This window comes from Chenopodium quinoa, unplaced genomic scaffold (genome assembly GCF_001683475.1).
Source record: "Chenopodium quinoa cultivar QQ74 unplaced genomic scaffold, ASM168347v1, whole genome shotgun sequence".
NCBI classification, from domain to species: Eukaryota; Viridiplantae; Streptophyta; class Magnoliopsida; order Caryophyllales; family Amaranthaceae; genus Chenopodium; species Chenopodium quinoa.
In genome coordinates, this window is record NW_018742720.1 from 433,566 (window position 1) to 575,865 (window position 142,300).

General features: G+C 34.4%; 14 protein-coding genes across 17 annotated transcripts; 6 read left to right on the forward strand and 8 right to left on the reverse strand.

Moving 5' to 3' along the window:
- Window positions 1-22,508: 22,508 nt before the first annotated feature.
- On the reverse strand, window positions 22,509-25,606 carry LOC110723040 (3-ketoacyl-CoA synthase 10-like). Its single transcript, XM_021902314.1, has 3 exons — window positions 25,009-25,606; window positions 23,490-24,115; window positions 22,509-23,372 (listed from the first exon to the last, which is right to left on the reverse strand). The coding sequence occupies exons 1-3, from the start codon at window positions 25,417-25,419 to the stop codon at window positions 22,757-22,759; spliced, it is 1,653 nt and encodes a 550-aa protein (XP_021758006.1). The 5' UTR covers window positions 25,420-25,606; the 3' UTR covers window positions 22,509-22,756.
- Window positions 25,607-27,620: 2,014 nt separating this feature from the next.
- Window positions 27,621-36,224, reverse strand: LOC110723041. Of its 2 annotated transcripts, none has more exons than XM_021902316.1 (8): window positions 35,884-36,224; window positions 30,393-30,943; window positions 30,034-30,302; window positions 29,689-29,913; window positions 29,498-29,599; window positions 29,300-29,398; window positions 29,178-29,228; window positions 27,621-28,135 (listed from the first exon to the last, which is right to left on the reverse strand). In XM_021902316.1, exons 4-8 carry the CDS (start codon window positions 29,731-29,733, stop codon window positions 27,842-27,844), a joined length of 591 nt encoding a protein of 196 aa, XP_021758008.1. In that variant the 5' UTR covers window positions 29,734-29,913; window positions 30,034-30,302; window positions 30,393-30,943; window positions 35,884-36,224; the 3' UTR covers window positions 27,621-27,841. The 2 variants fall into 2 exon arrangements, with proteins under 2 accessions (XP_021758008.1, XP_021758007.1); XM_021902315.1 differs by lacking the exon at window positions 35,884-36,224 and adding an exon at window positions 32,029-35,871 and having other exon boundaries at window positions 30,393-31,951.
- Window positions 36,225-42,724: 6,500 nt separating this feature from the next.
- LOC110723042 lies at window positions 42,725-49,027 on the forward strand. The gene is made up of 7 exons (XM_021902317.1): window positions 42,725-43,060; window positions 43,730-43,786; window positions 46,163-46,332; window positions 46,687-46,782; window positions 47,485-47,610; window positions 48,133-48,172; window positions 48,584-49,027. Exons 3-7 carry the CDS (start codon window positions 46,195-46,197, stop codon window positions 48,655-48,657), a joined length of 474 nt encoding a protein of 157 aa, XP_021758009.1. The 5' UTR covers window positions 42,725-43,060; window positions 43,730-43,786; window positions 46,163-46,194; the 3' UTR covers window positions 48,658-49,027.
- A 1,584-nt stretch (window positions 49,028-50,611) lies between these two features.
- LOC110723043 (peroxisome biogenesis protein 1-like) lies at window positions 50,612-67,636 on the reverse strand. Of its 2 annotated transcripts, XM_021902318.1 has the most exons (17): window positions 67,339-67,632; window positions 66,304-66,477; window positions 65,397-65,496; window positions 64,083-64,541; window positions 62,487-63,227; window positions 62,063-62,154; window positions 61,139-61,212; window positions 60,727-60,949; window positions 60,163-60,256; window positions 59,911-60,065; window positions 58,567-58,794; window positions 57,805-58,005; window positions 57,147-57,272; window positions 56,979-57,040; window positions 56,151-56,268; window positions 51,801-52,085; window positions 50,612-51,082 (listed from the first exon to the last, which is right to left on the reverse strand). In XM_021902318.1, the coding sequence occupies exons 1-17, from the start codon at window positions 67,537-67,539 to the stop codon at window positions 51,044-51,046; spliced, it is 3,372 nt and encodes a 1,123-aa protein (XP_021758010.1). In that variant the 5' UTR covers window positions 67,540-67,632; the 3' UTR covers window positions 50,612-51,043. The 2 variants fall into 2 exon arrangements, with proteins under 2 accessions (XP_021758010.1, XP_021758011.1); XM_021902319.1 differs by lacking the exon at window positions 50,612-51,082 and having other exon boundaries at window positions 51,915-52,081; window positions 67,339-67,636.
- Window positions 67,637-68,407: 771 nt separating this feature from the next.
- Window positions 68,408-74,338, forward strand: LOC110723044 (tRNAse Z TRZ4, mitochondrial-like). The gene is made up of 13 exons (XM_021902320.1): window positions 68,408-68,602; window positions 68,865-68,935; window positions 69,586-69,675; window positions 69,804-69,848; window positions 69,971-70,025; window positions 70,238-70,278; window positions 70,394-70,780; window positions 70,870-71,129; window positions 71,253-71,382; window positions 71,498-71,548; window positions 71,675-72,075; window positions 72,239-72,884; window positions 73,861-74,338. The coding sequence occupies exons 2-13, from the start codon at window positions 68,867-68,869 to the stop codon at window positions 74,155-74,157; spliced, it is 2,472 nt and encodes an 823-aa protein (XP_021758012.1). The 5' UTR covers window positions 68,408-68,602; window positions 68,865-68,866; the 3' UTR covers window positions 74,158-74,338.
- Window positions 74,339-75,577: 1,239 nt separating this feature from the next.
- On the forward strand, window positions 75,578-79,085 carry LOC110722951 (importin subunit alpha-like). The gene is made up of 10 exons (XM_021902223.1): window positions 75,578-75,724; window positions 76,587-76,686; window positions 76,804-76,892; window positions 76,989-77,120; window positions 77,260-77,481; window positions 77,571-77,755; window positions 77,836-77,911; window positions 78,216-78,338; window positions 78,602-78,735; window positions 78,848-79,085. Exons 1-10 carry the CDS (start codon window positions 75,578-75,580, stop codon window positions 79,083-79,085), a joined length of 1,446 nt encoding a protein of 481 aa, XP_021757915.1.
- Window positions 79,086-79,513: 428 nt separating this feature from the next.
- LOC110723045 (sirohydrochlorin ferrochelatase, chloroplastic-like) lies at window positions 79,514-83,412 on the reverse strand. The gene is made up of 7 exons (XM_021902321.1): window positions 83,295-83,412; window positions 81,921-82,006; window positions 81,603-81,820; window positions 81,427-81,488; window positions 80,997-81,107; window positions 80,498-80,590; window positions 79,514-80,102 (listed from the first exon to the last, which is right to left on the reverse strand). Exons 2-7 carry the CDS (start codon window positions 81,965-81,967, stop codon window positions 79,965-79,967), a joined length of 669 nt encoding a protein of 222 aa, XP_021758013.1. The 5' UTR covers window positions 81,968-82,006; window positions 83,295-83,412; the 3' UTR covers window positions 79,514-79,964.
- A 2,873-nt stretch (window positions 83,413-86,285) lies between these two features.
- Window positions 86,286-87,871, reverse strand: LOC110723047. The gene is made up of 3 exons (XM_021902322.1): window positions 87,491-87,871; window positions 86,669-86,818; window positions 86,286-86,547 (listed from the first exon to the last, which is right to left on the reverse strand). Exons 1-3 carry the CDS (start codon window positions 87,704-87,706, stop codon window positions 86,467-86,469), a joined length of 447 nt encoding a protein of 148 aa, XP_021758014.1. The 5' UTR covers window positions 87,707-87,871; the 3' UTR covers window positions 86,286-86,466.
- A 6,591-nt stretch (window positions 87,872-94,462) lies between these two features.
- Window positions 94,463-100,423, forward strand: LOC110723048 (monogalactosyldiacylglycerol synthase, chloroplastic-like). Of its 2 annotated transcripts, none has more exons than XM_021902323.1 (8): window positions 94,463-95,325; window positions 95,788-95,960; window positions 97,157-97,318; window positions 97,432-97,573; window positions 97,909-98,133; window positions 98,752-98,814; window positions 98,896-98,970; window positions 99,873-100,423. In XM_021902323.1, the coding sequence occupies exons 1-8, from the start codon at window positions 94,834-94,836 to the stop codon at window positions 100,107-100,109; spliced, it is 1,569 nt and encodes a 522-aa protein (XP_021758015.1). In that variant the 5' UTR covers window positions 94,463-94,833; the 3' UTR covers window positions 100,110-100,423. The 2 variants fall into 2 exon arrangements, with proteins under 2 accessions (XP_021758015.1, XP_021758016.1); XM_021902324.1 differs by having other exon boundaries at window positions 95,235-95,325; window positions 95,776-95,960.
- A 220-nt stretch (window positions 100,424-100,643) lies between these two features.
- Window positions 100,644-101,402, reverse strand: LOC110722953 (putative F-box protein At1g65770). The gene has a single exon (XM_021902224.1). The coding sequence runs from the start codon at window positions 101,400-101,402 to the stop codon at window positions 100,644-100,646; it is 759 nt and encodes a 252-aa protein (XP_021757916.1).
- Window positions 101,403-102,458: 1,056 nt separating this feature from the next.
- Window positions 102,459-102,908, reverse strand: LOC110722954 (E3 ubiquitin-protein ligase SDIR1-like). The gene has a single exon (XM_021902225.1). The coding sequence runs from the start codon at window positions 102,906-102,908 to the stop codon at window positions 102,459-102,461; it is 450 nt and encodes a 149-aa protein (XP_021757917.1).
- A 2,765-nt stretch (window positions 102,909-105,673) lies between these two features.
- Window positions 105,674-106,303, reverse strand: LOC110722955 (auxin-binding protein ABP19b-like). Its single transcript, XM_021902226.1, has one exon. It carries the CDS (start codon window positions 106,301-106,303, stop codon window positions 105,674-105,676), a length of 630 nt encoding a protein of 209 aa, XP_021757918.1.
- Window positions 106,304-128,990: 22,687 nt separating this feature from the next.
- Window positions 128,991-132,871, forward strand: LOC110723049 (ER membrane protein complex subunit 4-like). Its single transcript, XM_021902326.1, has 6 exons — window positions 128,991-129,259; window positions 129,359-129,415; window positions 130,349-130,502; window positions 130,668-130,765; window positions 130,867-130,932; window positions 132,372-132,871. The coding sequence occupies exons 1-6, from the start codon at window positions 129,131-129,133 to the stop codon at window positions 132,408-132,410; spliced, it is 543 nt and encodes a 180-aa protein (XP_021758018.1). The 5' UTR covers window positions 128,991-129,130; the 3' UTR covers window positions 132,411-132,871.
- An 894-nt stretch (window positions 132,872-133,765) lies between these two features.
- Window positions 133,766-134,481, forward strand: LOC110723050 (probable steroid-binding protein 3). The gene has a single exon (XM_021902327.1). The coding sequence runs from the start codon at window positions 133,775-133,777 to the stop codon at window positions 134,261-134,263; it is 489 nt and encodes a 162-aa protein (XP_021758019.1). The 5' UTR covers window positions 133,766-133,774; the 3' UTR covers window positions 134,264-134,481.
- The last annotated feature ends 7,819 nt before the right edge of the window (window positions 134,482-142,300 follow it).

Genomic DNA, 142,300 nt, shown 5'->3' on the forward strand with positions numbered 1-142,300 from the left:
GATAAACTAGCGCTTTGCGGGAGGCAACCCGTATTTTGTTGCTTTTTTTTTAGTTTTTTTATTTTTTTATTGGTTTGTGTATTTTTCATTTTGTTTTGTTTTAGAGAGGTAGAGGAGAGTATATCTTATATTTGTGGGAGTGTGATTTTGTGTAGAGATACTAGAAAAGTTGAGAAAAGATCGAAGGGCTAAAGAAATCCCGGGGCAATTAGCAGCAGCAAGCTGCCCCATCAAATCAGTAGCACGGGCCCGATCGGGCAAAGATCGCCCGATCGGGCGCGCAAGGAGGGTTAAATTTCATGCCTCCACTCGCCCGATCGGGCGCGAGAAGAGAGCTGGAATCGAGCCTTAATTCGCCCGATCAGGCGCGCAAGTGCAGTCAAAAACTCGAGCCAATTTCGTCTGATCGGGCGAGGTTGCCCGATCGAGCGCAAATCGAGTGAAGGAAAAGATATATCGGGCGGAGCTCGCCCGATCGGGCGCGCGTACGCGTCAGCAAACTTAGTCAACTTCGACAGGCCATAACTTTTGCGTTTCTTATCCGATTTTTGTGTGTGACCTGTCGTTGGAAAGCTCTTCAAGTGTAGTTTTCAATTCAGTTGGAATCACTGTATTATCATTTATACATAATTTATGATCAGAATAGTGCACCTGACTCAAATTGGAACTTTTTCCCACTAACACTTTGTTTCTTTCTTGCCCAATTTTGTTCCAAAGAGATGCATTACAATCCTTGAGGCTTTGGTGACATTGATGTGTTGATTATGAAGAGTAGTCACCTTGACTACTCGCTTCCCTTTAAGACAATGAGGACATTGTCTGATTTAGCTTGGGGGGAGGTTCTCGTGTTCGTATGGTACATATTGTTTTCTTCCTATTCTCAACCTTAGTAGTTTAGTTTCTTACTTAATTATAAATATTGGTTACTTAAATAATTTAGATTATAATAATTAATTAGAATTAATAAGACTTGTTTCCCTGTGGAGATCGACCCTACTTCCCTATCTACTGTAGTTAGTGATTTAGGTAATTATTTTTTATTAGGGGATACGACTTTACCCTGTCACCGTCCCTGTTGAGCAGCGAGATAAGCTGCGGGGGATACATGAGGGCTTCCTCTGCCCCATGATTAACTGCAGCGTTGAGGTAACTTTCCCCTCAAATGCTCTTAGTCAATTTTTCACTTTTACTTTGCTAACACATTTACCCTGTACACAGCTCTTCCTACGGTTGAATGCCTTCCTGGAATGGAAAGACAAGGAGAATGAGCGGCTGAAGCATGCCTGGGCCCAGATTCAGAAGACTCAGGATGCCATTACTGGGGAGGCGGATGTCCAGCGCCGGTAATTCGAAACCCAAATCAACGCGCTGTCCGACAAGGCAACGCGGCAGGCGGAAGATTTGGTGAAGCTGGGCGAGGCCCTTCAGCAAGAGTCCGTGGCCAGAGATGCCATGAGACGGGAGAGGGATCAGGCCCTGCTGGACGGCCAGCGCTGGAGGGAAGTGTTCGAGGCCTCCGAGAAGCTTTAAAGTGATGTGGACTTGGCCCGCAAGCACCTGAAGGAGGCCTTGGACGAGGCGGACACCCTGAGAGCCGAGGTGGAAAGTTTAAAGAAGTCCGTTGAGGACTTAACTCTCCAATTGCAAACACCTCGGGCTCCCAGTGCGGATGAGGTGGTCCGCATCGAGCAGAATGCTGAGGACAGGCTGAATAGCCACTTCTTTGAGGCTTTTGAGCTCATGGTGGACGAGGGAGAGGCGACCTTTTATCAGGAATGCTTCACCAAGCGTATTAACTTTTTATGCCTCAGAGAAGAGGCTAAGAAGGCCAGGCAACCTTCACCTGAGCTGGACGTCACGCCAACTACCTCAGAAGAGGAGGAAATCGAAGAAGTGGCGGCCAGCAAAGATGGTGAGGCTGAGAGCAAGGGGACGCCTGCTGATGACGCGTCTCCTGCCGCCGTTCAAGAGCTCGGCCCGGGCCAGATTCCAGCTTCTACTTCAGCCGCCCCGTAATTTCAGCCTTTTTCTGCCTTTGTCAATTATTTATGTATATTTTTCTTGACTTTTTCAACTGCCTTTTCGAGCGGTTTTATGTAAGATATTTTACCGCCTTTTGAGCGGTCCTTTTATTAATTCAGCTTTCAGGTTTTGCTTCATACTTTGCAAATTTTACACTTAAGTTTTTGCATTTTCGTACGCATATTTTTTCATGATTGAGCGATTTTATGTACGCGTGTTTTTGTATCTTTGTACTTTCGAGGGGTATGCCCCTTTATTCGGCGTTCTCCTAGTCCATACTTTTGGTGGTTTGATTGACTTGGTAGAATTTATATTTTAGGTGGTATGGCTTCTACCAAGTTAATCAAATCATAATAATGATTGCCCTTGGACTAGGTGGTACGCCGAATCAACACATTAATTGGCCGTTCAATTGGCTTTATGCGAGTTTGTCCGTTGAAAATATCGCTCGGACGCACTCAGAAAATTCCAAGTATGATCTCAACTTAAAATTTTTATGTTCGGCTGGGCTGGAATTCCTAGGTATGCCCTTGCCCCATTATACAGGTTTCACAGGTTACCTTACCTTTTCCGCCCGCCTTAATTAAGGACGGACGCATTCATGTGACTTGGGATCAAGCTGCCCATTCTTATTTTATTTAATTTACTTTGGTTCTGCGACCGAGTTGCTATGTTGCAAGCAACCTACTTGCAAATTTCACGCGGCCTATCCGTATAAGTTATGACTGTGCAAATAAGCATAAATTAAATGGAAAAATAATTATAACAATGTTTGACTTTTTCATTAATTTGTCAAAATTACATTGTCGTGGCCGTACGACTTACATTGCTCGGTCAACAGACCTAGCTGTATACACAGCTTTTGGCTAAGTAATTAAACATAATATTTCTTCAGATTGTCAGTGTTCCATGTACGCGGGATGGGTCGGCCGTTCATGGCTTCAAGACGGTAAGTCCCATCTCGGACCTCTTCCCTGACTCGATACGGCCCTTCCCAATTTGGGGTCAGCTTGCCATCCTCATTTGCTCGTCCCACAGCCTCCATCTTCCTTAGGACCAGATCTCCCAATTTTATCGGCCGCTTTGACACTCGGCGATTGTATGCCCTTGTCATCCGAAGACGATAGATTTCGTGTCTAAGCGCTGCGTTGCCCCTAGCTTCAGGAAGGAAGTCTAGGGCGGTCTTCATGACTTCCCAATTGGCCGTTTCATCATATAGCATCACCCAAAGGGTGGGCTCATACATTTCAATTGGAAGGACCGCCTCGGCACCATAGACTAAGAAGAAGGGAGTTTCTCCTGTGGAACTCTTGGTCGTGGTCCGTATGGACCACAGCACATTAATTAACTCGTCAGCCCATAAGCCGCCTGCTCTTTCAAGCTTGCGCTTAATTCCATTAGAGATCAATTTGTTGTATGCCTCTACCTGACCATTTGCTTGTGGACGGCCGACTGAAGCAAAGCAATGACCTATGCCCTTGTCTTCCAACCATTCTTTGAGTTGAGGCGTTTCGAACTGAGGTCCGTTGTCAAACACCATAGACTGAGGAACGCCAAAGCGTGTAATGATACTCTTCCATATGAAAGCGGAAACATCCGTCCATTTGATGCCCCGAACGACCTCAGCCTCTGCCCATTTTGTGAAGTAGTCTACTGCTACAAACACATACCGCCTCTGGCCGGACGCTGGTGTGTACGGTCCTAAAATGTCCATCCCCCATTTGGCAAAGGGGAGCGGACTACTGATGGCCGAAAGACCGTTGGCTGGTCGGTGAATTAATGTTGCGAACCTCTGGCACTTGTCACACTTCTTTACCATTTCCATTGCGTCCGACTTTAAGCTCGGCCAGTAGTAACCCAGGCGGGCAGCCTTTTCAGCCAAAGCTCGTCCTCCAATGTGAGAACCGCACTGCCCCTGGTGAAGATCATCTAAGACATCATGCCCTCTCTCAGGAGTGATGCATTTCAGGTACGGCTTTACAAATGCCTTTTTGAACAACTCTCCTTGCTTAACTTCAAACCAGGCCGCTCTCTTTTTCATCAGCCAGCTCTCTTTGGATCGGCCGGGAGTAATCCGTCCTTTAGGTAAGATATGATCCCGTCCATCCAAGTGGAGCTTCTATCAATGGCGTGTATTGGTTCAACGTCAATACTCCTCTTTTCTTTCACTTCCCAAAACACTGACCTGGGAGTATCACTTGATGCTGAGGATGCTAACTTAGAGAGGGCGTCCGCCTGATGATTGGACGAACGAGGGACCTGCTGTAGAGTAAAATGATCTAGGCTCTTAGCCTCCTCTTTTACAATCTTCAAGTACTTTATCATGGCCGGCTCCGTCGCCTCGAAGTCTCCATTCACCTGGCCGACTACAAGTAGGGAGTCCGAGCATACATCAATTTTTGTCGCTCCTGCCGCCTTACACATTCTAAGGTCGGCCAAGAGGGCTTCGTACTCGGCCTCATTATTAGAGGCTTGAAACTGGAATCTTAGAGCATACTCAAACTTATCTCCCTCAGGAGACTGACATATAACACCTACTCCACAACCAGTAGTTGTCGCACTACCATCCACGAACACTTTCCAGATCTGGTCTCCGGCCGTCTGAAGATCCGGCCGAGTCATTTCTGCTAAAAAATCAGCAAAGGCTTGCCCCTTAATTGCTTTCCTTGGCTCAAATGCAATGAAGAAACCTCTCATTTCCAAGGCCCATTTAAGCATACGGCCGCTTGCCTCTAAAGTTGTAAATGGCTTCTTCAGAGGTTGGTCTATGTAGACCACAATTGAATGTGCCAAGAAGTATGGCCGCAGCTTTTTCGATGCCATGTATAATGCCAAGCCAAATTTTTCAATAGGGGGATACCTTAGCTCGGCGTTATGAAGTACGTGGCTAATAAAGTAGACAGGGATCTGGCGGCCGTCCCGTTCAGCAAGTAGGACTGCACTTAAGGAGTGTTCTGAAATGGCAAGATAGATAAACAGATTCTCGCTCTTAAGTGGACTGACAAGCCGAGGCAATGTATGTAGATGGACTTTTAACTGTACGAATGCTTCCTCGGCCTCCTCTGTCCACTCAAACATGGATTTCTTTTTTATGTTTGAAAGAAATAGCGGCACTTATTCCCTGATCTTGACAGAAATCTACCAAGTGCGGCCAAACATCCGGTCAATCTTTGGACTTCTTTAATTGTCCTTGGTGACTTCATGTCCTGACAGCTTGGATTTTTTCAGGGTTGGCCTCAATTCCACGTTGATCAATTAAAAATCCGAGAAATTTACCGGACCCGACATTAAAGACACATTTCTTTGGATTTAACATCATCTTATGCCGCCTGAGTTCGGTGAAAGTTTCTCGTAGATCCTTCAGATGGTCGGCCGACTCTTTTGACTTGACAATCATGTCATCAATGTACGCCTCCATATTCCGGCCGAGCTGATCTCTGAAGACTGTATTAACAAGTCGTTGAAAGGTAGCTGGGGCATTCTTAAGGCCGAATGGCATAACTTTGTAACAATACAACCCTTGCTCAGTCACGAACGTTGTTTTCTCCTGGTCTTCTTCCCATAATGGAATTTGATGGAATCCGAAGTATGCGTCCATAAAACTCATCAGGGCATGCCCGGCCATCGAATCAACCAGGCGGTTGATTTTGGGCAGGGGAAAGCTATCATTAGGGCATGCCTTGTTTAGATCGGTGTAATCCACACACATTCTCCAAGTTCCATTCGGCTTCTTCACAAGGACCACATTGGCCACCCATTCTGGGTAATAACATTGCCGAATGAAACCGGCATCCAGAAGCTTCTTGACTTCTGTTGCGGCCGCCTGATTCCTTTCTTCTCCATGATTCCTTTTCTTCTGGCGGACAGGTTTAACGGCCGGGTTTACAGCCAATTTATGCACGACCAGGTTAGGACTTATACCTGGCATCTCGCCAACATGAAATGCAAATACATCTTTGAACTCTCTCAATAATTGAATTAACTCATCCCAAGCAACTAACCGTCCGACCTGGTTGATCGGGGTCAAGCACTATATCCTGGTGACTGCCGGCCGGCTGGGGTCGTAACTCTTCTGGCCGACCGACAGTCATTAGCTGCTATGCTTGCTCTATCTTGGCCACCTTACGCTTCTGGCCGACCTGGTGTGTTGGGAGTGAGGTTCCTTCTTCTCTTGGCTCGGACAACTTTGGTCCGCGCGCTGTGGGCTTAACCGCCAACTGATTACATTCCTTTGCCATCTTCTGACTTCCTTGGATTGTACCTATTTTCCCGTCCGTCCTCTCAAAATTTAGCAGCATTAGGTGAGGCACAATGACTGCTTTTGCTGCATTCAGTGTAGGACGGCCGAGTATGACATTATATCCAGTCAGTTCTTTCACAACCAAGAAGCGGACAACCATATCCCTTCCTTCCCCTTTTTGCCCAAATCGGACGGGTAAGTCTATCCGGCCTACCGGGTGGATGACATTCCCCCCAAATCCAACCAACGGGTGAGTGATGTCATGGAGAGCATCCTCTGGGAAGCTTAGATTTTTCAAGGCGGCCAGGCTGATGATATCAGCCGCGCTACCCATGTCTATTAATATCCGTCCGACCTTCAAATTGGCTATCTTCATAATGAATACCATGGGATCATTGTGCAAGGATTTAACCTCCCCCCGATCGGCCTCACTGATGATTACTTCGGGGAAGGGTTCAGCCTTTACTGATTCCGTCTGCATCACCTTTCCCAGGTTCCAAGCGTCCTGCTTGATCCCTTTCATAGTGGGACCGCCTGAGGAAAATCCTCCTGATATCACGGCCACAAAGCCTGAATCAGTGTTGTTGCCATCATCTTCTTTATCTTTGTTCTTATCATTCTTCTTTCTTTGCTCGGACGTGTTGTTTGTCCATGTGTAAGTGAATTTGGACTTCATCACATATGAATTCAGCATGCCCTTCTCGGCTAACTTATCCAGCAGTCTCTTCAAGTTGATACAATCATTTGTGTCATGTCCCACGTTCTTGTGGTAATGACAATACTTGTTCTTGTTCCTATACTGAGCCGGGCCTCTCAGCGACTGTGGCTTCTCAAACTCAAACTTATCCTTGATTTCCATCAAGATAGAATAACAATCCTTGTTGAATTCAAACTGAGGCTCGTACGCCTTGACCTTCTTGGACTTCTGTGGATGGGCATCAGCCACCCAGACTTCCTTTCTCTTTTTTCCTTTTTTCTTTTGGCCGGCCGAGTCTTGCTGAGAAGGTTTCTTCTCAGCCCCCTTAGCCGGCGCTTCTGCTTTTGTGAGCGAACAAAAGTCCGTCGCCTCAATATAAGCTTCGGCTTCCCGCAGAACACCTGCGTATGTCCGAATCTTTTTCCTTACCAAGTCAAATTTAAAACCATTGTGCCTTAATCCCCAGAGAAATTCAGATTATGAATTTGGGCTTTTACTTGGTTAAATCGCTGGACGTACGAGCGTAAGCCCTCATTTTTTTTCTTGGACGATTGTCGCCAAGTTAAGGCTAGTCTTTCGAGGCGGTATGTTGTATGAAAAATTTCCTACGAACAGCAAACTAAGAGTAGTGAAACAATCGATACAACCGGCCGACAAACTGTTGAACCAATCCTACGCCACACCTTTCAGAGTGGCCGGGAAACATTTGCACCAAGTGGCGTCATCTACGCTTTGCAAGTACATCAGGTTCCTGTACAAGGTGATGTGCTCTTCTGGGTTGCCTGAGCCATCATAGGCTCCCACAAGCACACTTTTCACCTTTGGTGGCCGAGGGGCATTTAAGATATCTTGCGAAAACGGGGGAGGCTTATCTCCAAGAGTAAGTAGGCGCATCTGACAATCGATGGGTTGTGGTTGCACGGACGGTCCAGCCAGGTAGGGAGCCTGTCCGTACACCTGCCCGTATGGCCCAAATTGTCCGTATGCCTGGGGGTTTGGCTGCATCAAGCCATTGAACCCCTGAGGAGGTTGATATTACAGTGATTGGGCTGGAATAGGAGTTGAAGCATGGAAGACTGGAGTAGGAGTTGGGGTGCGGACTGCCTAACTTCCACTGGAGATGGTCGTGTTGGTATGCTGGGAAAGAGAATGATGTGAAAAATCATCCGGCATAGTTGGGGTTGAGGCCGTGTCCGAGTAGGCGGTGCGCTCCCGCTGCTTATGCCGAAGGTAATCTCTTGCGTCCTTCCATCGTCTTGACGGCTCAGGCTCCACTCTTCGAGGCTGCCTACCCCCCCCCCCCCCCAGCCGACTGCGTTTTCGCCAGCAAGTCAGAGAAATTAGTCCGCGGTACTCTCGGGGACCTTCCAGTCGGCCTTCGAAAGGGAGTGTTTCCAGCGTCTGTTGCATGGACTGCTTTGCTGCGTGTCTTCTTTGGAGCCCTCTGTTCCTCTCTCCTGGGCGGCTGCCTAGAGGTAGAGGCTCCATTTTCAATTTCTTTTCTGAGTTTGTTAAGCGCGGCCTTAAGAGAGGCAGCAGTAACAGGAGGGTCATCAGCTTCTTCAAATGTGGCTATCAGAGGATCGCTAGTACAGATCGTAGGGATTAAATCCTCTACATGTCCATCCTCGCCTGGATTAGGTGTCTGACCGTCTATCGCCATAACGTACGAGTATCCCCACAGACGGCGCCAAATGTTTCGGGTGTTTTTTGGATTTCCTGGGATACTGGTCACGCTCTTCAGGCAACGAGACGGTCCAACCTGCAAAACAACGAATATTCCGATCAACGGAATATTCGCCTCCGACGATCAAGTCAGTGATCAGAACGGAAAAGGCTAGAGAGAGAAAGTAGAGAGAAGGTGGAGCTATTTAATGCTCTGTTGTTTTTAAATGTCTTCATCCCCCCCATCATGAATGATTGGGGTATTTATAGGGGTGGGACTCGTGCCCCTCTCTAGGGTTTATACCCTAGATTTGCGTGACGTGATTGGCTGCGCAATCAGTGAATGCCACGTGCTACTCTAGGGGCGCCGCTTTGCGGCTTTCATTGGTATCTCTCGGGATTTGGGCCCTGATGTTGTTAGGGTTTTCTGGCATGTTGATTATTAAGGGAACAAATGCCTTTAACACATGGCATCTTCTCATGACGACACGTGTCACCTTCTGACTGGGCCACGTGTCGCGACGAGACTTGCCTGAGTCCTTAAGGGCTCTGAGTTACGTGGCATCTTCTCGTGGTGACACGTGTCACCCTATAACTGGGTCACGTGTCACTATGGGATTTGTCCACGTGTACGGGGTATTTTTACTCACAACAAACGGGGCCTTATAGGAAAATGTGTTAAAAAATTGAGGAAAAAAATATATGATTTTAGTGCAATAAAGGCATAAAGCCCGGTTAACTTTACCTTAAAAAAATAATATTCAGTAAAAATAATTTCAGTTTAGTAAAAATAATTTCAGTTCAGTAAAAATAATTTCAGTTAGTAAAAATCTGTAAACTTATAGAAGAAATATATTGAAAATCAGTTAAAAAAAATTAATAATTTCAGTTCAGCAAAAATAAATTCAATTCGGTAAAATTTTAGTTCAGTTTAGTTTAAATAATTCAAGTTCAGCAAAAATCATTTCAATTAAGCAAAAAATAATGTGAAGTGAATGGGGCCTAAAAATCAATAAGTTTATAGTAAAAATTATAATAAAAATCAATAGAATAAGGTGAAAAACAAGGCCTATAAATTTTTTGGGAAGATATATATTTCATTTTCTATTAAAATTATTAGCAAATTTGTTTTCTTAATCATGTATCTAATTTTTTAATCCATGTAGATGCACAGACATATAAACTAGTGATAAATTGATTTTAATATGTTCAAGAAATGCTTAATTAATTAATTAATTTTAATAAGTTCATGATGAAAAACTAAGTTGTAATATCAAATAATTAAGTTCTAATTAATTCATACTTCGTATAAGATGAAAGAAATCAAGGAGATGATGCCAATTCAACACTTTGACATATGATGTCTTTCAATATTGCCATATTTAAATAATTAAAAATTTATAATGACATTCCATGGTGCCTTAAATTCACTTATAAACCTGTCCTAAAAAATTTACAGAGACAACTAATCAAACTGATATAAATCGTATTATATATAACACCCATTTGGCAATTATAATAAAAGTTGTCCATTGTGTGTGATAAATGATTATAAAACCATTGGTCAAATTGAGCCATCTCAAAAGGTCAAAAGTATTTCCTCTTAAAAAAAACAAAAAAGTAGTTCCTATAGATCACATTTCATCAAATTGTGATCAATCTTCTTTGTATCTAGTACAGGTGGAAATCGTGTCGTGCCAAGTAGGGTCAGAAGGAAGGGTAAACTGTGCCATGCCGAACCTAGGTGGTGGCGTGTCGTGCCAGGCCGGGTTGTCCAATGGCACACCCCCAGCCCACGGCACGACCCACGTGCTTGGCGTGTCGTGCCATGTCGTGGGCAAGTCCTTAATTTTGGACAGTAAAAACCTTAAGAAAAACTCAAAAATTCAATCTGGAAATGAAGCATAAAATAGGGAGAAATTGAAGGTTGAATACCTAGATCTACAACATATAGATAATCTAGAAGAATCGTGAAGAAGGAGAGAGAGAGAGAGAGATTATCTTGTCATCAACCATGAAAGCCGGGGAAGAGGAGAGAGAAAGAGAGGAGTTAAGAAAGCATGGAAAAATAGAGTTTAGGGAGGGAGGAGAGAAAAAGAAAAGAGGAAGACCCATGTGCCCTTCCCCCTTCTTTTTTCTTTTATTGGGGGAATTATTATAGCTCTTGACGGGCCATACATTGCGGGTCGTGCCACGGGCCAAAATATTGTGCTGCCCATGGGCTTATGTTGGCTTTGTGTCGATTTTTTAAAGTTTTATTCACGGCACGACCTACCCCTCGTTCCTCGTGTCGTGCCGAGTCACTAGCGGGCTCGTGCCCGTGCCGAGTCGCTAGCAGGCTCATGCCCGTGCCTGTGTCGCCTGCTGGCTAGCCTGGCCCATGCCCAGCTTTAGTATCTAGCAACTAACTCTAGGAAAATAACCATCAACCACAGGTCCACTGTAATACCTCGTATTTTTATACGTATTTTAATTAAAATAAGTATTTTGAGATGTATTTAATTAAAATGAATTGTTTTATTTAAATTATTTTAATTATTCATTTAAATGAGTGGAAATATTTTATAAAATGGAAAGTTTATTTAATTAATTATTTTATTTAAGTTGGGGTTTAATTTAAGAAAGTTTTATTTTAGTAAAGTCTTATTAGGGAAGGGATTAGGAAAGATTAAAAAAAGAAAATTTTAGGGAGAAGGGTTTTTAGAAGAGAGATATAAATATTCAACACTTGAGGCAAATTAAACTTTGCGCAGAGTGGAGAAAACCCAAGGTAACTTCTCTCTCTTTTCTCTTTATTTTTATTTTTCTTTTTTTTCCCCCTTCCCCCTTCTCGACACCACTCTCCCTCACCGCTGATCACCAGCAGCAGGTGGTCGCCGGCCACCAGAAGCGTCAGAAGCCGGCAGCAGGCGTGGTGGCTGCCGCTGCCACCCACCCCCCTTTTGAACAAAAAAAATTAAAACTTTGTTTTAAAAATTAGTTTAATCCTGATCTAATTATTAATTATGAGTTTTGTGATTTGATTTTTGATGTTTGATTATGAGTATTATGTTAATTAATTTTCAGATTATATTTTAAATTGAAAAGCCCCAATATTTGAAACCCTAGGTTCTTGAATTATGAATTATTGGAGGGTTATGATGTATAATGATTTAAACCTTTGATTAAAGTGTTTTAAGGCTTAATTATAGAAAGTTTTCATTAAAATATAATGTTGGAATTTTTGGTAGTGCATTGAAAATCAAGTTTCTTTAAGGATTTTTAATTACCCATTAATTGAGATTAAAGTATGATGTTTTAAATATAATTTCAGCTTATTTTAATTAAATTATTAGGGGTTTTATAATAGTATATATTGCTGGAAATTTGTGTAGAGAGTATTTTAATGCTCTTCTATGATTTTAAATTTTAAGAGACTTTGAAGTGGGCGGTTTCTATTAGTCGTGGCGATTTTAAGATCGTATACAAGGTACATTCGCGTACTTTGCATAATTTTATTAATGTAGTAGCATGCTAAATGTGCTTAATTGATTACAAGTAGTATCATGCTAGATTTGGAATGAAAATTATGAATTGGCTGTTGTTGGTGATTGAATAATGAAGCATGATTTATTTGTGATGGATTATTGGTTGGAAAATTATAGTTTGGAGTATTGTTTATGAACCACATATTTATTTGTGGCATGTTAGAGAGCATGTTTAATTAAACTAGATGTTTAATTTGGTTAAGGATATTGAAAAAGAATTTTATTATAGTTCATATAATTTTTATTGATGCTATAAGTATGAGAAAGGAGATATATAAGTGTCTATGTACACGAGGAATAAATTATAAGTTGGTGCCTTAGTGCACTTAAGGTGTTTTTAACACCGATGGATAGGATTTGTGGCGCTTAATGTGTTTAAGGTGTCATTGGCACCGAGGTAGAAATAAAAAGGGTTCAACATTAAACTTTATGTGGTCACTAATTATTCAAGAATTAAATTGGTATATTTGATTGTTTGAATAATTATTGTTGAATGAATGATTATGGTTTGAGAGTCATCACCAAGTTTAATAATCTGTAAATAACGTAAAGTGAAAGAGATTACACACCAAAACGTACTCTTGGAACGTATATACCTTGAGTGTGAACATATGGGGGGAGTTATGGGGTTTTATATTTAACCATAACTTATACTGGAGTACAGGACGCTGTACATTCTTTTTATTATTATTATTATGCGCAGGAATTCCGTCACTTTATTGATGCTGGCATGGTTAGCTCCTGTGTTACTAATAACCTCAATTTATTGAGGGAGGTTAGTGGGGAAACCCGTTCGATGCGTTGTCAACATTAAATAAATTATGTAGTGGTCTAGTGAGAAGTTTTATTGAATGTTGTATGCTTGGAAAACAGGTGCAACAAGGTAAGTTGTGTGTTGATAGGAAATTATATGTTAGTGTGTTAATTATGCTTATGTACTCAGCCTTGCTTATTGTGTGTTTTGTGTGTTTGTTAGCCTTGTCTTTATCTTGGCCCTATGATGACACATTTTTAATGGAGAGTAGTAGGAACAAGTAGAGAGAAGCTTTTCAGGCGGTGAAACATATTCATGAATGGTCATGAGTGAAGAGCGAATCATGCTAGTTTCCATAAGTATATGATGTGTTTATTGCTTTTAATTATTTATGATATTATTATTTTTATGCATGACTAACGCAAATGTTTTGAATTTGATTTGGTTTCAATAAGGGCCTATAATGGTTCCAAGTTGTAGGTTGATTTTATTTTACTTCATTTGACTTTGGTTTGACTTTACTTTCGTTGATTGACTTTTCAAGTTGACTTGTTTTGAATGGTTTTGATATTAGTCTTCCGCTGTGTGTCTTTGATAGTTGTCTTAGCCGTTTTCACGGTGGCGGTAATGTCTTAGATATTCCTATTTAAAGTTTTAAACATGCCAAAACATGTATTTTAAAAGGAAGGAATTTCTAGAGTGTTACATACTTACATCCACACTTGATTAACTCTATATATTTATCTACTCGTACAAGATATCACCAAAATATTACATTTTCTATATATTGCCAATATTGTACTTGAAACAATACAATGTAAATATATAGCCATGTTTATATTAATTTTTATTTGACCTTATAATGCTGTGCTTTTTATGAATAACCAATATTGAATCATGTAAAATTTTAAAAATTAAATTAATGCAACAATTAGTATAATCTATCTATCTACAACTCTAAAGTTTCAATAAAAATAAATAAAAACAAAACAGTAACAATAACACGTGTAATTTCTTGATTATTTCCCCCTTAAAATTCATTTTTTTTCATGTGAACTATTGTCTATTCAAAGGTCCTTTTCACTTCACCTTAAAAATTAATATAAGAAAAAATAATTTCATTTCAGTAAAAATAAGTTCAGTTCAGTAAAATTAAGTAACTATAAAGAAAAAATATAATAGAAAACCAATACAAATAATTTCAGTTCAGGAAAAATAATTTCATTTCAGTAAAATTAATTTCAGTTCAATAAATATAATTTAAGTTCAGCAAAAGTAATTTCAGTTCAATAAAAATAATTTTAATTTAGCAAAAATAAGGTGAAGTGAACGGGCCTAACTATACATTAATTACTTACACATACACCATATATATTCAGCAAATCATAATATGATTCTATTCATTTTTATAGATTCATCAAATCATAAATTTGATTTTAATTTGGTAATGAGCTTGGTAAATAATTTTACTTTATGAGTCAACTCAAGTGGCCAACAAGAAACTTTATATCCAAAAGTCAAACCTTATCATGTAAATCATACAAGATAATAGTATAATTAAAAATAAATAGTTAATCTGAAAAGAATTTTATATTGACAAACATTATTTAAAAAATCGGATATACAATAAAATATTTTACATCTGCAATAAAATTATCTTAAAATGATCAAAAGTTACCCTGTAATGAATTAAAGTTATCCCGTGTATAGGAGTTACCCTGATATAAATAAAATTTCTTTATGCTTTATTGATAAAAGTTACCCCGACCCAAAAAGTCTAAAAGTTATCCTAAATTCAATAAAAGGTACCTCTATAAAGTAATACATAGTATTATTGTACATCGAATGTACATAAAAGTTTTTGTTTTATATATGAGTCGATTCGAGCAATAGAAGAACAGATTTATTAACAAATATTTCTATAAGGGCTATGATTTCATTTCAAGGTCCAATAATCCCATTACAACTCAATAATGCATGTACCAATAATTAATAAAAGTTATTACAACATTTTATTTATTTATTTATATAGATTTGAAATTATTTTCATTTCGTATTCTCTTCTACTTTCTCTGGTTTTTTTCTCTCTCTTTCTCTCCTCTGTTTTCCTAAAGAATTACAACCATGGTTCAACCTTCAAACCAAAACCTAGAAAAAACCTTCAGCTTTAAATTAAACCCATTAATCAAACTAAAACTAGCAATTGAATGTCTGCGTGATTCTGAATTTAACCCAGAAGGTGTTGCATCAATTGAGGTGACTGAAAAACGATTTGAAATCACAGTTCTAAACGTTGATACTGAAGTTTCCGGTTACCTGGGTTTCAAGTCTTCTGGGTTAATCGATTATTATTACTGCAACAACAAACCTTTTGGTCCGAAAATTATTAGTCTCAATCAAATTTCTCAACTTCTAGTCAATGCTTCTGATCGTGATTCTATTACCATTTTTCATCTTGATGGATCTACGAATCTCTCCTTCACTTTCGGTAAGATTTTTTATAGCCATTTTTTTTAATTACTACCTCTGATCCGTCCTAACTTTTTACCCCATTGTAAATATATGGGTCAAATTTTAAAAACTTTGACAACAAATTATCTTTAATTTATATAAAATAAAATAGTTATGTGGAATCTTGTTGGGTTCGTTTCACAACATAATTTATGAATATCAAATTTTCATTATTTTTACACGTATGAAATTTGAGATATATATGGTTTTAAACATATCTTGGATACCGTGAAAAGTCAAATGGGTTAAAAAAAATTAAGGACGAATTATTTATCAAGATTTTTTTTGTTCAATTAGTAATTTTGTTGTTGAATTTTGCAAAAATTATTGAATTTATTCAATGTCGAGTTCAATACTTCAAATGAGTAATTTGTTAAAAAAAAATTATTGGGTCTAATAAATGCTACATGTTGGTTATGCTTGAAGATTTTGTGTTTATTGTGATTTACTCTCATTGATTCTAAATGTTCTACCCATTTTGACGGTATATTTATGTCAATACCTTACTTTGACCATAAATATCTATTTTATTTTTAAAATTAACAATTGAATATTAATAATCTAGTCATTAAAATAAAGTAATTAAATATGACCAAATATGACTACATTATGTTTGCTTTCTTTGTATTCGTAATAATCACAACAATAAATGATTCTATGGTACGGTAGTCATCCTTAAAATGATTATCATTATACTAATTTTTTATTGACAAATTTTGATTTATTTTTTAAATTCAAAATTAATTCTAGATCATCTATCTAATTTTTAAAATTCATTTATTATTTTTTAATGTAATTTTCCTAATAAATTTACAAAATTTAGTGAAATAAAAAAACATCACAAATTAATAATGAAAATGCGAGAAAAAAATTAGAATAAAAAACGAAAAATAAGAAAAAACATTTATTATAAATTTTGACGTAAAAAATAAATAAATAATTAGCCAATAAAAAATTAGCATAGTGATAGTCATTTTAAGGATTGCTATCTTAGAAATTTCATTTGTGCAAAAGGAAAATATATAATAAATAGTACTCCGTAGTTGATTCTTACCCAATCTATAATCAATACTAAAATAGCAACCGTTGACACATCCTATTTCAAAATTAAACACATGTTAACTAATAATATCGAGAAAATACAAGTTTATAACCTTGATAAACAAAAATTAGGCACATGTTTATCAAGTGGTGTATGTGTAAATTATATCTAACTTTTGGTTAACTGTTTTTTTCTACTCATCCTTAACCTTTTGGTATTTTCTTATTTTCTCTCTCTTCCTTCAATCTTTTATTGTTTTCTCCCTCCTCCTTCAACCTTCAATTTCAATGGTGAAAATCTGAAACCCAAAGTCCCAAACCCAAAAACCACTTTTCCTCCACAGCATCACCACCTATGGCAGTTCAAAATGCCGCCGCAAATGAAAAGCTTTTCCTAAGGGGTTGATATGACCCTAATTTACACTCTTTTCTAGTAGGATGTCTTTTTGTTTCGCCACGAAATGACCATTGTTGATAGATGAAAAAGAGGAGGATTATGGGAATGAAGAAGAGGAAGACGACGGGATGAAGAGGGCAAAGAGGAAGGCTTTTAATTTGTGGGTTTGATCGGCGGAAGCCGGAAGGTAGACATATGGTGTTGGGTGTGATGGGTTTTGGATGGTGGTCGATGTGATGGTGGTGGACCTGATGGTGGCTAAGGTGGTGTTGCCGGTAGAAGATTTAAGAAAAGTTGGGAGGAAGAGGCTAGATGAATATATAGTAACAAACGGTGAGTTAACACCGTTAACTCTAAAAATCTATCCAACTTGTCATTGTGGCCCACAAACAGTAAAAATATATAAAAAAAATTCAAAAAACATAATTTTCAATGCAACTTATTTACGAAAATGTCATTTGATAAACATAAATTGTTTATCAAGGTCATAAAATAGGGCCTGCTCAATATAATATCATCATTTTATGATTTTTATTTTTATTTTTTATTAAAAGTTTGATAAGCCATATTATTATTAGCTTCAATTTATGAAAATAGTTATTCTCTCTAACAAAAGTAATTTAATTTTTCTTCCTTCCACAAGTACCGCTTTTATCATTTAATTGTTATACGAGCTCTATTTTTTAAAAAAAAATAAAATTTGATGTATTACTTGTTTTGAGAATTTTTTTTTTTTTTGGTTTTAGATTTTGGCATGAAAATATAAGCAAATTTAGAAAACTTATTTGCTTAAATTGTGCATCGCACAGGATTAATCTAGTAAATAAATGTTGCAATTATTATAAAATGGACGTAAATAATGTTGCAATAAGAAAATCTTATTATTGTGGACCTGAGGTTAATATACACACAACTGACGTTTTATTGAATATAGTGACCCAAATTTTGATATAGTAACCTTATTTTTAATAAAGTATTAAAATTTCATTGACCTTTGGTTTATATATATACACATGGTGTGGTTTTTTCATCCTCATCCCATCCCCATCCTCACCTATAACATTATCATCCCCGACCTCCTTTCCCCTTGGTTGGATATCCACAGTCACCTATTTAATCCACACCCTTCGACACCCTACCATTCACCCTAATGCATAGTTTGTGCACCCAGGTGCACCCGATTAAGCAAATTAAAAAAAAAGGCGAAAAGAACATTAGGTGTTTGAAAAAGAACATTTAGGTGGTTGAAAAAGTACATGTTTGTTTTTAACAAAGAATCTGCATTTTTAAAGAACATAAAGACATTACAATAAGAACATGCTAAAAACTTTATTAAGATTTCATGAAAAATTACACGTTAACGGAAAAAATCTTTACTAAAGATATCATTTCCCCAAAAAATAGTTTTCTGTCTCTCCAAAAATTCAACTTTCCATAATAATTTTAGTTTTATTTCTCTAAAATTATTTTCAACTAAAAATAATTCAATATTTCATTTTCAAATTAAATTTCAAATTTTAAAATTCAAATAATATTGTTAAAAAAACATAAATTAAAGAACATAATACGTTAAAGAACATAAATTAAAGAACATACGACAGGTGGTACCAATGCTTGAACCCTGGACCTAGATTTCAGAGGTTTCATTCTCTTACCACTAGTCCACAAGGTAAGTTGGTATAAGTTAATAAATATACGTTAAAGAATATACGTTAAAGAACTAATTACCTCAAAGAACATACGAGTCAAATTTAAAGAACATACGAGTCAAATTTAAAGAACATATTTTGTATTATTGAATCCCAAAAACATGTTTAATCAACATATGTTAAAGAACATAAGTATAGAAGAACATATTATCAAACATATAAGTATGTATTTTGTCAAACATAAGTATATTCATTGTTATACACCATATGTTCTTTGTCAAATAACAGTATGTTCTTGCCTTGCTGGTACACCATGCGCATAGTGCACCCGGGTGTACAATACTATTTTCACATCCACCCACCTAACTCTGCCTCAAAAATACAACAATACTACATACTTAATTTATTACGTACAACAAAAATCACTTATCAAGTTAATATTTCCTCCATTCCCCTAATATTGCACTAATTAATTATCATTTTGAAGTTTTACAAATATTGCAACATTATCATATATACACGTATATTCTTTCTTTTTCTTTCCTCATCACATGGGTCGTCCCTATATTTCTCTATATCTTTCTCATCATCTTTAATTAGGCTGGAAATTAGAGGAATATTACTTATTGTTTTGTCTTAATTGTACTATATACAGAGCTATTACATGTACTTCCTACTCTTTTTTTTTTTCCCCTTTTACACAATCCACTTTCCTCACCGGTCTATTTAAGTGATTTATAGTTAAGGAAAATGTAATCATGTGATATGTTGAATTCGTCTCGTTTTATTTTTTACTTAGCTTATTTATAATGTATTTGATAGGTAAAATGAGAAGTGTTGTTAGTAAAAAGAAACAAAGTATTTTTGCATAATGTTTTTTTAAAATATCTATATGGATGCGAGTATAACCTAAATTTAACCTTGCCTCGGCCCATCACCCACGGTGGGCAATATTTTATCCCCATCCTTATCCGCACCCATTAATTAAAACAAGATCCTATCTGACCTGCCCCACTTACATTATTCCTATCGATGTTATGTGAGAATATTACTGTACTATGTATGGCTTATATGTACTAATTTTATTGTTTGATTAGTATGTAAGAAGTTCCATGGATTTTTTAAGGGTTTTTTTAATGCTATTTTATACTTTTATATTTATTGAATTGGAAAATTATGGTCATAAGGTGATGTTGATTAGCAAAAATACTTTCATACTCCCTAACATGATTATGTTTAAGGGTCTCATGATTCAGATTGTAATTATAGGGAGTATTTGTTTTAATCAAATTTTGCTTATTAGTAATTTCATAAATATATACATAAATCTTCACATCTTAATCAATATACTAGCACTTTTGCACTCTATGCGTGCTTAATATTACAGTATATAAAATGCATGTAATCACTATTGTATATAATCGAGTATTTATTTTTGAAATTAAAATTAATGCGAATATTGTAGAACGAATTCCCCAGCTGATGAACAAGTGTCTCAGCTTCTATCACAAATGATTAGTTAAAATATGTAGAAAATGTTAAAATTATTTGCATATTAATTCAATAGTATGAAAATTGTCATCACATAAAAGCTTTAACATTTATAAAGCTAAATGGTACTCCGTATTAATTTATCATGATCATGACTTAAAAAAATAAATAAATAAATAAATAAGAAGTAAAAAATATACAGAGAGTATGAAAAATATAATTCTTGTAAGTTTTAATTATACACTATTAATTTAATTTTTATAGATACAAGATAAACTGTTATAAAAAAAAAAAAAAAAAAAAAATCTAAAACTTCTTATAATAATTGTTTATAAAAATAAATTCTACTGAGTAATATATAATATTCTTATAGAAACTCACATTATTATTATGCAAGATTTTTTTTTTCACTTTCAGGGGCAATTTGTATTTCATGGAAGAAAATGTGGATAGAAATTATTATGAATAACCAAAGAATCTCATAACATGTAGAATTTGTTATATACACCCGGGTGTACCATACACCTGGAGTCATTTGCTCATTCAATCAACAAATGAGCAAGTAATATTTTTACTCATTTATTGATTGAATGAGCAAATGACTACGGGAGTACAATACACCCGAGTATACATAATAGGCTTTTCATGACATGATCATGATTTTGATTAATGTAAATGTCAATTTTATTTAGTTCTTCTCAGTTCAAGATAATATGAAGAAATCTTTATTTCTTAGTCTATGCTGTTTGCAAATTTTCATCTCTTGATTAATGTAAAGTTCATGATTTGGACTTTTATATATATTTGCTGATAAGTGAAATTGTCATATTTATTTCAGGAAGTGATCCTGATACAGAGTTAAAGGTGGAACTGTTGCAACCCAAAGCTGAAGATGAAATTGTCCATTTTCCTGATCTTATATTTTTCTGCGAGGCCGTTATCCTGTCTGAAGCGCTGATGAAGATGGTCAATCACCTCGAAACAAATAGGAAAGATGAACTAGGTTCTTAAATCTTAATCTCCCTTATATTTTTTCGTAATAAAAGCTTTTGGTTGAATTGATCCTTTTAACATGCTATGTAAAACACATTTTTGGCCGTAACTATCAGCTTAAGCTTTTGGTTACATTGGTCCTTTAACAGTTTATTACTTTGCTTCATGTAATGTTTATCAACTTATCATGTTATCTATCAACTGAACTAATTTGTTCTTATCTTCATGTTTTGATTTGTTCATGTAATCAGTTTCATTGATCATAGCTGACAAAGCTGTGTATCCTGAAATAGGAAATGTGCCTTCGTTTAACGAATATGAGTCTCAGGTAATATTCGAATCTAATGTTTAATTAAAGTCGATGGGATTGATCATGTAGGTGGTATGATATACTACCTCCGTTAATTTTTAGTTGCAACAAAGGAAATTTTTTTTTTTTTTTGTCTGACAAATAATACCCCTTTGTTGCAACTAAAACTTAACGGAGGTAGTAATACTGATTTCATGCTACCTGTACTGCGGGTTTTGCAGATGGTTGCAACTAGGGGAATGTCGCCAGGGCAGACGCATCAAGCTTGGTTTCAGCTGCCTCACTTGGAATTACTGAAGAAAGCATCAGTTTTAGCACCTGGTCTGCTGCTGAGCTTCGTTTTTGAGCCAATGGATAGCATCTTGATACGATTCAACTTCCGAGAGCTTGGTGATTTGGTTATTATGAGCAAGACGAGATTGATCCTCCCCAACAGTGATAAGGTCCAATTGCTTGCTTCTGCTGCTGCTGCTGCACTCGCTTATACCAAATAGTAGTCTGAAGTCAGTTTTCGCCAATTCTAGCTGTCAACCGCGGGAATGCTAGCTGTCAACCGCTTGAATTGGCTTTGATGTGCAACTTTGCACTTGTTGAACATGGTTTGTTAGCTTTGCTAGTAGTGAATCTACTACTAACTTTCTGAAAAGCTGAAAAATAAATGTGACTGAAAACAATATAAACTTGAAATCTGGTATGTTGGGCTTTGAATTTGTGGATGCTTGTGAATTTTCAGAAGTTGCATTGATCCTATTGTTGTTAATTTGGTTATCCTTTTGGCTTCCGCCTTAATAAGTACTCCTAGTGTTTAACTAGAGTGCTGGAGAACAGGAGTTGCTCTGATACAGGTAAAACTTAGCTTCATCGTTGAGGCTAATCATGCGCGTAATCATGCTTGATCCCATTTCATTTACATGACTTGTATTTCTTTGTGGCTAATCTGTAGGCTGTGACCGAAAATGGCATTAAAACTGTACATATCATATTGCTTTAGTTTCGTCGAAAGAGTGGCCTTTGTGCAAGTGACTTGTAGGCTATTGTCAAAGAATATACACTTAAATACAGAGCTGGCCTTGAACCCTTAATCAAGCAGAATAAGGTTAAGCTTAAGCAGCTAATTTTTAAGTTGTTTTAGTAGCTGCTAAAATTGCTGTTGAGAATGTCAGAAATTTTTTTTTTTTGGCAGCAGAAACAAGGTTTATTACTACTACAAGATTAAAAAAAAAAAAAAAAAAAAAAAAAAAAAGTAGCAACAGCTCAAATGCTCAATGGCACTTAGTTTACAATTAAGCATCCTACAATGAAATTAGGAATTAAGTTTTGCTTAAAAAAAATACTAATACATATGCAGATATGCTTGTAAAATACATAACCAAAGGTTAAGGATTTGAACTAGTTTAATACAGGAAGGCGATAAAACAGAACAGACATTATGCATCATTAATTTGATTATCCTGTATACTTAAAGGGCTACAGGGTATCTGTCAATGCTGGAAAGCCATGGATTCCTGGAACTCGGCTTCCTAATGCGTCTGACAGCCTTCCAAACAGCACTGTTGCACTTGAAACCCGACCCAAAAGCGAGCTGCCAAACTCGATCCCCTGAATGAATATTCCCCTTGGCTTCCAAGTAGGCCAACTCATACCATATGCTGCTGCTAGATGTGTTGCCAAATCGATGCAGAGTCATACGCGAGGGCTCCATGTTGGTGTCACTCAGCTCTAAGTTGCGCTGCAGCTCGTCTAGCACGGTCTTGCTTGCAGCGTGCACGCAGAAGTGCTCGAATGCTAGCTTGAAATCTGGTATGTAAGGCTTTGAACCTGAAGATGATGATGATATATTATTACCAGTGCTTGCATTGATCCTATTGCTGTTAATTTGGGTATCCTTTGGGCTTCCACCGAATAAGTAGCGTTTAACTAGAGTGCTGAAGAACAGGAGTTGCTCTGATACAGGTAGCACCAGTGGTCCTAGAGTGGTTATGTTGGTCTTGAGTGCATCGCCGCCTATCTCCATCAGCTCGCGGCTCACCTTTAGGCCTTTAAATCCTCTTTCATCTTCCTCTTGATACACACTCCTGTTAATTTTGGAATCAATTAATTAGACAGTGAAACTATACATATGAATAAAACTTAGCGGGTAGTAGTCATATTTCAAACGACTACTATAGAATTTTCAAACTATGTATACATACCTGAAGCTGCGGTCATCAGCACCCTTGTGGGTACGAACAACATGCTCAAGGCGGTACTTAGCACGAGGGAAATCACGACGACGGTTAGAGAGCAAGACAGCAGAGCAACCCATACGAAAGAAGCAGTTTGGAATAAGCATAGATCTGTCATTACCCGGGTACCAGTTAAACCCAACCATTTCAGTACTAACCACAACCGCGAAGCTGTTGGGGTTAGCCTGAAGCATGTCTCGAGCCAAGTCGACAGCAATAATGCTCGCGCTACACCCCATTCCACCGAGGTTGTAGCTCAAGACATTGCCCCTCATCTTGTAATGATTTATAATCATGGCTGAGAGAGAGGGTGTTGGGTTAAAGATGCTGCAGTTCACTACTAAGACACCAACATCCTTAGGACGAATTCGAGTCTTTTCGAAGAGCTCATCGAGGGCTCCGAATATGACTGTCGATGCTTCCTCTCGGCCTTCTTTCATGGTTGTAATGCTGTGTTTTGCTGCTATGGATTTTGGTACATACGTTTCGTCCCCGATTCCGGAAGATTCTAGGATCCTTCTTTTGAATTGTAAGTTTTCCTCATCAAATTTGCCTGATTGTCGAGACATCTCTATGAACTCTTCCTTGCTCACCTGCAGGAAATTTCATGATTGAGTTTTTGAAAATTCCAATTCATATGTTAGGCCACCTAAAAAGTTATAAATTTTGCTTTATTGTACAAAAAAAAAAAAAAAAAAAAAAAAAAAAAAAAAAAAAAAAGGATTTTACATTAACTATCCAACTATGACACAAAAGTAATTTTAGTAAAATGACATCGGCTACATGAATCAAGAATCTATTTCTCGTAATCATCAATAAAAACTTGATCTTATTTTCTACGCTTTTTATCTAATGTTTCAATAGAGTAGGGCATGTATAACACATCATAATTTATACCAATTACTCGTATATTAAAGGTCCCCATATGTAATTTCAAGGGGGGGAAAGGAATCTTGCAACAACTACACTAATTGTAGATCCATTTCTAAGTGATGTAAATATGTAATCCTATTTAACCTTTTATAAATTTCAATGAAAAATTAAATCTAATATGTTCCTAATTATAAAAGAATTAACATGCATATACTTAATTCAATGCCATATATGATTTCACAATATCAATTTTTTTTAGAGTGTTAACTTTTTTTTTTTAATACTTTATTAAGTAATCAATACTCCACACAAAAGTAAAATAGTATAGTTATTTAGTAGTGGACATAGTATAAATTCACTTTTTGAACTACTTTCAAATCAGATAAAATCTGTTTAACTTCTAAAACAACTTTTACTTTAAATCTGTCAAAAAAAAAAAAAAAAAAAATTTACTTTAAATCAAGTTAAACACGGAATACATTCGTTTACTTTAAATCATTTCCTTATCATAGAACATAAAAATCCTAGATCCGCCACTATTAATCAACAATTACACATGCACCTAAGAAAAAAAAATCCAAAAATTTAAATAAATAGATTAAAGAAAATGTACCTTGAAATCATCGCTAGGCTTGTAACAAGCAAAGTCAAGAAGGTAGATAGGACGAGGACGAGACATGAAGTACACCGAAAGAGTAAAAACAAAGACCCCAAAAGAAGCAAGAACAGTAGCAAGATCATAATCCCACAATTTCTTCCACAACTCTTCTCTACTTAAACTACCAACTTCTGCACTAAACACCAACACCAAAACTGGTATTGTTGCCAAATATATTGCATGGATTATAAGATAATGATACCCCAACTTCACATACTTCAAATTCACCGAGTTCACGAAATCCGGCAACGGCAACCTTCTCCTTACACGTACCGAAAAAGTATCCGTCCCTCGGTTCACTATCTCCGTCGACAGCAACTGCTGCTCTTCCGCTGCAGTTGCTGTCGTACTCGAAGGTGGTGCCATAATAACGCACTACAAACGAGATTCGATTTCAGATCTTAGGCTGCAATGCAACCCCAAGTGAATAAATATTTAGCTAGCTTTGGTTTGAGTTTGGTTTAAGGGTAATATTTATAAAAATGTGACAATGTGTCACATTATATATATTTGGTTGGAGTTTGATTACGTGACTAACTACAAAACTGTTTTAATTTTATTTTCCAATATTATTATTAATATTTTTTTGTTCATTTATAACAAAAATACAACTTAGTTGGGACATGGTAGGTGGAAGATGGTTAATGCTCTCACCCAACCTTATTAAGAGTGTGCAGTTGGAAGCTCAACGCTCTCTTTTGTACACTAATTTCTCTGTATTTAATGGATTTTGGTGGGTGCTTGTACTACTATACTATACTACCTCTATTTTTATTCCTTAAATGCTGGTTGAGTGTAAGAAATTAATTATGATTTATTAGGCCTACATATATTTCCGTTCACACGGGATTATTTAATTCACTTACATCAAATTAGGTTTACGCAATTGTTGATGTCAACTAATTTAATTGTTCGATCGAGTCTTGAGGGTGTCATCAGTCGTGTCACTTTAGACTTACTCGTTGGGGTTCTGATCTATATCGTCTATTTCATTGTCTTCTTGTGGATCAATGTTTCTAAAAAAAATATACAATACCTAAATTGTTTAAATTCTAATTTTATGATAAAGTCGAATCTTATCTTTTATCTCAATTTATATTTATTGATGATATAAAAGCGATGTTCTTGACGTATAGAATTGACATTATTAATAGGTTGTGAAATCCAACTTAGCACCACTAAAAATTTAAGATCATGTTTATTAGTAATATATATGAAATTGCTAAGTGAGCTTGATTATGTAGTTGCTATTATATGTTTGTTTGTAATTTATACGAAGATGTTCTAAATTGAGAATGGGATTTTCCATGCTCAAATTTGCCTTTTTGGGTTAGCTTTAATGATGTCGGTTTAGCTTTAAAAACATGTTGGTCTTTATTGTAATTGCAATGACTTGGTTTATTTGAAGGGAAGGAATATGATCCCTTCCCTGCCCTCTGCCCCAAATTATTTCCCCTTCTCTCTCACTCTCTCTTTCTTTTCATTCCCTTCTTATCTTTCTGATCTCACACTGTTATAGACTTGTTGTAATAAGATTTGCAATGATTTTTGATTTCATTCTAAAATGGCACGTTTATTGCTTATTTAAATTCAGCATATAGTAGTTTGGTAAGTTAACTTTATGCCTCTACCAAAGTTGAAATGAAAATCAAGCTCTCATTTTTTCAGTTATTTGAAGATGGAAAGCTCTAGCTACAATAGTATTCTTGAGATAGTTATACTAGAAAAGTGCATTGTTTAGAGCTTATCGTTGAGTATTTGCCTGTTCTATGTCTAAAAGGTTGGCAAAGAAACGCCAAAAGGGAAGACCAACAGTCATCATAATAAACCTTTGATAAAAGACACGTGCCATAAACTACCTTTGCATGATAATTAAGTATTCATCATGTGCATGTACCACTTACAACTCATTCTCATCTTCTTCACTTCTTTTCAATTGTATATGATCATCTTCATTTCTTCAATTATCTCATTTCTTTCTTACTTTTTTTTTTTCTCAAAATAAATAAGATATAATTAGGTAATTATAGGAGAAAATTAGTTAATAATAAAAATGGATGTTGTGAATTCATGATTGATTGTGTGGTACTACCGGCAAGCTTGGTAACTTTCACTACTAGGAAAAGGGGTTTTTACGAAGAAAATATTTGTCGTAACAAGGCTCAATAGTCGTCGCTAAAACCTTTCACGACAATACTTATTTTGTCGTGCTTTTGTCGTAATAGGTTCCGACGTTATTGGTTTTAACGACTACGTTCGTCGTTAAATTTATACGACGAAATAGTAGTTCGTCGTTACTTAATTACGACAATTTGACTTTTTGTCGTTATTTGTAGATTTAATAGCGTCGAACTATTACCAACTAACGACCAACAATTTTATAGTTAAAAATTTTTCTAACGGTAACTAAATTTTGAATTGATATCTTACAACAACAAAATATTTCGTCGTTAAAATAAATCGTACAAAATTAATAAACTATTTTGCTTTATCCCACCCGTTCTCATCTGCTAGATACTTATTATGGTAATAAGGAAAAAACACAATAAACATAAATGTACAAAACAGAAAACCAAAAGATTCATAACTTAATATTAAATTAGATTTAATGTATTTTAAACCAACTACCATCCAATATAACAAGACAAAATAGTATGTTTTAAACAAGGAATATCTAAAAAGAATTCTGATATCTTAAACTTTAAACAAAAATAAAAATAAAAATAAAAAATTTATTAGAGATCCTAGATCTTCAATGATATATTGCAGCTACTCATCATGTGCCAGATTAAGCTGATCCATCCTGTGAAGGTATAGTGACATTAAGCTGTGTCACTAACATTTCCTGAAATAATTTCATTCTAGACTCAACTGATCCAATGCGACCTTTTAATTCATTGTTTTCCTCTTGTACTTGTTCAACGCGGTTTATAAGAACTTGGTTTTGTTTTTTAGAGGCATTCAATTCAACTTGAAGTTCTTCTCTGCTAGGTTGTGGTCCTTGAATATCTTTCAGCTTTATTCCTCCTCCATAGCCTATTACTCGATCTCGAGACTTGGATTTAAATACCTTTTGTGCTACCTGCACATGTGATATAGATTTTATAATCATTAAAAGCTTAAAATATACATTAATATGAAAATATATGTTAAGAGAACAAAAATTTATGTGCTTAATATTGTATGTTACATAATTAGTTATGACTTACATCAAAAAATATATTCCTATTAATATACATAGATTTCCATCTTGAGTTTTATGAGTTACATCGTGATTCATAGGGGTTATCGTTGTTTAGATATTACCACTAATAAAATCATCATCTCTAGACATGTCACATTCGGTGAAAACACTCTTCCGTATCGAAATATTAGTCAATTACGTGCCACCGATTATTATTTTCTTAGCGTCAATGACCCATCCCCCATTTTTAATCATTTTTTAGCCATTAATCGTGCAAGACAGCTACACCGCAGGCAGGCCGCGGCACACATCTGCACACCGCAGGCAGCCTGCCAGACCACGCAGCTCCACCTCAGAAAGGCATCCCTCGCTCCTCACATACACAATCTGCATACACACCTCCACCTCAGAGAGGCATCCCTCCTAGTACACCTACAAGACCACCTCCTTTATCCCCCCCCCCCCGCCATGCAAACTCGGTCCAAACACGGTATAGTTATATCGAACCCCAAGTATGGTCAAAAAGTACTATAAAACAAACTAGGATAATCCAGATTAAAAAGAAACAAAGAAGCAAGTTTCTAATCCAAACATTACAAAAACATGGTAATTAAGGGGTAATACGCTAGCAAGTACATTAGAAGAGACAAGGTTTAAGATAAATATATATTGTCTTAACTCTCTACATTTTTGTTCTTTATTATCTACCCTATATATAGTTTCCAGCAACAATAAACTAGTTTGGGATTGCATTGTTTAAAGTTTCCAGTAACAATAAACTACTTTGATGTGTTGAAGGAAAAAAAAAGGTTTATATCATTCATGCAATTTCAGTTATTTATATAAAAAGAAGTCTCTAGCAAAAAAAATAAATTAGGCATTGATTGAAATTGAAAATTATAACACAATGATAAAAAAAAAATAGTACAAGCAAAGTTACCTCAGCGTGGGAAAGAGATGGATCTTTTTCCATTGTTTCTCGAATTTCATTCTAAAACACAACATCAAAAAATTGTTACTTGTTTACACAGGGTAATAACATTAAGCAATTAATGGACATACCAGTTTTTGTGTGGTCTCGACATTTGGAAGTTTGGTGCCTTTCTTTCGGGTCGAATAGAACACATCAACTAAAGTTGGCTCATTTCCCTTATTTGCCCCCTTTATAAGAAAGAAAATCATTATTTTGTCATTAATTTGATTAATCTATAACTTATCAAAGCTATAATATAATCAAGTAATATAAATAATAATTCTCACCAAATCGTCCCATATGACTTGTCTAAATGGCTTACTTCCAGTTCGAGGCATTAACTCTTTAGCATAGTAGCCCCTGTTTTCAGAGTTTCTTGCACTTCTTTTCTGGAATTTTTTTATCAATAAATATCTCTTAACGTAAAAAATACTAATTAAATGGAAGTAGAAAGCAATTTCTAGTTGTGTCAAATCACCTTAAAATCATCCTTAGCTTCATATATATCTCCTTGATAAGCCATTTCCACTCATTCATGTCAAGCCCATTAGGTGGCTTACCCTTGTATGCAGCTGCTAAGGTGATTTTCTTTTTAGTGACATTGTACCTTAATAAATCTGACCTCCATTTTCGCCATAGCTCCTTCATATGCTCGAGAATATGATCTTTGTAAGTTTCCATATTTTCATTGGGCAAATACATCCTACAAAAATAGATATAACATCATCACTTGTAAACATTGAATAACCTACAATTATTTTCATGAATATTGTTAAGTTAAAAAATAAAAGAGAATAATTGTTAGAAAAATTAATACGATTACCGTAACTGCTGCCCACATGTGTTCCTTTTCTCTTTCTCCAATATCATTCCATTTGTGCACTCTCACTGGACATATGTTAGTATTTCGTACTATAATTCCCAAATGTCTTGCAAATACTTTGTGATTCTTTCCCACTGCTCGATTGTTAAAGAACTCAATCTGTAGCTTCTCATTAGGTTTCAGTTTAGCTATCTCCTTACATTTGTTTCTTCCCCTCCTCTTTTCAGAATCATTCTTCTTCTTAGAAGTTGATGGATCACCACTTTCAACTGAAACAATGTAATGTAAAAAGTGTGAGAAGATAAAAATAGCAAGGAATCTGATTAATTTAATGCAATAATTAAATGTAAAATCATAACCATCAACATCTTCTTGCATTGTTGGGGATACTTCCACATCATTTTCATTATCAGCCTCATTGTTGTTTCCACCTGAATCTTGACCATGATCATTGTTATCTTCATATCCTTGTTCATAATGCATATCTTCATCTTCAGATTGATAATGAAGCCCATCATCATGAAAGTTTTGGTCACTTGCCTCAAAAGATGACTCTTGATCATCTCTGTTATTGCAATTTAAGTGGACGGGGGGGGGGGGGGGGGGGGGGGGGGGGGGGCCAAATAATGGATCAAAGGAAGTTATATTATCAACACTATTGACAACAGCAGAATTCCTAACAGTTTTAAATTGACCAAGCGGAGGTTTCCTTGACTGTAAAAGATTTCTATCAGCACTTCCTTTGTGGATAGGGGAATCATTACCAACTCTAAGGTGAAGATGAGGACTTTTGGGTGAATATATATTTGCTAACCTCTTCCCACGGCCCCTTGCTAACATTAGAGGTGGTACATACTCTCTTTTAAATCTAAGCATTGAAGTCTTTTGGGTAGGAGGAGCCATTATTTCTCTGCATAATAACAAGAAGAAAAAAAGTAGGATTAAGACAAATGAAATACACTACAGTAGGAAAAAAAAAGTAATCAACATGAATTGGAAAAAAAAAAATAGGATTAAGACAAATGAAATACACTACAATGAAAAAAAAAACAAACAAAGAAACAAACAAAATAAAAGAATGAATTCAACTACAAATTGTAAATGATAAAAAAAAGTAATATAACCTTTTTATAGCAAACGGAGTTGGATGTAAAAGTTCAACTATGAAATAAAATATGGTAGTTATGAAGAATAATAAACTAAAAAGCTTTCTAAGAGTCAATTGATAAACAAATCATTCCTCTCTCCTCCTCTTTGTAGATCTTGCTTCTCTACTACTATTTGAATTATTTTCTACAACAATAGGATCTAAATCTGCCCGCCTTTTACATACTTCAATGCTTGCACTAGTTGAGGAAGAAGCATGATATGTTGGTTTGGAATATTCACCCTGCTGATAAGCATCCCCATCAGGGTCATCACCATTGTTTTCATCGTATGAGTAGTTGCGCGGCTGAGTCTTCGATGCAATAAACCAACCTTTGTTAATGTTGTTAATGGCATAAAAAGCTTGTCTTGCTTGACTAGCTAAGATGAATGGTTCATTAGTTTTTAACTGCTTATTGCAATTAATACTAACAATCCCATATTCATCTTCTTTAAATCCTCTTACCTTATCGAACACATCCCACCATTTACAACGAAATAACATCACTCTATTCCCTCCAAGGTATTGCATCTCTATTATTTGTGTCACTACTCCATAAAAATCTATGTTTTCATCTTCATCTCCCATGTTTCCAATCACATAGACCCCACTATTTTGCGTTCTCAAATTCTGGTCACGACTTTGTATTTGAAATCTATAACCGTTCACAATGTAACCAGTAAAAGAAGTTACATATTGTGTTGGTCCACGTGACAATGAGAGGAGATTTTCCATTTCCTTGCTCTTATTATACTCATAAAATCGCGCAACCTATAAAAAAATAGTAGGAAAAATGAATAATATATGATTTTACTTATCCTAAAATCAGAAATAGTATAATTGCTTACTTCATTCTTAAACCATTGTCTAAAATTTTCACTCCATTCCTCTTCTGAGATTCCAGCATCATTATATGGATGAGCTTCAGAATACTCTCTAAAATAAGCAAAAATTAGTGACAGCCACAATTACTAAAGATTAATAGAAAAATGCATTAGGGCTAAGACTCTTATTGAAGGAAAGGTTGAACCTCCTCACAATTCTTTAAAATATAATCATGAGCTTGATTTAAATCATTCTTTGAAATATCTATAATGGTTTGAGCTCCTAAACCTCTGCCAGGATGACTGAAAATAGTCAATGCTTCACACCACCATTTGCATTTTCATAATTTCATTCAAGACGATTAAATCTTGTTTCCACACTATCCATATACCTAGAGCAAAGAGTCATGCACTCTTCTGCAAGATAACCCTCTGCAATTGAAGCCTCTGGACGAGCCCTATTTCTTACAAAAGATTTAAGCTTATATATATATTGCTCAATAGGATACATCCATCTAAACTGAATCGGACTTCCAATTCTAGCTTCATTAGCTAAATGAATAGGTAAATACATCATCACATCAAAGAAGGAAGGGGGGAAAACCTTCTCTAATTTACAAAGGGTAATAGGGATTTGGGACTCTAATCGCTTCAATTCAACTCCTCCACATTTAATACTTTAGCACATAACAAAGTAAAATACATCGACAACTCAGTAAGTGCTTCACGTACAAGTGGAGTGAGTAGACCACGTATTGCCAAAGGCAGAAGATGTTCAAGTATTACATGACAATCATGGCTCTTTAAACCCGAAATTTTAGAATCCTTTAAGTTGACACAATAAGATATATTTGATGAAAAACCATCAAGAACTTTTAATTCTTTTAAAAAGTTGCAGAAAGTTTTCTTCTCGGAGGCAGAAAATGTAAATGGAGCAGGAGGTAGTTTAAATTTGTCCCCATCTTCTATAGGGTGCAGTGTGGACCTTACCCCCATGGCTTTCAAGTCAAGACGTGATTTTAAAGTGTCTTTGGTCTTCCCATTAATGTTCATAATTGTCCCAAGAATGCTATCACATATATTTTTCTCAATATGCATCACGTCTAAATTGTGTCGCAATAGTTGTGCCTTCCAGTAAGGAAGCTTAAACAAAATGCTTTTCTTATTCCAATTATCACCTCTAAGATCGTGCTTTATTTTTTTCTTCACTTGTGGATCATTAGACAATACAATGTTTTCGAGATCCTCAAGTTGATGAAGAATTTCATCTATAGAGCAAGGTTTTGGAGGTAGACTACGCTCGACTTTCCCATCAAATGAATCCTTGTCCTTTCTCCACCTATGATTCATTGGCAAATAGCATCGATGACCCATATAACATTCTTTGCCTCCATGAGATAGCCACTCTGAACGTGTATCCTTCTGACAACAAGGGCATGCTAAATATCCCTTTGTACTCCACCCTGATAACATGGCATATGCTGGAAAATCATTTATAGTCCACATTAATGATGCACGTAGGTTAAAATGATTTTGAGCTGATGCATCAAAGGTCTCAACACCATTGTCCCATAGGTCCCTCAATTCCTCAATTAGAGGTTGCAGATATATGTCAATTGCATCACCAGGTCCTTTAGGACCAGGAATGAGCATTGATAATATCAAATTAGACTGTTTCATACACAGTTCAGGTGGTAAATTATATGGAATAAGTACCACTGGCCAAATACTATATGGTGTCTTTGAATTTGCAAAAGGCTGAAAACCATCACTAGCAAGGCCTAATCTAACATTTCGAGGATCGGAAGCAAAATTCGGAAACTCTTTGTCAAAGGATTCCCAAGCTAATCCATCAACTGGGTGTCTCATTGTACCATCTTTCTTCTTTTTACCATGATGCCATGTCATCAAAGATGCAGTCTTTGAGCACATGAACAATCGTTGGAGCCTTGGTTTTAGTGGGAAGTAACGTAGTGTCTTATGGGGTATCTTTTTACCATTTTTCTTACACTTGTCTTCCCCAATATGTTTGTTACTTTTCCATCTTGATGCACCACATATATTGCATGAGTCCAAGCTTTCATTCTCCTTCCAATATAACATGCAATCATTTACACATGCATCAATTTTCTCATAAGAAAGCCCGAGATCTTTTATGGTCTTCTTTGCTTCATAATAAGAATCTGGTAAATTTGATACTTTCGGTAAAAGTTCCTTCTTCAAGAAATCCAAAAGCATGGTAAATGACTCATTACTCCAACGGCCAAGAGTCTTGATATGAAGAAGTTTTAATAGTGCAGACATCTTAGAACTCTTACAACCTTCATAGACAGGGTCTTGTGAGTCCTTCATCAAGTTATAAAATTTTTTGGTAGCCATATTTGGCTCCTCAACATCATTAAAAATGTAGGAGGAACTACCATCGATATCATCAAGATTATTAGGATATAAATCCCTCAAGATATCGAACACCTCATTATCGTTTTCATTTTCTTCAACATCATCATCTCCGTCAGATTGAGTACGTAGGCTCATTAAACCCTTCCCCGTGATGATACCAAAAGGTATACCTCTTAACAATTCCAAAGACTAATAAATGTTGTTTAATTTTTTCACGATCACCAGATTCTCCATTAACACATTTTGAACAAGGACATCGAAATGTCTCAGTTTTCAACTTTTCAAAAGCATAATCTAAAAAACTATTTACTCCTTCTTCATATGAAGGGTCATTAACATAATCTTCAATGGACATCCAATCTTTATTAGGAGTCATATTTACCAAGTTATTAAAATTAAGGGAATAAATTAGCTATATAAAATCTGCAAATTCAACACAAGAATTCTATCAATACTAGTCATGTGACAACATTACCTTAGTACATATATACAAGATTTAAATAATGATGCATGAAAAGGAAAAAAAATTAAAAGGAATACAAACGTGCCACTACTTTAATCAAGTGTTTAAAATGAAAAAAAAAAAAAGGAAAAGTAAAAAGGATAGTAGAATAAGATAGATTGTCTAGATAAATATTAAGAGTATAATAGCATTTAGCTGTTATTGAAGTGTTATTCCTTTCATGTCCTCACTCAAAATCAATACTACTTATTTTATTATTTATTTCTTCTCTCATATCCCTTACGTTTTAATAAAATTTTAACCCGTACTATCTTTTCTTATAATTTTCTATTATTTCGACTACTCCACTTACATCTTTTTCTATTAAATTCAATTAACTTATCCTAAAATTATGTGTTGCTCAAAGTGTTTTTTTAAGTGAAAGTTAGATTTCATAAATCAATAATTATCCAATGACATTAGATGAGCCAAGTCACATAGCCTGCTATGGACATTGCTCATATGCTAGCAAAAAAATAACCTCACAGCAACAGTCCTAATAGTTTGAGATGGAAATAACAAGAATACTCATCATAATAAAGCCACATAACCACAATTTTTGAGAACTTCTAAGATATTGACGCCTTGTATACTTGATTTATAGCCACCATAATGAACACAATCACATGTTAAAGTTGACTTTTCAATAATCTTTTCACTAATCCTATTAAATAATACACTATAATCTTTCAAATATCACAGGAATCAACTAATTAAAACCAATCAAACTAAAAATCAAGAAATTAATACATACGCAAGAAACAATTAAACTTTGTATTGAGTTGACATGTGGGATTTACATATTGAACTTAACAGAGACAAACGATGATCGGCTAAACTAACGGGAAACTGATTATCTCAACAAACACCCAAAAAATACACAATAAAACTAAACAGAAAAATGAATAAATTAACAATTATATAGCATATGCAAGGAATTAAGGTCGAAATTTGACAGAGTAATTAAGAAAATTTACCCTTTAATTGACTTTCAAACTGAAATTTTGTGACGAATCGACGAACCCTAATTACTGATCAACTTCAACCCAATTCACCTACAAGCAAGAATCTGTTGATGACCCTTGAGAATTGTTTGAAGAATTGACTGAAGCCAATTACTAGAAGCAAGCAAATGAAATTTGATGATTATTGAATAAACTAACAATATTAATGGGCGGTGAGGTTTAGGGGAAGAAGAAAGGAAATAAGGTTTTAATAAATTGTGCCTTTTGTTTTTGATAGAAATATTTGATATTTTGATGATTACTTTGCCCGGGCTCTAATCCCGCGTTAGATGAATTCACTTTTCAGCGCTTGCGATAAAATATGATTTATTATTATTTTATTTATTTATCATCTACCATATTAACGACGCTTATAGAGTTATTAATTTAACCTTTTATATTTCACATTCAACCATGTACGACCACCTGCTAAGAATGTCGTAATAAAGTGACTTACTAAGGTTATTAACGACAAAAAACTCATTTTATCGTTATTACTTGTCGTTAAAACTGTTAATTCTAGTAGTGTTTAGCATTAGCATGGAAAACTTTGAGTTTTATTGATGCATGTGAATGGGCTTATGGTTTAAAATGTCATATTAATGTGTTTAGTTGATGTCAATTTTTGCTAAGAATGTAAAATTCAAGTATAATTTACATCTTAATGTGAATTTTGGTATCGGTTATGATCCCAAGCGGTCTTTTTCTCCACCCTCTGTCAATCAATCATTGTCGGAGAGTGATTTACTGTACAAATAATTCACGGCGAAACTACTAATATGAACAGAACTCTGATTGCACTTGACTTGATGACTATAAGCTGGCTACTTCTTTTGCAGAGGTTTGCATAAGGCGACTCAGAATTTCACGACATTAGTTGGCCAGGGTGCATAAGGTTATGTGTACAAAGCTCAGATGTCAACTGGTGAAATAGTTGATGTGAAGGTGCGGCAACTGATTCAAAGCAAAGGGAGCGAGAATTTGAAACAGAGGTAATGCCATATTGCCATATCAGCGCCCCGCTTATTAGCACTAATACAATCTACATCAAGGTTCATCCTTAAAGTCATTACTGAAGTTGCCTATGTGGTAGACAAGTTGTCTCTTTTTATGCTTAGTTATTGTGCTGATAGATTTGTGATCTCATCTTCTTATGATGTATGCTCTTGTTCGCAGGTTAAGTTGTTAGGAAGGTTCCATAACAGATGGCGGAAGAAGATGGCGGAAGAAAACCATAACAAGGTAGAAGAAAGCCAAAAAATAGCGGCAGAGAGCTTAAAATGTGCTAAGGAATTCGTCGAAAATCATGAGATCGAAAAAGCTACATGGAAGAAGGAAAAATTAGCTATGCAAAAAAACATTGCAGGAAATGGCATCACTTGTAAAACAAGTTTACCGTCCTTATAAGCCTCATACGCCTGCAGTCACCCGCTCTCGTGATACAACTAAGTGATTTTTATTTTCTTGGTGGTAATTTTATGAACAACTGGTCTTTTACATTGTCATTAATTCTTGTTTGAAGTAGCTTTTTTTTATATGGGAGGTGACTTTTGGAACAATTAGTCTTATAAGTTAAATATTGTTTTTTAATACATTGATACAAAATTGATTGATATTTTGGATATTTGAATAAAATTAACATTTTGGTTATTTGAATTTATGCGTGGGTACCTTTTTTGCTTTGAGATTAATATTGGTTGTCGCTTAATTATGGTCTCAAATATTGATAGTTAGTCGCAAATATTTAGCGACTGCAAATTTGGTTTAGAGACTAATTGGTTAGTTGCAAAATCATTAGTCTCAGTAGTCGCTAATCTGTCAAAAATAATTAGTTTTGTAGTCGCAAAAATTTGGTCTCGTATGTAGTTGCTAATCCGTCGCAAAAAAACATTAGTCTCAATAGTCGCAAATCCGTCACAATAAAACTAGTCTCCGTAGTCGCAAAAGTTTAGTCTCGTAGTCGCAAAAATTTGGTCTTGCAGTCGCTAATTCGTCGCAAAAGTAGTCTTAAAACATTGATCTCTGTAGTTGCTAATCCGTCGCAAATATATTACGACGGACAATAATTTAGTTGCTAAAATTTGAAAGTTAGTCGCTAAATGGTAGTTGTAAAGGCGTTGCAAATCTGTCGCTAAATTTGCGACTGTTCAAAAATTAGTCGCAAAAATGGATTTGCGACGAGGTCTTTGGCAACGAACCAAAGTAGTTGCAAATCCGTCGCAAATCCATTTTTGCGACGGATTTGCGACTACTTTGGCCGTCGCTAATTACCCTTTTTCTTGTAGTGTGCTTTTTTAATTAAAATTTCATTTATATATCTAAACTTATAAAGGGTAGGTCCTATTAGGCCTACTTCAGTTCTATTGGTAGAAATAAAATGATCGAATTGAACCGCGTCTGTCTAATGATCAGTGGCGAATCCAGGATTTCCGAAATGATTGGTCACCATCAATTATTTGACCACTTGTGAAGTACAAATTTTTTTCCCCCGAATTTAGTTCATAATTAATTTTAATCCAAAAATTATATTACAACCAATTTGATTTCAATCCAAAAATAAATAGAACACCAAAATTTATACTTCCTCCGTTCTTTTTTACTTGACCCGCTTTGACTTTTACACTATTCATCACCCTTCCTTTGACCGTCTTTTGTAAATAATATGCAATGAAAAATATATTCATTGTAAGATATTTTTGAATTCGTCTCAATAAGTACTATCATAATATGTAATTTTTACTTATAGAGAATAAAAGTTATTGATCGTTAAAGTTTTGCATTGGCAAGCGTGATAAAAGAAACGGGTCAAGTAAAAAAGAAAAGAGAAAATATATATTACAACCAAATAGTCAGTAAAAATTCCATATTACACATATTAGTATATTACAAACAAATGGTACTATTAAACTATTACATTAACTTTATGATTTTTTTTTTATTTTTTTTAACTTGAGAAGTTTTATGAAGATTTTAAAAATTGGTTGCACACATATAAAGATATAAATAGAAGCAAAAAATAAAATTAAAAAAGTAAAAAATAGACATGTTATCTACGTAGTATAATAGCAAATCTCTTTGATTGTTAGCAAATAATATGCATTAGTGTGCACACTTATAGTTCCGCCTCTGCTTATAATATACCAGAGAAACAATCAATTGTTCAAATTAGATTACGTTGTTTAAAAAGTTCGGTGACAATAGAAAAATAAATTATGATTAAACTAATTATTAGGCTCTACTTTGTTCACACCAGTTATTTCCAATTGTTTTTCAAAAAAAATGTACAGAATAGTTCAATTAAGATAAGTTAACATATATAATGGTTAATAAGGGTTATTCAAATTTAAAATTACAGCTAAAATAAGGTCTAATAATTTTAGATTAGTTCATATAATTGAAAATCAGGTGATTAAACACATTCTTAGACTTATTCGAATATGATCAAATGGTGAAAATTAAGTTGAATTAAACAAGCCTAAAACAAGCATGAAATCTCAATCACTTTAAAGTTGTTCAAGTAAAAAAATAATATGGCCTCTTAGGGCCTATTCACTTCAGCTTATTAATTTCAGTTCAATTCAATTCAGCTCAGCTCAGCTCCTAATTTCCTTCTCTCATAAAATATTATTCATTTCAGCTCTATTCAGTTCAGTTCAGTTTAGCTCAATTTATATGAACAAACTCTAAGTTAAATAATAATAATAATAATAATAATAATAATAATAATAATAATAATAATAATAATAATAATAATAATAATAATAATAATAATAATAATAAAATACTCATAATCTTTTGATTTCAATCTAGTTTGGTCTCCTTATAAATTTGATTTTGGCTTGAACTGATTTAATTATAACTAAAAATTATTTATAAGAAATCTTATATATTTCAATTTCCCCCTTTAATATGTGGGAATTGAAATGTTTTCATATATGAGTAAGGGCATATTCCGTTATGCTTAATTTCAGTCCAGTTCAATTCAATTTTGCTCCAATCACTTTAGTGCAGTTCAATTCTTTGCTCCAATCAGTTCAGTTTAGTTTCTAATTTCATTCTCTCATAAACAATTCATTTCATCTCTATTCTATTCAGTTTAATTCTGCTCCAATTAGTTCAATTCAGCTCTAATCAATTCAGTTGTTTTCAATAAATCGGAACATACCCTAATTGTTTTACACTCTCTCAATCCTTTAAAACAAAGGAATTAAGCAAGAAAGTTGAATAGAAGTACAGATAAGCTTGTGGGGTTAGAAAGAGATGAAAGAAAAAGTGGTTGGGAATTATGGAAAAGATGGAGAGAGAAAGTGTTGGGAATTAATGTTAAAAATACATAAAAGAAAAAAAAATGACAAATTATAAAAATAAAAGGTAATATTGTCAAAAAGTACACAGAAAATCTTGCGTGAACTTGGTCCGCATAATACTATTGGAGACCTAAGTTTTATATACACGTAACTGACATTATATAGAACATTAGAACTTACTGACCTCTAATTTTAACATAGTACCTTAATTTAACATATTAACATTTTCCTTAAAATTGTGTGACCTTTAATGTTATTGTGAACTTAAAATATGATGTTATGTTAATAGTGATCTAATTTTAACATAGTGATCTTTATTATTCATATTGACCATTATATTAAAATTTCATTTAAAAAAAATTAACGTCTTATAGCTTTTAATGTCACGCTAACTTTTATTTCAACTTAATAACTTTTATTTTAAACATAGTATCTTTTTTTTATTTAAAAAACAATCATATTGTCTCTAATGTTGGTGGTCCACAATAAATTAGTGTGAACCAGGTTCATTTAAGAATTTGTAAAAAGCACAACCTGAGTAGAATTAAGCTTGTAATTTTAATTATTCAAAAAGGAATACAAGTTTCTAATAAAAGGGCTAAGGGAAAAATAATGTTTAAATTTAGAAAAAAATATAGGTATTAACTGGTCCAGAAATCACCTATCAACTATCGTACAATATCGGGTAAATCATCTCATGTGTGAGATTTCCCTATACATAGTTTACATACTCATCAACATTTTGTCCTTAACTTAATCATAGGTCCAAAATATTGGTATAAAATTTATAATTTTCGGTCTTCAATCTGGTTCGATTTTGATTTGATTTACTCCCTTCATTTTTTAATAAGTGTTACAATTTGATCAAATACACATGTCGAGACACTAATTTGACCATTATTTATCTAATTATATGTTTGTATAATCATAGGAAATTTTATAATATGAAAATAAACATTATAACGAATCCAACAATGTATTATACGGTAGCATTAATTAAACGGAAATTTCACCAAATGTCCCTGAGTAATTTTTTTTATTCACCATATACCCATAAAAACTTTCAAATTCACATTACGCCCCTGAGTTTAACAAAAATGTCACCAAATACCCATAATGACTAACGGACATTAACTCCGTTAGTCATTAAGGCTAAATATGCCACGTGGCATGCTAGGATTGGTTCTATTTTAATTTTCTAATTTAATTATAATTAATAAAAAAATTAAAAACTTTTTTTAAAAAAAAACCCAAGCCACCTCCCTTCCACCATCAACCCAGCCCCCTGCCAGACCGCCGGCATCCACCCCCACCCCCTCCCCCGCGCCGGTGCCGGCGTGATCCCTCCCTCGCCGGAGATTCCATCTTATGTTTGTATAATCATAGGAAATTTTATAATATGAAAATAAACATTATAACGAATCCAACAATGTATTATACGGTAGCATTAATTAAACGGAAATTTCACCAAATGTCCCTGAGTAATTTTTTTTATTCACCATATACCCATAAAAACTTTCAAATTCACATTACGCCCCTGAGTTTAACAGAAATGTCACCAAATACCCATAATGACTAACGGACATTAACTCCGTTATTCATTAAGGCTAAATATGCCACGTGGCATGCTAAGATTGGTTCTATTTTAATTTTCTAATTTAATTATAATTAATAAAAAAATTAAAAACTTTTTTAAAAAAAAAACCCAAGCCACCTCCCTTCCACCATCAACCCAGCCCCCTGCCAGACCGCCGGCATCCACCCCCACCCCCTCCCCCGCGCCGGTGCCGGCGTGATCCCTCCCTTGCCGGAGATTCCATCTCCCCACCCACAACCCCCTCCCTCCTCTTTTCCCCATCACGACAAACACCAAAAACCCCCCAATTGGAAAACCCAGTACTCCCCTCTCTCTCGAAAATCCACCCTAACGCCGACGTCCAAGAACCCCTCCCCGCAATGGCGAACCCAAACCGCCCATCCCGTGTATAAGTTTATTACCAAAGTTGAATCTTACACTAATAGTAGTGTGAGTTTATTATATAGTCTAATAGTTTACACATTATTTTGTGTAAGTTTGTTAGTAAAGTTATTATCTTACACACTAGTTTGTGTAAGTTGGTTAGTAAGTTAGTTACTTTACACACTAGTTTGGGTGTGAATGAATAGATGAGGTAGAAAGTAAGTATCACAAAGTACAGCAAATAAAAAAAATATTAAGGAAATTTTCAGAATTTACAAGCACTTATTCGTTTTCAAGTGAGCTTTTTTCTGTTTTCGTACCTAAGTTTCGGAGACGAAACTTCTTTTAAGGGGGGTAGACTGTAATACCCCGTATTTTAATGTATTATATATTATTTATTTATTTAATAATAAAGTATATTTTGGGTCAAACTATTTTAATTATTGGAATATATAAAGAAAACAAGTTTTGGGTCAATAACTAATTAATCTAAATGTAGCCCATTTTCACTATAAGGCTAATCATTTTATTTACTTATTTATTTGGGCCAATTATTCTTCCCATCATACCATTTCTTATGAGGCCCAAATAATTATAATTTACCCTATTCTATAAATATCCCTTTGATCCCCAAATTTGCCACACAAAAGTCAAAGGGGTGAGCTTTTTTTTTTTTTTTTTTTTTTTTCTTTTCCTTCTTCCTCATTTTCTTTCTCTTGTTCTTACTTTTCTTTTCCCCTGCTTCACGTGAACTGCTCACAATGCAAGGAGAAGTTGGAAGCTTTGCTCCTCCACGTTACCCGCCACCTCACACCTGCCACGTCACCAGCCACCTCCGGCCGCCCAGCAGCCGCCGGCGACCAGTCGACCACCACCACCACGGGTCACCTCCTTCTTCCCTTTTCTCTCCTCTTGTCATTCTAGCTATTTTGATGATTTTATTTATGAGTTTTGGTTTTAATTATTCAAAGTATGTTTGATTAGTATCATAATTATGTTTTGATGATTAAAGATTGTAAATTTTAAATAATAAAGTGTTTTATTTTCAGATTTCATAAAATTATAAGTTAGGGTTTTTTAATTATTAAAGTGTTGATTTTTAGGGTTCTAACTCACAATTGATTTGGGGGTTTTATATACCCATTGATTGGAAGTGGTAATAAAGCTTAAAGATTGTATCTTTATGGAGTTTTAATGAAATTTTAATGGGTTTTTGCTAATAGAATAATGCTGGAATTTTTATTTACATACTACTTTTGTGTATTAATTAAAGGGAGTTGATTACCCATAAGTAGAGAATATTCTAAGTGGTTTTAATATAATTTTCAGATTTTTTTAAAGGGTTTAAGCCTTAAAAAGTATGCTGGAATTTTTATATGAACACTATAATTGAGTTTTCACTTTGTGGTTTTAATTACTCTCTTAAAGAGAGAGTTTTAAAGGTTTTAAATCAAAATTTCAGCTTGTTAGTGAGGTTTTAAAATGTTTAAAAGTAGCTGGAAATTTGTGTATACTAAGGTAATTAATATAGGTTTATTGTCCCTTTATGTAGGAGACTTGGTTCCAGAGGTGTTGTAGTGTAATTGACCATTTTAAGAGCTTAATTGAGGTACGTATGCGTATTTAGCATATTTTGATGATGTAGAATCATGCTAGGTTTGATTTCAATCAATTACAAGCAGTATCATGCTAAGGTTTATGTATGGAATTGTGAATTTATGGTGTTTGTGATTGAATTGTGAAGCATGAATTATTTGTGATGGTTATGGATAGGATTTTTATATTTTGGGCATGTTGTGTTTGAACCACATTTTTATTTATGGCATGTTAGTAGGCATGATTAATTAAACTACATGTTTAATTATGTTTGGAATATTGAAAAGGAATTTTATTATGGTTCAAATAATTTTTATTGATGCTTTAAGCATGAGGAAGGAGCTTTATAAGTGTCTATGTACACAAGGAATAAATTGTATGTTGGTGCCTTTGTGCACTTAAGGTGTTTTTAACACCGAGGGATAGGATTTTTGGCGCATTATGCGTTTAAGGTGTCTTTGACACTAAGGTAGAATTAAAAAGGGTTCAACATTAAATAATATGCGGTCACTAATTATTCAAGAATTAAATTGGTATGTTTGTTTGATTGAATAATTATTGTTGATTGACTTATTATGCTTTGAGAGTCATCACCAAGTCTAATAATACGTAAATAACGTAAAGTGAAAGAGATTACGCACCAAAACTCTTGGAACGTATATACCTTGAGTATGAACAATGGGGGGAGTTATGGGGTTTTATATTTAACCATAACTTCTAATGGAGTACAGGACGCTGTATATTCCTTTTTTATTTATTATTATGCGCAGGAATTCCGCCACCTTTGAGTGGTTTTGTCGCTGGCACGGTTAGCTCCCGTGTCAGTTAACCTCAAATTTATTTGGAAGAGGTTAGGAGGTGGAAACCCGTTCGATGCGTAATCAACGCTAAATGAATTAATTAGTGTCTAGTCATTGTGTCTTGTTGATTGGCGTGTGTGCTTGTGAACAGGTGCAATGAGGTAAGTGTGTGTTGATAAGTGAAAGCATGATAGTGTGTTTAATTACGCTTATGTACTCAGCTTTGCCGATTGTGTGTGTTTGTGTATTTGGCCATGTCTTTACCTTGGCCCTATGATGACCCATTTCTAATGGAGAGTAGTGGAAACAAGTAGAGATAAACTTTTCAGGTATTGAAGCATGATCATGATGGGGCATGAGAGAAGAGTGAATCTTACTAGTTTTCATTAGGTTACAAGGTGTTTTATGCTTTATTTATTTATGACATATTTTATGTGGACTAACACAAAGGTTTGGTTTTGGAACGGTTTTTGAATAAGGGCCTTTAATGGTTCCAAGTTGTAGTTTGATTTTATTTGACTTTGTTTGTTTAGTTTTAAACTTTATTTTCGTTTGGTTGACTTTTGAGTTGACTTGCTTAATCGGTTTTTAATTTTGAGTTTTCCGCTGTGTATCTTTGATAATTGCCTTAGCCGTTTTCACGGTGGTGGTAATGTCTTAGTTATTCCTAAATCGTGTTTTTAAAAGAGTAGAATGGGTATTTAAAATAAAGGAATTTCTAGGGTGTTACACCGGCCCCCTCCCTTGACCACTACACCAAAACCCCAAAATCGAAAACATTAAAATCGAAATCTAGGGTTTTGATTTGGGGATTTTGATTTTGGAGTTTAATTAAGGTGTTTGTCAGCTGGGGATGGGGTTTGGGGGCTGGCTGAGCGTCGGCTGGGCACCATCGGAAGGGGAGATGGGTTTTTTCGAGTTGTGGGTGGGGTTTTAGGGTGGGGGAAAGTGGTTTTGGGAAGGAGAAGGACGACGACGTGGAGGGGACGGGGAGGGAAGTGGCTGTAGATGTCGGTGAAGGGGTGGCAGGGACTGGGGCTAGGATTTGGTGGGTGGGCCGGTGTGGGGATTCAGGCGGAATCCGCGCCGGTGTGGTTGGGGGTTTAGGGGATTCGCGACGGCGGGGGTGGTGGCGGGGATTGCGGCTAGGCTTTGGTGGGTGGGTTTTTAATTTTTTTTTTTAAATTTTTTATAAATAATCAATTAATTATTTTTAAAATTTAAATAATTAAATAAATAATTAATAACAATTTTCCACGTGGCATAATTAGGCTTTAAATACTAACGGAGTTATTTTCCGTTAGTCTTTTGGGCATTTAGTGATATTTTTGTTAAACTCAGGGGCGTAAAGTGAATTTAAAAGTTTTGATGGGTATATGGTGAATAAAAAAATTACTCAGAGACATTTGGTGAAATTTCCGTTAATTAAAACACCAATTAAAACACGGAGAGTAGTCTAAATCTGGTCCTGATTTGGACCTACCCCACGACTCCACTAGGCTTTCTATCCAAATTTAGGGTTCTTAGTTTGGGCGGGCAAATTGAGATTTCTGTGTAAAAATATTGAAATTCAAATCTCACTTTTAAAGCTCTGAGAAACAAAAAAGCAAGCAAGAAGAAAATGGGGCAAAAGAGGGAAGAATACGAGCATCATCCAGCAGTAGACAGTCTAGTCACCCTCTTCACTAAAGCTCACCATGATCTCTCTCTTCTTCACTTCAAACTCGACAAAGAATTCCAGCAAATTTACCCAGATAATGTAAGTAATTCCCTTCTTTTCTCTCTAACTCTAAATTTGATCTTTCTTTAATTTTATTGAAATGGGCACTTCAATTTTTACTTTATTTCTTCTGGGTTTGAACTCTTTATTGAAATGGCTATAAATTTGATGAGTCAATCTTTAATTTTATTGAAATGGGTGTTTCAATTTTTACTCTATTTATTTTTCTGGGTTTGAATTATTTATTGAAATGGGTATTATTTGATGAGCCTTTCTTTAATTTTATAGAATTGGGTACTTCAATTTATACTTTGTTTGGGTATGAATGATTTGGTGAAATGGGTATAAATTTGATGAGAAATTTCGTAACTTTTTGAGTATTGATTTTTTCAGGCTAATCCTATGAAACTTGTGGGTCGGATTAAGAAAATTCAGGATGAACTTTCTTCTCTTAAAGATCAATGTCGCCAGCTTCTCACTGCTAAGCAGGTTTCCTTTTCAAATTTGAATCTTTTTTCTTTTAAACCTAATTTTGCAATTAATAGCCTTTTTCCGTAAAATTGGTTCTTTTAAACCTAATTTCGTTGAATTTGATTTGTTTTGCACATGAATAGTTTACTGTGCTTTTGATTGCGATGATTGCTTCCTGTCATCTTATGGATTGTTAATATGTTAATGATTGCTTACTGTCATTTGAATCAAAAATTAAGAATAATTGTTAGTGAAATTCAATGAATTTGTGTATGAATTTCAATTGCTCCAATTCAGATGCTTTTTCAAGTATAAGTTAGTTGTGTTCAAGTATGCCATAAATTTTCTCAAAGCCAGTTAATTTTGATTTTTTTGGTGCTTTTTTTTTGGGTACAATTTTTAGGAGTAAAAGAAGTTTGATAAAAATTAAAGCTTGCTGAGTAACTGTAATGTATGTTGATCAATTGATGGACTTTATAACTCAAGCTAGAAGTATTGATTGAGTCCAGAGTTTATACACTGCTACAGGATATAAACCACCTGGATGTTCGATATAATATGTTCATGGGGATAGATTGGCAATTCACGAACGTTTTTCTACAAATGATGACTTTTTGAAATTGCTAGTAGGTTTATGTATACATGTATTTGATGTTTTCAGTAACATATATGTTCATGTGACATTTAAGTATGTAGTTACTGAGGCTTTTTATCTTACAGGACTTAATTGATAAGGCGACTTCCATTCTTGTTGGAAACAGAAGCATGGTGCAGCGCATGCAGGCATCTGTTGGAATTCCAGTGACGGATGATTCTGAAGATGCTGCCTTTTCCAGCTTTAATCAGGTCACAATTGCTTATGCTCTATTTCCTAGAGGATAAATATATTTAATAAGCTTCTGATTTTGTGCAAAAACTGGTGAATGCATCTGGTGAACGTTAATGCTCTGCTATAAACTAAGCACTTTTGCAATGAAATGTTAATTGTGGAATTTTCTTATAGAGCAGACAGAAACATTTTCCTAATATTTTGCTTTCATTGATTACAGTGTCTGTGGTTGTGTCAATGTGTTTGTTGTTTCCAATTTTCTTCAAGAGTTTATGGTTGTCTCTTTTCCAAGTGGTGTTAAAAGAATTTACATCACTTGCCAGCAAGCAACCTAAATTAACTTTGCAAATGACGAGCTTTCGTAGTAATTGCTAGCATAAAGCATCTGCTCAGCAGTCCTGAGGGGGTTGAAATGCTTGTCCTGGCTACATTATGTTTATGTCTCTAGATACTCATAGCTTCTGTGTTTCGTATATGCATAGCTTCAACCAATAATCCTAGATGAGCTAACATATTTTCCTCTTGATTCATTACTGCAGATTATCGATGAATGGACCACTCATGTCAGATCAAAAGCAGGTATAGACCTAAGAATCTCACAACTATCAAGTACTCTATTTTTTCATCCTTATTTCCTTTGCAAAGAAGCAAGTGTTGCTAAGTATTTGCTTCCTTTCATTTTGAGATAAATGAAAAACTCAGGTTGTGGTTAATTATTTGTTTCCTCATTGATTCATATCCAGTTTGATGCTCAAGTTAATTGGGTTAGGGGAAATTTTGCAAGTATAAAAAGATTTACAATACAATGCCGAAAAGTGGAGCAAGTTTGCCATACATAAGGAACACTTGCATCCTTTTCTCCACTAACAATCAAACACTAATAGGGATTTTTCAGAACTTCATTGTTCAAAAGGAAACCCACTTCTTGGCAATGTAGCTATTTATGGGTTATCTCAGAACCAGATTTGAGAAGTTGTGGTAATTTTGCAGGAAATGGAGGCGACACTTCCATGCCAGAGGATATCAACGATTTGTTGTTTGCATCAATTGTTCGGAGCACTTAATGTTGTATATTGATCTGGTGAGAGCAAACGGATCCAGATTAATGACAAAAGTGATCATTTGTACAAATTACAGGCAATTGTTTTCTGCCCATTGAATAGCTGTCTTGTGTATTTACTTCATGAGTTTATTAGCTTAAACTGGATCCGTTGGTTTTGGACCTCTTAGGTAAGTTGGTGAGGATTTATGTAGCAAGTGGGTGAGGCAAATAATTAGTATTGCCTAGGTAAATTTTATGAACAGGCTGAGTACGTTGTTGCCCATTTATGTGAATAGCTGTATCTTTTGCTCTACTGATCTGTGCACCACAGATTCTGCATTAATTGTTACTCGTATCAATCTTACAGTCTTACCCATTTGGACTTTCATGTTCTTTCAAGTGTTATTTCAATGTCCATGCTTCCCACCTCCCAAGACTTCCATTCTGTAGCTCCAGCACTTTGAAGTTTTTAAATTTATCATTCATATGATTATGTTAGACTACCAAGACTAACATAACCATATTAATTACACGGTATGGGTTGAGCTGCTACTAGATGCTGAAATCTCCTAAATTTTCGATTTTGTGTATTATAGATCATGCACCGAGGTGATTCCCAGGGCTCTCAAAGGGTGAAACTTTTGAAATGCATTCGTTTGTCTTAGCTTGCCTTTGCACTCCATTGTCTTAGGCCTTGTCTTGCCTTGCTTTGGCCATAAGGCAAGCCAATACGCTATCCTCAATTGTCAAATTCGGAAGTTTTTAAAGGACGAAATGCAGTCCTTATGCCCATACCCCATGTTAGGACATAGGCGTGCCTTGGCTGGGAAGTAGCACAAGGATTTGGGCAAGTTCAGCAACGATGTCCCACACTATTGTGCCTTGACTCTCCCTTAGAATTTTTTAGCACCAAAGGCATAACACCAACCTTGTTTAGCAATATATAGGTGTTTGTAGGAAATACTCCCTTCGTTTTTTTTAATGCATCACTTTGATTTTTGTACTATTCACATACCATGGTTGACTTGATTTTTAACCTCTATAAAATAAATAAATGTTATTATATAATATATCATTAGATTCGTCATACTGTCTAGTTTTATAATATAATTTGTTATAATTTTTACTAATTAACTATTAAAGATATTAATGGTCAAAGTTGTGTCTTGCCAAATGTGCTGGTCAAAGTGATGCAAATAATAATAATAATAAAAAAACATAGGGAGTATGATTGAGGATTTGAGAAAGGACGAATTAAAGCAATTTAGGGCTGATTTTTAATAGATAATGACAGCAATTTAATGTTGATACAACTTCAAAACATTGTTTTTTTGAAGGCAACAACTTCAAAACTTAATTAATCCTTGAATAAGATTAAAAAAAAAAAACAAAAAATAACTATGAATGCTTAGCAGCCGCAAGCCCGCAAGTGTGGTAACTTTTCTAGCACTATGATGCTGTTACTGATTCAAAACTTAATTTAATTTTCAACATGGTCTTTTCCCAATAGTTAATTAAAATTACCAATTACTTTAGAGAATCAATTAGCCACTCATGACATGATGACAGTCATTAGATGTATGTTCAAGTTGCGTTATATTCATGAGATGTATAGTATAGGTAATCTATCTTGCTTGATTATGCTGGTTTAAAGTGGCAACTTTCATAATCTGTCATTCTAGCATAAATTTGTCCGCAAGTTACGATCAATGATCAAAGGCTTTTGTTCGCAGTCTTCGCACCGCATCCAGCCAATAGCAAAATTAAAACACTTTACTGCTTGCCAATTTAGAATACTGATTTTTTCTAGCCACAGACTGAATTTCCACTTCAGATACATGGAGGCATAAATGTGGCAATGTAACAAGTAGAGCAGATATCAGGGTCTAGTATTAGTTTGTCAGAATTCGGTTAATCTGTTTGGATTCTCTGAATACAGAGAACTTATGTTTATTCAACAAGGAAAAAAACACAGGTGAGAAAACATATGGTATAAATAGGCAGACAGCCTACTATAGATTCATCAAGCCGTATTAGTACACTATTCTCCATCTCGGAATTCAAATTTGGTAGCAGTAAGGTCAGTAACTTGTGATCGACAGCACATGTGAATTTTCTCTGTAGTCCATTTGAAGCTTGCATCTTATACTGAAGCTACAATGTATGTTGCAACCACATGAAAGTGAAATATGTAACAGCCTAGGATAACACAAAATATCTACAATTATAGCTTTACACCAAATCTCCCCCCCCCCCCCCCTCTCCCCAAAAAAAACCTGAGCCTTGAAGCTGAAAAAAAAATGCTGGCAATTAATCATTCGAAGATTACTTGCAGCTCACCATATTACGTATGGTATGCTGTCGCTTGATCCAATGGTTGTTTTGAGTCAACTGAAGTCCGTATTTCATCATGCCAATGTCGCTCTTTTGCCTTTTGCGTCCCTAGACTGCAGACAGTTTATAAATTATGTAAGTCTTCAATTCACTCAACATGATAAAGTCACAGAAATTAAAGCTCAAATAGTTGTCTCCAACATCAAAGCAAAAGAGTTATACATATTAAGTTATTATTCAAGTATGGTATGTTGAAGGATAAAAAAAAAAATCAGAAAAAACATTAGTAAGTTATTGTGGGGAGGAGAGAGACAGAGGGAACGAAAGATTAAAAAAATGAAATGGGGGACTATTAGTGGAGAGGAAAGTATTAAAGTATTGCTACAACTTTCCAAAAATAGGAATGGAGCACTTATTTAAAAAAAACGGCTGAAAATAGAAAATGAAGCACTGATTAAAAAAAAGGAGGGAGTAGCAACAAATTCCCCTTAAGGCATAATCTACCCCAAATATGGATCTTCAGATTTTCTAAGCAGTTAAATTTTGCCTAGAATGATTACATAGATGTACAAGGCTTTGGCCTAAGAAGTCTTGAGTGATGATCCATTGAGCCTCAACTCTTAGTAATGTGGCTTTTGACTTTCAGCTCTTCCCTAGTTTACTATGAAGGAAATTCAATTTTTTAGAAGAGAATGAATCCACATATTTTATCTTTGGGCATCACGCAGGCCACTTCACATCTTTGTGAGGAGGAAATTGCCCTGATGTATTCAGTGCATATTATTCTCAGTAATCAATGGTTTGAAATATGAAGCATATTTTAAAACAAACCTGTGCACCAACAGATCTTTTAGCGTCCAAGAATTGGTTATAAATGGCATAAAGTCTCTCTTTCTCAGACTCTGACACTGATGGTTTAGCCTTGGAAGCAATAGACTTTAGCAGCTCATCCGTAATTATAGGTGCTTCTCCTGACTTGCCATCATATCCACTGTCAAGAAGCTCCTGAACCGCAGCTAATTGGGCATCTGACAGAAGGGCTTGAAGATCCGCACCGCTAAATCCTTCAGTCATATATGCTATTGCGTTGAAATCAACATTATCTGCCAAAGCTAGCTGAGCAAAGAAAATGTCAGGTAAATAATTTTGAAAATACTACAGTACATATATTCACATTAATAAGAGCTGTATCCCCACAAGTTAACAAACTCTTATCAATAAGGTGTGATTTGTGATATCATCTTCTTCAGCTCAAAGGTGATGCTGAAAACCACACCATATAGCTACCAAAGTATCCTAAGAATAATTACTTGTAACACCAATTGCATAGAAATTTCACAAAGAAAAGATGCATTTCTGAGGAAAAATGTACCACTACCACCCAGTAGTGATTCTGCAGGGTTAATGTTAGGAAAATCCACATTGACAAACTTGGTAGGAAACAAACTTTTACTAAAAAGCTAACAGAGGCCAAGGAAAGCAGCCATGTAATTTTCATTTTTTTTTTTTTTTGGGGGGGGGGGGGGGGGGGCGCAAGGAAGGAATGTAGACATAATTGGCAAAGTAAAACTTGCACCTGATTGGGTCATGATAACTCTCAAAATGAACTGAAAGAGACCTTAAGCTAAATAGTACTTTGTATATGTTACACATTGCAATATTCACAAATCACAATTGTATTCCCTAACTGCAATTTAGACATAGTAGGAATAAGCATGCTCTTAGTTAGTTGTGCTCCTTTCCAGGTGCTCAATCACCCATTGCCCAGTTGTCTCCTTATATAATAACAGGTGGAAACCATCTAATTCTTAACCAACCAAAAAGAAGGAATATGCTAATGTATGAGGGAAGTTGTATGCTCAAGCGCAGAGTTCTTAAGTCAGACATCCCAAATGCATACCAACTAATCTGAATGATAAAGGTGAGCATATCCCATTCAAAATAGCTGTATTTGACACGGTTGGGAAACTGAACATATGGAAACATTGTCTTCTCCTCTTGCTCCCTTGGGTTCCTTCTCTTCATTTGATTTATTCACCAAATTATTAATGCAAAGGAAGGACAGAAGGAAACAGCTCTCAGAAGGGTCGATCCACAACACCATGCATCTCAAGATTATTAAGAATTATGCTTCTGGAAATCAATGGCGACTATGACAACATACCAGTTTACCACCGCCACTTCCCATTGAGTTCATGCTGTTAACCCAGAAGTTCTTAAAAGGATAGCTTCTATAACACACCACATTAATCACACGCCCACATCAAAGCAATATACTAGAAAGAAAATATCCTTGGTTTCTTTAATGCTTGCAACATTGTTGTTCTCTCAAGAAACTATTAAAACACCAATATAATAACTAACAAGACTACTTCAGACAAGTCATTGCTTCTAAATTGTGAGGTTGTGGACTACATTTTCATTTTACATACTTCCACTTTATTTGAAAATGAATTTTTACCACCCAAGGCAAAATCTAATAGAAATAGAAGCTGGATCACTAGGATCGGTAATCATTCAATTAGGTCATGCCGTAATGCTGGATGTGATCAAATTTCAACCAGAGGAAATCTGATTGCAATATTTAACTGATGCAGACACAGGTTAGGGGTGAACTAAAAGGGGATTAAAAAAAAGCATAGGCACAGAAATGATGCAAAAAAATAGCAGCTAGCAATGATAAGCTTAGTGTCCTTCATTTCAATAGATTGTTTAGGCATAGAGGAGATAAGTGCCCTGGGGTTAGTTGCTTCTCAAGATTTCAAATCCCAAAATGTTTGTTTATTCAATAAATAGACTGTAAATACTCTAGTTACTCTTAGGAGGCTTAAAACAGCCAACTTAGATAGTTTATGTTCCCTGGGGTTAGTTGCTTCTCAGGGTTTTAAGTGCACTAATCTTAAGTTTTTACAGGGATTATAAAATGGCTTCAGGTCATGCATGATATTCATTCCCCTTAGCAGTAAGTTACATGATTAGAAATGGCAAAGAAAAGTACACAATCATTAAAGGTATAGGTTCAGAATTAAGTAATGGACAATTGGATAACGGGTTACAAATTAATACTGCAGATGTAGCAAAGTCAGATATTATACATAATGGATATGGAAACATATCCTTATTTATGCTAATGCTAACCGCCTAGGCATGTATTGTACAATTTCTTTTAGCAATAGAATCACTTGTCAACAGGGGGGAAAAAAATTAAAGCTTTAAGGTAAATCCTCCCAGAAAAGTCTAATTTTTTCTTATATCAACTTATAGGGGTAAGGTGTTGAATATATGTCCTCCCAAGCACGGACCTCATCCATATTGGTTGGTGTCACAGTACAGCAAAGTTACCAACTTTATGACTGTCAGCAAAGCACTCAGAAGTCGAGAATGTTTCTCTGACCCCCCCCCCCCCCCAAACACACACACACCTACAGAAGTCACACTCCCCACAATCAAAGATTTAGAATCTCAAGTAGCAATCTATGTCAACAAACATTAGAATTGATTAGGCTAAGACTAGGAGCCTGGTTGTAACATCACATTTAGATTGTGGTAGACGAAGAACTTGCAGTAAACTTTGATGAGGAAAATTCTTGATGTAACTTTGGTATTGTGGTTATTTTCTAATGTCAACCCCATGCTTTTACCCCTCCCTGAAATATCTAAATTGGACAGATAAGCTAAAAGCCTAAAAGTGTTATGTTAAGCCGACATCCTTTAAAATTTGACCATTTCAGCTAACCACATCGGATAGTAATATGACTAACATCATTAAAAATTCAACCATTTCGTTCTAACCAAACACACCACAAGATTGCCATTGCTGCATTATGCCAAAACAACTTTTTCTCTTTCACTCCAAAAACCACAAATTGAATATGTAGTCACTCCTGAATGTTCAACAAGCACACCAAATAGTTTTTCAAAGATAGCTAGCCAGTTCACCGAGAAGGAAAACATGTGAGCAGCACTCACTATTAGCTCGACACAGAAAGCATAAATTTAGTGAGATGCCAACTTTGGTATATGGTTTGAAGTATATCATTATTCATGTTGATCCTTCCCAAAGCTACAGTCCATACCAGTGATTAAAAAGGGCACACCTAGGTGCTGAGGCACAGGGCATATGATTTCAGCAAGGCGCATAGAACAGAGCAGCATGAGGATCACAACTTTTATGTTTCCAGATCTTCTATTCACTTTTTCTTATAAGCGCCTAACTTCATTGAGGCACAAGAAAATCCATTGGTGCAGTTAGAGCCTTTTTATACATTTATCCATGCAAAAGCTCTCAACTTAAGAGGGATAGTGGAATGCAGGATATTTAGGGGGACATTTCAAACATGTGAGGAAGGACTTACAAGAAACAATGCCAAGCAAGTCTCCCAAACACACTAGTATCATCAACGCCCATTAATTGGTTAGGCTAGTGGTTACACATAGAAATGAGTTCCTCCAACTCTTGATCATGGAGTGCTCTCTTAAACGGCTAATCCCAACCATTCCCACAGAAGAAATTTGAAACTGGAGCATTACGGCATTACGCAGCATAGATTAGCAGTAAATTAGTGGAAAACAGGCACCTTAAAGGCTGCTCTCCGATCCATAGATCTTTCCAAAATTAAAATTGCTTTCCTTTCCCTATCTTAGTGAAATATATATCCAAGCACAGTTGTGAGTCACTTGGACAACACTTTGAACATTGCATGTTCCCACCAATTTCACACCATCCTTACAAAACTCGTATTTAGGGTCAATCATATATACAACATTGTACTTGTATTGAAAAACTATAGGAAAGGAATTAATAATGCCACAAATCCTCTTTATATTCTATATAACTTCTCCAGATGTCCATGATTTTTTTTCCTCATTCCTTTTCTACTCTAATACTTTTGAACTGATTTTTTATTTTTAAAATCTTAAAATAACAAATAACTTGATGCTAGTAACTTCCGTCCAATAAAATGAGTTTTTGAATAGTTGGCAATTACAATGGAAAGGACGGGAAAAGTGGGTAGCTTTACAGGACATAAATACAGGTTGCATCAGGAAATCTCTGTTGCTTATGAATTATGATAATTTTAACCACCTACCTATTGCCTTATAATCCACAGAACAGTTTAAATATCGAGTAGAATTAATTTCAGATCTGAAAAATTCGAAACCATGATTAAAAACACTTACCTTCCTAGAGAGAACTCTAAGAATATCTGATCTTTCACGCAAAGAAGGAAAATCACAGAAAAGTAGGCGATCCAGTCGACCAGGTCGTAACAAAGCAGCATCAAGTAAATCAGGCCTACTGCTTGACAAAAAATACAGTCACGTCAAATTTTACACACGAACAAAAAATAAAAAGAAAAAAGTGTATGTTATGAACTAACATGACTATACATAATCATGGCCAAATTAACAGAAGAAGATGATAATGGTGATTAAAAATCTGGGAAACAGAAGAATTGATCAATAATTATAAGCTTTTAAGTGGCTTTTTCACTCCCAAGGCTAAACAAAACTAAGATAACAATTCGATAATGTGAATATCTTTCTCTTTACTCTCCTTGATTCTCTTTTTTTCTCACTTTTAACTTTCTGCCTTTTTAATACCCTTCCTAAGGTTGGTTCATGACAGCTTATAGCGACTTAATTTTACACAGGGGTTCACCTTCCCAATGACTGTTAACCCCTAAAAGCTCCTCACTCTCCTCCCTAAAATAGATAAAATTGATCTTTTCACATTTTACCATGCCCCCCTAGTAGTTTACATAAGCTTAGAAATAGCCTCTCTTCTCATCAAACATCAAGCCATTGTAACATAAATCCACGTAACCAATGCAAGAAGGAATTCCAATCCGCACTAGTTGTCGCTGTGGATCTAAATTAACTGCAGATGTGATAGACGAAGCTAGTGTATAAACATAGACCACACATTACAAAGTACAGATTTTCAAGCAAATTCCATTACAAAGTACGGTATATCTGTAGATATCATGGAGTGAATACACTACAAACCTTGTTGCGGCAAAAACAAATACACCACTTAAGACTTCTACACCATCCAATTCAGTTAAAAACTGCAATACAATGAGAAAGAGTTTGCTGATATCAGAAAAAGCAAAGCAAATTGAACTTTCACATTACAGAAACAGACCAACATATCTCAATAGCATGAAAACATACCTGATTAACAACACGATCAGTGACTCCAGTGTTATCATGTCCTCTCTTAGGGGCAATGGAGTCAAATTCATCAAAGAATAGAAGGCATGGAGCAGCAGCAGCAGCTTTAGAAAACACATCTCTAACCTGAAAGAAAGTGAAACCATTAAAAAAAGTAAGAAGGAACACACAGACAGAGTACAGAAAAAAAGAAAAATTAAAATAAAGTAAAAGCAGCATATTCCCTAGCAATTCCATTTGGAAGAACATAGTGATAGAAAAAAGTATAAATGAAATCTTTCTCTACCCTGCTAACAATTGTAAGAATGATGGTAGGTAAAGTATGCTACTGTATGACAGGTAGCGCAAGTGTATTGCTCTTTCAATCCAATACATGACAATAAAAGTTTATCCATCCAGTCCAATAAGATTAATCATCAGATATAATAAAGTTAATTTCAGTGACAGTAGCTGTACACATTAATATTTCCAAAGGATGCAAATACAGACAGAATCAAGTTAATAAATAAATCAAATAGAAAAATCAAAGATGACTTCCACAAGAAAAGTAACCAAAAATTATTAAAAGTTGCTTTGTATAATATTCACCATATTCAGCAAAGCTGATCAACAGCTGGCGAGGAAAGAAAAGGAAAATAAAAGTATTTGTTGTTCTTACAGCTTGTTCAGATGCACCAATGTATTTGTTAAGCAGCTCAGGCCCTTTTATCGATATAAATCTGAGAGAAGATGCAGCAGCAGCAGCCCCAACAAAATGGGTCTTTCCACAGCCAGGAGGGCCATATAACAGAACGTTTGAGCGCATCCTTAAAGGAGATTTACCAAATATATTTGGAAATTTTGAAGGTAGTTCAATCATCTGTTAACAAGCATGGAAATAAAGAGATGAGATTCACTGGAAGCATTTAAACAAAGATGCTTCAATATTGTTAGTAACAGATAAATAATTGCATAATGTCAAGTTATAATGCTTTCCATAGCTGCTCAGATAAAACAAAGATAGCCCAAAAGGTTGCAAATGCCTTATCACAATCAATAACTATTAAAGAATCAATAACTATTAAAGCACAAGGGCAGTTCAAAGCAAAACTTCCTTAATAATGACAAATTTCTATACATAAGGGGCATCACAATGGCCTATCTACATCAATAATAAAAGAAAATTTTGCTAGAAAGTACCTTCTGAAACATAGTTAGTGAAATAGCAGCTCATGTCTATATTATAAAGAAATTGTGAGAAAAGTAACAAGCACAACCAAGTTTTTTGAAAAATGGAATCTTTTTAGCAGAATCTGTCCAAAAATTCAAACTTTAGGTGATTGAACCTCATTTTATCAAATGTGAAGACACCAACGACTCAACATGAACTTATATCTCATAATTAGCCAAAAGCTAGAAGGATTAGGGCGAAAACATTTACCTCTTTGACGGCATCACGAACATCGCTGAGACCACCAATATCTTCCCAACCAACACGACCACCTTCAGATGGTGACTTGGTGATATCACGCATGGAAACTGGAAGAAAATCTTGCCTAGCTTGTGCAAAGTCATCAGCAATTAAGCTCGGGTTTACCCTATCCACTGCCTCTTGAGAAGGCAAAAAGCGACCAATAGCAGCATGAACACTCCTATCAACTAATATACCCTGCAATGAAGCAACTAGTTCTTAAGAAGCGAAAATATAATGGAAGGCTGGTAGCCTGAAACCCACAAGAAAAAGGAATAGTAAATGACAAATCAAAATTTAAAATTTGACAGCTAAAGTTTGTGGCTCCAAGTCTGGATACAGAATTTTCCAATAAGTGATATACACAATAAAAGACTTGCATGGACCTGGTCCACAATAATATTATTGTGGACCCGAGGTCTATACACACGCGACTGACATTATATTGAATATAGTGACCATTATTTTTAACATAGTAACCTTATTTTTAACATAGTAACCTTTATTAAAACTACTACAACGTTTAATAATATTGTGAACTTGAAATACGACGCTATTATCCTAGTGGCCTTTATTATTCATATTGATCAGTATATAAAATATTTCATTACAAAAATAACCACTTAGGCCTATATATTACCAAAATGATTTTTATTTCAACATAGTGACCTTTTTTTTAATTATAGTGACCCTTTTTTTATTAATAAAACAACCATACTTTCTCTAATGTTAGTGGTCCACAATAAATTAGTGTGAACCAGGTCCATTTAAAGGCAAATTTTCTTTTTCCTTTTCATTCTGGGGAGGAGGGGAGGGGTAGGCTTGGAACTTAACAGCCTTTAGTTGGTACATTTAAGAAGCAAGCGTCTGATTAAAACAATTCCGAAGATAGAAGCACTCTGATGAAAGATGAATTCTGATAAGCACAAATTGTATGGCATGGAAAGAAAGAATCCTTAAATGGATCAGTGCCAATATCATAGCCAACTAATAAGCACATACTTTAAAGAAGAGGATAAACCAAGTGCCCTGGGAAAGCAAATGAAGCACATCAAGTCAGATGTGCTACCACATCACAGTAACCCATAGCTTTCTGCTTTCTTGCCAATCATTAGCTCTAACTATTTGAGTTACCGATTTTACTCTTAAACAAACTAGATATCTATCATCAATCTTGTCATCTGTGGGCCTGTGGCATATGGACAAGAACTAATTTTGATCGTGGATCACTGGACAAGCTTGATAAGCATAATGTTCTGCAATTTACATTTTTAATCACACATAATAAAGGTGTTTATACAAAATGTGTATTACCAGATCATATGCATCATATCCATCACATTTTGAGGCTACATCTAGTAAAACATCCTCTGAACATTGTAAGGAACGTTTCTGAATTTCATGCCTCAAGATAGCCAGACGTTCCGAGGTAGAAGGAGCAGGAAGTTGTATGTGAAAATCGAACCTTCCTGATAATTTCAAATATCCAAACATAAGGATCGAGGAACCAAATTGGATATGAAAATAAAATAAGGAACAACATATTCAACAGAAAATGGAATTAACCTGAGGACCTCAATGACTGAGGTATGTTATCCAGCTCACGAACACAAGCTATAAATGCTAAAGGACCAAGGCTACATGACTGCTTCCTCTTCTCCTATTCAAAAAGAAATAAAATAGAAAACAAAAGAAGTTAGCCCAAAAGCTAGGCTTCATTGTCAACAAGAAAATAAACACATTCTCTTCGTCCCCGGTGCATAGGGCCAATGCCCGTTGCTGGAGGGACGCATTAGTGAAAAATGAATTTATCAAAGGCATCTTCAGTTAGGAGAAAAATCTATTTGAAATTAAGCACTTATGGGACTTACTTTAAGCATGCATACCAACTACTCTGTATATACCAGCTTGTTTGATTGCTCTCTAGTGTGGAATTTAATTCTCTTCAGCATGAACTTTGGTACATGTCTTGAATATGAGTTGCTTTTATTATTGAATAATCAAGCAAATCACCCTCTATAACCTAAATGCTCATTTAACAGTTCAAGTACTTACTACGTCCTCACAAGCTACCGTAGAATAATCAATCATTACATATCGAAAAGTTAGATAACCAGCAGATATACTTACCCCATATTCATCCATGATCCCAGTGATGAATTCCGTAAGCACAACCACAGAGGCAGAGGGTTGAGATCCTTCAGCATCACTCGAGGATGTAATAATGCTATCAAGATCATCAAATATAATGACAGACGGTGCATTATCCAGGGCATCTGACAGATAGTCACACAGCATTTGGCGGATCGACGTGACTTTTTCTACAGCCAATGCTGAGCAGGGTATGAAAACACTGAAACATGAACCTCAATTAGCAAAAATATAAGTTAAGAAAAGGAGGAATCTCTTAAGAAAATTTAGAAGAAAAAAAAAAAGGAGAACAAGTTATTCCTTGTTTGGAAAGAAAGGGGGGGGGGGATATTCAGAGACTACAATACTAAATCCAGAAGAGTTACATCAGAGTTCTAATGAAAATGCATACGTATGGACCAAGATGTCTTTGTTTTCTTCCAGGGATTTGGCAGCAGCTGAAGCTAAAACTGTTTTTCCAGAGCCCTGGAAATCAGATAACAAGCTCAGTCAAGCACAAGCTGAAAAACTAAATATCATCAGATGCAAGAAAATCATGACCAACAATCTCCCTTATAAAATCATAAGCTTTATGGATCTGTTTATTAAATAATCAACCAAATACAGCTCTTTAATTCCCATATTTTCCTCTAGTGCTCTATTCTTACATTACCATGCTTTCTATCTAGCCCCAATGCCATAAATGAGGCTCAGCCTAATAGGGGTGAATAAGGGTTCAAATGTACACAGCTTTATCCGTACAAATTGCAAATAGGCTTTTCAAGTCTAGCCCTTACAATTGTAAAGAGCTGTATCCAATAGATCTAAATCCAAAAGATGACTAGAAAGAGTTATTTCTTATAATATGGAAAAAAGAAGTGCAACACCACATAAGAGAAGATGCTCTTAGTGCAAGGGATGAAAAAAAAAAAAAATCCTTCAGTAACAATGATCAATCAAACTGGAGCCTTATCCTGAAAAAGGAGATTTTTCTAAGCTCCTTTTCTCCTCCCAATGTGCACAGATGAGAAATCAAGCTTCTATTGCCAAGGAAGGAAATGAGAGTAATCCACCAGCAATCAATACATAGAAATGCATATAACAAAGAAAATAAAGAGCTCCTGTTATGTGAGAGATCACATGGAAGTGTTTTCAACAAGGGTCTGTCTAGAATTCTGTGTAAATTTCAATCTAAATTTCTGTGTAAGTAACAATGCCATTGGTGTTAACTGAAGAGGAAATAAATAACTTTTTTTTTTTTTCTTTCATATTGCTTCTTATCATTTACTTTTACAGAAATAGACAAGAGGTTGCATGTTGGACAGCACAAACTTACAGGAGGACCATACACTAGAACATGACCAGGTAATGGAAGGTTGAGATTACTAAGCCATGTCCCACAGGCAGGAGATAACAGCAGTGTCAACCCTGGAAAGAGAATATTTACAATTAGTAAACACTGAAAGAACAACTTAGCTCATCTGGCATAAAGCAAATTAATTTAAAACAGTTTTCTGCCTTGGATAACACTTTCGATTACAATCCTGAGAATTGAGCAAAAAAATTCACAATAATACCAGGAGGCTAATAAAACAAGGAAACAGAGCAAACTAGAAGATAGTAATTTTGGAGACTACAAAAGTTCTACTCCTATCTCTTTATAAAGCCAAACAACGCCCTGATGATCTTCTTACATAGACTTAAAGACCCTATATATAAAGTGATGTACATAAATGTGTATCAGATAAAGAAGTACCTACTATTAATGACATCTGAAGCTGCAATACCCATCCAACTCAAAGAAGAGATAGTTGAAGTGGTGATTTGGTTGAAGACACGGTCTTTGCAAGTATCATAAGACACAAAACTGCTCATGCTCAGATTTTCAGAAAGTATCCTCAAAACATCATTTACCCTAGTGACCTGATCTCCCATTGCGAGCTCATAAGCACTATACTTTTGAGCAGGCAAAGATTCACCAGAGGCGTTTAATGCATACAAGATCTCATTTACTGATTGCACCATCATTTTTGCATCCGTTAAATTGTCAGTTGATGACTGCCATTTATCACCAGACACATAACTGCTAGTTGTCAATTTGAAGCGAAGAAAAGTTGTAGGACCCAAAACCAATGAAGTAGCCTTTACTCCAGCCATTGAAGTAATACCATGGAACTGAACTTCTATCCATGAATAGAGGAGGCCCTTCAATCTCTCTTTAGCATTAAAAGGGAATCCACTCTCCTTTTTTGCAGTATCAGCTAATCCATCAAAAAGAGTAGAGATAAGCTCCTCTTGTGAAGTGCAATCTAGTCCGCCCATGTCACGAGAAGACTGATGAAGTGAAGGCTTATCTTCTTGGAAAAGGCTGTCATCAAGCACCTCTGCACCATTTTGTTGAGGATCTTGGCTGTTTTTGTAAGGCATAAATTGACTTGGGGAGAGGGAAAATGAAGGAGCATCTTTTTTCAGATCATTAGCATATCTTTGCATATAGATCCCTGCAATAACAACAATTTTTCCAAAACACTCAGTACAATCCATACAAAGTGCAGCCGCTGATTAAAAAAATAAAAAATAAAAATTCCCTACAGACGCCGTAGTGAAAAATGCATACTCTGGTTTTATTGAAATTTAAAACAATGGACAGATACCACAAACAACAGCCATGAAAAAACACAGTTAACTTATTTTATCAAGGCATTTTATTCAAGCCATAATATGGCTTTTTGATACTCTCCGGTCTCTGCACATAGCTAGCAATTATATAAAACAAATTTGAACATAAGGAGTATATGTTAAAGTAACTGTGACAATGTTTAATCAAAATTATATCAACACATCGATGAAAAGCCAATTCCAAGATAACCAAGGATATTTAAATTCCTTGAACATATAGGCATATCCAAAATAAGGGCATGAAATGTTAATAAAAAATACAGCTAGGAGAAGAGTAGATATTATTCATCATATTTACAACAAATATACTGCAATAATATCTAAACTTACTTGGTAAATGTCTGCAACACAGTTTGCTTGGCAATAAACCTTCATACTACAATCCTAAAAACAAAACTAATTTCCTGAACCACAAAATGCTGCAAAGGTCAAGAAGGCAATCACTTTCACACCTACCCACCAATAAAATGCTTTAGGAAGGAAACAACTTAAATACACCCATCCTTGAGAAGTTCAGCAATGAAAATTCCCTCACTTAGTTCTCAGCACTATAGCAAAACAATCGCAAGAAAACACTTTGTGTATTGAGTATTAACAATTACAGACTTGATAAATATGCCTAAATGTGAAATATAGCACTATAAAGTGAGTTACTCAATACCAGAGAGGTGACATACATGAGTGAAAGCTTACTCTCAGATAGCGACACAATGATTGAGAAATCATGATGTGCCCTTTAGCAACAGACTCAGAGAACACAAGACGAACTATTACGTAACGAGATTTACTCTCCTCTGATGATGGCTGCTTCCTCTGACTAATATTTCCAGTATTCTCCACTTTCATCTTTAAAGGTTGTCTAGGTAATATGACAACTACATGAAGAGAGTCAAACAAAAACATTTTGGCTGTTTCTGGATGAATTAAAACAATAGATGTTAGCTCAATGCCCACATTCCCTCCTTTTAAATGGTTATCAAGGATCAACCTATTTTTTGGATCTTGAACACGCAAAAGCGCCTTTTGGAAAGAATTAGATCCATCTAGTGATTTCAAACTGGAGTCTTCGCACTGGTCAGCAGATTTTCTACGCCTCTTTGGTGCAACAGCAACTTCAGCTCCTGGCACAAGTTGTACTGCAATAATATTTCACAATAAGCAATTAGTATCACGAAGTCAGATTTCTTTTATCTTAAGATTCGGATAGAAAAGAAAACTGAGGAGGCAGACAAAGATCTACACACACATAAATACTGATCAAATAAGAATATCATACCTACTGATAATGAAAATGTTAATACCTCATAAAACACACACTGACACAAAAAAATAAATAAATAAACAAACAAACACACGCAGAGAGAGAAAGAGAGAGAGAGAGAGCTATCAAGGAAAATTGAAAGTAAAAAAAAAAAAAAAACTCCTACTGTCTTACACCATTTAAGCCAAAAGTAATATGCAATATAATATCTTTGCATGGAAAAGAGGATCTATATTCATTGCTATGACTATTGCAATACACACAACAATGAAGCGGCGTACAACAGTACTGTCTTACCACATACAACAGAAAAAGTTAATAAAACTACAGATATTAGTTATAAGTTATATGTTCGTCATCCAGATAAACAAACAGGTGTTATAAGCATTAAAAGAATCAAGCCAGAATTGCTAGAAACATAGGAAATCCAGCAAAGTCCATGAGGTTTTAAATATTCTAAATTGATTGTAAGTTTTTACAAAAAACAAAAACCAGTTTTAAAATTCTAGATTGATTAACTTAACATGGCAGAAAGTTTCCACTACAATCATTAGGTTTACAAACAGTTCCTCACTTGCACCAAACATCTTAAATCCGAAGACTAACCTAATCCTAAGATCAATATCATTATAGAGCATTATTTATCATCAAATAGTTCAATTCCATAAATCTGAAACATGCAGAAGCACATTAGAGACCCAAAGTAAGCAAAGAACCCATAATATCTTACCCACGGTTCTGTCAGGCAACAATGATACCACGGTAAAGGTAACAATTCGATGGCCATGCAACCACAAAGGAAATGTCATGTTTCCTTGGATAATGCGTACCTATTAAACCACAAGACATTTTTTTTGATAAGCACCTAATTAAGAAAATGAATAACATGCTATATTAATGGATAGTTAAGAGTGAAGAAGTTTGTTCATAACAGAATAACAAGAAATAGCTTTAGTTCATCAGATGTGCTTAGATACAATAAGTAAAGAACAAAAAAAAAAATCACTGCCAGCTGTCAAGCTGTGGCATGAAATTTTGTGACAGAAGAGCAATCCTCATTGACTTCACAATCCACATACTCAATCAACACTAGGTCTGGTTTCTCTGAGTAGTGTATGACCCTAGAATAGCAGTAGTTCAGACCTCGATACAGCAATTATGCATTTATGCATCAGGAATAGATGAATATCAGTAAAAATTCAAACGACACAATGTCAAGACGGTTTTACAGCTTCTTCACAGCAAAAGAACAGATTTTTTTCCACAAGTTCACAACACATTCCAACTTGTAATGGCTAGTGGTAAAGGTGTTAGCTTTGTTGAATGCATTCGACATTCACATGCATTTGATACATATGGTGAAATTCACATAGATTGGGTAGATAGTTCAGCAACCAAGCAAAAGAGAGCACAGAAGTGACCCTCATATATTAATAATGGTGAAAAAAATCTCATGGCCAAGTGTTTCCTTTTGTATTTTGCTTGGTAATCTATAAGCAGGTTCACTCCTACTGAGGCAGTAAAGCTCATTCAATAATCAATATACTAAACGGTAAAACTCTAACTATGCAGTCAATACAAAACCAGTTAATTATCATAAAAAAAAACCCAGTAAACAAAACAAGAGGTGGAAAGACCTGATTCAAGATAGCAGCCTCGGCACTTTGAGCATTGAGCTCAACAACTTCCCAGTCATCTTCAGTAAGGGGTTCGATTGTGACAAGGCTAGCCTTGGGCACATTAGGAAGAGCTCTAACTTGCACAATTGTTCCATCCGGTAAACCAATACAAGCAGCAAATTCTTGAGCTATCTACAATAAACATTAAAACTAAGTACAATTTACTAAACAATTTTCCATACATGCAAATTACAAATTTCAAGGCAAACCATAATACATTTCGACAAAAATCCGAAACAATAATCAACAAATTTAAGTTTTCTAACAGCTCAGTTAAAAACCTTCATCTTTTTGCCTTGATTTATCAATAAGATGATAACAAAAAAAATAATCGCTCAAAGATTTTGACAAGTCCAATGAAATCCATTCTTTTCTTCTTTGTTGGTAATTAATCATAGTAATTCACCAAATTAAGCGGTCAACCAAACTAATTGAAAAAAAGCAGCTGAATTCCTACAACTTTCAGCAAATAATTAATATACTGATGAAATTAAAGTCAAAATTGAATCCAGTATTGTCTCTTTGCTCATATTTAGAAGGCACAAAATCATAGTAAGCCATTAAATTAAGCAGAATCAACCAAAAAAACGAAATTTTGCCGCTAAATTCCCAAAAATATTAACCATTTGGAACAATATTTCAAACATTATCCAGATATTGGAGAGATTAAAATCAAAATCCAAATTAAATAGAAGTATTTCTCTTTGCTCGCATTTAAAGGCACGATATCACCCTAAGTCATCATAATAAGCAATATCAGCCAACCAACCGAAAATTCGCAGATGAATTCGAACATAATCGAAATATTAATGAGGTAAATATAAAAAATGAATCCAATTCAACGGCAAAAAAATCATCCTAAATCATCAAACTAAGCAGAATTAACCAAAAATTCCAGATAAAATTCGGAAAAATATCATCAAATTAGAACAAAATTCCGAATAAAATCGAAAATTTGATGAAATTAAAATCAAAAAAAGGAAAGAGAAAAACCTCGATGGCAGGAGAAGAAGAGGAAGAACCGCACCAAGCGACATGCCAAAGACGGTCAACGGAGAGAGAACGAAGCTGAAGAGGGAGAAAGTGAGGAAGATGGTGGTCAGGATGAGTGGATTCTAGGGTTTGGAGGAGAGAGAGTGGGAGTGAGACATGGCAGTTCTCTACTCCCGCCACTGCTCGTACTTCCAGCTCCATTGATGATTGATTTCTATTGCTGCCCTTTCTCTGTGTTTCGCCTTCACTTTGTTTCACTCTATTTCACACTATCCCGTTGTGTTATTACTTATTAGTTATTACTCAATTTGATCGATATATTTGCCGACACATAACTTTGACCACTAATATTCATTTGTATTTTTAATTTGTACTCATATAGGTCACGAGTTCGAACACCATACACCACATACTACATTTGCTTAGTAGGGGGATTTCCTTACCTCTCCGGCTCTCCCCTTTACTCTCGAGCGTTGACTTGCGGAGCTGGTCTGATTTAACCTGTGATATGTGAGAGGTGTCAGTTCAATAGGGTTAATAATATGAAAAGTTATAGATGAAATAAAAAATTAATGTCGGGGGTTGGGTTTAGAGGTGATCAGCTATAGCCTCCCCCAAATGGCCTGAAAATAAAGCCGGTTTTGGCAAGTCGAAAAACACAATTTAAGTTAAAAACCCGAACCCGGCCCGAAAAGCCTTGCCCGCTACTTTTACGAGCTAAGACACGAGATATAATGTTAAGGTTTGGTTTAAAAAGACAAATAAATGGAGCGCACTATACATTAATGTTGATATAAAATAACTTGTTCATAACTTCTGTTGCGCAGTTACGCGTTGACAAAAACTCAACACACCCCACCCATATTATGCACAGCTCTAAAACAACAACATCAACAATCTAAAATAACTTGTTCATAACTTGTTTCACACTTGCATATTAGCTAGACTCAGACTCGACACACTCCCCACCCATATTCCTCAATGCTCTAAAACAACATCAATAATATAAAATAATTTGTTCATAACTTCTATCACGCACTTACGCAATGTAGCATAGACTCAACACACCCCCACCCATAGTCCGCTGCACGGACTCGGCACACTCTAGTGTGTAGTAAGAAATACCAAGCGAGGGGCTAACATTCGCGCCCAACATATAAACGTAGTAGCTTGACTTGGACTTAAAACATCCAAAAAGGCTTTCAGCTAACAAATTCCTCACCTTCAAACTTTTTCCAGAATTTGAATTCAATCAATCGCTAAGGTAAATAATCTTGCTTAACTCATTCAAATTCAATTTTGAATACTAATATTTCTATAAATTTCAGAAATTGTTGCGCATTCAATTTTAGGGCTTTTGATTCTAGTTGTAATGCATTCAATTAAGGTTTTTGCAATATTTAATAGTCTCCAATTAACAATATTGAATTTTTTATATGGGTAATGATTTATTTTTATGGTAATATAATGAATTCAACTTGATATTTGAATTTTTGTTCTTAATTTTATACTTTCGCAATTATCAGCAATGAAACGAAACAAGCAGATGAAAGTGTATCGTCAAGAAGAGTCCCAGTCCTCCAATGCCTATGTGCAGGTTATCTTTTCGCTCTCTATATACTGTGTAAAATTTATGTTCTTGTTGATATTTTCTTGTATTCAATAGTTTTACTATAAATTTGTGAACTTGTTCATAAAAACTATTAATTTAGCTGTTTGCTTTTTTTTAAAAAAATAAAATTAGTTGCTTATATGCTGGCATATTGTTCAATTGAAAACATTTTTTTGATTGTTAGGTTTAAGATATTGCTAAAACAATTTCTTAATACTATGTATTATCATAATTTTTTTAATTTCCCAACAAGCTTAGCATTATCCTTGTTTCAAGAAAGAGGATGGAGATAGATGACAGGTGATAAAAAGGGGAAAAAAAAAAAGGCCTATGTAATACGAGAGTGAATATAGGGTATGATTGCTAAATGAGGTATAAATTCTTAGTTGTTCCCGAGTAAAGGAAGAACAAAAACCTAGGTACAAGTGTACCTTGGAAATGATATAGATGCCGGGTAAATAAGGTATAAATGCAAGTTTTTACTTTGAGCTTATTGTGAAACATAAGTATTTAGAAAGTGAGTTTAATGCTAATCATAGAAATCTTGTTGATTCAGTTTCCATGTTTTAGTGGCTGGTTGAATGAATTGTTCTTTTTTTTGGTGACACGGTTTGGTTTCTGTTTTTCTGGAGCAGATTTTAGGAACTGGTATGGATACTCATGACACACTGCCTTCAATTCTGCTCTTCTTTGATAATTTTCGGATTATATTTAATGCTGGAGAGGTAAAGATAAAGCCTTGTATTGGTAGAAGATTTTGTTTGAAACACCCATTTCGATTATGAGATATAGTTGTTGCTCAATTAATACTTCTCGGAGCACGTATAAACACTCATGTCTAATCTCATTGTAGGGATTACAACGATTCTGTGCGGAGCATAAGATTAAGCTATCAAAGGTATATATAGGTGGATCAATTGCTGTAGTCTTTGAATGTTCATGAGTATTCTGTGGCTTCTTTTTTTTTTTTTTTTTCCATACTGAATTGCTGAGGATATTGTGTCTGTGATGCCTTTTCAGATAGATTATATATGTCTTTCTCGTGTTTGCTCAGAGACAGTTGGTGGACTTCCAGGTTTTTTTTCTTTTTGTGCCATACTTTTTTATTCATGTTTTTCTATTATATTATATGTTTGAAAACTATGCTTGCTCTATATAGAATGAATTGTTAAGGTAATTTTAATTAATATGAGAGTAAATGAGGAGAGAAGCTTCACATTTATTTTGTTCTCTTGAGTGTAGTCTTTGTTTTATGGTTCTTCTAAAGATCAATGACTTCTTGGACAGGGCTGCTTCTAACTTTGGCTGGCATTGGAGAAGGACATTCTGTAAGTATTGGCTTGAGTCATGATGCCAACTTTGCTGTCCCTTTGACTTGCAAACTGTATAATGAGCTATTATGTGAGTTTATTCTATATGCTGTGCTGAGGTTTTGACTGCTAGGTCAAGCTACGGGGTCCATCAAATCTCAAACCATTGGTTCATGCACTCAAGTCCTTCATTCCACATGCTTCTATCTGTGCGGACAGGTTTGGAGTCAATCTGTCTTCAGATGCTCAATCTCCTACTGCTTCAAGCCTGCCTGAAGGTCCTTTCTTTGTTTGTGGAAGTGCAGCTGTCAAAGTTTCAGCAGTTCTCTTACAACCATGTACTTCTGAAGATTCCTCCCTAAAACCTAGTGATGTGTCTGTTGTCTACATCTGTGAGTTGGCCGAAATTAAAGGGAAGTTCCACAATGAGAAAGCTGAAGCCCTTGGTCTAAACCCTGGACCCAAGCGCAGAGAACTTAAAAACGGGAAATCTGTCAAGTCAGATCGCTTAGATATCATGGTGACTTTTTATATGAGAATTTCTAGGAAACAGATTTTCATTATGGAACTTTTTGTATATTCTGTTTATATATGCTACCTTGCTTTTAGGTTCACCCCAGTGATGTGATAGACCCTTCAATCCAAGGCCCTGTTGTACTCATAGTTGACTGCCCAACTGAATCTCATGCAGGAAAGCTATTTATCAGCCAATCTCTTGGTAAATACTATGCAAATCATTCAGGTGAAACACTTGAAACTGTGAATTGTGTAGTCCATCTTACTCCTGCTTCTGTTGTACAAACTATAAATTATCAGAACTGGATGAAGAATTTTGGCTCAGTACAACATGTTATGGCTGGATATTCAATGTGAGTTGCTTCAATCCTTCATTTGTAGTTGAGCAATCTTCCTCCCTTCCTTGTATTACATCTTTCTTCATTTCTATGTTTAAGTTATTGGATGTATGCTGATTGAGACCATGGTATGTGCAGGAAGAACATGAATATACCGATTCTAAAATCTAGTGCTAGGATCACAAACCAGCTAAGTTACCTGTGTCCTCAGTTTTTCCCAGCTCCTGCCTTACAGTCTCATGAGCATCAAAATGCTGAAATGGGCATGGTTGGTTTCTCTGAAGTTTACTTTAGTATCCGTTGTCTCAACTTCCCATAATATAAAGTAGTTTATAGAGAATGTTGAAAATGGAAACTGAGAAATTTCTCATTTACCTTTGCAGGAGCCTATTAAATGGATCTGTGACAGTGTATTAGCAGAAAATCTTCTCAAGGTGCTTAAAATCTTGTTTTCCTCTCTTTTCTGGCTTGTCTAGAGTGCTTTTCTGGGTATTTATCCTTTTTTTTAACCTCTCTGGAATTCCACAATCTGACTTTTATTTTTTTTGGTTACCAAACAGTTCACTTTACTTCCTCACTCTCAACTAGGCTTGGATAAATCAAATGTTCCGAATTTGATACCCTCTTCACAAGTCATTAGTGATTTACTGCTGGAGAGTCCAGAAATTGTAGAAGCTGCCCGGCAAATCAGCCAGTTCTGGTGTGAGCCCATAGTCGTGGCCAAAAGGGATCCCACTAAAGATAGAGAAGGATTGATAGGAGATCCTTCATTGGATCAAAGTCCTCTTCCTGGTTGTTTAGAGAATATAAGGAGAGATGATGCAGAAATTGTGCTGCTAGGAACATGCTCTTCCCAGCCATCTAAATATCGCAATGTTAGCTCTATCTTTGTTAATCTTTTCGCCAAAGGTAACTTGCTCTTAGATTGTGGTGAAGGAACACTGGCTCAACTGAAAAGAAGGTGATCTGCTTTATATTTTTTGAGGAAAGTGTGTATTTTTTATTTTTTTGGTGGGGAAGGGGGGGGGGGGGACAGTAGTATATTTCCAAGCTAGTGCATTGTATTACTGTATAGGGTTTTCTTCAGTACTGTTATTGAGTTGTTGTGTCGTTACTGTCTACAGATATGGCGTGGATGGTGCTGCTGATGCTGTAAAAAACATAAGATGCATTTGGATTTCACATATCCATGCTGATCATCATGCTGGTTTGGTGAGGATACTTGCTCTGCGACGTGATTTGTTGAAGGGAACCCCTCATGAACCATTACATGTCATTGGGCCCAAGTACCTTGAATCATTCCTGAATAAATACAAAGATCTGGAAGATATAGATATGCAGTTCCTTGACTGCAGAAGCACCTCTGAAGCCTCATGGAACACGTTCGAGCGTGGTCCTGTGTTGACAAATTGCCAAACTTTTTCATCTGATTGCACGAAAGATGAGCATGTGAACGATGAAAATGAGGAGGGTGGATGTTTGCAGAGGTGCTCTAAGAGACAGAAAACAAATATTTATGTGGATAATTGTGTAGATTATGGTTTACAAAAGAGCTTGAGTGAAGTTTTGAAAGAAATGGGGCTGGAAAGATTGATAAGTTTTCCTGTTGTGCATTGTCCTGAGTCATTTGGTGTTATATTGAAAGCAAGGGAAAGAGTCAACAATGATGGAGCTTTGATTCCAGGGTGGAAGGTTGTCTACTCTGGTGATACTAGGCCATGCACTGAAGTAATACAGGCAGCTGAAGCAGCGACTCTTCTTATACACGAGGTATGTATGCTCCCTTGATTTATAAATGAGTATACAGAAAAAAGTGGCCGAGTGCATGTCCATTTGTCAGGAAATTTTTTCTAACCCCTTAATAGAATTGCTCCCCTTTTCCCTGGATCCTTATAGTCTAAAGTGTTTGCCTTACTCTTATTTAGAATAGGAAAAAATTAATCGAGATTGGGAATTAATTTGGTAGCCCTTGCTATCAGGCAGACAGCTTTGTGCAAGCATGCTTGATGCTTATGTTTTGTTTGGCTTTTAATTGGTTTGATTTTGTTCAGTTTGATATTGAATAAGTGTGCACTAATGCCACTGTTGGATGTTGTCAAAAGTGTACCTAAATTTGTTCAAAGAATGTGTGAAACTAGGTGAATATCACAGTCAATTTTAGGCTCCTTTTCCATCTTGATTGATTTTGAGGTGAGAAATTTTTGGGGGTGGAACGAAAATGGAGATCACGAGGTTCATTACAGGAATAAGAGAGATTGAATTATAAGAAAGTGGATATCTTTGAGTTCCATTTCATGGGTCTTGGTGAGGAGAAAGGCAGGGGTGGTAGGCTGGTAGCATAGGGAAGGGAAAGGCAAAATGAGGGTTGAGATTTGAGAGAATGATGTATTCATGGCAGAAGATTTGAACTTTATGAGTTGAGGAAAAGAGAGAGAGTGGATAATTTTAACGTGTCATGAGTGAGCTAAGTTAAAAAGGAAAGGAAAATGTGGAACAAAGGACCGAAAAGTGTACTTGTGTGCCATTTGACGGAAATATATTCTTAAAAGGTGCTTTCTTGCAGTTCTATACAAAGAGGTAGTGGGTTCAATCTTTGAAGACTTTGTGCTTGAGTGTGTGTTTTTTCTGTAACAACTAACAATATAAATGTCCCATTTGTTCAAATTCTCCTAATGATGAGTGTATTGTTTTTTTTATTTTTTATTTAAATAGAGTATAATCTGATAGCTGAACTTCATTGTTGCAGGCGACTTTTGAAGATGACCTTGTGGAGGAGGCAATAGCCCGAAATCACAGCACCTCTAAAGAAGCCATGGAGGTGGGGAGCTCTGCTGGTGTATATCGCATCATTCTTACACACTTCAGCCAACGGTATCCTAAAATTCCTTCAATTAGCAGTGAGATCAACTTGGAAAAAGCTAGCATTGCTTTTGATCTCATGAGTGTAAACTTGGCGGACTTGCCTATACTCCCTCGCATTCTTCCATATTTAAAATTACTGTTTAAAGATGATATTACTCAAACATTAGAATGTGATGTATAGTTGGTTGCAAATTAGTTTCATGATCTTATTTTGGAGAGGTTAATGTACTATGTACAATGTACTTAGTACGTAGTATGATTCAACTAACTAGTAATAGGGCAAGTAAGGGTGTCGAGGAAGAACAATGACGTTGTATTCTCATTCTTGAAATAAAAGGGGGTATTGATGAAAATTGTTGAAATAAAATTGTAAGTAAAGCTTTTGTAAGTAATTGATGCAAAATTTCACTCGCTTTATACTACAAAGTACTCTGTAATATTGAAATTTTGAAACATATGCAATTAATCACTTAAAACAAGATAAAATTTTGATATATTTCGTATGATATAATCATACAGAATACACAAACATAATGACTAGTAATATTTAAAAAGCTAAAAATACAACAAAACCTTTAACACTTTTAATATGCGTGGGCTGCAAATAAATAAACATTTTGTTTCGTATAAAACAAATGTCATGAGCAACTTAAGATCCCATGAATACATGATATTGTTTTGATATATATATAACGTACTACATATAATGGTGAAATTCAGGGCCGGCCCAAAGGGGTAGGTCTCAAGTGCGACCGTCTAGGGTCCATGCCGAAAAGGTGCACAAATTTTAAAAAAAAAAAAACAATTTGCATAGCTGTAGAATTTTACTCTGTAGTTTTTACTCATTAAAAAAAAAAAACTACTTTTTAAAAAGATAATTATTGCATTTAGTTAGCAATTAACATTAAATTACTTAGATGTCAATTAGGTGGAGTCGTGGAGATAACAATGCAAAATAACCTCTTCACTTCTTCTAATCTTTTTGGTTTCTATGAGTATCTGCTTCAAAATATTAATCTTTTCAATTACACCATTTCATATTTATTCAATTACCGAAATATTATGCAAATTTATTACTCCAGTTGTGTATAGAGACTTACTATTCAAATAATATAAGCTATTTTCACTGTTTTATATTTAAAACTATTGCGTGTAAAAAAAATTATTTATGTAAGGGACCCTTTTCTTACATTATGCCTAAGGCCCATAAATTTCTAGGAACGGAGTTGTTGAAATTAATGATCAAAGTGTCTAAACATTGAGCGACTCAAACTTCTATCAAACCATAATAAAAAAACATTCAGAATACACAAAAATAATGACTAGTAATATTAAAGGTATTTTGTGAAATACAACGTAACTAATATATATACTTGTACATTTTATGGAAGGGTATTGTCTAACAAAGAAATAAATAAAAATGTAAAAACACCCTGAAAAAAACCCATTTTTGTGTCCTAACAAAAACTATTTACTCATATTACACTGTAGAATACTACAAAAACCCTCATATTACTAGTCATTTGGCATTTGAAGAAGAAAAAGGAAGGGTTTTTTTTGTTGAGTCAAGAAAAATGAGGCCATTTGTAATGATCTCGAACATGAAAGCACGTAACATTGAAGATTTAGAAAAGAAAAGAAAATCAATCAGAGCTTGCATACTCCACGTAAAGAGGTATGCCAAGTATTTCTTTGTGGTACATGATCTGCAGACTGCCATTGGTAACCCTCAAAAGATTCAAACCATTGTATGTTTCTTTCCCATTTATCGTTTTTTCAGCTTTATTTTCTAGTAAATTAATAAAGTTTCAATCTTTATGATACTTATTAAGCTAAGGTTCGATCCCTAGTTGATAAAAAAAGAAAAAAATCTTACTTGGATGTTGTGGGTAATAATGTAATAATACTGGAAAACACAAAAAATATTGTATTTTTTTTTTCAAGATTTACGTAATTTTACATTATTTTTAGCGTCCCATTTTATCTAAAGAATCCAAAAGATTGCATTTTTTTTTTTTTTGATAAATATATATCTAGCTTATTACATGTAGTAGTGTATTTGCTTAATATTGACACAATTTTGGTAGTAAATGGGGAAAGTTCGTTTGTATTTGTAAGATATTGTGGCAGATTTTGGTTAGTCTGAAGTGTGTTAAATGTTTGATAAAAACCTAGATAAATGAAATGAGTGGGTAATCTTACAAATGTTTGTATTTTTTCCATTAAATTACTTGAGTTTGCTACTAAATGATCGAGTAAATGATGATCAAAATTATTACTAGCACCAAGTTAGCTAGATCTGGTTGATCTGACCCATTTTTAGTTTTCAGGCACGTTTAGTTTACTTTGTACATCTTAACCTAATATAAAGTCGTAAACCAAACCAAACCATTTTGGGTCGGGTTTCAATTCAAGGTCCAGTCTTATATAATTCTAGACTTCGAATACATATAATGATATGAGATAGTCGGAATGTACTCCCTCCGTTCTGTGAGAGAAGTAGGAATCTAACTAAAGGACGGAGGGGGTATCAAATTTTTAATTAAATTCTGGCTTCACTATCAGCTTCTGAATGTAATGTAATCTAGTAGTATTTACATACTTTGGCAGGTTGACAGTGTACCTATCATAGCTCATGACATTTCGAGTGGGGATTTTATGTTGCAATTTGCAGCAGTTCATAAGATGGAGTTCATCATGGTGCAACTAAGTATGAAATATATATGCATGGACCGTTCTATTGTATTGTGAATCATTGTCTTACAATCCTACATTACTTGCTTGATTAATTTGCTGTAAACTGATGTTTTCGAGTTTTATTTTTCAGAGGATCATGCTGCAACACAAGCCTTAGTTCAGCGTGGCATAGTCCCTCATTTGCTGCGGTTTCTTGGAACTTGTCCAGGCTATGTTCAAGTTGATTAACACTCTAGAAGACTAATAATTTTAAACTTTAGCTAATTAATCCGTTTATATTGAAGTATAAATGATGTTTATTGCCTTATTTTCTAGATTACTGTGGTAGAAGTTCTTTACAAACTGATAAATGAGTCTCCTGAGCAAGCTCAAGAAATTATCGATCATGGTGGTGCTCCTATAATTGTTGGACTATTACATTCTCGCTATATTACAGTGAAAGTCAGGGTAATCACACTTCATTATTGATCAATTGGAATTGTGAAAACTTAAATAATGAAAACTAATTGTTATGTACATAATTCAACTTTGTCATTTGAAGATTGTTATGTTAGCTGAACTTGATCATTCTTCTGTTGGACAATAGGCACTGGGAGCTATGGCATGTGCCCAGGACCTCCCACCACAGTACAGGGACGCGCTTCTTAAGCATGGCGCTGCCACAGAGTTAACAGTCTTGCTTGAACCACTAGTTGAACTACCTATGCTTACTGTATCCCAAGGCTCTGAAGAAGCAACATTGTTGTACAGAGGAGTTCAATCTTTGCCAGGTTTATGCTCAGGAGATCCATTACCGGAAGTCCATCTGGTAAAAGAGAGTAAACTCTTGGAATCTAGGAGTATGTTTCAAGCTTTTGTAATTTTGTCAAGTTATATACACTGGAATTCTTATTGCAGGTGGAAATTCTGGTTCCAAGTCTTCGAAGATTACTACTACTTCACATTCCAATTGGAATATATACTGAGATTATTACTGATGCTTGCGTTACCCTGTACTACATTTTGGAAAATCTGATGATAGCTAACCGACTTCAGGATTATGTGAATGCAGAGTTATGTGAGAGTCTATTGTTGCTCATGCAGTAAGTTACCTTCATAGTATGTCCTACATGATTTTGAATCTTAGCTTGTATTAACCATTGCATCTGCCTTGTATTTGAAGAGGAACAAGCGAAGAACTTGATGAGGCTATTCATCTAATTTTCCGGAATCTGATATCCAGTCAAGCTCTTTTTCAGGTACCCCCGGCCCTCATCCATAGCTTTCATGTTCAAGGTAACAGAATTGTATGCTACTTCAAGGGGTGATTTGTGAGCTCAGATTGCACCTACTACAATCGAGGCTAACAGGCTCAGAAATGCCATGCTCTCCTCGGTTCATTATTCAACTAGTGCTTGTGCCTGAGTCACAAGCTCTAAGTAGAATATAAATCTTCATGGTTTCATGCTATGATATTCCTGTTTCTAATCTTAACTGTTTTCTTTTGGCTCTTGCATATTGTCCTAACAATGACTTCCCCTGACTACATGTTTCATAATCTAGGTTCTAATGGACAAAGACTTACTTCAAGCACTTAACCAAAACCTCTATGATGAGCCCGTGTATCAAGCAAAATCTTGCAAGACAATCTTCGCTATAATATACTACAGACGGGTCAGTGTACAGGTACATCATCTATATGGAGTACTTTTTCTTATATTTGGTGCATATTTGTACTCTTGTTTCGTGCTATACTTTTCTTGAAGCTGCAAACTTCCCCTACAGAAACCTTCCCTGCAAAATATTGAGTATCGAAGCTGCAAATAAACTTCACTTACTATTTATGTTCCAAATGACCTCCTTCAGGCTAAAATCCTAGTCCCAATATTTTCTTGATTGTTTGGCCAATAATTCAAACACATGGAATTACAATTTTGAACTGTAAACAGGCAATTCTTGATGAACATATAATCCATCGGCTTCTTGAAATAATACAAGATGGATTTGGAGATGTCGAAGTAAAAGAGTTGGCTGTCTCCATTCTTGCACAAGCAGTTAGGCATGGAACTGTTGAAGATATTAAGTATGCAATGTTCTTCCATATTTTACAATACTAACTCTCCCTATCTTGTTGTGATTCTTGCATCATGTTATCTCTATCTTATCGACGTGCACTCACAATGTTTATTTTCCAGCTTGTTGGTGGACCTAGGTTGCATCCAGCCTCTCTGTGAGTACCTTAACAACATCGTGACACGGGCATACTGCATTATAGGACTGAGGAAGATCATACAGAAGGGCAATGAGCAGAGAATTCGTAATGCAAATATTTATGCTGGGATAGTCGGTGAAGTTGGAGGCGATACAATCAGGGCCCTGCAGAATGATGGACACCTTGGTTCGATAGCTCGATGGATAATGATGCATATTTGACTACATGGGCAAATGAGTCTAAAGCTCAAATTGTTTCCTTTGTTTTGTTTTGCACCAAATTGCTCTTAGACCTTTTTGTTTAACAATATGATCAGTAGGAGATTTATAATTCTCTGAGTTCAGTTTTGTAAAAACCTACTGTTTTGACTCTTGAAAAGTTAAGTGCATATAGATGCACAACTTTGACCATCCGTATCAAGAGCTATTGCAATTTCCTTATACTCCATCCGTATGACCGTATTGCAATTTTCGTATATTTTCTACATTTGGTTTTTAGATATTTGCTACATAATAATGATTTATAATTAAAATTTTGTACTCCATATGTTACATTTTAAGATCTAGATAAGAGGTAAAAATTTCAATTCACAACTAATATAAGTTCATATAAACACCAACAATTATATGAAATCAACATGGATTTAATGAGTGCATAAAAATGAAGCATTCAAAATTTTCTATATTGACAGGTTAAGCCTATACAATTCGCAATCAAGAATTCAAAACTGAAGTTGATGATGAAGTTTGAAGTTTGAACACTTATGAATTGCTACAACTACAGCCTTGCTACGAGCCTATGAGTACATCTTTAGAAATGTGCTAATGTTTCATCAATCAGCCTTATGCACTAGGTTTACCATTGCCATGATGATGTTGCAATACAAAACTCACTTATCATGTGGTCCACTCAAATAAATTTTCAGACTGATGAGAAATCAAGCTACTTCATTTACTTATTCAGAACACACGGCGTACAGTCGAGTCATTCTCATGAAGTGATCTATATTCAGCATAACAATGCGCATGAAGCTTCCACATTGGATAGTCTAAGGACATTATCTTGACCTATAGAAGCGTGTGGTGGATTAGCTCACTACATCAGCTAGAAGGCTGCACGTCAATTTCAGAGTCCTGCACTTTAAACTTACACCTGCCTGTTCCAGCACAGACTGCACATTCCTCCGCTTCTCCAGCTACATGGCTTAAGCAATAGTTAATTCTGTCCTTCACGACATCCTGCGAGATCAAATTGCATACAATCAATAAATTATGCCTGAAATGTATCAACTTCGAATAACTGAATTCAGCATGATGATCCCAAGGTGTCAGTTCTAGATATTACTTAGATAGCAAACAAATGCATCCAGCAATACAACAATAAAGAGCAAGGATATGGGAAAACTAATGATAAATCATTGCATATTTTTTAAAAGATGGTATCAAGAAAGTCACAAATCTCTTCAGATCAGTGCACCATCGGAATAGGGGTGAGGTAGGAAGGGTGTCAACGGGTAAAGTTATAATGAAAAACATACTATAAACAAGTCTAACTACCATTTGACTTTCACCACTTGAAATGTACGAAGTACAAACATTCATGTAGAAATGATAAGAGGGGATTAAGGTAATACCACAAGCAACTCATGCAAACCCAATGGTGCAGTGACAAGATAGTTGATACCAGGATGCTCCAGAGCAGCAGCATCTGCAAGGTTTGGGATATCCTATACAACAGACAAATAAATTTACTTCAACTGTTGTCAGATTCGTATACAGGGGAAAAAAAAAAGAAAAAAAAAAAAAAAAAAAAAAAAAAAAAGGTTGACCATCCACCTCCCTAAACAGCAAGTGACCATCCTCACCTGGATATCTAATTTCATATAAAGAGATAGGATAAGAAACATTCTTGTATGAGTGATTATAATAAATATAGGGGTTACATATTAAAGCACACAAGGTTAAATTCTAAGGCCCTAGATTCAATTCTGAAATTTAAAAGTCCAAAGCAGCAGCATGCAGACACTATATGGTCACAATAGAACCTAGGCAAGAAGGGGGTCATCCCCAGTCCCCCATTGTCTTATGTACAAAAACAGAGGGATCAAAACTGTAAAATGAAAACTTTCTTACCTGATGCCAATGCCTTCCAGGAAATAAGAAGAATGGGCTAATGATAACACGATTTGCCCCTTGCTGGACACATGAACTGAAAGCATCTTTTATGGACGGTTCTGCCAATTCCTAAGCAATAAGGTGACAAGTAATGTAAGGACATGTTCAGAACTCTGAAAAGTCAAGAGACTAGTTCAACATGAAACAGCAAAATAAACAGCACTAGAAAAAAAAATTACATTGCATGCCAAAGATGATTTATTACATGTTCCAATCCAAAATGTACATAATTTGGTGTCTTTCTAGTTTGGATGAGTGCTTAATACACTCGTTACACTTCCTCAACACAAAGGAAAGGCGATAGAACGCTGGCTTCCAGAGCAACTCAGAAATTTCATATCCAACTCGAAACATTGCATGACAGCATGATACAAAACAAGGTAATTACCATATGTGCAGGCTCAACAATAGGATATCCAGTTTTGTTTTTAAACATCAGCACAAATTCATCTGCAGTACACAAGTAAGCACATTGTTACATAATGAAAATTTTCCACAACTAGCTACCCAACCTCCCCCCAAAAAAACATTGACGAGACATCAAACAACTCTAAATGGCCTTACTCAGTAATAGATTGGACTCTTTTCGACGAGATCCATGATCCACAATAATCACACCATCTTTCTGACCAACACCAGAGGCACCTACTTGCCGGATATTTTGATCCATAGCAACGCATAAACGTGGTGACAGGCTCTTATGCTGAGTGAATTGTGGTGGTTTGAAAAAGCTAGGTCCAGTTTCTATCCTTCTTCCTTTGGTGGTAGTTAAAGATGCCGGACTGACCGCATTACAGAAGATAACAGGACAATGAGAGAAGTGATAATAGTTTGAAAAGAAAAGGAAGGATGGCTAGATAACAGAGTCTTGATGTTAAATACCTTTGGAGTTGAACCCACTGATTACAAGACAAGAATTTTAATGACATTTGAGCTGTTGTTAATCCTGCTTATCATCTATTCATCAGCTGAAAAGAGAAACAGGGATAAATTAAATCTAGATATCCTTACAAAGGATGAAAAATCACTATTTACTAGCCAACATAAGAAATTCAGGACAGGTTCAACAGAAATTGATTTCACAACGAATTCCACTCTGACCCCACAGCCCTTCCACCAACCCATGTAAACTTTGACTACAGGAAGGGGTAATTCATGACTTAAATGAAATACATCTGAAAACACCAAGGCCAAGCACCCATTATACTCCAAAATAAAAACTTCCAAAGGAGAAAAATAAGAACGGATTAAGCATAAACAAAACAAAAATAAGAATAAGAAGAAGAATATGATAAAGTAAAATGTAGCAGGCTAGCAGCATTTGCTCCAATGAATTTCTCCTCTGCAGGTAAGAGATCAGAACTCAATTCAACCAAATAATCCCTCCATCCTTCATGGTATACACCACCTTTTTAGGATGTCCGGCATTTACCCAAAAGAATGCTCCATTCTATCTATGGTCATGTAATCCAAATACATTACTCTCTCCTTAAGATACATAAGATCCCGCAATTCAAATTTTCCATTCACTCCACGCAATTCACTATAAAACATCATGATAAACTCTCGTAAAGCAATCTTTAATGGACGAAGGGAGTATACAGTCCAATAGTCCATCCATCAAAAATGACATTACTACAATTCTCTTCACCCCAGCCCCAAATCATGATCCTAAATTCCTAATAGCACTAATACCCTCTAGCTCACATCTGTCCACCTCCGAAGCTTTTACCCGTCAATCAATAAAGCCTTCCCCTCTTTACGAGCTCGAAACACTAATAAGATTACATTCTTCTAGAATCTCACCCGAAGGCAGAAATATACAGAAATGCTCATCGATGAATTTCCCAATTCCTAAATACTTGCAACATTTCAACAGACGAATTTCAAAAAGGGAATCCTAGTGCACCTATCTCAACTCTCAACTAAAGAATTACAGCTCAGATTTCAGGAAACTAGTATTATCCCTTCAATCTTCATCATATAATTACCATGTACTAAGTAAATTTGTTCTCTTTGATGATTAGTTTACCAAACTAAATCCTACACAGTTTCAAAAAGTCATATAATCTGCAAATTTTCTGGGGTTTAGGAATTCTAATATGAACATGTTCTAATTAAAAAACAAGGGAATTCTGCAGCTTAATTAAATTAAAGAATTGCACTTTAATAATCAAAATAGCAAAAAAGAATGCGCTAAAGAAATGAAAAATAGAATTAAAGAAGAAATTGAAAATTGGGAATTGAATAACTGACCTTGATAAGCTTGCAATTGGATTTGTTAAGTTTCTTTGATTGTTGAAGGAAGAGGTGAATGATTTATTGGCGTCAGATTTTAGCATGAAGTGGAAGTCTAAAGAGAGAATTTTTGTGATTCCTCACAACCTCAATCGGCCCAACACCACAAATAGGGATAATTATGGGTCAATAATTCTTGGGTTGGGTTGGGTTGGGTCTAAGTCTAGGTCCAACAACTTCAATCCTAAATCCGACACATATGTTTACCAACAAAGTTTTGTCATAAGAATTAAGTTTGAGGGTTTGTGTACGATAGATCATACTTTAAATCCCTACTTTGTTGGTAATTTTTGTGTCTTGGTTCATTTGCATAAAAAAAAATAAATTAAAATAAATAACGACAAACTAAATGATTTGTTAATGATGCTGAAATGGAGTTATGGAGGACGACAACTTGACAAGATGGATTTTTTTTATTTTTTTTTTGTGACAAAAAGATGGAAGTTAGACTTTCATTAAAAATATAAAGAAATATTTTTTGACTTATTTAATACGTTTATAAGCTTATATAACTACTTGAATCTTACGCATCTACTTAACTACATATGTTGTACATAGTAGGTTAGTAGCTTGTATTCCATAAGAGTTGCAACATTTTAAAGTTTGAAAAAAGGCAAAAAAAAAAAAAAAAAAAAAAAAAAAAAAAAAAAAAAAACATTTCATCCTTCATTCAATAATTGTGCTAACTTTGTTAAATCGTTATATATACATACAAAAAACTAAACATGGGCAACGGGCCGTGCCTGGCCGTGCCGCGGTGGGGGCCGTATCGTGCCTGAAATTGGCACACCCCAGTCCACGGCACGGCCCACGTGCCTTGCGGGTCGTGTCCTGCCGGGCCGCGGGCCAAATCGTGCCACCTTTTTTTTTTTAATAAATGAAAAAAAAAACGAAATAAACGATATATATTTTTTAGTACAACTTAATATATGTGATTAATTTATGTTTATGTTTATGTTAATATAATTTGTTTACATTTTTTGAACAACTTTATTTTAATTTAGGTTATATAAATTATTTATCTAATTAATAATTATGTTTAAGTTTATATAAACAAATAAAAACAATTTTATTAATTTAGCAAAAAACAACAATACATATAATAAAAAAAATACGTTTGCGATAATCCGAAAACACAAAAAATTGAAGAATAACTTATTTTATTATATGACGGTAGTCGGTACGAATGTACGATAATTTAATAATACAAAATAATTAATGATAATTAAAAATCGTACAATAATGATAATTAATAATACGTGTCGGGTCGTGCCGTGCCGTGCCCGGCCGTGCCTCGTGCTGTGCCGGCGGGCCGGCCCACGTGTCGGCCACCGTGCCGCCCGCCGTGCTACGTGCCGTGCCCGTGCCGATTTCCAAAAAAGTGTTCACGGCACGGCCCACGACCCACTGGTGGGCCGCCGTGTCGTGCCGGGCCCGTGCCGCCCGCATGCCGGCACGGCCCGTGCCCATGTTTGAAAAAACTAAGGCAATAATACGTACCAATAAAAATAATAAAAACAATACTCCGTATACAACATGGAATGTAATTTGTTATGAACCCATTTAGACTCACTGGATATGGACCTAACCGACCTAGATTCAATCCATTGTCATTTGAATTTCTATTCCCAATGGCCCCATATATAATGGTTTTTTTTTTTTTTTTTTTTTGACAAAGACCATATATAATGGTTACTCTTTGCCTAGGTATTCAACAAATTTTGGCATTCAACATCTTAGAGCTTTGTTAGATGTAATATCCACTGCCTATACTAATTTGTTGATATTAGTGTTTAGCAAGACACCATAGGACATGGGAACATGGTTACATTTGTGTATAATCAGGCAAATCTCCCATGTACACACCGTTCCTAGTTTTTAAAATCCCCTGAATACTCGGTGTACTAGTCTTTAGTGTACACTCAATTGCCAATGCATGGAGTCCCCTGTGTACTTTCTAACCCCCAATGTTGATAAAGAACACTCTCATTGAACTAGTCCCCAATGTATTATTCTACGCACACCAGCACACCACTACCCTAGCAATCTTTGTACACGCTCCATCATTCACGTATTAGTCCTTTGTGCACATTTCTTCACCAGCATAGAAGTTTCGGTCGTACAAGCATTAAGAAAGCATTAGTCATAATGAGCATGCCACTGCAAAGGGCTTATTGGGCCTCATATCAATGAACAAATACATCAATAATCATCACGAACTGGACTAGTATAAAAGTCAGAGGTATATTATCAGTAATCCAGATCATTGAAATCTGACTGAGTAGCCTACTAATGGATCTGCAGCATAAGTGTCATTCACCAAGGAATGCAGTTCTGGCACTAACAAGTGCTATGGTTGTTGAATTTCCATCGTGGCGATCGTGCTATATGCTTATTCAGCCTATATATAGCTAAGACTATTTACACACCACATATTATGGGTAGCAACATCAGTCCTTTCTGTGCAATTCAGAAGCTGGGGTACCCTGTGCCTGGACCCCTGTTTCGAATAGAATTGACACGGTCTCATAACGAAGGACTCATCATAACTTTACAGAATTGCTCATACCCACAAAAAATTCTCTTTTTCTTCAAGCAAGAAACATAGAGCTATAAAAGTAACAAGATACTGAAGTCTACTTTCCAGTAAGGCAGTAATGCATCAATCATGAGAGTGAGGGATAGCTCAAGTGGTTAGAGCTTCCCTCTTGATTCCAGGAGATCCTGGGATCGATCCTCACCCCCGCCCTTGTGGCTCTCTAAACACCAAAAAAAAAAAGTAATGCATCAATCAGAAAAATTGTGTACACAGAATTTAATAGCAGGTGCACATCATATGCAAGACCAATCAAATATCGACATTAAGAAACAGAAAAGTTGAGGCTCCGTTTAAAACTTCATTGAGATGATGCCCAAAATGTTAGAAAAAATGATTATATACCCCATATGTTATGTAACAAATGTGTGAATTTCATTCCTGTATAACAATTCTATTTTCAGATCAAATAATGATGTTGTGGTTCTTACTCAGATTATGTAATCAGAATAAGCAATGTAAGCTACCACACAAACATGTAATCTCATACTTTCTAAAACCACTACAAATTTTTACAACAAAGGCAGGCAGCAGCTAATTCTTGTAGATTGGTGGCTTTCCTAACCATTTTGCACGAAATCCAGTCCCTTGACAATCACCGCATTGAGTTGAACCCTGCGTAAAATCAAGACACAGAAGAACACTCTTTTCATCCTATGCTAGGGTGCAATATGTATCATAACATGTAACTGAAAGTACTGAATACAGAAGGAAAGGTCGTTAATAAATTGCTCACCTGTCCTGCACATATAACACAAGTAGTGTTTCGGGATGGAACTTCACACAGCATGTTATCACCAATAATGAAAAAACCCGTACCAGCACACCATTTGCATTCAACACAACCGTTTGAGTTACAAGAAGAGCAAGCAATAGGGGTAGGTTGCTGCATACATTTCCATTAAAAATGTTAGAAACTATGGTATTCAGTTATTCGCGTTAAACAATGGTACATGTCCAAGTGTCAAACTCGACTACTTTATTCATAAAAATCATGTTATTGCAGTCAACATAGCCATTCCAACTACAAAAAGAGCAAGCAATAGGGATTGGTTGCTGCATACATTGTCATTACACATGTTAAAAACTATATTATTTGGGTATCGGTGTCAAACAAAGGTACGTGTCCAGGTATCAAACTCGGCAATTTAAAATAACGATATCATATTATTAACCTAAAATGATGTGTCCATTGTTCCATACTTCCATACCCGTGTTTGAGTGTCGAGGATATGCATGAGTTCTAGTATTTATAAGCAATATCACATTATAAGAATAATTTCACCTATGAGAGTACATAATATCCATCATCTATCTTCAATAATTCAACACCAATTATAATGAAGTTAAATGAATTCAATGATTATTTGCAACAAAAAAATACCTAACTAAATTACAGGGTGATTAAAAATATCATACAAAATTGTAAAATCCCAGCTTTCTAGGGTTCTAAATGAAATTAAAAGCCCACAAAAAAAAAAGGGCATTTCTAGCTTCAATTGGGAAAATTAAAGAAATTTATAAAAACATAAAAAGATTACAAATTTAAGTGAAATACCTGAGAAATTAACCAGGCTTGTTCAATACGATCAGCAAAATTGGAGGAGTTATCAGATGAAGAACCCACCATTGAAGCTTGAATCTTGAAATTGAACCTCTGATGCATCAAACTTGAAACGACGACGTTTTGGGAACTTCTTAAAGGAATTATTGTGGAGCTTTTCTTCATGGGTTCGATCCAAATTGAAGGTTTACAACACAAACAATAAGACATGGTGCTTTAAATTTTAGAAATAATTTCTTCCAATTATTGTAAATTTTATGAATTCTGAGAATATTCAAAAATGGGCTGTTTCACTTTTTCTGGGAAATATTTTGGTGGTTTTTCAGTTTTTATTAATTTCTGTTTTTTCTTCGTTTGTGGGCGTAATAGCGTAAATCCTTATAACACAACAAATAACGCGGGACACGAAAGATATTTCATACTCCCTCCGTTTCATAATGTTAGTCTCATATATTATTTTGAACGTTTTTAAAAATCTACCCATATTCACTGTGACAAATTTTTAATTTAATTTATTTTTGAATTAATTGGCTATGGCTCTAAATAAAGAAATATCAACGTTGAATTATGCAATATGACTTACTACAAGAAAATGGTCGATTTTCGACGGACACGAAATTCCGTCGAAAGAACCGAAATTTCCGACGGACTTTTACTCCGTCGAAAAACTGTCAAAATTAGCACCACGTCACAAATTTCGCTTAATTTGGCCAAAACGAAGCTTTTCATGTCAAAATTAGCACCATGTCGAATTTGACTATTTTAAACCAAATTTGCAATGAAATTCAAGGCAATATGGTTTAAAGGTATGTTTTCTTGTTTTTAATTTTCTTTTCTTTCTTTTTTTTTTTGAATTTTTAATAAATCTATTTATAAAATATGCTTTTTGGTAATTTTTGTGTTTGTTTTGGTAAATTTCATTATTTTTGGTTAAATTTCGGTGGCGGTGGTTTCGGTTTGGTGTGGGTAGGATTTGTTGTGTTGGTTTTGGTTGTGTGTTAGGGTTATCGGTGGTGGTGGGTTGTCGATTCATTGTGGGTTTGAGGTTTTGGTGTGGATCTAGGTTGGTGGGGGGTTTTGGTGGTGATGGCCGGTGGGGATGACTTCTGATGGTGGTTTAGGAGGAGAGGAGGTATGGTTTAGGGGTGGGGCTAATTCTGATTTAATTTTTTATTGACTTTTCAGCCGGAAATTTTTAACGGAATATTTTTCCGAAGAAATTTTTTGCCGAGAAATCTCTTCCGATGTCGGGATTTCGTCGGAAAAGACCGTTTTTCCTACAAACACTCTTATTACGACAGTTTTCGATGGAATTTCATCAAAAACACCGTTTTTAAACGGATTTGAAGGTGTTTTTGGCGGAATTATTTCCATCGAAAATAGCCTGTTTTTCTAGTAATATGCTTTCCACAAAAAAAAAAAAAAAAAACAACAACAACTTAAATAAGTTAAACTAATCATGAATTATTTTGTACTTTAATGTTGGATTTCAAAAACTCTTCTTTTCTTAACTTATGTGATTGATTTCATATGAACTTATGAAACACAGGGAGTACTATGTAAAAAATGTGAAGTTGAGTTAGTTTAGTGGTTTAAACATGAGATTATGTCTCTTCCATATCATATAGAGTATCTTTCGTCCTTCTCTCTTACATAAATAATGATATTCGAGTACTATAATATTTAGATTTTAATTCAATTACTCTAAAAATTACTACTTGTATCTTTTACAGAGAGGTTGTTAAATACACCTGGGTGTACCGTAAATTCGGGTGTACGGTACACCCAAGTGTGTGTAACAAATTCTACTTTTTATATGATTGGCAATATAGAACTCAAGTACTTAGCCGGGGAAAAAAAAGGCCATGTTTGGTAAATGGCTTTTTGGTTAGCTTTTGGCTTTTAGTTTTTTTATGTGGTCAAACAGCCAAAAAATGTGTTTGGTAATTGGCCTTTTCGTTAGCGAAAAAACTGACTTTTATGCCAAAATGAAAAAACTGGCTTTTTTATTGGCTTTTGGCTTTTTAGCCCACAAATTATCTAATAAACAGCCAGCAACTGACAATCAATTTACCAAACGCTTTTATAAACAGCCAGCTTAACACGACCAATTTCAAAAGCCATTATAAACAACCCAACATTCCAGCTGGTCAAACAAGCCAAGTTAACCAACCAACCGCCAACCGCCATTTTCCAAACAAGGCCAAAATCAAATATAAGTACTTGAGTTCTTTTTCAAAAAAAAAGATCTCGAACCCTCAAAATATCTCTTGTGACTAGTGAGGATTAAACTCAACTTTAAAGCTGAAATATTGACAGGGGTAAAGTCGTATCCCCTAATCAAAAGTAAATACCTAAATCCTCTAACTAAAGTAGATAGGGAAGTAGGGTCGATCTCCACAGGGAAACAAGTCTTTTTACTCCTAATTAATTTTTATAATCTAAATTATTTAAGTAACCAATATTTATATTTGAGTATGAAACTAAACTGGAAAAGGAATAGGGGAAAAAGCAATATATAAAAGGATCTAAGGCATAGGTTCACCAATAAATAATACTCCGGGGTAAAATAGGGTAATCAATCATTGACATTGCATAAATAACATGATTAACAGGCTCTCGCAATTTACTAATCAACATAGATCTAACAGGCTCTCGCAATTTACTAGATCTAAGTCCTCATTGAAAATAGCCTTTAATATCAAATTAACATCTGCTCGATTCATCAATTTAATATTGCTATACTTTTACAAGCCGCAATTGTAAAACATTAAAACAATCCAATAAGAAATTATCATGCAATACCAACAATCAATAGTAGTCAATCATCAATGCATCAATTAACCAGACTGTAAAGGGCTCTCGCTACTTATTACAATCACACAATTAATTTACCGGTATTAAATCTCATCTCTCGAATCTTGACTTAACCATTTATAAATTAACTTGCCTATTGAAATTAGACCTAAACATTAATTCTCATCTCTCGATTCTTGAATCAATATTGTCAAACTCATGCATAAAAGATCGGCCTAATCTAGTCACAGAGCATTAAATCAATCAATAGGAAATTAATCTAGCATTGATAATCAACAACAATAATTTACCCCTTCATATTATTTATTAGATCCCCATAAACCCTAGAAATAAAACTACTCACACATAATAAAAACTAAACTAATCAAAGTAATAGAATAAATCATGATGAAAGAAATAAAATAAATAAGATTAAAAGAAGAGAAATCGTTACCAAAATAATCTGGAATTAATCAAAGAAATAAGAACAAAGGTTTAGAGAGAGAGTTTAGAGAGAGAAGTCTAAGTAGAGAGAGAAAGACTAAGGAATAAGATTAAGAGAAGAAGAAGAAGAAGAAGAAGAAGAAGAGAAAAAGAAGTCCTAAAATCGTATTACGGAGGAGTATTTATACTCCGTACAAAATCCTAAATTAAAATAAATTAAAACTACGCTAATCGTCTCCTAAATATACACGCGCCCGATCGGGCGCGCCTTTTTATCTCTACTAACAATCTCGCGCCCGGCCGGGCGCGCCTTCGGGCGCCAGCCTTTTTGGTCGGGCGGATCATTTGGGCCACTATTTGGACTTCGATTGGCTCCAATTCTTCGGGCCAATCTGGGTTTCCTCTTTGGGTCTTGATCACTGGTTCGATGTCTCTATCCGGCCCTGGGCTATAAACTCTGGTCGTGTTTCTCCAATGCTCGTGATAACTTAATTGGTACTAGCATAAGACTGAAAAATAAAGTTTCTGTTATGCATGTTATTATGTGATAGAGAATATTCATAGATTATTCTCATCCTAGGTTTAGGATATATTTTGTATAATATTATCTTTTATATTTGTACATATCTTATAGTTACCTAATATGATTAGGTAGGTTTCTCATTGTAACCTTATAAATATTGATAAATGGAAATCACTGAAGGGAGTTTATATTATCTGACATGGTATCACAACTTAGGTTAAATCTTGGGAACGTTCACACAAATTCTATTTTTTGATTATGAAACAAAGGAGTAAAATTAATATCAAAATTATGAAACTCTTAAGGGGCGTTTGGTTCGCAGATTATAGGTATTAGACATGGGCTTAGAATGACCAAAACCCATAGCATATGTTTGGTTGTCAAAAATATGATTTTTAAACCCATACCTCATGGGGTTTAGAAACCTTAGGGGGAAGGTGAGTTTGGCTTATTCCATTCCCTTAGTTATCAAATATATGAAATTAATGAGATGATATTTCATTCTAGAATTAAACCAAACACATGGTATTAAGTATCAAATTCCAACTCGATACCACCTTAACCCTATTCCTAATTTCAAACCTATACCACTCTGCAAACCAAACACCTCCTAAGAAATTTACGGGCACAAGCACCTTGAATCCTTGATACTAGAGTCATTGACCACTCAAAAATTAAGAAACCACTATTGGGGAAGAGTAGATGGTAGAGAAATTGAGATGGTTGAAAAGATGTAGGTAAAAATAGATGATTTCCAATGCTATTTGACATTCATTTATAGTTATTAGTTTCAATGTAATCGTATGTATAATCGATTGGTAGGAAAATTGGGCGGGTTAAACTCATCAATTGGGCGGTATGTAAAAACTTTGATTTCCAACTTCCGTTGAGTTTAATTTTTTAGAGGATATGCTTTTACCAAAAACCAATCATGTAGCCAGAAAAAAAATTGTTGACATTAATGATAGCAAAAACTAACAATTGTTGTCCAGAGACGTTAGATAAGAATATAAGATAGCTAAAAGTTAAAATATGAATTTAAAATGAATATTGTTTGACGAGTGATTTTGACATGTATTACCAAATTAATACCATTTTAGATATTTCTTTTCTCCCTTAATTAGATTCATACGTCTTCCTATTATGTAAGGAATAAATGCTAGAAGTAGGAATGAACGGAGGGAGTACTATTTTAAAGGGTAATCTAACGTCACAGGGCGATTGTTAGCAAGATCTTATTGATAATTGTGAGAGATTAGGCTATGGTTGATTAATTTTTACTCAATCACTTTTTAAATTACCCCAATGTATTTTTCAGGATCAAAATTAAAGTAATCTTAATCACAAATTATCACTAATCTACGAGAAACACTATAACGGATTAGTTGATATCACCAAAACAAACCATATTAATTAGTAGTTGAGTCATGCACTCATGCGCTTGACTATTGACATGAAAGTTCACCCAAATGTTTTTTTTTTAATAGTTGACTTGAATCTTTATACTTCCCTTTAAAACTTTTTGGCATGAAATCCATGGACGGTGGGTGGGTGGGTGGTCAACGGTCATCACCTAGTGTATTCACAACGTGGGCTTTTGACACTTTTTTTTTCTTTTTTTTTTTTTAAGAAGGCTTTAATTGACACATTTATAACATGGGATTGGACGGCCATTGCCATTTTGAGCCATTCACGAAATTTAGAACCTAGGAGAAAAATGTGACTCGTTTGTTTTTATAGTTGTACACTTGTACTTGTACCATAGTGACGTTTGTTATTAAAAATTACATAATCATTTTAATTGATATTTTGTATGGAAAAATACAAATATAAACATGTACATATGTAAAACTACCTCCGTTTTATATTTTTTGCAACCTTGGAATATTATTTATAAGATATAAAATATTCCAAAGTTGCAAAAAATATGAAACAGAGGTAGTAAGATTTTGTGAGTATGGTCATGAATATTCTATTTTCATAATAACTAACAGATATAGAGTTTTATTTTAAATAAAATGTAGTATTTTATATATTGAAATAAAGATAACAATATATTACTATTTCTATCTCATTTTACTTGCCCTAATTTGATCAAAAGCTAGCTCTTATAAATATTTGATCAAACTAAATATGTTAAAATGAGAGTGATGGAGTCTTATTTACAAAGGTTATCCCGTGATGGTTTAAGAGAAAAGGATATTGTATTAAATAAATCCATTTGTACATTAGAAGTAGTATTTTGGCTTTTACAATTTTTTTATTCTTCCACATACTCTACTACCTCCATATTTTATTACTTTCTCCAAATTCTCCTAAAACTCCGCACATGAAGAAATGAAGCAAGTATGTAAAAATGGAGGAAGTAATAAAGAACTATAGTAATAAATATAAGGAATAATAAAAAAACAATAATAATAAAAAATAAAAAAATATAAACATAAATTCATAAAATTATTTGAATAGTATATTCATTTAAAAATAAAAAATAAAAAAATTATGGGCCGCCCGGTGCCTGGCAAGGCACGACACGCTAGACACGGGGGTCGTGCCGTGGGTTGGGGTGTGCTAAATGGTGGCCCGGCGCGGCCCGACATGCCAAGATGCAGGCACGGCCCAGGCATGGCCTGCGGCGACCCAGGCCAGCACGACACGTTGCCCACCTCTACCCTTAACATGTGGGCCTTATTTGTTAGCTGATAACTGATTGATATACGTGGTTGTATTAACTTGTTTGCCTAATTGGTTGTATTACCTAATTTGACTAATTAGTACATAGTAAATTATCTGATACTGTGTAAAATTATGCTTTTAGCTGTTAATGGTTGGATGTTTCAATGTAAGTAATAACCAAAATGCTAAAAGTTGAACAAGTTAATTTTAAATAAGCTCTTGAGCTTTTTCAATAAGATCTCCTAATATGAGCTTTTCAAAATGAGCTTTTTAAGCTCAAAAAAATTCCTTCAATAAGATATTTACCAAACACTCGCATTAGCTATTTTATAATGGTCAAATCTTTAATAATCCCCGATAAGCTAAAAGCTTCATTAAGACTGTTTTCATATTTTTTCAAGTAAAACGACAAATGATACTCCGTAAAATTGATTCAAAATCCCCCTACAAGTGAAAGGAAAACTCTAATCACTTAAAGCTATTTATTAATCAATATAAACTTCCTTGAATCCTGAGTGATGTAACACTCTTATTAAATTAATTGCTCCAATGTTTATTTTGATGGGGCAATCAACTTTATAAAATGCAAAAATCCCATATGCAAAAAAAAAAAGTTTCACTTTTTTGAAAAACAAAAATTGCAATTATATTTTCCCAAAAAAATAAAATCCTGTCTCTGTGGTTACCAATCCCTTCCAAGATTCCCCTTCTCACTTATCTCTCTCCCACCCTCTTCCAACCTTTCTACACTTGTTCTTCCTCCGTCCAAAAAACAAAAGTAAAATCCCAAGTTGTTTCAATTTGATTGCTGTATTTAATCAGAACTCAAATTTCATATCTTTTTCAATGATACCCACTTAGGAATTGAAAAACCCAATTTGAGTAATTCCATTTTTTGGCAATGTCTCATCCTTCAACAGTCACTTCAGAGCCCTCAAATTTGCTAGAATTTGTGCCTAAATTGGGTCATTTTGCTCTAAATTCAAGTTTTTTGGGCAATAATTCAAATGGGTGTTCTTCATTTTCTCCTAATCACTCGTATTTTGGTGGATTAGCCACTCAAAACAGTTTTAAATTCGTTAATTCATTGAGTTTTAGTAAAGAGGGTTCTAATTTGAAGAGGATTTTGACTGATTTTAATGGGGCAATTAGGCTTCATTGTGATAGAATTCCACTTGGGTTTTCTTCAATTGGTCTTAATTCTGGGGAGAGTAATGGATTGAGTGATAATGGACATGGAATTTTGGAAGATGTTAGAGTGCCTGTTAATGGGGTTGAGCCTGAATCCCCTAAAAGGGTTCTAATCTTGATGAGCGATACCGGAGGCGGTCACCGGGCTTCTGCTGAAGCTATCAAGGCTGCTTTCAATGAAGAATTTGGTGATGATTATCAGGTCTAATTTCCAATCAGTTTCTTCTTAAATACTGTATTAATTTGTACTCAGTAAATGATTTCATTCATATGCAAGTTTAATTATGTATAACACTTTTAATTGTGAATATAAGTTTGATTTGATTATGTTGTATTGTGGAAGTGAAAGGTTGATTTTGTTGATTTAGCTTAGTTACTTCTTGATATGAGTGGGCCATGCTATTAAAGTTGTGTGTGTGTGAGTGAATCAATTTGGTAACTAATGATAGAAAATTTGGAATATGCTTTTTGATAAGTGAGGATATAAGGATATTGCATTATATAATTGTTGATCATGTCCTTGTCAATTGGTTTGGTGCTAAACTTGTGGTTTTGCCTATATTAAATTTGTGATTGTGTGCCCGTTTGAGATGTGGAAAATGGGGTGGTTGCATTCATGTATATATTTGTTGATTATATCGTTTTTAAACAGTGGTAAATGCAGGTATTCGTTACGGATTTATGGTCTGAGCATACTCCTTGGCCATTTAATCAATTACCAAGGAGCTATAATTTCTTGGTGAAACATGGCCCTTTGTGGAAAATGATGTATTATGGTACATCTCCTCGAGTAATCCATCAATCAAATTTTGCTGCAACCTCTGTATTCATAGCAAGGTGAGTCTGTTACCATCATGCAAAATTTTCTTCGGTTTCTTAAGAAAAAGTACATAGGTGATAGGTGTGACATTGTTTGAGTTAAAACTCTTGACATAAAGGATATCTTTATGTGGTTGTATCAAGTTACCTGTAGTTGATCTGAGGGATTTGAGATAAATTCAGTTTTTAACAGCGAAGGACAGAAGATGACAATCATATATTTGAGACTGGTTTTTATAATGTCTCGATTTCCACTGTAACACTATTAATGGATGGCTTTACTTTGCATCTCAAGTTTTAAATTTATTTGAATTTAAAGCTTATGACCAAAACAAATGATTGATAAAAAGAATCCTTTTTTTTTTGGAGAAAATATTATCCTCCTACTTAGTCACTTGCATATGTGGAGCAGCATTTTCCTTGGACAAAGATTGGGATAATTTAAGTCTTTTTTCTGGATTCATGTTCTTAGCTTTCTCAAAAAACTAACACTGGTATTCTGTAAACATATGGGTGATGAGTCTGATGACCTTTTGTGAAGGCCCTGAAGAGTTGGCTCATGACCATGCAAGCATTACTTGTATAGAACCCGGGGGGTGGGGGGTGAGGTTGCATGTTTTTTTCCCTATATATTCACTTTTGTGGGAGGGCTGATGAAGAAGCATAAATGTTTAGTACTTCAATGTCACTTTGCATCCCAATACAGGAAGGTGTGTGTATTGGTGTTGCCAATTGGTGTGATTGCTTTTTGTACATAATGAACTTTCAAACCTATTTATATATTTATTTTTATTTTATTTTTTACTACAGGGGAATCAGTTCCCTCAATATTCTATAAATTTGTAACTTTTGTGTTTTGTAATAATGGTATTCAGCATTCTTTTGTTTATAGTTGGTTGGAAGTGACCGTCATTTTTGTCCTTGGTGCAATGTATTGGTTAAGGCTGTCCTAGCTTATTGCATCTATTGTTATGCTGCTTATTCTATTTGAGGAAATGTGTTGAATAACGATGTAGTGCTGAGTGGATCTGTTGGAAAATAAATGTAGCCTGATTCTAGCCTGAATATAAATGTAGGTCCTTAGCTGACATCTGGTGCCTTTTCCTGATAATAAAATCTCTTCCGTTGGATCTGTTGTTAAATAATATGTTCAGGTCCAACTAAGTGTATGTTGTATCACTTCAAAGCTAATTTGTTTCTTTTGTTCTTTGCAGAGAGGTAGCTAAAGGATTGATGAAATATCGGCCAGATATAATCATTAGTGTGCATCCGTTGATGCAACATGTTCCACTTCGTATATTGAGGGGCAGGGGCCTCCTTCAGAAAATCGTCTTTACTACAGTAGTTACAGACTTGAGTACCTGTCATCCTACCTGGTAGGCTGTGCAATTTCCTTTAAGTAGGTTTAATGTCCGTATTTTGTAGCAAGACTGTGACATTGGTCCCTGACCTTTTTTTTTTTTTTTTTTTCCCTTCTTCCTCCTTGTAGGTTTCATAAGCTTGTAACAAGGTGCTACTGCCCTTCAAATGAGGTGGCTAAAAGAGCAACAAAAGCTGGTCTTCAGCCTTCCCAAATAAAAGTTTACGGACTTCCTGTGCGGCCATCCTTTGTTCGGTCTGTTAGGCCAAAGGTTTGTGTACCCTTTCATATCATTTTTCTCCTGTGCTCCATTGCTTGTATATTGTTGGTTATATTACTATGTTTCTGGGTGAATTTATATCTCTGCCTTGACATGTAATCTGGTTTGGCTGTGTACTAATGTTTGCCATTTGTGTTCTGGATTCCTGGTTAAGATTGGCTAGTCTCTGACAAGTTTAATTATTAAGTTTCAAATTTTGCTTATTGCTGCTGATGCAGTGATTTCATGGATTGTTGAAATTATGTTGTTTCTCCCTGTATAGAGGGTTTCTGGTATGTGCAGCTGGAGATATTGTTTTTAATAATATTTTTTTATGTTTTCCTCAGCCTGAGTTACGCAAGGAACTTGGAATGGATGAGCATCTTCCTGCTGTTTTGTTGATGGGAGGAGGGGAAGGCATGGGCCCCATTGAGGCTACTGCACGAGCTCTTGGAAATGCATTATATGATGCTAGCCTTGGTGAGCCAATAGGTCAAGTTATTGTGATTTGTGGTCGCAACAAAAAGCTTGCTGCAAAATTGAGTTCAATTGATTGGAAGATCCCTGTGCAGGTATACTTTATCCGGGTAGTTTTGCATGATTGGCTTATGAAATGGAGTCAGTGAGTCTCATCTTGCTTTTAGTGATTTATGCAAGCTGAGCTAAGTCCAAGCTCACCTTTTGTCAAAAAAAAAAAAAGGGTCCTAGCTCATCAAAAGTGGGCTACCTCTGTTATCTTTAAATCAGTTTTAACTTGCCAAGTTCTGACAGCTTGAGCTCAATCTGAGATTTGTCATGAGAACCATGGTTTGGAGCTCATGCTAAGACTCAGTTAGTTTCAAATTTTATTAACAATAAACATATTACGAAATGACTTTTTAAAGATTTATTATAATTGTTAAATGATTGTTGACAAGTACTTTAAAGAGGTTAAACAGAATAAAAAAATTCAGTAAGAAATTAGACCAAACTTGGCTTATTTGAGTGTTAGTAACTTAGTATGCCAGGGCTGAACACAATTTAGCTCATAACTCAGGTCAAACTGAGCATGATCCAAGCTTTGAGCTGAACATATCCAAAGGGTTACCACTGAATTTGGTTCTGTTCAGCTTTACTACTTTCATGTTTTGCACTACTTGTTTCAATTAATTATTGAAGATTAAAAGTTGATGGCCAACTTAAAATTCCAGGTGAAGGGCTTTGTTACTAAAATTGAGGAGTGCATGGGAGCTTGTGATTGTATAATAACAAAGGTAAATATCGTTATATCCGGAAGATTTTCAGCTTTTCAGCTTTTCAGTATCTGTATTCTTATTTATTTGGCTTTCTCTCAGGCTGGCCCTGGAACTATTGCAGAAGCAATGATTCGAGGACTACCCATCATATTAAATGATTACATCGCTGGGCAGGTATCCATCAGTTTGCCTTAATTGTACTATACTACTAGTACTGCATGAATGCCTGGTGTTTTCTATAACACCTTTGTTTCTGGAACAGGATTAATTTTATTGTCTTTTGTCATGTATGAGTCCAATATGCTGTCCAGATTATACTTGTTTAAGACTCCTAAAACTGAGAGATAGGTGCGAGTTATGGTTCTTTAGGTAAAATGGTTGGAGTAAACCGGTAAACACACAACACTGCCAAAGAAACTAGTAGGAGATGCATTGAACATTTAGTAGCTAGCTAGGATAAATTCTCACCTATCATATTTAGGTGTGGAATCCTCGTCATCACTTTCAATTGATATATTTGGTCACCAATAGTTTCTTCACATTAGTTCCTTTGGGCCAAAGTCCTTTTATATATACACGGTGTATTCTTAGATATACATAATTGAGCATCTGGCATTCTTTGAGAGAGAGATCAAACTCACAAAGCATCATTTAAGATTGTGCTCATGGTATATGGTAAATGAATTAAGTGCTTTTAACCCGAAAAAAACTTGTGAAGACAATTTGGGATGAAAATGTCAGGGATTGAAGCAGTAGGGTAATATGATTAGATTTTCTAAGACACCCTACTTAAGTGATGAAGAGGGAATAGAAGCTTAAGTATCATTGAAGACAACTTGGTAAATTCATGTTAAATCCTTGGTTCTATTGAAGGTTGGCTGTGAATTGGTTTTAAATCTTGTGCAAAGTGCTCTTTTTCAATATGCCAGGGATGTGTAATTTAGATACTAACCCTCTAATTCTTAACCCAAAGTTTTTATCTTCATTTCTGTTGAGCTTCCCTGTGCACAAATCACCGGGAAGAACCTCATCCCCTTTAGGCCTTTACTGAGTTGCTGTCATGCTGTTTGGTGCAGGAAGCAGGAAATGTCCCCTATGTTTTAGAAAATGGTATTGGAAAATACTTGAAGTCACCCAAGGAAATAGCTTTTACCGTTGCTCAATGGTTTGGTTCGAAATCAAATGAGCTGCAGATCATGTCACAGAATGCATTGAAGCATGCGAGGCCAGATGCCGTGTTCAAGATTGTTCACGATCTTCATGAGCTTGTCAGACAACGAAGTTTTGTACGTCAGTATTCTTGTGTTGCTTAACTTCAATAAATTGTAAGAAAAACCCAACACAAGTCGGGAATTCAAGCAACGAGAAACTGAATCTTCGAGAGGCAGGGGACGGGAAAATCATTGTTTAGGCGAATGGTGATTGTAGCGTAGAATAATTTGTATTTACGTGGGCGAAATCTATTCATTTGTATTTGAACAATTCATATTGAAGCCTACGCTATCTAGTCAGTGAAGATCCGATGATAGAGTGTCAATAATTACGTAGAAGGTCATAGCAATTGAAGAATAAAAACCCTATAAAAATTAATTGATCTCATCATATCTAATGAAAATTAATTAATTATCAATTGTGTCTTACAATTCATATCATAACTTGTTTTGGTTATAATTTATTTTATAATTTAATGATCTAAGTGATAAAAAATTATCCTAATATCTGATGAACAGGAAATTTTGATATACAAGAACATCCAAAGAAAGTACTTAATAATTTTGTTTGAAAGATAAAAATAAAATTATGATAAGGGTTAACATATAACTGTCAAAAGAACTATGATGCAACTCTTATGATTTGATACAACAGCTAGAAGGAGCTTCGACCCAGAAAGATGTACTTGTTGCTGCTACAATTGGACTAATGTGATCCTCGATTTTTTGGCCGGAGGTTATATCATATACGCCCATGTTTACGTGGTGTCCATAATCGCTAACATAGTAGATGCAATTAGGCTTACAACAATGCGGAGATGCCTCCATTGAAAAGCAAGAATTAAGACCTAAAAACAGTGCTCTATTTCCCAAATTCTTCACTTCTTTAGTCTCCCCTTTGTCAACATTAACCTCCCAAACTATGAATTTCGAAACTCGTTGATCGATGTATTTTGGTAAGGTAAGGTCGGGGTAGCAACGAAGGACTTGCAATAACTTTCCTGCTGATTCTACCAAGTATACCTTGTCACTCAAGCTACTCCATCTATCCAATGCCCAAGTTGGTCGCGTAATCAGAGGTCGAATAGCATCATCGAACCCACTCGATGCAACCATTCTCCCTTTGCTATCGACAACATAGAATTCACCCTTATAAAAAGTGATATCAGTGATATTCTCTAAGTAAGGAAGTTTCGGGATCACAACCCACTTCTCGTCCTTGCTATTCCAAAAGCTGGCGGTGTAGACTAGGCTACAAGGCTTGATGAAAATAATGGCAAGCGTGTAATGAGAACTGTTTGAAGCTGGGCATTCTGATAGAGCACAAATCGAATCGTCGTAAACGTAGGCATCTTCATCCTCGATGCAATACTTGCACAACAAACGTGAAATCATTTTTTTGGAAGGGAAGGAATACTTATTCTTTCCCTAGTAAATGGGTGGAGTAGAGATATATCTTTCTTCGTTACACCTGCATCATCTAGGAAAACTAGCCATCCTCGCGAAGAATTCAAGTGTCGATGAGACTTTTTCTCATCATTATAATCCTCCTCCTCGCCCTCATTGTCATTGTCATCGTCTAGAGATGGTAAGTCCACGTGCCTAATCGAGTGGTCGTAGAGTCGGTAAAATCGAGCCTTCGAAGAGACCTTTAAGAAGGGTTCCGGTGGAATCATCAACCACGGGGTTTGCCGTGATGATGCAAATCGAGAGGTAAGTTTCATTGAGTTTCTCCAATTGGTACATACTAACCCAAAATTTTCAAAATCTTCATGAGAATCGATGTGTTCCGCTATCTTTATTGTCAATTCAATTGGAAGATCCATATAACTCTTCTTCATAATTACTTTCTCGTAACACTTAAACCAAGTATTGATAAAATATTAATTTCGTTAAGCATATATATATATATATATATATATAAAATAATAAAAAGGTTAATTTATAAAAGAGTCCTAAATTGAGTTGAAGTCAAATACGGTTCACTAACTTACGTATTTGAAGTATTTTAGTCCCTCAACTATTGAGTGAGGCAATTTAGTCCTTTAAGGACTTTGCTTATTCATCAATAGTTAAGGCACCATTTAATATGTGGTAAATTTAATTATAATTTAATTATTATTTTTTTTAAATATAATAGTTTAGGGCCTTAGGGAAAAGTTATAAAAAAAAAAATTGCATATGGTCGTTGTTTTTGTTAATTTAGAGTTCATTTGTAGATACCAGATGACCTTTTATTAATGAATTGACTTGTTTTAAAAAAAAATATTATAGATTACATTCTCCTTTTAGTCTCAACCCTATAATTTTCCTACATCAGACCTAGTGTTTGCGATGCTATATTACGAAACAAGAGGCAATATATAATAATAATAATAATAAAAAAAAATAGTAATTCATTATTATTGAAAGAGATAAAATGTTTGGTACAAATAATTACTCGTGGGAATTTCAACAGCGAACCAATGTTGAAGTAGAGGCTCGACAATAGGGGCAAGACGGGTTGGTTGATAGCCACTTGAAGATGCAATCGCGATGAAATACATGGTTGCATCGAAGCAATCTTATGGTTTCGACCACAGTTGACATCCTATCGAGACAAATTGAGCATGTATTATTATCATCACCCTTTTCTTCCATGATTACTGCTGGAATGATCTTGTCGAAAACGAGTGGTACCATAATTCCCGCTTTCCTTGTTCCGTATTCTTCGTCACCTTTGTAAAATACATTAACATACAACGCCTTAAGGATGTCAAAATCATCTTTGTCTAAGTTTCCAAAGGGAAGATTAGGGTATGTCTTGTCATCGAGTGATCGATTACCATCATTATATGCATATCTATCTTGTTCTTGATCTTGATCTTGATCGTATGTCTTCGTGTGCTCACTAAGATCCATTAAAATAATATCTACTACAAAAACAAGCCTCCAAGGGTCATACTCATCACTAGGGACGACCCTATAAAAATAAAAGCAACTCTTCAAATAATCCGAGATTTGTTGAGCAAGTAACTCTTTTGTTTTTAAACTCAACCCTTGAATTTTAAAAATAACTTGTTTTGCTAAATTATACAAGTCTTGTTTAGGAAGGGCTGACAATTTGAAATAGACATGTAAGGGATCATCAAAACCTGGCAATTTCGGTTCGAAATTTAGGAGGAACAATCCTCGCCGTGTAGAACCATAATCTATGCTTAATGGAGGATAGTCATAACAAATACTAAGGTTAAAAACTCTAACACCACCTAGTTTTGCTTCAAGTAATAAGGGCATCATTGAATCAATATGTAATAACAATGATATGATACTTTGAGTCTGACACTAAGGTTAATGGAGATTTTTTTTTTATGAAAACAAACTTCTCATATAATATAAACTAATACTTTGAAAACCTTAAAAGGGATATAGATAACAGGTAAACTTATTAGCTTTATAATTGTTTTCTTATCTTATTGACAGTATCCTATTGAAGTACGTAATTTATATTAGGAAAGTAATTAATTTTCTGGTTGGTATTCTGATCTCCTAAATAAATTATATCCAAAAAAAAAAGTGATGCACTTGAATATATATTGGCACTTGAATGGTTAACCTTGCATATGACAAGAGTATGGATAATGTAGTAATCTACCTTTCTTTAAGCGTATATATAAAATTTTTAAAAAGGTTAACTTATATATACAAGAGTCCTAAATTAGATCAATGTTCATGAAATGTTTATAATAAACAAAAAAAAAAAGCAATCTTATCCGATCTTTTCTAAGATATGAAGACTATTATTCGGAAAAAATAAAAAAAGTATATGAAGACTATTAGGAGCGAGTTAGTATTATATACTCCAGGCTTCTTCAAAAAAAAAAAAAAAAAAAAAAAAATTATATACTTTCGGATCATGATACTCCATATCCAATATGCTTGAATTATCCTAAATCTTATGTTATTTTGCTTAAATAATATGGTAAGTTTTATGAGAAGACAAATAAGTTTGGGAAATATCAAAAGATAAAATTTAAGTTGAAGACATATTGTATTAAAAAAAAATCAAAGATTGAAGTATAACTTGATAAAAATTATTGGAGTTGCTAATGACAAGAGCATTAGAGGTGATGGTTGGTGACATGAGCAGTAAAATTGTTGGTAACATGAGAACCAATTTAAAAAGTTGAGAAATTTACAATTAGGGAGAGCAAATTGGTAACACAGGTACCAACACAAACTAAAACATTGAAGAGCAACAAGATGTGATCAAGAAACAAAACTAGATTCATTGGTAACATGAGTCGTACCAACATAAAAGATCAACAATGTATGTAGAAAATGAAGCAAATCAAGAGATAGTTGGTGACATGGGCATCAACGTGTATTAAGTATAATTAGAAAACTTTAAACTAATTTTGACAATTACCACCTTTTGTTTAGTCCATTTTAGCAGTTACCTTTTTTGAAAATTACCACCTTCTATTTTCAAAAACATCAAAAGTTACCACCTTCTTGCCTCCCAACTACCACATGACGTCATTTTGGGCTCATTTTTTCCCTTTCCTCCCTATTTCCCTCACATTTCTCATTTAGCTAGCTTAGTAACAATATAAAGTGCAGCTCATTGATTGGTATTTGTTTGTAATATAAATAATTTAAGTAAAACATTATAGATTGTGAGCTAATTGAGCTAAAATTAAAGATATGGTGTTAAATAATCTAATTAAATGTGATTTATACTAATTTCATTAGCGACATTGGTGGGACTACGGGATCTTTGCAAGCATGAGAGAATGCTTGAAACCAAGAGAGTAAAGGTGAGGCAAATTAAGTTATCATTCATTTTGAAAATTAGGGGTACTTCCCAAGCTCGTTTTGAATTAGTTGACAAAATTGATGTAGAGAAGTTTTCCCAAGCTCGTTTTGAATTAGTTGACAAAATTGATGTAGAGAAGTTTGTCCACGCATAATTTCAACAACGAATTAATATGTTCCATTATTATAAATCACATACACATCTACAAATATAATACTTGGATTATAATATAGATGTTAAGAGTCTTGAGACGATTCTAACAAGACCCTTAATGACTAGATTTTATTGAGAATCAGTCACAAAAAGAAGTCAACGTAATTTAATTATATTATTTGAATAGCGTCCATAAAATATATATTCATAAAATATATATCTCATATGAAGTTCTATTTTTTTTGGTGTTTAGAGTGCTACAAGGACAAGTGATCTGAAAATCGATCTCAACTTTTTATATTTTTAATAACGGACAATTTAAAAAATTGTTGGTTAAAATTGTACATTGACATGTTTAATGGTTAAAGTGATACAATACAAAAATGCATAGAGTTTTAAATAATACAAAAAAAAAAGGTGAATTGAGAAAAGAATATATCCTTATTTCATGATAAATATATTAGGATTTGTTTGGATAGTAATAAACCCTAAATCTAGAATATATATTTCAGAAAAATACAAGGGTATAAATTAATTGGCATCCATCCACATAACATTTCATGCATACTAGATTACTACATATGTATACATTAATTGTGGGGTATGTAATAATATAACATGCACAAACCCTCCCTTACATACGGTGTGTTGTTTATTTAGAGAGCAAATTAATACAATAACTTAATTGGTAGCAAAGGTAGATGAGGATATTTATTTAAGCACTGCCAAATATCAACTTCATCCTCTTTACCTCTTGAGGACTTAGAAGAGTGGTTTTGGCAATTAAATCAGCTGGTACATTGCTAGCAAATAAGGCGGAACTAACGACTTGAATCCCCGGGTTTGCGCCGTTGAAGCTAGCGTATGCAATAGCCGGAGTTGGACCGACATTGACTTGAAAATGAATCATAGTTGGAGGAATGACAATAACTTCTCCTTTTTTAAGTCGCTTATAATATGCAGTGTTGTTCGTGTCAATAAATCCTATTAGTATTGTCCCTTTAATTACGACCAAAATTTCTGATGTTCGGTGGGTGTGAGCTGGTATAACTCCACCTACGTCTATCTCTTCCTTCAACTTAGATATACCTAAACCATTTAAGGCTGGGAATGTATCAGCAAATGCTAAAATCACGTTAGATTTATATTTGTTTTTCGTGGTTACTTTATTTTCATAAAAACCAGTGAAAACAAAGTCATCTATCGTGACATTAGCAGGATCTTTGCAAGCATACCCATTGGGTGATTTTGGGAGAGTTGGATCTCCTACACAAAAGTCAAATTCAATGGCATAAGAGAGAGGAAGCAAGAAAGAAAATATAAAGAAAACTACAATGTTATTCATCATTGGAAACGAGTTGGCTAAAGAGTATGTATGTATGTAGGTGGTATATTTGCTATTGATATAGGTTTTATTTGTTTGAATTTGTTTAATTTCTTGCATTTTTATAGTTACAATTAGCACTCTATATATAAGGAGATAGAGGTGAGGGGTTAGTTGTTAGTGGTTAGATCATCATCATCATACATGAAAGTTTTTATTAATTGAAGAATTTTGTAGATTACTTCCTCCACTAGCTAGCTAGCCAGTACTGTGTTTTAAAAAAAGATCATATATTTTACCTGTTTTGAAATGCACATCAATGTTTTAGCCCCATAAAACATCACATGTAATTATCTCAAAAATGGATAACTACAACCGTTTCATTAAGGGTTGGGAGTGTTAAAACTCAGACCCCCATAAAATATCACATGTAAGTTTTCCACGTTAATAAAGAAGAGATAAGTACATTGCTCATTAGACCCGTTATTGTTACATTATGTTAATCTAAGATAGAACAAACCTCCTTAATTGGTCTTGCATTGTAAAGTGGACCCTCTCTCATTATCTCATTGTTAATTTGGTGTTAAATTAATTAGCATGATATCAGAGAAGATTTGAAATTAGATCAAAGCGAGGGCAGTGCGTTTAGGTTTTTGTTTCTAAAATCAATATATATATATATATACTCGTAATATGCTTAAACCATTTAAAGCTAGGAAATCATTAACAAAAGCTAGAGCTAAGAAACATTATTGTAATATCTAAATATGGTTTAATAATGACAAATGCTAACTCAATCATTTTTTTTTTTTTTTTTTTGAGGTTTTTCTCTATAGTGTTATTATGAAAATGGGTCTACTCAAAGGCCAATTCAATGTTTTAAGGTGTTTACACCAATGGGAGACCTACAGATATTTCTTCTACTAAAAACAAACTTGTTCTCATATAAGAATTAACCTAATATAGTTTGCAATCAGTACCTTTTTGTTCCTTTTCGTTCTGTTGTCACTTTTTTTAAAATTAATTTACGTACACCCGTTCATCGCTATATTTCCACTAATGGTATGACTAAAATCTAAAGATAAGACCTTAATCTCTTAACACTTTCGTTTTATATCATGTGTAATAAAAGTCTTGACAAAAATTTTTAGGCAAAATTTATTCGTGAGTGTTGAATGAAAAATAGAAATTTAGAGATGATTGTGAGGCTGCTGAAGAGAGATAGAAAGAAATCACAATTTTAAAACTTTTTTTTACAAAAAATTTGTTGCACATAATGTCGCAACAAAGTCAATTGCATCTAATTTGTTCGATTTCAAAACTGCAACACTACCTCCAATTTTTTTTTTTAGTTGGAACTTTGAGGTACTATTTGTGAGATATAAAATATTCCAAAGTTGCAATTAAAAAAATAGGAGGTAAAAGATAGAAAGATGAGACCCTCATGGAAGGCTAGGTCACCTAGGTGTATCAACTAGTTTAGCAATGTAAAAAAAGGGAATTCATTAATTTCAAACCATATCTATAATGATTGTTACTTCGTACTCCGTATTATTTAATCCTTTTTTTTGTTTTTTTTTTGTTTTTTTGTTTTTTTAGGCTTGTTTTTATCAGAACTCTTTTATCCATGAATTAATTTTTACTGTATATAAAAATACGACAAAAACAACGTCTCTTTTTTGTGATGTAACTATCAGCTTAATGATAGCATTAAGAACTATGACTAATGACATGTAAGAACTTTTCAATTCACAAGCAACCAGAGATGATTGTTGATCTTTGTATGTATAATTAAAAGATGACGTAGAACATACATGTTTTCTTACAAATTTTATTTATTAATTATTTGCTACATTTCAATAGTATACGTTCACAATATGTTGCAAGTAATAATCAAATTATGTATTAACAATCGTGAAAACAAAAAACATTGTAAGAGATTATGAAGGCCGCATGATGCTTTAACTCTTCATTTTATGTACATATGGAGTAAAAATTAGATGCTTCATACATAAACACGGACCTTATCATTGGAGATGCAATCAGCCAATGTATATAAACCTAATTAATTACGATAATTAATTAAAATGTGGTACTACTAAGTATGAGAATTAATTGTTCGAATAATTCACATCTTCCACTCTACATTAAGGTCATTAACTATCGATATATGTAATAATACACACGTAGTTTTAAGAATTTTATAACCATAAATTGCTTTAAATTCAATTCAATGATTGTGAGCTACACAAGCATTCATTATCTAGTTACAATGTCCCTCGTTGGTTAATAAGTTTGTCTGAGAACCGTAATTCAATAAGAATTATCAAGTACTCATATTATTTATCTAGTTAACTTAACCTGTATGTTAATTTATTGTAAGATAGGTTAAAGTTATCATGAAAGTATTTAAAATTATTCTTTATAATATAGAAGTTATTATTTTTTAAATAAAAAAATTTATCTTATAAAAAATTTATAATATATTTGATTAATTATATTAGTCTTAATATTATGTAATCAATGAATCTATAGGAAATTACACATAAAAATAAAATTCAAACCAACGACAAATTAAAAGTTGCCCTTAAGTGGTTAGAGTTGCCATAAAAACAGTTAAATTTACCCTCAATTTGACCGTCTTGCAATAAAATTAACATACGTCTTTACACAAGACTTATTAAATATTTAATTCTACTTTCATATGGGTAATGCTATATGCAACCCTTAAGGATGCATATAAACATTTAATATATATACTTCCCTTTTTAGTATTAAGTTGGGAATTTATCAACAATTTACGAGTAAATCAGTATAATAAATATTTAATTATTTTCAATTCTTTTCATTTTTAACTTCATTTATGCAGCCCTTAACCTTTAGGGCTACATATATCTTTTTCCTTCGTATATATACCAAAATCAAATTGAAGTGCAAAGTACTATACATTAATTATTAGGTTGGCATAGTAACTAATTTAATTTGCTTTAACCGACTAAAAATACTACTCTCTCTGTCACTTTTCTACAATTACTATTGGCTTTTACTAGGCCAGGGTATTAGGAAAAATATTTTAGGAGTATGTAAATAAGAATATTTTGTTTTAATATACGTAATCATAGAAAAGTGAGGGAGGGATTATCTCATTTCACTTGTTCTTGATACAATTTTTGCACGTAATCCAATTCAATCTTTAAACCTTAATAAATGTCTACGAATGTAACCATATATGGTGACTTTGCCGTTAAAAAGTCAGTAACGGGATTAGTTTTAATTTTAATTTTCTCAAATACATACTTAAAAGCGTTTTGTTGGTCATTTGAGATCATTGGGGCCAAATTAAGCTTGGATTTGTCAAAAAAAAAAATAAAAATTGTGAATGCCTTGTTTTTTGTTAAAAAAATAATAGCATAAAAATTGAGATTTTTTTGATACAAAAAACGAGACATTATTTACATTATATTTTTGTCAATCTAAGCTTAATTTGGCCCCATGGCCTAAGATAAGCCTTAAAACCTTTAATGAAACGTTTTTAAGCACATAAATAGCATTTATATATATAGTTGAACCCACAACATTAAAGCTGTCATTTTTCTAGTTTAAGTTACGTTTTTTAGTTTGTCAAAAAAAAAAGTGACGTTTTTTTTAGCAAAAATATAAAGACAAAAGTTGTAGTATGGATGAGTATGAATCGTATGACCCATGTTTGTGAAGGTAGGCTACAAAAAGATCACGTACGTTTCACATTATATGATGATATTTGGTTTGAGATTTTATCAAGACTATCCCTTAATTCTCTAATAATATGTAAATTAGTGTGTAAAAGTTGGAGGGATATTATCAATAATTTGAGGAACAATATTACGACTTGCCGTTCCTCTTTGTGGTCTTTTACTCGAGTTCTCCGATGTTAGTAAATCAAGACGTTGTTTAAATTATATATACTTCTTCAATTCCGTTAATTATTTGCAACTTTAGGGTATTGTTTGACAGAAATAAAATATTACAAAGTTGCAGATAATTAATAATTAACGGAGGTAGTAAATGTTTGAAAACTAGGAATTGAAGATATGTAAGAAAAAAGGTTGGTTGAACAAAGAATTTATGGTTACAAGTGGTTATAATAAGGGTTTGTTGGCAAATTTGTCGTTCAACTTTTTACCAGTTGCACGATATTATTGCGAAACAATACACCAATGTCTATCACTTTTTTCATTGCATCCTATGGGTGCTTGTCGAGTTTATGAATTATGATCCAGTCACAAAAAAATTGTTTAACGTGCCTACAAGTTTGTATGATCATGTCTTAGATGCGACGACTATGCTAGAATTTTTCGTAATTCAAAGATAGTAGAGGTCTACCGTTTTACAACTATGTCGTGGAAAAGATTTAATTTGGTGTTGGATGATGAAATTGTAAACTACTCATGCCTTTGGAATCAAAGGAATTACGTTGCCCTAATTGATGGTATGGATTCAAATATATACATATATATTTACTAATAAGAACTGCGGAGTTGCATTAAAATTTATTAAGGACAAAAGTAGTCCTAATCAATGTACATTTCCTTTACCTCAACTTGTGCACGAGGCGTACAAATACACGAGCTTATGGTATTGCAGGGGAACCCTTCACCTCTCCGAATATAGCGCGAATGTACTATTTATTTGGTAGCATCATCTTGATGATTATGGCTCAACAACACAAGCTAACACATGGTCTTGGGTATCATTGCTACAATCTAGCAATAGCCCTGAGTTGTTCAAATCTTCACTTGTCGCGGGTCATGTTGTAAGGCCACTCGCTAACCATTCTTCCATCTTTGCCTATTACTTAATTTAGCAATGGTGCACTAGACAAGATCGTCGAGTTAAATGAACCCTTTGATGAAGAGGATGATAGGTATAGAATTGTAGTTTGTTTCCCATTTAAGCCGTGTTTGAGCTATTTCGATGCTGAGTTTAGTACAACTTTAGAAGGCAGATACAAGGTTTGCGACAGATACGGACTTTTGATAGGCATCATTCTAGCGCTTTCAATGTTACTATATATTGGCTGCTCGGTATACTATTTGAAATACTATTAGTAACCTTAAAGTGTTGCAATATCATAGGACCATCACATCTTATAAGTTGAATTTTAATTTGTATATATTGTCATTTGTCTGCCTTTGTTAATACTACCTCCGTTTTTGTGTTTTTTTGAGTTTTAATGGGAACCATGTATGCGTGTACTTTTGTTTTAAACAGAAGGTAAACATAGAGTGAGTTTTATGGGAACCATCTATATATTGTATCCGGGTCTTGAATTTTAAATTTTTGATATGATCCTAGGTGTATAACCCTAGTCGTGTATCTCGCTGGATACATTTTAATGTCTATCATTTAAGATATCATATTTTACAAATTTTTTATGAATAGATATTTTTTGAATTATTATCTGAAGTCTGAACAGAGTTGAAGATATTTTTGTTTCAAAACGTCAATAAAGATAATACTATATTATTTACAATAAATAAATATTGGATTCATTCTTCTAACAAATAAAAAAAAATCCTTTATTTTAGATAAACATCTTATTTACAAAAATCAAAAGTTAAAAGGCATGCATTAGGCTTATATTAAAGCTACAGTGATACAGTATTAAACAAAAAATATTAAAAACCCTACGATAAAATTAACAAAAAATAAAATTCTTCTTACTTAAAAAAAAAAACCCTAAATCTAGTCCTCGAAGGGAAAAACAAAACCTAGTGAAAATTCTAGTCTTTTAACATGGAGAAGTATAGCAAGAGGCAAGAATCAGCCATTGGAAGACAAGGTTAGTTACATCGTTTCTTTCAAATAACCGAGCCACCGTTATCAAATTTATCCTCTCAAATTCTATTGTCACGTGTCTAGTTCAAGTTACAATTATTAGTAGCAAAAAAACTTGAGACAAAAGAAGTAATAATTTGTATGATGACCCGTCTTTTCGAAGGTAGGTCACAAAAAGACCACGTAGTTGTCACAATATTTGAGGACGTTTGGTTTGAGATTTTTTCAAGACTACCCCTTAAATCACTAATAATATGTCAATTAGTGTGTAAAAATTGGAGGGATATTATCAATAATTTGAGGAACAATAGTATGACTAATCCCCACTTAGTTCCTCTTTGTGGTCTTTTACTCCAATTCTACAATATTCGTAAATCAAAGCAGAGTATAAGCTATATTTGTTTGAAAACCGGGAAGATATGTGAGAAAAAAGTTAAGTGGGGTGAAAAATTTATGGTTAAAAGTGGTTATGATAAGGGGTTGTTGGCAAATTTATCGTTCAATTTGTTACCAGTTGAACCAAATTATATCTATAAAATGCACAAAGGTTTATTACTCTTTTCAGACTATTATATGAGTACTTGTCAAGTTTATAATCCGGTTACTAAGAAAATGTTTGACGTGCCTTGTAGTTCGAATCCTCTTCTTAAACATGCAACGAGTATGATTGTTAGATTTCCTACCCCTCTTATTACCAAATGCGACTTCATTATTGTTAGTTTTTTTCGTATTTCAAAACTCATAGAGGTCTACCGTTCTACTACTATGTCGTGGAAAAAATTTAATTTGGTGTTGGGTGATGAAATTGTAAAACACTCAAGATGGGATGAAAGGAACTATGTTGCCTTAGTTGATGGTTTGGATTCAATTTATCTATATGTACTAACCAACAAGAATTGTGGATTTGCAATTACATTTAGAGGTGAAAGTATTAATCAGTATACGTTTCCCTTACCTCAACTTGTGCACGGGGCGTACAAGGACACGAGTTTATGGGATTGTGCAGGAACCCTTCACCTCTCCTATTATAGCGCGAATGGACTATATATTTGGAAGCATAATCTTGATGATTATAGCCCAACAACACAAGCTAACGCGTGGTCTTGGGTTCCATTGCTACAATCTAACAATAGCCCTGAATTGGTTAACTCTTCTTTTGTCGCGGGTAATGTTGTAAGTCCACTAGCTTGCCACCCAGATGTTCCGGTCATGTACGTTCTTGTTAACCATTGTTCAATCTTTGCCTGTGATCTACGCAATGGTGCACTAGACAAGATCGCTGAGTTAAATGATCGTTTTGATTATGAGCTAGGTAATCGACCTATGGCTTGTTTTCCATTTAAGCCGTGTTTGAGCTCTTTCGATGCTGATTTAAGTACAACCGTTAAAGGCAGCAACTACCGCAAATTCAAACTTTTGTTATTCAAAATCATTGCTTTTTTCCTGATATTTCTATTGCTTCTCTTCTGTATTTAATTTTTTTGATTGCTTTTCTCGTTCTTATATTTTTATTGAGTTGTTCCGCATTAATCAAACACAATCGTATCCTTATTTTATAACAAAAAATGAAAAAAGTAGTATTAGTTGTGATTTAGGATTAATATGGAATTCATTCCAGTTTCATTTTTTTAAAAAAAAAAAAAATCCTTTATTTAAGATAGGACAAATATCTTATTTATACATAAAACTAAAGTGCAAGCATTAAGGTTTGAAAGAAAGTTAGTGTAAACAAAAATTATAACATATACTTTGTATGATATATCAAATAAATAAAAATTAAAATCCTTCTTCTATAATAATAATAATAATAATAACTAAATCTATTCTTCGAAAGGAAAACCAAACCTACTAATGAAAATTCTAGTCTTCTAATGGTGCACAAGTGTAGGAGGACCAATAATTTCTAGTGATTAACTTTAAGCAATTAAGCATACATACATTAGTGACTAATTTATTTATTATCAATGCATAATACGTAGTAATACACAAATCACGAGTATAAATCAAAAGTTTAAAACAACTTGTTAATTGATAGATTAAATAGAAAAATAAAAAACGATATATCAATTTTGGCAAAAATGTACTCTATATTTTGAACTGAATAATTTATTGACCTTGATAACGTATTGTCGCCTAAAATTAGCAATTTGTTTTTTTAATGCGTGCTCAAACTACGAAACTAATCAATATAATATAGAAATTTAATTAATTGCAAAAAAAAAATGTAATTTTTTTTTTTTGAAAAAGTAGTAGACTACAATCGTACATATTAATGAATAAAATTAAACTGCTATCTAAAATTGAAAATACTTTATCAATTGTGTTGATGAGGATTGAAAACGTGTTGAGTAAAAGAGGAGAAAGGGTTAGGATTGTCAGTACCTTTTTAAAAGGGAATTGGGTAGTTATGGACTTATGGTAGATTAGGACTTTGTTAAATATTATGTTCTTTCTTTAACTTAAGGTATTGGTTTGTTATTTATATACCTTAACAAACCAATACCTTGAATCAAGGTAGTACCTGATTTATTGTCAGTACACGATGTTCTTTCCGCGTTTATATAATTCTTGTATTTTAAGTGGGTGTACCATGAGCATGGTACATCCGGGTGTATGATGAAAATTTCAATATTTGACAAAAAAAACATGTTTGCGTTTGACAAAGATGGTGATCATTGGGCGGACAGAGCTAATGTTAAAAAATCAGCTCACTTCTTGGGTCGGGACAAGTTTTGGGCAAAAATTTTTGTGCCCAAACTCGCCCAAAAAGGTCCGGCCATGTGGGTTTTTCAAGTTGAGTAAAAAAAATCAACTAAAATGCATAAAAACGCATTCCCAAACCCGCCCAAAAAATTAAAGTTACGTGTCGGGTCCGATCCGATTTGGGGGGCGAAAAAATTCTGCCCAAAACCAGTCCAAAATCGGGTCGGGTCGAGCCGGTTTAACTTTGATCACCTCTAGTCAAAGAACATAAAGTCTTTAAAAAAACATGATAATACATGAAAGAACATGTTCTTTTTCCCGATCACTCAGTTATTTTTTTTTATTTTTTAATTTTTTTAATTTTTAACATTAAAGAACATATTGTATAATATAAAGAACATATATTTCAAACTCAAAGGACATAATAATCAAACCTAGCTTAAAGAACATATTATGCTCGTGTTCTTTGTAAATATCTATAATGTTTTTTCCCCCATGTTCTTTTAAATATACCTAATGTTCTTTCCGGGCGCACCATGCACATAGTGCACCCGGGTGCACCAACCACACATTAGTCAAATATTTTTTTTTTCCAAATACGTTCAATCACCTGAGTAACCATGAAAATAACATGTTCTTTTTCTAAAGACTTTATATTATTTGTAATGTCATGTTCTTGTCAAACACAGGTATGTTCTTTTTTCAAACACTAGCTTGTTCTTTTTTTTGCACATGTTCTTTAAAATATGTCTAATGTATGTTCTTTCCAGCGTATGGTGCACCTGGGTGCACTATACTATTTTCAATTATGATTTATTTGTTTAAGTGAGAGTTTCCATGGTCGAATTTGGCCTTTTTATCCATATTTGAGGTGAAATTTGAAGCCATTGTTAATTTTTAAGGTAATTGTTCAATTATTTTATTTTATTTTATATATTTTTTTTACGGATGTGGGTTTGGTTTGGTTGGATTTGGGTTTGCTGATTTTTTTTAAGGTTTGGTTGGATCTGGGCGTGGTTGTTGATCGTACGAGAGATGGTGGTGGCATGGTATTTGTTCGATTAGGGTGTGGTTGCAGGTGGTACGGGAGTTGGTGGTGACATGGTTGCTGGGTGTGATTGCTGGTGATGTGGGGCAGTGGATACGTGAGTTGGTGGTGGCGTGGTTGTTGGTGGCGTAGGGGCAGTGGGTACGGTAGTAGTTGCTGGGCGTGGTTGCTTGTGGCGTGGAGTTTAAGGGTGGTGTAGGATTAGGGGCTACTTACTTGGTTAGGGGTTACTAGGTGGGAGGGGTTACTTGGTCAGAGGTTACTAGGTTGGTCAGGGTTTACTAGGTTGGGGATTACTTGGTCGGTCAATCAGGGGTTACTAGGTTGGTCAGGGGTTACTAGGCCGAAGGGGTTACTTCATCAGGGGTTACTAAGTCAGATCGGAGGGGTTACTAGGTTGGTTAGGGGTTACTAGATCGGATAGGGGTAACATACTAGCTAGGTCAGAGAGGTTACTAGGATGGTCCAGGGTTATTAGGTCGATGGGGTTACTTGTGTGTTAGTGGCCCCACCGTGTAGCGGCGCGAGCAACACTCAAAACCTGCTGATTAAGTTAATTTTTTTAAAAAAAGGGAGATGATATGCTATAATAACGTCGTAAATTTAATAATATGAGTATAAGTTGCCAGATTTTAGCTTGTTGAAAAGATTAAGTAGCATAATTTGATATTAAATTTTGTGTGGTTTTTAAGTTTCGAGGGCCTATAATTTTTGAAAGCACAAAGCCTCTAAATTGTTTAATTAAGACGGCTATGGGCGGCATCTACAAATAACATTGAAAATAACAAATCCATAAAATTGAAACAAATAAAGTGTTTTTTTTTTTTTTTTTTTTTTTTTTATATTTTTAATTTTTTTTTTCAGTTATCTATCAGAAATTACTCAAGCTTATCAATTTTTCTTATTTTTTGTTTTTGATTTTTTATTTACACAAATTAGAATACTAAAAAAAAATGTCACGCAAGCCCTAAACTTACAAAAAAAAACTAAAGACTCCAGTATAGGAAATGAATGAATATCTACATTTCGTCACTTCGCCATATTTTTGCTGAACTGAAATTATTTTTATTGAAACAAAATTATATTTGTTGAACTTAAATTACTACCTCCGTTAACTATTATTTACAAGGGGTATTATTTGTGAAATAAAAACTATTCCTTTGTTGCATTTGTGAAATATAAAATATTCCTTTGTTGCATAAATATAAAATATTCTTTTGTTACAAATAATAGTTAACGGAGATAGTATTTTTTACTGAATTCAAATTAATTTCACTGAACTGAAATTATAGAACTAAACTTAGGGCCTTACTTTGATTGTGCCCCAAGCTACACGGTTTATTTCCTAAACCTCCTTAAAGTCTACTATGACTCTCTATATATACTTGTATAGTTTTTAAGCTTTTGTTTTTATTTTAGAATCTAGAACCACATTGTGTGATTCACACATATTCTCCTTTATTTCATTGATTACCGAGTTCTGAGTTCACTATGTCATATGGAGCAAAGCTATGTGATTTAAGACTGTTCTGAGTCCTCCTAAAGGGTGATCATATATCCCCCGATTTACGCTCTACACGCCAAGGAGTGTTCCTCGTGAGCTTCAAACCATTAAATGGTGCGGAACCCTCGATTATCTATTTTGATATGTCTGCTCTTTTTAAAGGCGATTATTATAATTTAGCGAAGCAAGTAATACCATCATTTATCTACTATAAATCTAGAGACTTGCTTGCTCAACAGATCTCCGATTACTTTGAGACTTGTTTCTGTTTTTTTAGCATCCGTGTTGCCGATTTTCCCTACAATATCATAGGGCCACCACATCTAATAAGTTGGGTTTTGAATTTTAAAATTTTGATCTAATCTTAGACCGGTGTATAACCCTAGTCGTGGAACTCCTTGAATACATTTTAATGTCTATATTTAAGATATCATATTTTACAAAAAAAAATTATGAATAGAGTTGGAGATTTATTTTTTGAATTATTATCTGAATAGAATTTGAAGATATTTTTGTTTCAAAACGTCAATAAAGATAAAGATCAAAATAAATGAATAAATATACTTATATATTAAAATAATAATAATAATAATAATAATAATAATAATAATAATAATAATAATAAATAAACAAATAGCATGGTAATATACTATATACTCATTAAAGTTAATAATTATACTGCTAGAGTACTCGTAAAAGTCGTAATAAGAAATCTTGTCTGAAGAAATCAGTTAGAAAATCTCATTAAACATATAAACTATTAAAGATAATACTGTATTATTTAGGATAAATATTTGATTCATTCTACTAACAAATAAAAAAAATCCTTTATTTAGGATAAACATCTTAGTTATAATGATTAAATAAAAAAAAAGTTAAAACTCTTAAAAGACATGCATTAGGCTTAAATTAAAGCTACAGTGGTACAGTACCAAACAAAAAATATTAAAACCCTAAGATCAAATTAACAAAAAAAAAAAATTAAATTCTTCTTATTAAAAAAAAAAAAAAAAAAAAACCTAAATCTAGTCCTCAAAGGGAAAAACAAAACCCACTTGTGAAAAATCTAGTCTTTTAATGGGGAGAAGTGTAGCAAGAGGCAAGTATCAGCCATTGGAAGACAAGGTTAGTTACATCGTCTCTTTCAAATAACCGAGCCCACAATATCAAAGTTATCCTCTCAAATTTTATTGTCACGTATCTAGTTCAAGTTACATTTAATAGTAGCAAAAAAAAAATTGAGACTAAAGAAGTAACAATTCGTAATAGTAAGGATGAGTATGAATTGTATGATGACCCGTCTTTGTGAAGGTAGGTCACGAAATGACCACGTAGTTGTCACAATATTTGAGGAGGTTTGGTTTGAAATTTTTTCAAGACTACCCCTTAAATCCCTAATAATATGTCAATTAGTGTGTAAAAATTGGAGGGATATTATCAATAATTTGAGGAACAATATTATGACTAATTCCCATTTGGTTCCTCTTTGTGGTCTTTTACTCGATTTTTACAATCTTCGTAAATCAAGACCAAGTATAAGCTACATATGTTTAAAAACCGGAAAGATACATGAGAAAAAAGACGGGTTGAATGAAAAATTTATGGTTAAAAGTGGTTATGATAAGGGGTTGTTGGCAAATTTATCGTTCAACTTTTTACCAGTTGTACCAAATGATGTCTATACAATGCACAAAGGTCTAATACTCTTTTCAGGCAATATGAATGCTTGTCGAGTTTATAATCCGGTTACTAAGAAAATGTTCGACGTGCCTTATTATGGTTCAAATATTGTTGTCGAAGATGCAACGAATATGATTGTTAGATTTCCAGCCCCTCTTATTACCAAATGCGACTTCATTATTTTTAGATTTTTTCGTTGGTTAAAGCTCATAGAGGTCTACCATTCTACAACTATGTCATGGAAAAAATTTAATTTGGTGTTGGGTAATGAAATTGTGCTATTTTCAAGTTGGGATGAAAGGAACTATGTTGCCTTAGTTGATGGTTTGGATTCAATTTATCTATATGTCCTAACCGACATGAATTGTGGATTTGCAATAACATTTAGAGGTGAAAGTAATCCTCACATTATTAATCAGTATAGGTTTCCCTTACCTCAACTTGTGCACGGTGCGTACAAGTACAACTACACGAGATTATGGGATTGTGCGGGAACCCTTCACCTCTCCTATTATATATAGCGCGAATGGACTATTTATTTGGAAGCATAATCTTGATGATTATAGCCCAACAACACAAGCTAACGCGTGGTCTTGGGTTCCATTGCTACAATATAGCAATAGCCCTGAATTGGTTAACTCTTCTTTTGTCGCGGGTAATGTTGTAAGGCCACTAGCTTGCCATCCAGATGTTCCGGTCATGTACGTTCTTGTTAACCATTGTTCAATCTTTGCCTATGATCTACGCAATGGTGCACTAGACAAGATCGCCGAGTTAAATGATCGTCTTGATGTAGGTAGTCAATCTATGGCTTGTTTTCCATTTAAGCCGTGTTTGAGCTCTTTCGATGCTGATTTAAGTACAACCGTTAAAGGCAGCAACTACCAAAGATTCCAACTTTTGTTATTCGATATCATTGCTTTCTTTCTGTTGTTTCTATTGATTCTCTTCTTGTTAATACTACCTGGGGTAGTCTAATTTGACCGTTATTATTTTTTGACACAATGACCGTTATCTATTTTATTTCTTTTCTAGTTCTTATTTTTATTGAGTTGTTCTGCATTAATCAAACACAATTACACCTTTATTTTTTAACACGTACAAAATAATATTATTTGTGATTTAGGATTGTATTGGATTCATTCTAGCTTCAAATTAAAAAAAAATCTTTATTTAAGATAGGACAAATATTTTATTTATACATAAAATTAAAGTGCAAGCAGAAGGTTTGAATTAAAGTTACAGTGCAGAGTGTAAAACAAATATATATATATATATATATATATATATATATATATATAATCTATCAAATAAAATAAAAAAATTGAATAAAAAAACACCTAAATCTAGTCCTCGAAAGGAAAACTAAACCTACTTGTGTAAATTCTAGTCTTCTAATGGCGCACAAGTGTACGAGTAGGTCCTACTTTGTTTATCAAATTGCAAAATTATAAATAAATCAACAATATTACGAGTTATCATGACATATATGTAAATAAATCAACTATTATGAGGTCTATTTTCTAGCCATCAAGGCATATTTGTAAAAAAATCAACTAGGGTGGGGTTCATTTTTTTTTATAAAAAATTGTTAATTTATTTACATTTGATAAAGTTTTTATAAGGTGATAAATTAGCTTTCCCAACGAATGGCCATTCGATACAATATCCCCTGTTGCCTTAGCCTTTAGTAGTGGTTTTCAATATCGCTGGGGTTGGCTTTACAAGATTCGAACATGCAACCTCAAACTCTTGTAGTATTTAATGTTTCACCAATAAGCTATGACATATTTTATGTATTCTTTATCAAACAATATTTATATATCTAGTGTTGAAAAGTCTTTTCGTTCGATTTTTAGGATTTAGTGGCGATTGTAAATGATACGATTTCTCAAAATTATAAAAATGTATAAAAATAGTGTGGATATGTATTATTATGTTTTCCGTATCGATTTTGTATGAGAAAACCATGGCGATTGTAAAAATGATACGACATCCTTAATTATTTCACAAATATACTTGCATATTGTAGCGAATGTACAATCGCTACGAAAAGAGATTTTTCTTGTAGTGTATACCAAGAGGCAAGAATTAACCATTGGAAGACAAGCTAAAGTAAGTTACATCTTCTCTTCCATATAACCGCGCGAGCCCATGATATTCAAGTTATCATCTCAAATTTCATTGTCACATTTCTATATTAAGGGTTTGTTTATATTTACTGAGCTGAGCTCAGCTAAAGTGAATTGATTGGAGCTGAACTGAACTGAGTTAGCTGAAATGAATATTTTATGAGAGAAGGAAATTAGGAGCTATAAACTGAACTAAACTGATTGAAACTGGACTAAACTGAACTGAACTGATTAGAGCTGAACTTAACTGAAATTAAGCTGAAGTGAATAGACCCTAAGTTATCATCGCAAATTTCATTGTCACGTTCTAGAATAAAACGTACTTTCAAAAGTGCTGAATTTGCATAATAAGGGATAGTTCTTAATGCTTTTTAATGTAGAGAATAGTTTTATTAGAAGACATGAATACTAAAAAGGTGTCACTAAATTTGAAAATATAGACAGAAAAGTGCCCGCAAATTTTGAAAATATAGATAGGAAAATACATAAACGAACTATAAAAAACGCGGTAAATTTCAAAAAAATGCGCAAACTAATCCAAATTTAGACACTTCAATATAAAAAAAAAATGGACATATATATATAGGGCGGAGTTATGAATGTTAAACCCGCTAACCCTAGCAGACGCCATGGACCTTGCGATTCTACTGGAAGACCGTAATCGGGTCACACTGGCCTCAACAAAATACTGAATTCCCCTTTATTTGATTTCTAGTAAACTTATGATTTCATTTTAATCCAATTTTGTAACGTGTTTAATACATACAGAGTAATAATTCAATAATAACAATACAAGGAAATACATTACCATAAATAAGTCGTTATAGGATAATGCCTATATACTTTGATTGTTCCCCAAGCCACGCAGTTTATTTCCTAATCCTACCTTAAATCTACAATTATTCTCTCTCTATATAGATACTTGTATAGTTTATAAGCTTTAGTTTTTATTCTAGAATTTAAAATCAGTCATATTCTCCTTAAATAATCCAAAAGTTAATTAAACCCACTATGTCATATGGAGCAAAGCTATATGATTTAAGACTGTTCCGAGTCCTCCTAAAGGGTGATCATATATCCCCTGATTTACGCTCTACACGCCAAGGAGTGGGTTCCTCGTGAGCTTCAAACCATTTTATGGTGGGGAACCCTTGATTATCTATTTTAATATGTCTGCTCTTTTTAAAGGCAATTATTATAATTTAGCGCAGCAAGTAATACCATCATTTATCTACTCTAGATCTAGAGACTTGCTTGCTCAACAGATCTCCGATTACTTTGAGACTTGTTTCTCTTTTTTTAGCATCCGTGTGGTTGTATTGGAACTTTCTTATCTTCCCGGGTCCTACGAACAAGATTACAATCTTGATGATATTGATTATTATCGCGATGGCGACGGCGTGCCACTGAATATGGATAACAACACCGCTGAATTAGCCGCCCTAGACAAAGATGATGACTTCCGCATCCTTGAGGCATTTTATAACGAAGCATCTAATATAGATAGCCCACAATTCAAAGATGTCGTACACGAGATTTTTGTCAAGATCAAACCAACAATCGAGTCAATACAAGAAGGGGAGTTAGTCGAGTGGCTTTCAAGGCATGATAGTAATAATACATGTTCAATTTGCTTCGAAAGTATCTCGACTAAGATGGAGAACACAAGGCTTGTTCGTTGCAACCATGTATTTCACACCGATTGCATCATGAAGTGGCTTCCAAACAAACACTCATGCCCCTATTGCCGAGCCTCTACTTCAACCTTTATACAAATTTGATTGGTTTTATGAGATAATTTTTGTAAAGAGTATCAATGTATTATATATTGAGTTTTATTTGTTGAAATAATTTGTTTAAATAGATGATTATTATGATTTATGAGATAATTTTATTTAAGAGTATTATATTGACACTATTACAATTGTTTAAATAAGCCGGCTTTGGTGGCATCTACAAATAAAATTTAAAATAATAAATCCATAAAATTGAGTTAAATATAATTAATCAACTGACAAAGTGGAAACCCTTATTTGATTCAGTTTTATGCATTTGTTAACGCTACAATTATTTTTTTTTCCAGTTTTCAGCTATCAATTTTCAAAATTAATCAAATAAGGCGTTTGTTTTTTTTTTTTTCCAATTGTCTATCAGAATTAGTCAAACTTATCAAAATATTGATAATTTCAAAAACTGACAACTGAAAGTGGAAACACATTTTTCTTTTTTTCTATTTTTGGTTTTTTGTTTTACACAAATTAGAAAACGAAAAATAAAAAAATGTCAAACAAGCCGTAAACTAACAAAAAAAAAAAAAAAAACTAACTCCTGCATAGGGAAATGAACGAATATCTACACTACTCTTGTATATTTATTGAAACCTAAATTACAAAACTAAAGAAAATCAAGGAAAAAAGGTCGATAATAGTCTAAATTCGGTGCAAATTAGAATTAGAATTGGAAATTAGATTATTTTCTGCTAAAAGTCTAAAAATTTAGTAAACCCTAAAACTCTAAAAGAGAAGGAGAGAATTTGATTTCCAATAACTTTTATTTTATTTTATTTTATTTTTTGACAGGCAGTACTAACTTTTATTTAAATGTTTTTATTTTATCTAATTGGATAACTTGGTTAATAATTCATTCTATTATATTATTAGAATAGAATATAGAATAAGGTAACACACTAACACAATAGGATTAGGATAGAATTTAGGAGAAGAACTAGATATAAGGAAAGTAGTCATATCTAGATCTCTAAAACAAACCGTCAAAAAAAATATATATATATATATTTAACGACTTTCCTTATTTTATATTCTAATAATTTTATTTTCTTTTTTGAATAATCTTATATTCTAATAATAATATAAGGAGATTCCCTTCAAAAACATAAAAATAAATAAACAAGGAGATTTTCACCAAATAAAATAATATTAATACAAGGAGATATATTACCATAAATTATAAGTTGGTATAGGATTATTCTTTTTTTTTTTTTAAAGAAGATTATTCATATATACTTTGATTGTGCCCCAAGCCACGCGGTTTATATCCTAATCCTACCTAAAGTCTACGATAACTCTATCTATATATACTTGTATAGTTTTAAAGCTTTTGTTTGTAATAATAATACACATATTCTCCTTAAATCCAAAAGTTAAATTTGCACTAACACATAACACATTACACATTACACATACATACTCATTGATTACCGAATTCATCATGTCATATGGAGCAAAGCTATGTGATTTAAGACTGTTCCGAGTCCTCCTAAAGGGTAATCATATATCCCCTGAATTACGCTTTACACGCCAAGGAGCGTTCCTCGTGAGCTTCAAACCATCAGACGATGTGGAACCCTCGATTATCTATTTTGATATGTCTGCTCTTTTTGAAGGCGACTATTATAATTTGGCAAAGCAAGTAATACCACCATATATCAACTCTAAATCTAGAGACTTGCTTGCTCACCAGATCTCGGATTACTTTGAGAGTTGTTTCTGTTATTTTAGCATCCGTGCCGCGGATTTTCCCTACAAACTGGTTGTTTTATTGGAACTTTCTATGTTTTATCTTCCCGAGTCCTACGAACAAGTTTACAATCACGATAATAGTCATTATTATGTTAATTATTATGGTGGCGATAGCGATGGCGATGGCGATCCACTGAATATGCATATGGATAACAACATCGCTGAATTAGCCGCCCAAGACAAAGATGACTTCCGCATCCTTGAGGCATTTTATAACGATGCATCTAATATAGGTAGCCCACAATTCGAAGATATCGTACACCAGATTTTTGTCAAGATCAAACCAACAATCGAGTTAATGCAAGAAGGAGAGTTAGTCGAGTGGCTTACAAGTCATAATAGTAATAATACATGTTCAATTTGCTTCGAAAATATCTCGACTAAGATGGAAAACTCAAGGCTTGTTCGTTGCAACCATGTATTTCACACCAATTGCATCATGAAGTGGCTTCCAGACAAACACTCATGCCCCTATTGCCGAGCCTCTACTTCAACCTTTATACAAATTTGATTGGTTTTATGAGATAATTTTTGTAGAGTATTAATGTATTATATATTGAGTTTTATTTGTTGAAATTTGTTTGAATAGATGATTATTATGATTTATGAGATAATTTTGCTAAAGAGTATTATATTGACCATTACTATAATTCCCACCTTTTATCGACACAATGTCCTCAATTCAATGCGTTTACCGTCAATATACGGGTCAGAATTCCCTAATTTGTTGACTTTTTTTTGAGTCGAAGTATGCTATCGACATTAAAAAGTGTCGAGAAAGTCACGTGGGCCATACGTGACTGATTAAAAAAAAAACCTATTACAATTAAGATAATAATAATAATAAAAAATTATATTCCGTTTAGGATAAATATCGGATTCTTTATTTCTATGTGGTAACATATACAAAAAAAAAAAAAAAAAAAAAAAAAAAAAAAAAATCTATTAAGGATAATATCTTATTTATAATTTTTTTTTTGAGAACAATTTTTTTTTAAATTACGATCAAATAATAAAATTAAAATCCTAAAAAATATACCCTAAATAGATATCTCATAATAAAAATTGAAATCCTACTACCGAGCAAAAAAAAAATAAAAACCCTACGATCAAATAATAAAAAGTGAAAATTCTAGTCTTTTGATGGCGCACAAGTGTACAACTCCTTCATTATTCCTATAACAAGAGGCAATTCAGAATTAGCCATTGGAAGACAAGTAAGGTATGTTACATCGTCTCTTTCATATAATCCAGCCCACTATATTCAAGTTATCATCTCAATTTTTGTTGTCACGTTTCTAGTTCAAGTTACAAAAAACTTAAGAGAGGAGATCGGAAAATTGTAATATTAAGAATGAGTATGAATTGCATGATCCATCTTTGTGAAGGTAGGCCACAAAAAGACCACGTGGTTGTCACAATATTTGAGGACATTTGTTAGAGATTTTTTCAAGATTGCCCTTTAAATCTCTACTAACATGTCAATTAGTGTGTAAAAATTGGAGGGATATTATCAATAATTTGAGAAACAATATTATGACTAATTCCTCCTTAGTTCCTCTTTGTGGTCTTTTACTCGAATTCTTCAGTATTCGTAAATCAAGGCGAAGTATAAGCTATATTTGTTTGAAAACCGGGAAGATATGTGAGAAAAAAGGTTGGTTCGATGGATATTTTACGGTTAAAAGTGGTTATGGTAAGGGATTGTTGCCAAATTTATCGTTCAACTTTTTACCAGTTGTACCTCATTATTTCATTACAATGCACAAAGGTCTGTTACTCATTTCAAGCTATCTTACGAGTGCTTGTCGAGTTTATAATCCGGTTACTAAGAAAATGTTCGACGTGCCTCATAGTTTGAGCCATCTTGACTATGGCAGAGAATAGATTTCCTGACCCTCTAGTTACCGAATGCGACTTCATTATTGTTAGTTTTTTTGGTATTTTCAAACACATAGAGGTCTACCGTTCTACAACTATGTCGTGGAAAATATTTAATTTGGTGTTGGATGATGAAATTGTGAACCACACATGTGTTTGGGATAAAAAGAATTATGTTGCCTTAGTTGATGGTTTGGATTCGATTCATTTATATGTACTAACTAACAAGAATTGCGGATTTGCAATAACATTTAGGGGTGAAAGCGAAAATAATAATCTTCATAGTATTAATCAATATACATTCCCCTTACCTCAACTTGTGCACGGGGCGTCCAAGTACACGAGTTTATGGGATTGTGCGGGCACCCTTCACCTCTCCTATTATAGCGCGAATGGACTATTAATTTGGAAGCATAATCTCGATGATTATAGCTCAACAGCACAAGCTAACGCGTGGTCTTGGGTTCCATTGCTACAATCTAGCAATAGCCCTAACTTGATTAAACTATCTCTTGTCGCGGGTCATGTTGTAAGGCCACTAGCTTGCCATCCAGATGTTCCGGTCATGTACATTCTTATTAACCATCGTTCCATCTTTGCCTATGATCTACGCAATGGTGCACTACACAAGATAGCCGAGTCAAATGATCGTCTTGATTATGAGCTAGGTAGTCGACCTATGGCTTGTTTTCCATTTAAGCCGTGTTTGAGCTCTTTCGATGCTGAGTTAAGTACAACCGTTAAACGCAGCAACAAGGCCTACAACAAAATCAAACGTTTGTTATTCAGCATTGCTGATATTCTGTTAACGACTTTAGCGTTATTATTACTATTACCTCTCTTGTTGCCTTTTATACTAATAATACTATTGGCGTATTTTAGTATATGAAATGTGAAATCAATGTCATCGGCTGTGGAGTACGTATAAGGAGCACAATATGATTTATTGAGATTTGAGACGTTTTGTGTGTGGCTAACCAATTTTGATTTATTAGAGTAATCTTATCTATAATTTATTTGTTTGTATTATTGTATAGGTAACTTTATTTATTCATAAGAGTAACCTCATTTTAGCAAATACAAGTGTAGCAAGTGTGACGATCTTGGCTTCCTAGGATGGTTATTTTTCTTTCTATACCTTGTTGTTCTTTCGTTTAAGCTCTGGACACACGTGTCCTAAAGACGAAAAATCATTAGTAATTGATCAGATTTTGCTCGTGTAAATCAGCTAATATAGTGCATTGTTATGTAACCTATACAGGTTTCATGCTTGCTAACATTACGGACAAGTTTGAAGTACTTAGACTTCCATCTTAATTAGCATTTTGGCAAAGAGGGAGGCAGGACAAGAGACGAAAAGCTTAGTTACTTTTGAGCCTAAAATAATGGTTTTGTAGAAGTAACTTATTGAATTATATGTACTTATTCAAACTAATTTAATCTTAAAAATAAAAAAATAAATAAATTTGGTTTGAAATAATCTTATCTTTGTAATTTGGATTAATGCAAAACTTCTTCTTATAGCATTATACTTTGTCTATTCCTTATTGCAATATGGAAGTGTGCATAAACTAAAGCGGTGAGAAAAGGAGATAAAGAGAAGATTACAAAACTTATCTGATTGCTAAAAAGTAACAAACATAAAAAAAATAATAATAATTTTTATATGGTGTATAAAAGGTTTAAAGAATTTTGCAACATAATTTTAAATCTTAAGTCAAAATAGCAACAATTTTTTACCAACATGTGTAAAATGAATAGCTCGGGCAAATATATTAAGGTGTTAATTTAGGTGACTGGATCAAGTTTAGTCGAGTCTAGTTCGAATTTGGGTCATAGGTTATGTTCAGCCCAATTAGAGGATTTGACTAAACCAATTATTTAATGCAAATTTTAAGGTTCACCTAGGTGCACTACGCCTAGGTGATGACATAATAACAATTGAATCAGGGTTCGTTTGGCATTGTTGCGGTTTTTAGTTTTTTGGTTTTTTGTATTTTAAAAGTGTATGACATATGTCATATAATGAATAAAAAATTAGTTAAACTTATTAAAATCATACTAATTTTGAAAACTGACAACAGAAAAGTGAAAACACCTTTTTCTTGTTTCCTGTTTTTGGTTTTTTGTTTTCAAAAAAACTGAAAACTGAAAACAAAAAACAATGTCACACAAGCCCTGAGGTGCTTGGTAAACAACTAATTGGTATGAATCGGCTTATTTTGGAAACGCTCCAAACCCGATTGTCAAATTCCTTTTAGAATATGATTGAGTCAGGTCGATTTTTGACACCACAAATCCACGGGCCACGAGTCAATGACGGGCCACAAAGTATTGGTCTATTGGAGATTTGGAGGAGGCTCCAATCAAGTAGTTCTCGTAGTGTTCGTAATTCACCGCAATAATAGAATAGTAGATCAAGTCATCAAGAGCAAAATTGTTAAAACAAAAAAAATATCTGCTCTTCATCGTCTTCAACCATTTCCACTTGAAACAAAAAGTCTGAGCCTCCAACCCAGAAAAGAGAAAGAGGAGAGAGAAAATATGGAGAAAGGTAAAGGAATCATGGTTGGAGGAAGAAGATGGGCTGTTGAATTCACTGATAATTCTACTGCTCCTTCTTCTCGCGACTTTCCAGATCCTCCTGGTTTCACTCGCGCCTCTCAAGATCAGGTTTTGATTTCGATTTTTTTTTTGTGCTTTTTTAATTCGATTTGATCCTGAATTTGTGAAATTAGGGTTTAATTTGTTGTTTTTCGTTGTATGATTTAGGAAGATTCATCTGTTGCTCGTCAAAAGAAGGATGCTGAAGCTAATTGGAAAGCTCAGGTAAAATTTAATCTCCTTTTCGAAATTAGGGTTTATGTTTTTTTGGTAATGTATTGCTCTAATCGTGGGCTTTATTTAGTTCTGCGGTTACTAATTAGTATAATAATTAGTATAATTTGAATCAATTTTGGGAATGTGCTTGTACTGGTTGTAATCAAATTGCGGCATTCTATTGACTTTTATGTGATCTTCACAATGAATATATTGATTGTATGATTATAGTAAAATTGTAGTGTTCTGTTAGATGTTGAGGTATGATACCGAATAGAGAGTGTATCCGGACAGAATTACGATTGTTTGTAGTGTTGCTAGCTGATTTGAATGTGAGGAGATACAGTTTGGGCTTCGTAGTGTTGGTAGCTTTGAAGTGAGAATCACTTTCAAGCTAATAGTTTTTTTGATTTTGAAGTCAATTGTTCAATTAGGGCCCTGTTTGGTTTGATGTAAAATGTTTTCATAGAAAATGAATTTTCCATTTGTTCCCATTTTCCTTTGTTTGGTTTGTTAAGGAGTGGAAAACAATATTTCAAGGGTGGAAAATTCCATCCTTAATGATGGAAAACATTTTCCTTTTAAAAACAAGGGAAGCCACATTTTCCTCTCTCCTCCTTACCTCTTTTTTTACTTCCCTCTCATTCATCCTTACATTTCCACTCTTATTTTTTATTTTTCTTGGACTTTTCTTGTATGCAACCAAACAAAGGAAAACTAATTTGCAATTGTGTTTTTCCTTGAAAAATATGTTTTCTATGAAAACTAATTTTCCATTGAAAATATTTTACATTAAACCAAACGGGGCCTAGATGTCATCACCTCATACCGGATAGTAGTGTTATGAGACAAGGTTATGGAATCCGTTGTTTGGTAGTAGTAAGAAAAGGTAGGATTTATGGCTAGCGTATAACTAACGTTGCACTCTTTTTCTGTATATAGAAAGCTTGGGAAGTTGCTCAAGGTCCTGTAAAGAATTTGATGATGATGGGATTCATGATGTGGATGTCTGGAAGTACCGTACATTTGTTTAGCATTGGTATTACTTTTTCAGCTCTTTGGCAGCCCATTAGTGCCCTTCGAGATGTTGGAAAAGGTTCAATCATCTACTTAAATGTCTTGTTATTGAGTTTTTTTCATCCTCTATATGACACTTTAGTAGTTATAACATATACGGGGACATTGCATTTTTACTTTCTGCTTCGTAGGTATAATGCAATATAATAGCTTGATGACAATCAAAATTGGTTTTGTTTTTTAGTTTTTGAGCCATACAAGGACAGCAAAGTTGAGCTTTTAGGGCCAAAGTTGGTCTTCCTTGCTCTTAATATGGTGGGACTTGCCCTTGGTATCTGGAAGGTAATTTGAGTAGCTAAGGCATTTTATTGGAAAGGAGATAGCGTTTCTTTTTTTCTATTTTTTTTAACAATGTATATACCTTTTTATTTTCGTACTGGCAGCTGAACACACTGGGTCTTCTCCCAACACATGCTTCAGATTGGGTGTCGTCTTTACCTCCTGCTCAGGTTCTAGCATTGCCTTATATCTTTTTCTGTTTATTATTTGTAATTCTGGTGACATACAATATGAGAAAACCACTGATGATTCTTAGATGTGATGCCTTGATGGATACCTTTGTTCTTGATCTAGTTTTATGATCATGTATGATTTATAACTAAGTGGCCTTGTTATTAAGCTCTTGAAAACCTGCCTAAAGGTCAATATTCTTAGTTTAAGCTTATTTAGATCAGCTCTTTTAGAGTTTATAAGCTTACGGCTTTTGAGCCTGCATAACTCCATGTTTCTATCATAGGAGTTACAGGTTTAGTCTTTTTAGAGTTTGGTGCTTACAACACTTTTATTGCCATGTGGTGTTTTGTTGTAGCCCTTGTAGGTGCTGCAATTGGTGATGGTTAAAAGAAACAGCTTTGTTCTCGTTAATGTATGTTTTAATGAGTAGAATTCATTTGCCTTTGTTTGGGGGAGAAATTTTCTTTCTTTTTTTTGAAGGGGGGGGGGGGGGATAGGGGTAGGGGCCACCTTGAATTCTGCAGTGCCACTGACCCTTCCATCTATGAAAGGAAAAAGAACCTTAACTATGTTGCATTACAAAAATGTCAAGAGCATGTATTTAGCCTTCTCTGTTAACTTTACGTGAGATCACCTTGTTAAGAGCTCTTGACTTCTGCATTATACTGGTGGTTGTTGGGAGATCAAGATGATATAGCTTTGCCCCTCACAATCATAGAGGTGATTTCCATCTTTAGTTCTTGAATGCCAGGATTATACCAGAGGTGATTAAAATGATATTTTTTAATCCCATCCTTATTGGTCACCTTCCCATATGATCCAACTTTTTAAAACATCATCTGGCTTTAATCTTTTAAATCTTAAGCAAAAACGGCTACCATCCCAATTATTGCCACACTCTGGACATCCTAAATGAAAGTATGAAACTTTTATATGGTGATGGAACTAAGTGCTGAGAAGAAATGTGATGTTAGGAAGATGTGATAATGTACATACTCTTAATTAGTTATGTACTCTTCATATGAAATAGTTTCATCTGTGTGCTTAAGGAATGTGATGCTTATACAGGACTCTTTTATTGTAAAGGCTGTGAGAATAGTGAATAACAACATTTATTGGATTTTTTTATTTATGCTATTATATGTGAGGGTGCACTACCAGTCATGTATGCACAAATGCACAGATGAAGTAAAATTTTTGTTGATTTCTGAGGAAGGAATAATTACTGTTAAGCTAGTGGAGAGAAGGAAATTTTAGGCTGTTTTTTCTTGTCTGATTGCCATTTAAGGTAGGTGTATTGATAATGTTGGGGTTTCAATATCTTGCTTGTCACCAGCTAGTCTATTGTACCATCTACATCAATGTTGTACAAGCTTGTCTCTTGGACTTCCAATTTTGATAATAACCTTGACAAATGTTTTGTTGCTACTCTCAGGAAGTTGAGTTTTCCGGTGGTGGATTGCCTCTGTATTAATTGCTTGCTAAATCCTTCATTTGTTGATCCTACAAACTACAAGAATAGCTTGATGGGAACGAGCCTGGTAGAAGATATCAAGGAAGCATAGCTGTTTTGTTGATCTCTTTTGTATGATCAGGTTTATCATTGCACCTCATAATTTAGGACTTCGTATTCTATGTGCAATATGCAAGACAGTTCCTATTTTTGGAGAAATTTTTGGAGACATGGAGGAAGTGCAGGAGATTCAGTATGCAAGACATTTCTTATATTCATAGGTCCCTTATATACAAATCTGTTTTTGCTGTATCAGGGGTCAAGAACCCAAAAGGCATAAACAGTAACTTGTACTCTCTAATTTTAATTAATCTTTCTTTTTCTGCTAGCACTTAGAGTTAAATTTTGTTTTCAATTTGGCTGAGATTTTAACTCAATCCTTTTCTGCGTTCTAGTTGTGCTTGGAACTGACCGACAAAAAATCGTATCTATTGTTGATGATCTTATTAATGTGCTCATGCATAGCTTGACCCACATGTTTTGTCAAGCTCACTTAAATGATATTCGTGTCATGTGGTTAAATTAAGCAGGTTGAACCCATTGTGCATGACCCACCAGCATGTGTTAGGCTTGTGTTGGGATGGTGCCGAATTTGGTCATTTTTGTGTAGTGCTTGATCCACTTTAATGCTAGTTCAATACATATCCAACTTAGTGATGGCATTAGGTTGGATTGGCCATTGCCTAAGCATGACACAACACAAAAAAAAAGTGTGGCATTGAAAGAAATTGTGCATGCTGAGCGTGGGCAACATTTTTGGGAATAAGTTAACCTTGAGGTACGAATGCAAGTACAACACAATAGCACCTAAGTTTGGGTCTTCCATTTGTAAGTTGAATACACCACGTGGCTAGTAGATTAGGAAATGGACTAGACTTAGCCAGATCCAAGAAACACTAACCCGACGAGTGTAACATACCTCCATCTTTAACTTTTTTTTAGGAAGTCCACCCAATTCAATGGATATTGGCTTCGACTATATCCGAATCTGACTTGTGTTGCTCATATGACTTATGGTGGATCAATCTCCCATTAAGAGTTTCTACGTATGTTGATGTTCGAATCCAAGACTTTTCTTAAGTAATTTCAAGTTGTTTACCACTCGGACCAACCTTTGTTAGTGTACAATCTACCTTGATCTTTATTTATGCCTACTAAAGAGGTCGTTGGAAAAATCAAAAGAAAGACATTAATGGCCCCATTGAAAAATACTTTTGACCCAATGTATCAACTTTAATTATCAAGCAAATGAATTATCATACAAAATGTAATTAATACATATACCAATTTCCAATTAATCTCAAAATTACAATTGTAACATAAAAATGTATCCTTCAGCTTCGAGTAGCGTAACAATTAGGCGAATCAAAACGCAAAAAGCCAACTCTTTTATACAAACAAACAACGATTTATATTCACCAACTCAATCTCCTCACATTTTCACACCTTCCAACACAAAAAATTCCAATTTCTCTCTCCTAAAAACCCCATTTTTAATCCGAAGAACATCATCAATGGAGTTCACACTACAACAGCTTAAACAGTACGATGGAACCGACCCATCAAAATCCGTTTATGTCGCAATTAAGGGTCGGGTTTTCGATGTTTCAACCGGCAAGAATTTCTACGGACCAGGTGGGGCCTACGCCATGTTTGCTGGAAAAGATGCTAGTAGAGCTCTTGCTAAGATGAGCAAGAATGAAGACGACGTCGTTTCCAACATTGATGGCCTTTCTGACAAGGAACTTGAGGTTCTTGCTGATTGGGAGAAGAAGTTTGAAGCTAAGTACCCTGTTGTTGGTCGTGTTGTTTGAAAGTTTTAATCTTTGATGAAATAATTATGGAGTTAGTAGTATGATTAATTATGTTGGTCTTATGTTTATGTTATGAAATTTATGGAAGGAATAATTGTCTAATACCATAATTTGTATGTTGGTGTAATTTGATTATCTGGGTTGTTGATGGAATTCTGATGAGAATTGTAATGTTTAATTTGGTTAATAAATACGACTTTTTCTAAAGTTGAATTTCATTCTTTTGTTAAATTTTTATGTTGGATTTTATATGGTTTGATGAATTTAGTGATCTGGGTTGTGAATTGAAAGTTATGTTAATTTGAATTTGGTTTTGATTGATTGGTCAAAAAGCCAGAGTTTCAATTTTGGTATGACTTTTATACAGGGTTTGATGAATGTATTGATGTGGCTAGAATATTGAAAGGTTGAATTGATTTGAATTTGGTTTGATCGAAAGGTTGAATTTCATTGTTTGCATGACGTTGTGCATCAGTGCATGGTTTGATGAATGTAGCGATGTGGGTTGAGAATTTTAATTTAATTAACTTGAATTTGGTTTGATCATAAAGTTGAATACCAATGTGGGTATGACTTTTGTGTATAGTTTGATGAATGCAGTGATCTGGGATCAAAATCAAAAGGTTAAATTAACTTGAATTTGGTTATATCAAAGAGTTGAATTACAATGTTTATATGACTTGTGTATGGTTTGATGTTCATAAAATTTGGGTTGAGAATTGAATGGTTATATTAACTCGAATCTGGTATGATCGACAAGTTGAGCTTCAATGTCTGTAGTAACTTTGTGTATGGTTTGATGGATGTAGTGTGGGTTGAGTATTGAATGATTGAATCAACTTGAATTTTGGTACGATCAAATAGTGAGCTTTAATGTTGGTATGACTTGTCTGTATGGTTTGATGGATGTAGTGATGGGGGATTGAAAGGTAGAATTATCTAGAGTTTTGTATGATCAGTTGGTTGAGACTTGGGAAGTCGGATTTTTAATGTTGGTTTAATCTTATGTATCTGGATTGTTGTGGATACTTTATTAATGATTTGACCTTTTGGAGCTGTGTGTGATTTCTTATGCTGTCTGTATATGGTTTAATGGATGTGCTGTGGATGATAGAATTAACTTGAATTGGGTATAGTTGATTTTGTTGAGAAGTTTAAATGTTGTATATATCTTCAGTTTTTGTCTCTTTGATGGATGTGAAATTCCGGGTTGTATGTGAAATGATTAATATAATGATGTATGCTTTTAAAAGTTAGAATTTTGTTTTCCCTAGTTCTGGTGGTTGTTGAACTTGAATTCAGGATGATTTCATGAAATGTTATGGGTTTTTCCATGTGGTTGTCGATGGATGATTCAAATTTTCTTTGGAATCATGTATATATTTATTGATGAATGACTTTATTGTTAACTTTTTCTGTTGATATTGGGTTTTTAATGTGTTCATTTAGTTTCTGTAAGTAGTTTAGTAAATGGAATTTACTGGATTTCTTACATCTTTATTGATGACTGACTATGTGGCTGTGCTGGATTTAAACTTTGAATGTTACTTAGGGTGTTTTTCCATGACCGTCTTGGTTGTTCAAGTAGTATAGTGATGTGGATTTTTAGATGGAATATTATCTCAAATTTAGGTTGATCATTAGTCATAAATTTGTGCAGGATCAATTGCTTTCTATTCTTTATATTCCATTTGTTAGTTTTTCATGAAACTTAATGTAAATTACAAGTCAGTTTAATTAATAAAGAGAGGGATGCTGTTGGGAATTAGGAATTTAACTACGAACCTTCCAAAATTGTGTTTGTCTTTTTTTTTTGGTAAAGATTTTGTCTTTATGTTGTGAATTTGAGATCACTCATCTATTTTATGATGTATTTGTTTTAGGAGTGTCATTAAGGAGGGGGATGTTTGTGTATGACTTGTACAATTAGTGTGTTATTATTTTCAAATAATGTGTTCTTGGTTGATGCTTATGTAGTTATATAGTTAAGTGCTAATAGTTGAAACTCTGTAAAATTTCAAGCTCATTTGCTTTTTTTTTTCTGCCTCGACAAATAAAGAAAGTACACTTTTTTTGTTTTAAAGCTTAGTTTAGATTATGGATGTTTGATAGTAGTATGAGATGTAGTATTATAAATCATTCTGTTATAAGATATTAAAGTGTAACATTTGATCTTCTACTTAAAGTTTTTCTGGCTAATTCATAGGCATAGTGATTTGACCATGAAATATGGTGATTGATTATATTAGATAATGGGTAATTGTTTCTTTCCTTCTCTGTCAATGTGCCAAATGCAATAAATAGAAAGCTCTTTTGAGGATGTGGGTGGAGAGAGTGTATTGATGACGGTGTGTCAGTTTCTCCTTCCAGTCTTTATCTATGCAGTGGATACAAATCAGACTCCAGTTTTGATACTTGCTACAGGTCTGTAAATCAAATTATTTTCTATAGTCAATACTTCAAAACCACTGCAATACTTTTTTCGGTTGCCAGTTACATACTAATGGTAGTTATTAAAGAGGCTTAAACAATCTTCATTCTGGATACTGGATAGGTGTTGCCTAGGGTTGTATGGTCATGAATTGCTCATTTCAAACAAAAGCCACTCCTACTTTCGAGCAAAGTCCCCTGTTTATATCTGTTTGTATTTTTTTTTTTTTTTTTTTTTTTGACATCATTATATCTGTTTGTAACGTTAAATGCTTTACACTGTTTGGTCTTTTAAAGTCAGTCTCACGGTTTGCCTCAACTCTAATCGTAGATTAATAGGGATTCAGATTTTGACCTCCAGAATCCTTGAGTCTAGAACAACACACTGGATAGCTGATGTGGCTATTGTCATTTCTTGTTGAAGTGTACATATGTTTGTTATGACACTGCAAGGTGCAAGCAATATAAAGATTCTAATTATATTTTGGAACTGGGTTGAGATCATGATTATTTTTAAATCCTTGTTTCATTAAAGTTGGTGATTTGAAGAAAATTTCCTCTGAGTATATGCTAGGTACATTAAAGAAAAGAAGCATTTGAAACTTATTTCTATGGCCAAAAATGCTATTATGGTGTTGTGAATGTTTACCCCTAATTTTCTGGATTACAGTTTTTGTTGCTGTTTTATGCCTATAGAGCTGTATTTTCTTTTTTCTTTTTTTTTTTTTATATATATTAATATATATATATATACTTCTAGAGTTATAGCTTTGTAGGGATTGGTTATATTGGATGCAATTATATTGATGAAATGATTTTATGATGATTTATTTATTACTATAAAGTGGAAATATTTGAAGTAACCAGGCATTATTCGTTCAGCACTTCTGGTTATTCTTCATTTATTTTTTCATGGGAGGTTTTGAAGCAAGATGTGGCGCTCTTCCATTGAAAAGGAATAGGATTGTGGTTTGTCTTAGGGAAGCCTTGGTGCAACGCAAAATTCAATTGCATATCCAATTATCTGAGATGCTGTTGCAGCACAGCTTCTGATGGTGCAGCTCAATTTATCATGTTTTTTTGTTTCATTTGTCTTTCAAACTTCTGGTTTACTCATTCTATTTTGGGTTTTTCACTCTCCCAGTTTGGGTGTTGATTGACTTTGGTTCTGCTGATTTTGAACTTTGTATGTTACCTTTGGTTTTTTTTTTTTTTTTTTTTTTTTTTTTTTTTTTTTTCGATTTAATAATTCCAAATGTCAGTAAACAAATGGAAATGTGATGTACAATATGAGTTTTTTTGTTCACAAAGAAAACACTGCTGACTAGGGGTGTCAATTCGGTTAAACAGTTCGGGTTTGGGTTGGGTTTATCAGTTTCGGGTTATAACGGGTCGGTTTATAACGGATTGAAATAATAAGCGGTTCGGTTTTGAAAATTATCGGGCCAGTTCGGTTTGGTTTTTTTAATTGCAGTTTCTATTTGGATCGGGTCCTTATCGGGTCGGGTTCTAGTCGGTTCGGGTCATAATCAATTTGGGTTGAACTGGGTCGGTTTGAAAACGGGTTTAGCCCATTTAATGTGGGTTTCGGTTAAAAACAGTTCGGGTCTTAATCAGGACGGGTCGTAATTGGTTCGGGTCATAATCAGTTTGGGTTTAACTGGGTCGGTTCGAAAATGGGTTTCGGTTCAAAATAGATCGGGTGAAATCGGGTCCAACCATTATTGTTTCGGTTATAATCGATTTAGATTGAACTTGGTTGGTTTGAAAACGAGTTTACCCAATTTGAAACGGGTTTCTAATCAAAATCATATCGGGTTAAAATTGAGTCGGATGATTATCGAGTCGAATTAGTCAGATAATGGGTAGGAACGAGTTATGTTATAATCAAGTCAAGTCATAAATAAGTTGGGTTTATCGAGTAGCGGGTTGAAACAGATTAGATCATAAACATATTGGGTAACAGGTTGTAAATGACTCAGTCATACGGGTTACGGGTTTTAAACGGTTTGGTCATAACGGGCTATGGGTCGTAAACGGTTCGGTCACAACGGGTTACGGATTATAACCGGTTCGGTCACAACGGGTTACGGGTTGGAACGATTTAGGTTTATCGGATTTTTATCGGGTTTTAACTGTTTTCGGTTTAAAACGGGTCGGGTTACTATCGGGTTTAAACGTAATCGGTTTGGGTTGCTTTCAGTTTCGGGTTGTAACAGTTTGGCTTGATAACGGGTCGGGTTAGTAACGGTTTGCACAAATTCGGTTTAGTTCAGTTTCGGTTTGGAAAAAATTGGGTCGGGTCAGTTTTCGATTTCCAAAAAACGGGTTTTAAACAGTTCGGTTCCTTTTCGGATCGGTTTGAAACAGTCGGGTTTAACGGTTCGGGTCAGAAACTGACAGCTCTACTGCTGACATAAACTAGGTGATTACGCTCTGTATCTCAACGAGTCAACGTGGTGGTTCTTCCAATATATTTTCCAATCTTCTTTTATGCTATTGGTTATACAGTTTCCAAAATTGTATAGTTTTGGTGGGATCATCATGGGTCTAGTGAGTTTCATGATTTGTGAAAGATGTCTTCTTGTTTGATACTTTTATAGAAAAGCAATATCTTCATTCTAACTCAAGGATGTTTTTGCGCCTGTCTTTTGGTTAACACCCCAATAAATTGAAAAAGTATAAAGCTTGTTTTAATCTTTTCTACTATAAAGGAAGTTGGCATTGATTCATGTCATGGATATTAGATGTTAGAATTGTAATTCATTCTGTTGGAAGATGAAGGGTTTAATCTTCTGCTATGATTATCTTTCTGACTTGTATGTGTACACCCTGTCCTTGGCATCCGGTGGATTGTTACGATTTTAGTGTCTTATCAGTTGAAGGAACATTGCTCCTTGCTTATGTGCTGAAAACAATCGATGTTTGTCTGTTTTTTTTATGACAGCTAGCTATCCTTTACAAAATTCTATCATGTATGAAAATTGGTTGATTTTATATGGCTATGTTTTCGTATACTTTTTCACTGGTAGTTGGCAGTTAAATGAAGAAATTGTGCCTGAGTAGTGCTAGGTGCATTAAAGAGAGAACATGAGGAGCTTAGTTATATGTCTGACATTGCTAAAGGTTTGGTTGTTTCCCCAATCGTCAGGTTTAAAAGTTGTCATGGATGTTTATCTTATTAAGCTGCACGCTCTTTGTTGCTTCCTTTACTTGATGAATATCTAACATCAGTTGTTATAGCCTTATAGATGTTGCTTTCGTAAGTGAATTATACTTCATATTATCTTTACCTCGATATTTAGAATCTCTGAAGTAAACATCATTCATTCAGCTGATGTTTCCTTACCCTTTGGAAGGGAGGTTTTTAAGCAAGATATGGCCCTTTTCCATGCAATGAAATGAAATTGTGGTTCATCATATGCAAGATGACTTTTTGTTGGTCTATGTATTACGGCGCAATTGCTGCTGTTTATGAGTATCTGTATACCAGAAGCAGTTAGCTCACTTAGCTTGTGATTGTTGCGATGTAGGAGTGTATATGATCTGCACTATTTTCTTGCTATGCTTTAAGCTTTTTGCTTTTTAAACTCAATACTCAACCCCAGATTCTGCATTGAGCTCACTGAGCCTTGGGAGTTTACGCTTGGATGGATTCTTTCACTCTAATCAGCTGCTTGAGATCTAAGTGGGGCCGACTGGCAGGGGCGGAACTAGGGTGGGTTCAAGTGGGTTCATTGAACCCACTGATTTTTTGAAAAAAAATTTAAAATTTTTTTTTTTTTAAAAAAAAAAAAAAATCAAAATAGGTTTAAATAGAATATTTGTGTATTATATGGCAACAAGTAAAGTTGTAGCCCAGTGGTTATTTTTACCTCCCATCACACAAGAGTTTGTGGGTTCAAAACCCATAACTCACACTTTTTTTTTTTTAATTTTGTTTCCTGAGCACTGAGCTTTCCTGCTTCCAGAGTTCGCTTTCCTCTTCCTCATTCCCCCAAATTGCAAAACCCTAACTTCTTCCTCCAATCCTCCTTCTCTTAATCTCTTCCCGTTCTTCCTCCTTCTCTTCCCGGCGCAGCACGGCAGCAGAGTCAGCAGAACACGGCGGCAGCGGCAGGCCGGCAGCGCACCAGCCACTCACCCAGACCCAGCCTCACAGCCGTGTATGGTGTATCGGTGTATGTAGGGGTAAGTGAATTTGGGGATTTTTTTTTTTTTGCAAATGTAATTTACTTCTCAATTTGGGGATTTTTTTTGCTAAATCATTGAATACTTGAAAATTGAAATTCATATGCTAAATTCAATTGCTAATATACATTACGATTTACGAATTGCCAATGTTTTGTAAATTGCTGAAGTTTGGATATAATTATCTAATTTACTTCTCAAGTTCTCAATTTGGGGATTTTTTTGTATTTCGTATGCTATTTTCATATGCTATGCTATTTTCTGCCTTTCGTTTCTGCCAATTCATATGCTATTTTCTGTATTTCGTTTCTGCCTTCTAGTTTTCATAATTTCATTTGCTATTTCGTTGATATGGGTTTGATTGATGAATATTATAGATCTTAGAGATAATTTATTTACATTGTTATGTTTAATATATGCTAATTTTTAATTCAATCGTGAAAATTTGGCCTTTAATTATTCTGTGTTTGAAGCATGATTTTGAGTTAAGTGATGTTTGGCGAACACTCTTTGATAATTTTATTTGTATAATTTTGAGTTCAGTGATGGTTTTGTATTGCTGATTAATTATATATAAAAAATTGAAATTAATCCTGTGACATGAATCTACTACACAATTTAACTCTAACTAAGCTACATTGAATTGAACATTTTTATTGTCGGCACATAAGAATTCTGTCAAGCCATAGCTAACGACAGTAATCTGCTACAATAATCTAAGTGAGCAATCAGAATGAGAAAAGCTTCGATAGTGAAACGATAATATTTAGCTACTTGAACTTAATATCCCTATTTGGTTAGTTTGGCAACTTATCAAATGAGAAATAAATGTAAGGTGGGATGTTGATCCATGTATTGGGTTAAGTCCTTAAGCTCTAGCGATGCGTGAAAGGATACAATGAAATATCATGGCCATTATCATTATTTTTCCGTCATTAAGTTAATATGTGCTGATTGTTGGCCTCTTTGACTAGTTGAATCCATATTTTAACTCTATAACAATGATAGTATGTAGCTTATTCAGTTTAAATAGTATATGTGCAATGTAATGCTTACTTGCTAATTAGAATATTGTAGCTTTTTTTTTAATGTTAACTTGTAATTTATTTAATGTGTTGCTTCTCTGCCATTGTATTAGCTTGATCAGATTTTATCGGTTATAGCTTTTTTTTTTTTTTTTTTCATTTTTCTATGTGTAATCTATTTGTAATCCATAGTTTGAAATTATTTATGTACTGAATATTTAATTATTGTATTTTTATTCCTTTGTTAATTATGATTTCAAATTTCGGAAGTTTCGAACCCACACTTCGAAAATCCTGGTGACGCCACTGCCGACTGGTGGTGTCGAGCAGCCTGGTAGGGAAGCCACCACGAGCTGGTTAACGTAGTAGCCCTCAGATCTAAAGTTTGAAT

Excerpts from the sequence above, each read along its gene's own strand:
- LOC110722955 (XM_021902226.1), bottom strand. The coding sequence starts at position 106,303 with ATGAATAACATTGTAGTTTTCTTTATATTTTCTTTCTTGCTTCCTCTC.
- LOC110723040 (XM_021902314.1), bottom strand. The coding sequence starts at position 25,419 with ATGGCACCACCTTCGAGTACGACAGCAACTGCAGCGGAAGAGCAGCAG. Across the intron at positions 24,116-25,008 it reads AGCCTAGCGATGATTTCAAG|GTGAGCAAGGAAGAGTTCAT; the intron begins GTACATTTTCTT and ends AATTTCCTGCAG. Across the intron at positions 23,373-23,489 it reads GCTGATGACCGCAGCTTCAG|GAGTGTGTATCAAGAGGAAG; the intron begins GTATGTATACAT and ends CAAAATTAACAG.
- LOC110722954 (XM_021902225.1), bottom strand. The coding sequence starts at position 102,908 with ATGGATCTTAGTGAGCACACGAAGACATACGATCAAGATCAAGATCAA.
- LOC110723045 (XM_021902321.1), bottom strand. The coding sequence starts at position 81,967 with ATGTCATTAAAATTCTTGTCTTGTAATCAGTGGGTTCAACTCCAAAG. Across the intron at positions 81,108-81,426 it reads TTGTTGAGCCTGCACATATG|GAATTGGCAGAACCGTCCAT; the intron begins GTAATTACCTTG and ends CTTATTGCTTAG. Across the intron at positions 80,591-80,996 it reads CTGGAAGGCATTGGCATCAG|GATATCCCAAACCTTGCAGA; the intron begins GTAAGAAAGTTT and ends TCTGTTGTATAG.
- LOC110723047 (XM_021902322.1), bottom strand. The coding sequence starts at position 87,706 with ATGTCTTATTGTTTGTGTTGTAAACCTTCAATTTGGATCGAACCCATG. Across the intron at positions 86,819-87,490 it reads AAGCCTGGTTAATTTCTCAG|CAACCTACCCCTATTGCTTG; the intron begins GTATTTCACTTA and ends AAATGTATGCAG. Across the intron at positions 86,548-86,668 it reads GTGTTATATGTGCAGGACAG|GGTTCAACTCAATGCGGTGA; the intron begins GTGAGCAATTTA and ends GATTTTACGCAG.
- LOC110723049 (XM_021902326.1), top strand. The coding sequence starts at position 129,131 with ATGGAGAAAGGTAAAGGAATCATGGTTGGAGGAAGAAGATGGGCTGTT. Across the intron at positions 130,766-130,866 it reads TTGCCCTTGGTATCTGGAAG|CTGAACACACTGGGTCTTCT; the intron begins GTAATTTGAGTA and ends TCGTACTGGCAG. Across the intron at positions 130,933-132,371 it reads CGTCTTTACCTCCTGCTCAG|GAAGTTGAGTTTTCCGGTGG; the intron begins GTTCTAGCATTG and ends TGCTACTCTCAG.
- LOC110723048 (XM_021902323.1), top strand. The coding sequence starts at position 94,834 with ATGTCTCATCCTTCAACAGTCACTTCAGAGCCCTCAAATTTGCTAGAA. Across the intron at positions 95,961-97,156 it reads ACCTCTGTATTCATAGCAAG|AGAGGTAGCTAAAGGATTGA; the intron begins GTGAGTCTGTTA and ends TGTTCTTTGCAG. Across the intron at positions 98,971-99,872 it reads ATGATTACATCGCTGGGCAG|GAAGCAGGAAATGTCCCCTA; the intron begins GTATCCATCAGT and ends TGTTTGGTGCAG.
- LOC110723043 (XM_021902318.1), bottom strand. The coding sequence starts at position 67,539 with ATGGAGCTGGAAGTACGAGCAGTGGCGGGAGTAGAGAACTGCCATGTC. Across the intron at positions 64,542-65,396 it reads GTTGCCTGACAGAACCGTGG|TACAACTTGTGCCAGGAGCT; the intron begins GTAAGATATTAT and ends ATATTATTGCAG. Across the intron at positions 52,086-56,150 it reads TTAGAGTTCTCTCTAGGAAG|CTAGCTTTGGCAGATAATGT; the intron begins GTAAGTGTTTTT and ends TTCTTTGCTCAG.
- LOC110723044 (XM_021902320.1), top strand. The coding sequence starts at position 68,867 with ATGAAACGAAACAAGCAGATGAAAGTGTATCGTCAAGAAGAGTCCCAG. Across the intron at positions 70,026-70,237 it reads GACAGTTGGTGGACTTCCAG|GGCTGCTTCTAACTTTGGCT; the intron begins GTTTTTTTTCTT and ends CTTCTTGGACAG. Across the intron at positions 71,383-71,497 it reads AAAATGCTGAAATGGGCATG|GAGCCTATTAAATGGATCTG; the intron begins GTTGGTTTCTCT and ends TTACCTTTGCAG.
- LOC110722951 (XM_021902223.1), top strand. The coding sequence starts at position 75,578 with ATGAAAGCACGTAACATTGAAGATTTAGAAAAGAAAAGAAAATCAATC. Across the intron at positions 76,687-76,803 it reads GTTCATCATGGTGCAACTAA|AGGATCATGCTGCAACACAA; the intron begins GTATGAAATATA and ends TTTATTTTTCAG. Across the intron at positions 78,736-78,847 it reads GGAACTGTTGAAGATATTAA|CTTGTTGGTGGACCTAGGTT; the intron begins GTATGCAATGTT and ends TTTATTTTCCAG.
- LOC110722953 (XM_021902224.1), bottom strand. The coding sequence starts at position 101,402 with ATGATTTCACGTTTGTTGTGCAAGTATTGCATCGAGGATGAAGATGCC.
- LOC110723042 (XM_021902317.1), top strand. The coding sequence starts at position 46,195 with ATGGGGCAAAAGAGGGAAGAATACGAGCATCATCCAGCAGTAGACAGT. Across the intron at positions 46,333-46,686 it reads AGCAAATTTACCCAGATAAT|GCTAATCCTATGAAACTTGT; the intron begins GTAAGTAATTCC and ends TGATTTTTTCAG. Across the intron at positions 48,173-48,583 it reads TCATGTCAGATCAAAAGCAG|GAAATGGAGGCGACACTTCC; the intron begins GTATAGACCTAA and ends GTAATTTTGCAG.
- LOC110723041 (XM_021902315.1), bottom strand. The coding sequence starts at position 34,539 with ATGAGCCTACGTACTCAATCTGACGGAGATGATGATGTTGAAGAAAAT.
- LOC110723050 (XM_021902327.1), top strand. The coding sequence starts at position 133,775 with ATGTATCCTTCAGCTTCGAGTAGCGTAACAATTAGGCGAATCAAAACG.